Below are 144,179 nucleotides of genomic sequence, written 5' to 3'. Positions count from 1 at the left end.
TTTTAACGCCTTTGAATTTGATATATTAAGATCATGGTTCACCTAAACAAACAACTTTAGTTTAATATCATTGTGTGTGTGAGTCCTGAGATTGCTAGAAGTGCAGACTATACAGGTACAGGGAGCAATCTTGGGACCAGAAAAGTAAGTATTTGTAAAGTAATGCAGTGTAATTTCCCTGAACTTTTTCTAAATGTAGGAAATGTCATTTTAGGAGCTTCTTTGGTAATTGCTTTTCCCAGTAACAAGCAGAAAATGCAAGAGAGGGAAGAGTTACCACCCACTAAACTTTTGTTACTCAGTGTGATGTGTGAACTGGCAGCATTGGCATCACCTGAGAGCTTGTTAAAAATTCTGAACCTTGGGCTGCGCCTCAGACCTGTTGAATCAGAATCTGCATTTTAATGAGATCTCCAGGTTGTTCACGTGCACATTAAAGTCTAAGAGGCACATTAAAGTTTAAGAGGCCTGGACTAAACTTTCCAGAGGAATGTACCTCAGCCCTCCCCAGGCAACTCCATCCACTGGCCTCTATGTTGTAGGAATTACCGGCATTTTATTATTTTTGTTGTTGCTGTGATTCTATTTGTATTTATTTTCCCCCCAGATTTATTAAGGTATAATTGACATAACATTGTAAAGATGTATGACATAATGACTTGATATATGCATATAGTGTAAAATGATTACCACAATAAGGTTAGTTAACACATCCTTCACCTCACATACTTTGAATTTTTTGTGTGGTGACAACATTCAAAGCCTGCTCTCTTAGCAACTTTCAAATATACAATACAGTTTTGTTAACTATAGTCACCATGCTGTACATGACGTCCCTGAACGCATTAATCTAGAAGTCGGTACCCTTTGACCACCAGTGTGGGAAGCCGGCTGGGATCAGTCAGGGACACTGAGGTTGTAAGCTGGCAAGCTACAGGCCTCCATGTTAGGGTGAGCAGCTCGAGAGCAGCTTAAAAGTTACAGACCAGAGCTGCCGTAAGGGTTAAGCCCGACAGCTGGCAAGCCGACAGGATCTTAGGCCATGGGGAGCAGCGTGGGAAGGTCGCTGGATAGATCTCATCTCCGCTGTGCCCCTGAAGAAAGAACAGCCAATGTCACAGACAACCTTAAAAGTTACAGAGGGGAAGGCCATTCTGTTAACACTTTCTACTTGCTGTGTTTTGTCTCACTTTGGGGAGATTGCTCCCAAAACCCCCTACCTAAGGAAAGTTACTTTTGCTATAAAAGCTGTGTATAAACAATAAATGAGGTCACTCTCTGCCATCAGCACTGAGTGGACCTCCTGTCCCCAGCTTTCGTCTCTAGTCTCTTTCTTTTCTAGTTTCCCACCCAATCCTCTCAGGTACCCTTTTGGTAAGCTCTTGGCTGATGAGCCAGGGGCGTTCAGTTGAGCGAGCTGGTCTCGTTCAAGTGGCGCCCAACGTGGGGCCTGAGCACGGACTGAAGGTGATCATAGGTGAGGAGACCCCCTTCAGGAAGGCGTGCGCCGCTTCGGATAAGGTAGGGAAAAATGGGGTGCGGTATAGGGAGGAACAGAACTGATCATTCTGTTATTCCTATATCCAGTTTTCGGCAGGAGTAAAACTTGGGACAGTAAAACATTATAAATAGGATCAGCAGTCCACATTGTAAATAGGGTCAGCAGCCCACATTAGGTAAAAGCTTAAGGCTATGCATAATAATACACAGCAACTAGAGAAATTTCTTATATATGTAAAGGACACCTGCCCTTAGTTCTCTGAGGAAGGCACCCTTGACTCAGAGGTCTGGGAAAGGGTTGGAAGGCAGCTCAGAGAGATCAGGCGCTCAAAGAGATGTAGAAGCCTCTGAACAAAGTACTTTCACTTTGGGAACTGGTGCGCGACAGTCTCACCACCAGTTCAGAAGCTTCATGCCACCCGGGGAATATAAGAAGATGCTACTCCAGGGTGGCAGACAGGGGAATAATAGAGAACTTCAGAATGAACCCCTGCCACCAAAGTACTCTCAGGAGCTGGCGGAGGAGGAACAACGAAAAAATCCTGATGGCGGTTCTCCTGCAGATGCTGCGCCCGTTCTCGCCTCCGGGGCTAGTCGCCAGCCCAAACAGGAGCTCTCCGCCCCAGGGCAAGCGCTTCCTTCCAAGCCGCCGCAGCCACCACCGGCCCAGAGCGCCGGGGCCCCTTAAATAGCTCTTTGGCAGCAATGCTTCCTCCTCTGTATTCAACAACTTAACAAAAATAAGTCTTAAAAGATTTCTCTTTCAAGGTCTTACAGATAGCCTTAAATGTAAACAAAAGGCTACTACAGCCTCTGTTTAAGGCTGAGGTAACTAAAGAAAAATAGAAGGCACTTTTAAATCCAGGCGGCAGGCCCCCCCCACTCCTTATTACAGCCTCCTGAAGTTATAAGGACAACTATAAGATCTTAGGTCCTCTCTACAATTGTTAATAATTCTGTTTATATATATAGTCTCTGAGGTCTATACTTGTCTATGTTTTATATGTTTATAATATTTTTGCCTCCGAATGGTATTATCAGTTTATAATATATGATTAGCTAAAAATAAAAGATTAAATACTTTATTAAATAAGATAATAAAAATTAACTCAACTACTCAGGATCACATAATCTAAATAAATAAATATATATATTTAACTAAGGCTGACTTCTTAGCTTTACCAAGTTATATTAAATAATAAAAGTTATTAAGTAATCTCTTCTCCTACTTTGAAAATTGGGCTCCATTTACATCCCATCTGCACCAAGCACAGGCTCTTCACAAAGCTTCAGAGGACACTGTCAAGCTTACTAGAGATTTTGTGGAAAACAAAGAGATGGTTTATATTGTACCTTAAACTGCAAACAACTTAATAAAATTCCCCATTAGACCTTTCTGTTACTCACCAGCTCTGGGCTGCCCTACAGAGTCTCTCTAAACACATTTTCCTCTCATGCTCCTAACTTTTCCATCTCCTCAACCCTTAATATTCATCTTTTCCAATGAGAACAATGTGGCCCTGTCTCAAATCTTTCCATTTTGTATAACTGCACATTACTTAATACGCTCTCTAAGACGGGTGATTTCATTTTGCACTCAGGAAACAAATGACTCTCCAGTTGTGGGGCCCTATCCTCCTTCTGGGGCTGCTGGGGACTATGACTAGCAAATGGCCAGCATTATAGCCCAGTGATTCAGGGTTTAGTTGTCTGGAGTCAAGATTCTGCTTGTGTAAATTACTCATGTAGTTGCCCATGTCATTTACCTCATGCAAGTTACTCAACTCCTCTAAGCCTCACCTTCTCAATACGCAAAATGAAGTGTGGACCCTGAGCAATAAGGGCTGTATCTTGGATAATAAAAATAATGACAGCCTTACATGTTTGAGGAGGGTCATGTCAGATAGTATATGGAAAGGACTTCCCTGATTCCAGTGCCTAGCACAAAATAATAAATGGGTTATCATAATTATTATTACGTTACCCCCGATCTCAATCACTCCAAGTTGTGGGGGTCCAGAACAAGTCACCCCAAGATGTATCTCTGTGGTATGCAGGTTGTTTTGAGCTAAAGGCAACTTTAACGCAGGCCCTAGAGACTTCTGCTCCTGCCCCCACCCTTAACTACCCATGAGAGATTATCAGAGATAACTTCTTTTGATCTATTTATAGGGCAAGCCAACCTATTTACAAAGGATCTGCTCTTATTATCATTCTGCATGACCCGTTGAAGCCCCCAAAGTACATTACTCATTCCTAGCTCAGGATGTCTTATATACCCATGTTCCCTTTCTATCTCCTGCATGTGGGGGTCTCTGACTTTCTCATATATGTGGGGTTCCCATTCATACATATGTATGTATTAAATTTGGTTATTTTCTCTTGCTAATCTGTCTCATGTCTTTGATTATTAGACCAGCCAGACGAGCCTTGAAGGTAGAGGAATTTTGTTCCTCCCCCATAAATATATGAGGCTTTACAAAATTAAACCCTAAAACTCATTCAATAAGCACCAATTTACTGACTATTGCATGCATAGTACTATAAAAACAAAATAAGAATAAAAGAAGTAGGGAATAAATAAACATCTACTGAGAGCCATCTGTCAGGCACTTTACATGAGCATATATCATTTTATTTATTCCTCCAAATAATGTGTTGAGAGACCAGTGTCCCTACTTCTGTGGATGAGGAGATGGAGCTTTGCAAGGTTATATAACTTGTCCAAGAGGCACAGATCTGAATTTGCACCTAGTTTGTGTGGCTCTAGAGCCCTTTCTCGTCGGTAAATTGCAGTGCCTTAAAAGTAGAATATATGGCCAAATCTTCTAAAAGAAAACAGGAGAAGTGTTAGATGACTAAAAAAGGAGGAGAAAGAGAGAACAATAGGAAAAGGGAAGACAAGACAGAGAATCAGATGTTGAGGGAGGGATAAGAGAACAGGAGGAAGCTGGGAGGGTGGCTCTTCCAGTCCTATCTACAACAGCTAGAGGAGAGCCAGCACCCTGAGCTCACCCTCATCGCCTTAGGTGATATGTCAACTAGCACCAGTAGTAAATGCATCAGTTCTGAGGTTTACCAACAATTCCAGCTAACAACAAATTATCTCACCCTCTCCTTAGAGAGGCTCAGACAGAAGTACTTTAGCCTCCTATGTTTTCTTTTTTGTGTACTACCTAATAATTGTCTCATATGGGTTCATCTCATCCCCATAACCAGTCTATAAAACACTCAGTGCATGTACCTCAGTTTACTCTTTTGTAAGAAGGTAGTCACAAATGAAAACACACTACTAAATTTCATGAAATCTTTCTAAGAAGAAAGTGAAAAAACACTAGATAGAGCTTTGGGTAGAGAGAGTTATTTTAAGAGTAAATGAATAGAATAGAAAGCCTAGACATAAATCCACACATACATAGCCAACCAATTTTTGACAAGGGTGCCAAGAACATACAATGGAGAAAAGAAAGTCTCTTCAATAAATGGTGCTGGAATGCTGGATAGCCACATGCAAAAAAATGAAACCTGGACCCCTATCTTATACCACTCACAAAAACTAACTCAAAATGAATCAGAGTTAAAAGTAAGACCTGAAACCATAAAACTCCTAGAAGAAAACATGGGGAAAAGATCCCTGACATTGGTCTCAGCAATGATTTCTTGGATGAGATGCCAAAAGCACAGGGAACAAAAACTAAAATAAGTGGGACTACATTAAGCTTAAGAGCCTCTGTATAGCAAAGGAAACAATCAATCAATTAAAAAGGCAATGTACAGAATGGGAGAAAATATCCACAAACCATATATCTGATAAGGGATTAATATGCAAAATATATAAAGAATTTATACAACTCAATAGCAAAAAAGCAAATAATCCAATTCAAAAATGGGCAAAGGACATGAATAGACATTTTTTCAAAGAAGACATACAAATGGCCAATAGGTACATGAAAAGATATTCAACATCACTAATTATCAGAAAAATACAAATCAAAACCATAATGAGATATCACCTCAGAGCTTTTAGGATAGTTATCGCAGGCATGGAAAAAATTTCCCTTCTTCCCTTTTAGGTTCTTTGGATGGTCTAATAATTAAATTGACATAAGACAGATTAACAGGGAAAAAATTTAATTACATACATACAAAGACACAAGACTCAAGGGCAAGTTGGACATTTGAGGCTTATATGCCATCCTGAGCTAAGAAATGGTGTAGAGGCCTGAGGCTTCAAAGGGGAGAAGGAGGTAATTAACAGGATGATAAGAAGAGCAGGTATGTGGTGATTAGAAGCTAGCCCTGCCATGCAGATAGGTCTTTCAGAGAAAAAAACAAAAAAAAAAGTTATCTCTGACAATAGCTCTTTCTGGCACAGGCCTCTATCTAAATTTTTTTAGGTAGTTAAGGGATAGGTAAACGTTTTTTCTGAGTCTGGCAGGTCTTGATTGCCTTAAGCTCAAAATAATCCACATGCCAAAGTGGCATATTTTGGCGTGGCATATTATGCTCCCCTTCACTATTATCAAAAAGACAAGGGATAATAAATGCTGGCAAGGACATTGGAGGAAAGGGAACCCATATACATTGTTGGTGGGAATGTAAAATAGTACAGCACACTATGGAAAACAGTGTGGTGGTTCCTCAAAGTGTTAAAAATTGAACTGCCAGCTATCCAGCAATCCCACTTCTGGGTATATATCCCAAGGATTTGCAATCAGTATCTCAAAGAGATATCCGCATAACCATGTTCATCACAGCATTATTCACAATAGCCAAAACATGGAAACAACCTAAGTATATCTGTCAACAGATGAATGGACAGAAAGATGTGGTATATACAGATACAATGGAATATTATTCAGGCATGCGAAAGAAGGATATCCTGCCTTTTGCAAAATCATGGGTGGACCTCGAGGGTATCATACTAAGTGAGATAAGTCAGACAGAGAAAGACAAATACTGTATGATCTCACTTATATGTGGAATCTAAAAAAACCAAACTCAGAGAAAATAGAGAGTATAGAGTGGTGGTTACTAGGGGCCAGGGAGTGGGGGAATTGAGGAGTTTAATGGTACACACTTGTAACTGGTAGGTAAGTTCTGGAGATCTAATGCACAACATAGTGATTATAGTCAACAATACAGCATTAGAAATTTCAAAGTTGCTAAGAGACTAGATCTTAATTGTTCTCACCACAGAAAAGAAATAATAATTACATGATGTGCTATGTGAGTTAGTTAATGCTATGGTGGTAATCATATGACAATATATAAACGTATCAAACCAACACATTGTACACCTTAAACTTACACAATGTTATATGTCAGTTATGTCTCAATAAAAAATTGTTTTAAGAGTAAACAACATAGATTTTAGAAATATACTGATAATATGAACTTATCTTGTTTGTCCCATGGAGGTGAGGGTGTCCCCTGAAGGAAATGACACCTGCCAACCCTACCCTGTCAGCTGCCCTGGGAAGAGGTCAGTCTCAGAGTAAGGAACAGACTCTGGGAAGGAGTGTACATGGCAGGGGTAGAAGGGATCATTTCTTTGCTCTGTGCCTGGCTAACACTGGGCCCAGTCTCAGGTTATAGAATCACCAGGAGCTAAGAAATGGTGATTCTATTCTAGTCACCATTTTAAACATCCACCCCCTTCTATTGACAGGGGGTGGATGTTTCTTGTCACAGGGAGTGGCCTAGGATGAGTTAGGGAATATATGGAGGAAAGGGCCTCAAGTTAGGTCCTGACTTGCCCTATCTCTGAATCATTCTTGGTGCCACGTGTCCTTTTGTCATCCATACAGCCAGTCCTGCACTGAATCAGGGAGGAGTCCACACCCACGCCTGGGTCAGAGTGATACAGGGAAATGCCAGATCCTCTTGGTGGAAGTCAGAGGATGGTGCCAGCAGAGAACAACTGGGCTTAGCAAGCACAGAGGTACACCCTAGAGGTATTAACTTTAATGAAGCCTCTTAACCAAAGCACTGTCTCAATTCCCTATTTGTAATATGAAAAGAAACAATATTTATCTCTCAAGGTTGTTCTAAGGATTAGAGACAATATGTACAGAGTAACTGGAATTTGTATATGCATTCAATGTTTAATCATCTCACCCATGTAATTGTAATTACTACGTCAGGCAATGAGAATACCGCAACCAGCAAGACAATTCAAGTTCCTGCTCTCTTGACGTTACATTCCTGTGAGGAGGGGAGACCGACCATCAGCAGATCAATACACTGTCAGCCTGAGACTGAGATTTAGGGTCACATCAGGAAAAACCTATAAAGGGTGAGGGAGTCTAGGTGGGGAAGGAGAAGAAGCTGAGCAAGGGTGTGCTCAGGTATGTCTCACCTTGGCCTGATCACTGGGGGCTCTGGCATGCAGACTGCACCTGCAGAGTCATACCTTGAGGCAAGAGTAGGCAGCTTTTGTACCTCTGTCTCTGTCAGTCCTTGGCCACCCCAGGTGAAGTGGCTCCTTGGTCAAGTGTGCATCCGCAGAAGAGGTCACTAGTGTAAGTTGTCAGCTGCGGCTTTCCCAGGAGGAGGGTCATGGACCCACTAGTAAAGGGCTCTGGGCAGAGTACCAACATCATCTACATACACTCACAAGGGAAACAAGTCACATAGTGGTAAGTGGTAGGAGATAATGAACATTCAGTGACATGAAAGAGGCTATTAATTATTGTAGATTAGATGGCCATGAAACAGGGCTGGTAGACTCGCGGAGCCTGAAGCTTACAATTTCAGGGGCCCTTCTAAAGTAAAAGAATATAAAATCATAGATACAGCATTAGTACACACATGAAGATGTATTCAAAATGAGAAACCCCACAAATTATAAATAATAAAAACTAATAAATCCCTCAAACATCACAAAATCCAGAAAATATAACACATTTATATTAATGAACTCCCTGATGCACCTCTACAATACTTTTCGTACATAGTTGGCTTGTGTGTTTGTTTTGTTTTTTGTTTATTTTTGTTTTGCTTTGGGTTTTCTTTTTTTTTTTTTTTGGTTAGGGGTTTATATTTTTAAAGTACCTCCTTATGTGATAGTTTGTTTATAGGCTCTTTATTAAGTGTCTATTAATAAAGATTTATTTATTTTGATTTATTTTTATTTAAATTTATTTTGATCAAAAATGGTGGACCAAAAAAAATATATATATTTTTTTAAGATTTTTTTTTATTGGGGAATTGGGGGATGGGAGCAGACAAGTTGCTGTCGTTTTGTTCTTCAGTCTAGTTGTGGAGGACGCTGCTTCACTGGCCCAAGTTGGCACCATCATTGCGCTCTTCCCAGGCGAGGCACATCAGTTGCCAGCTTCTGGATGGCCACTCACGGTGGCTGCTGGCCGCTGACGCTACCGTGCTGGCTACACACCGTAGTCCATGGCAACCTACTGCAGCAGGGGCTGCAGCCTATGCTATCGCTGGTGACTCATGGCAGCCCAGCTCCAGGTTGAGCTGTTGTTCAGCATCTTAGCTGTAGAGGGCAGTGTCACTGGCCCTCATATGTGGGATCCGAACCGGGGCCCTCTGGCGTCCCAAACCAGCTCTTAACCATCGCGCCACTCAGTCGGCCCCCCCAAAAATATTCTTTTGTTATTGATATTTTTTCAAAGTTGTTTTCAGCTTCAGAACTTATTTGATAAAGTCAAGTGACGTTTTAGGATTATTGTCAAGTTTAGGGAAGTCTTTATTTTTAGCTTTGGAATGATGTACCACAGACCAGCGTCTGACTCCCACGTTTCATGCTCACCCCCCATTTTTTCCTAATCTTTTGGTTGCTGGGTGTCGTGTGACATGATCACAGTGAGAGCAAGTAATTGTCAGCGTGTGAGTGATAGGAGAATTCCAGGAAATCATTACTGTGCCAGAATATTCAACAATGCCATACCTATGCAAGGAAATGACTGCAAACTGCTTCACTATTTCCCCTAAACTCACCTAAAATGAATCCCTAGTCAACTTCCCCTTAGCCAGGTCCCAAAAATGCCCAGAGCCACTAGTGCCACCCGACAAAGGGGAAGCGTGAGAGAGGGATAATTGGAATAGAAAGAGAGAGTAGCCTTATGTTTTAACCAATTGTGCTTAAAATATTTTACTTTTGCAACATTTATAAAAACGCACACGCACGTGACTAGTTCGCTAGGATCCCTCCCAGGATTTAGAAAGGGCCCATGCAAGTGAGGGGCTCTGAAACGTCAGCTTGCTTAGCTTCGCCTTAAATCCACTTCTGTCAGTGAGGGACTGAGGAAGTGACATAAAAACCAAAAACACTTAGTCGACAATAAATTATTATTAATTAGAGACTCATGGTGACTGCACTGTGGTTTCTGAAGGCACCAAATGATGAAAAGACAGGAATGTTGCACTTCATCTGAAAAGCCTCTTTTAAAATAGAAGCTGCTCGCATCAGAGACCCTCCCCAAAGTACCCCATTTATGGACTTTGGCCACCCATGCATACAGGCAATGAACGAGTGGTACCTGTCCCCGTGTGTCTGTGCAGTGATGGTTGGAATCAGTAAAGATTTAAAGTCAGTGTGGTGTTTGGCTGTGGTTTGCATCTTCACTTCCTTTGCTGGTTCCCTGGGTGAGCAAGTCCCTTGTTCCTTCCGGGGGTTCTTGATTAGAGCAAGAGTCTCCCAGCCCTGGTAAGTATTTGTTTACCTGCCTGTCTTCCATACACAACTGAGCTGTACCGGGGCAGGACCCTGGCTCATTTATGTGCCCAGCACACAGAAAGCACTTGATCCATGTTAAAAGCGGAATACCTAGTTGCCCATCCAGGAATGTATGAAAGAAAGACAATTATTCCACCGGTTTCTTTATTTTATCTCAAATTCCCAAGGAGAGGTAAGTTAATATTTTGTTCAGTTTGGTCAGTAATGTAATGCTTGACCCTGAATGACTTAAGAATATTTCCGTTTTTCAGGTCATTTGCAGAAAGCATGGGCTAGTTTACATAAATAATTTTCACTGTTGGATAGAAAGCATTCACAAAATAAGGAAGAAATAGCACACATACAATATACGGTTTTCATTCTGGTTACTCTGCACCAAAATGTGGCACAGATTCTCTTTATTTTTGAGGACAAGAGAGCTGCTTGTCTAGAATCACTGATCCCTTTGTCAATAAATAAAAAGGTCCTTGTGTTTGCAAGGATTTCACATGACGTACTAAAAAAAAAAAATTTTTTTTTAAAAGCATGTAAAGTTTTCCATAGCAAGTGTGCTCACCAAATTTGCATGAACCACTTAATTACAGAGAATTCAGAGGAATAAACCACACTTGTGTGCAGTGCTAATAGAAAGGCTACAGGATGTCAGGGTGTTTTTTCCTCTGGGTTTCCTCTTTCCCCTCTAGCTTTCACAGATCCAAAAACAACAAAGGCAGCAACAACAATTATAACAAGAAAAACCTCACAAATTATTTTTTATTTAAAGTTGAAAATTTGAAGCTTATTTCCAAGGGATTAACAATATCTCACGTCAAGCTAAATTAATAACAGAGGAAAAAAAATGTTTTTCCTGTGTTTAAACTACCAAGAGCAACTTAAATCCTTCATAAACTTTCTAGGGTTCTCAAATAAACCCTGGCTTAAGATAAAAAGCATGTTTAACTCCAAAGATTCCAAAGGAGTTAAATTTTATACATATATTTATAAAAAATTAAAATCTAGATGAATCCTGAAACTAGTAAATACAGATTAACTCTGGATATTTGAAAAACATCTATATCTATCAAACACCTATGTTTGTAAGGCAAGAATAGCCTTGGTTTCATTAATGAAGGAATAATGGGCTGGTAAATGGAATTCTATTAAGTAAAAGTTAATCTATGTTAAAATAAATAATAATAATAATATGTTAAACCTTGGAGCTTCAGGTGATAGCCTACTAACCAACTGCCCTATTTCTAAGGGTAATTTTGAATGATGTTGAAAGTTTTTGCCTAACTCCAATCCAATATTTCTGTATACTGGTTTACAACGTATGTAAAATTTCAGCATCAGCCTCATTATTGGGCTCTGCTAAAATAAGTTAGCTTTTATCAATTATTGATACCGTAGTTTGCATTGGCATTTGAGCTAGCTAGGATATATGAAGGCAAGAACTCTGGGTAGATAAGTGGGCTGCAGGGGTCAGGAAAGATGAACACATAAAATAGTCAAAGCAACTGTCTCTGGGAGACAGATATCCTCTCCCTGGTCAGAAATCTGTAGTATAACATGAGATCATGCCCTGTACGGTGGTCAACTCACCCAAGTCATGCCATTTTCGAAGGCTTTTCAAGAGATGGCAGATAACCTACTCCAAGGCCCATGTTCTCTTCTCTCTCCATTTTGCAGAATGTAGTGGTCAAGCCCATGGACTCTGCAGCCAGACTCACATTTCCACTGTATGACCTTGGACAAGGCACATTTTTGTTTATGTGTGTCTGCCCCATTAAGATGTAACTTTCATGTGGCCGGCCGAGTGGCATGTTGGTTAAGAGTTGGCTTGGAAGTGCAAGCTCTGAGCAGCAGGGCCACTGGTTCAGTTCCCACATGGACCAGTGACAATGCGCCCTCTACAGCTAAGATGGTGAACAACAGCTCAACCTGGAGCTGGACTGCCATGAGTGGCCGACAACGGCATGGGCTTCAGTCCCTGCTGCAGTGAGCTGCCGTGAGCTGCCATGAGCTGCCGTGAGTGGCCGTCCAATGGCGGGCGAGCGACAGCCTCAGCCGGGAATAGTGCAATGATAATACCAACATGGGCCAGTGAAGCGACGTACTCCACAACTAGACTGAAGAACAAAAGGACAGCAACTTGTCTATTCCCCTTCCCCGATTTCCCAACACTGTTCCCCTCCCCCAATTCCCCAATTTAAAAAAAAAAAAAAGATGTAACTTTCATGCTGGTGAGAACTTTCTTTAGTTCCCAGTCATAGAAGGCCTAGTGCATAGTAGGTGCTCAGTGCTTACTAATTGAATGAGTGAATAAAATATTAACCTCTCTGGGCCTAGTTATCTCATTTGTAAAATGAGAATAATAATAGTGCTTAATATGACATGTACACAGGTAGCAGCCAGCATCACAATGCAGGGACAGGGTTTACCTACCTAAGGAGTCCTTTATGTCCTTCCTGTTCAGGGAGAACATGGTTTCAGGATGTGCAGCTGCTGACAAAAGAGGGAGAGGAACAGCTAGTGCAGGTGGGTCCTGTTACGTGTTGTTTAATTGTGTTTACTTGGAAATTCACTCTGCTCTTTCGAGAAGGAGATTTGATCATACCAACGTTCTTAAGCTCTTATTTTTGTTTTCACGGACCAGCCACTAATATTTAATGAAATGAAAGTGACACAAATAAAATATGATTGAGGAAGTAAGAGGGATAGGTGCAAAACTTTTCAGTTACATTTCACAGCTCTCATTCTCACTTGACTTACACAACTTGGGTGGGAAAATATTTTTAGAATTCAGTATGCTCAGTTACAAAATATGTGTATAAACATTGGTGTCTTTTCTACAGATGGCTGTGTTCAATTGGAAAAAAAATGAAAACGTCTTCGCAAAAACAAAACTAAATATTGAACACCAATGAATAAATGTTAACAAGAAATGTAAAGGTCTATATGAAGAACCCTGTAAAATATTATTTAGAGTCATAAAAGGAAATAATTAAATGAAGAGATGCACTGTACATTTGGAAAAAAAAACTTTTTCCAAATTTCTGATGATGCCCTTAGGATAGTTTCCTAGAGGTAGAATCAACTTAATAAGCATTTTTAAGGCTATATCACAAAACCATTTCCTATAAGCGTTGCAGCAATTTTCATTCCTACCACAATGTGTGAATGGCCACTTTCTTATAACCTTACTCATATTAGGCATCTCACTTAAAAAAAGAAAAGATATAAAATTTAAAATATATATTTACTATTTTGATAGGTTAAAACTTTTCACTGTTGTTTTAATCTGTAATTTCTTTTATTTCCAATGAGGTTAAACACTTTTCCATATGTTAGTCATTTGTATTTCCTCTCTTGTGTATTGTTGCGAACACTTTTTGCCTGGACCATTTCCTTTTGAGTAATAATGAACAGTAACACCGTGATGATTACTCTGACACTTTTTCCACTGCTAGAGAATATATTATTATATAATCTTTTATCAAAAAACAGGGTCTAAAATCTCCCATCTAAAGTCCTACCTCATCATAAAATGAATAAAGGTTTTAAGATATCTAACAAAGTATGCCTTTTATTTATTATAATCATTCATTGCCAGAGATATTTTTCATCTATCCTTCCTTCAAATATAATAACTCTTAAATTTCCTTTCCCCCCCCCCAAATGTAGCTCCCAAAGCAATTTTAACTAATATGTTGGGCCATTCCATTAACAAATTTATTTACATAGCATAAAATTCCCTTCTAAACAACATTGAATAAATAAAATTGCTTAGAAAAAACTAAGCTTACTGAGCTGGAACTAATTCTTGGTCTATTTTCAGCAATCAACAGAGCTATCATGGAACTTTCAGGACATATTCGTAGTATAGTGAAGGCAGTCATTATTTTATTTACATGAGGTATGCCTGTTGTCTCCATTAATATTAGCCCTTAATAACTTAAATTTGTTTTTAAAGAGGATTATTTATTTGCTGCTATCATATGCTAGGCATTGTTCTAGGCACTGACACAGTGGTAATAATCTGAGATCCCAAGTCTCATTGAGGTCCCTTAGAGGAGGAAGACAGGTGAGGTATGGCTCAGGTGGTTCTCCAAGCGCCATGGAAAAAAGGAGGTAAACAGCAGACCAGTGACTCAGGTGCAGTTCTAGACAGGATGGTCAGAGAAGACATCATGGAGGAGGCAGTATTTAAGCAGAGGTCAACGTTTGAGTTTTTAATCTAGCATTTTAAAATGTGATTTTAAATGTAAAGGGACATCTTAATAAATAATAGTGAACCATTGCTGAGATTAAAATATAGAAATTATTTTAATTCCTTATTATTATGTTTAACGTTTTGTTCATTTATATCTTTAGTCATTTGCTCAAAAAAAAAAAAAGTTTATTTTGTGCCTACCAAAGGCTGGCCACTGTATTGGGCCTTGGGGATTGAACTGAGAGAAAGATAAACTTAGTTCTTGCTGTCAGAAGTGTCCAGTCTCCTGGTATATTCCAAAAAAGGGACATAGACAAAGGCAGTCACAATGTGATAAGTAAGTAATGGGGCGTACAGGTTGCAAGTTCCCTCTTGGGGGATAAGGGAAAGCTTCCTGGGGGAAGGATGGCTAAACTGAGACAGAGAGGGTGAAATAAAATTATTGGAAGTTACAAACTTTTTTGCCTCACATTTGTTTAAAATCACAGTTGAGGCCATAGGCATTGCAGTGGTACTTAATGAGACACTTTGAGTTGTGACACAAGTACTTTTACTTCACATGGCACTGGGTTAGTCATTACCCTCTATTAAAAAAAAAATAGGAGGTTAGAGAATGTTTACATACCTGTTTCCAGTAAATTTAAGTCTATAATGATTTTTTTTATCTTGTAATCATAGTTAGGTTTCTGTTTACTAAAAAGGGCAAAGAGTGTTCCTGTGATATTCAGAGATATGTTTTTATAATTGGAGGGGCTGTTGACCCATAACCCGAGGCTATGAGTGTGTGTGCTGCAGAACTATCTGTGATGTGTCCGAACATTGTAGAGGATCATGTTTCTTCATCTGAGCTTATAAACTGTTTGTCACAGGAGTCAAACTAGCTCACCAGCCTTGTGATAATTAACTAGGAAGACCTCACTGATGCTGTTTGAATGAATTCAACCAGTATAAAAAAGGCTGTGGGTTTTCTTGGAGTAAGGATAATAGCTTTTTCCTCCTTGTGTAGATTATGCAAATAAAAATAAATAGGTGAGGCGAAACCAATTACAGTACTTTTGGGTGCAGCCCCAAATCTCATTCTTCCACAGAAGTTAGCGCGCAGGGTGGAGCGGAGTCTAGTCCAGGGTTCCAGATCATGGGAACTGAATATGGGGGAGGTCCCCCGGACTAGCACAGGCAAGGTCTTTTTCAGGAACTGAAGGTCGTTCAGATGCGATGCTTCTAAGTTAAACAGATGCGTGTGATTTCCTTCCCCATCCCGAATTTAATCTTCTATTACAGTACCCTCCCGGAGTGGCATTTCACAAACACAACCACCCATTTTTTATCCAAAGCATTTATTATTGCTCTCCAAATACTATATATTTTACCCTTTATTTTCTGCTTCTTCCCTCTATACCCCCCAATTAAAATGTAAGCTCCTAGAGAACAGGACTTTTGTCCGTTTTGCTTACTAACACCCCCAATTAAGAGTGAAGACTAAAAACTGATCAGAGGTTCGAGAATGAGGCTTATTAACTTTGATCTTCAACTCTAGACCCAGGGTGATATGAGTGGATTATTTGCTGACTCTCCTCTCTACCCTCTACCCCCATGTTGGTATTTTTAAGTATTTCTCTTTGGGCTGGTCAGAAATTTCTCTGAGAAGAGTCTTGTAATCTCCTACCTGGAGGGAGAGTCAAGTCTGGCAAACTGTCAGATTCTGGGAGCAGAGTTAGGAGAAGGTCTGGGAGTTTCTGCATTCAATGTATTTTTTATCAACTTTTCCACAATGGCTTGTAGACTCATGGGAGCAAATCCATGTCCAAGTTAGCTCAGCTCAAGAAATAGAAGCAAAAGGCTGATTATCCATCCTGTCTTTTCATTCTATGCTTCCAATTTCTGCCAGCTCCCTTCCACAGTCTCCCTTTGGTCCCATTCATCAGTGCAAACCTTATGATATATCTATTCACTTACCTGAAGTCTTTCACATGCTTCTTGTGCATCTGTGACCTGAGAAATCCCCTCTCATTCTTCCTTGTCCTTCTCCCCCCAACAAGCCACACCTTCTCTCCTTGTTTTGGACAGGACCCATCCTGTATACGCCAGGCCTTACTTATTTCCTTTACACAAAGCAAGCAGAGGCCTCACACAATGAAGCTGCATGTCCACCTGATCACAGAAGATGAGGTAGAGGAGAAGGGAAGCAAGGGGACTGACTAGAAGGCCCGGAGCTCCATAACACAGCATATTCAGGATGTTTATGGGAAGTTCATGGATTTCCTTAACTCCACCACATGTGTATAGAGGTTCCAGCTGAGTTTACATGAACTTGATGAACTCCATTTCTCCATGAAGTCATATTGGCAAGAAAAATGGTCTTCAGAATCAAGTCCTTCTTTGCGGAACCTTCCACTAATTCTTCCGTTTCAAGCTATCAAGTGCGAAGGAGCTGCAAAGACTAGTCAAGATCACTAGTTAGCCATAATTTACCCATGGGGACTCTGGAACTCACAGATTGATGATCATACCTTTCTCGAACAATAGCGTATCATTTACCTAATGATGGCTTTATTCGCTTTTTTTAACCAACCAGCCAAAACGCAAATTTGCTGTTGGTAATGATGGAGAAATTTTATGTGGTAAAATTCCTTTTGGAGGGAACATTACACTTGTTTCAAAGGCCTTATCTTGATAGGGCCTTTTGGGAGTATAAAACAAAAGACTAGCAACCCAAGTGTCCATGGGCAAATGAATTGATAAATAAAATGTAGTATGTACATAAGATAGAATATTATTTAGCCTGAAAAAGGGAGGGGATTCTGACACATACTATGACATGGATGAACCTTGAAGACATTATGCTAACTTAAATAAGCTAGACATAAAAGATAAATACTGTATGATTCCACTTGCCTGACAGGGCATAGTTAAAAGTCAGGATATGGGGGAGACTGGTTAGGCCAGTTGGTTGGGGCATGGTGCTGATAACACCAAGGTTGCTGGTTCAATCCCCGCGTGGGTCATTGTGAGCTGCACCCTCCCTAAAAGAGTCAACTATGTCATTGTAGCATGAAAGCAATGTGTAACCAAAGACAACGGCTGTCCCCCAATAAAAAAAATCAGGATAAGTAGGCCAAAAAGGATGTTTTATTCATTCATTCATTCATTCATTCATTCATTCTATATGCTTTCTCACTGGGAACATAGGTCCAGGAGATTCTGATTGCATAGGTCTACAGTGTGCCCAGGAATCTGTATTTTCTAGAAGGTCCACAAGTATTTACGATGATCAGTCATTCCTGGGAACCATCAGACTAGAAGGAAAACATTAAAATATTTGCATGGACTAGTAAATATTTGGAACTAATACTCTGAAGTGATTCTGAAGCTACTAAAAGAGTTCCAAGTTTAAAATAGAAGACCCTTGTCAGGAGAAACCCGTACACTAGAAATGTGTTTTCAAATTCTATTTTCTCTTACCTGAAGATCACAATTACACAAACACCTTGATTTCCTTTTTCAGTTGTTACAGATAATCAGCATGCTTAATTCTTCTTACCTATTCTGCAGATAGGGAAAGTTCAGTTAGCTCACCCAATAAGTCTTACTAAGAGGATCTAAAGTAAACATTTAGGCAGGGCCAGCTTCCTGGGCTCACAATCTGTGTAGTCACATAGGACCCAAACTTAGAAGAGCCCTGTGCTGGAATTAATGCTCTGCTGTTGCCATTTTGAAATTCTTAATTTCTTTTTAATGAGTGGCCCCACATTCTCGTTTTGCGCTGGGCCTGCAATTTATCTAGCTGGTCCAGGACTTCGGTCACTGATTCCAACATGTGATGCTCTAGGCTCAGCTGGAGGAAAGGTCATATGAGGAAAGAAGCAGCATTGTCCCTTTTACTCAAGATTCAACGTGCTATTGTATACATAATTTTCATACTGGTTTGGCCACGTAGCACTGCAATACTAATACTAGTATCCACCATTTAAAGAGAACCTAGAGCACATGTTAGTTACAACCAAGTTTCAGAGAGAAATCCTCACAAAGACAAATATAATTTTCTCATAAATATTTACAAGTTTCAAATTCTTGGACATTAGTCACTCCGTTTATCTTGGTGTTTCCTTGTGAATGAAGCCCATCCAGTGTCTACTTCTTATTGAGAAAAATCTGTGAAGCTAATGCCGAAAGAAGAATCAAGGATGCCAAAAATAAATGTTTCCATCTTGAGCCAAAGAATGAATCACTTGTGCATTCATATGTTATAGAAAATGTGATCCCTTTTTTCCAGTTTTATAAGGCCAACACCTATCAGAAACACTAATTCTTACGTTTACTGATTTAGGGTAGGCCTCAAAAGCCATAAAAAGGCCATTCATGGAAATGAACAAAGAATGTATTTGTATCTTTATCTGAGAATTCTTGCCAGAGTCCATTCCAAATTAACAGAGTAACATTTACTTTACATTTGTATGTTTTCACAAATTTTATAAACCCTGATGCTAACTGATTTTTGCTTGTAAAGTAGAGATATAAACTGATGTTGGGAGAGAAGACTGGTGATATGTCAGAACTGAAATGTTTGTGCCTTATTTATTAAACATGATCATCATTTCTCACCAGAAATCACCATAGAGTTGGCTTTCTCAGAAGGCACTGAGGTCCAAGTCTGGGTTTCATTTCTTCCTTATCCTTAAGCACCTAATACAATACTAGCACATGGAAAGTACTCAGCAAATCCTCTCTTCACACTTTCTCCAATTTGGGCCTCTCAGGGAACAACTTCCTTTCTCCTGCTAATTTTTCATCTATATCTGTCCTAATTGAGCTGTGCTCCCAGGTAGCCAACTTTTCATGTTCTCACTTTCACACTTCCTTTATAATTTATTTGTCCTTGGTCCCACTCCCTCTGATTCCCAAGATGGAAATAATCTGACTAATTCAGTCTCGCGTTTTGATGAATTAGTGTATTTACAAGGTAGCATGTGACTTCTATTCTCCTTTAGGTAATATTTTTTACAATAACAAGGAGATATCAAGACAGTGGCCAATGGAGGGACTCCAAAAGTTAACATTGATGGCTAAGGAATTGAGATTTTGAAACATCTCCGAGTCCCATAATCTAGATGGAAGCCTATGGGCAGGACTGGCTCTTTCAAAAAGGTATTTATTCATTTCTTTATTCAATCCTTAAACATATATTAAGGACTTAGCCTATCCCTGGGCATACAACATTGAACAGGATGACCAAGTCCTTTTTTCATGGAGCTTACATTCTAGGCATGTGGGGAGATGATCTACAAACAAATAATAGGAAAATATTTAGTAATAATAAGTGCTATGATGAAACTAAGACACGGTGGTGTGAAAAGAAGTGACTGTTAGAGTGTGGGCTGGAGGCAACAGCTTAATAGTCAAAGAAGGCTCCTCTGAGGAGATGACATTGAGGTTGAGACCTGAATGATGAGGAACTAGACATACAATGGTCTAGAAAAAGAACACGTCAGGCACATGGGAAGACCTAGTACAAAGGCCCTAAGATGAGAGGCAGCTCTATTTGTTCAAGGATAATGTGGCTAGAATGTAGGATGACCAAGGGAGATGAGGGGAGAAAGGTAGGCAGGGACCAGTTCATGGGGTATCTTAGAGACCAGGAATAGGCTTTCAGCTTGATTCTGAGTGTGGCTAGAAGCCACTGAAGTGTATTAAGCAGGTGAATGACATGTTCTGCTTGTGTTTTAAAACAACCCTCTGGCATTTGAGTTGTGACTGGACTATAGATGCCAGAGAGGAAGCAGGGAGGGCAATTAGGACAGAAATGATGGTGGCTTAGGCCAGAATGGCACCAGTGGTGATGTTGGCAGCAGACAAAATCAGGATATACCTTGGAGACAGAGTCAACAGAATTTACTGACATATCATATGTGGAGAGGAGGAAAGGAAAGAGAGGAGTCAAAGATGAGTCCTGGGTTTTTGGTTTGAGTAACAGAATATATGGTGGTGTCATTTCCTGAGATGAAAAAGCTGGGGTGAGGGGTCCGGGTTAGTGAAACAGGTTTTGAGGTAGAAATCAAGAATTACATGTTTTTAAATGTTGAGTTTAAGGTGTCTATCAGACATCCAAGTAGAATTGCCAAGTGAGTATTTAGATACGTAAGTCTGGAGCACAGAAGAGAGGTCAGGGATAAAAATTTAAACTTGGGAGCCATTGGCACATAGATGGAAGTTAAAGCATGGGGTGGGATGATATTATCTAAAGAGGAAGGGTAAATGGAGAAGATGAGAAGTTAAGAATGCCACCACTTAAAGGATAAGCCGAGAAGTCAGCAAAGGAGCCATAGAAAAAGATAAAAATCTGAACTGTGTCTCAGAAGCCAAAAGAAGGTAGTGTTTCAAGAAGAGAAAGTGCAAACTGTGCTGGATGCTGATGAGAGGTTGCATGAAATGCAGGCAGATACATGGCCATTGGAGGCCTTTGACAGCCATGACAGGGCAGTTTCATAGTGATGGGAACAGAGCGAGGGGATTGAGGAAATGCATGTCATACTCTTGCAGGTTGGGCAATATCCCCAAAGCTGTGCTGGCCTAGGAACACATGATGTTCTCAAAGTATTTATATATATATATATATTTATTTATTTATTTATTTTTCTAAACTGTGTGGCACACAGAAAATACACAATAACAAAAAATGCTGTGAAGTTTTCATTGCCACCTACATAGCTCATAAATCTTGAAATGCCATGAAAAAGCTCCTAAATAACCAGCATTAATAATTTTATGGGGTAGCTCTCCAAGACATCATGAAGAAATAACTAATAAAAGCGACTGTAAAAAGTCTAACAAAAATAGAAAACCTGACTGGGAATAACTCATGCCTGATGAATTTTTCTGTCGTAATACCAACAAAGCTACCGTAAACACATGGTTTTGACTTCTGTGGTTAAGGCATTCACATTATAACAAATCCCACAACTAACAAAGCTTTATCTACAATTGTGACAGGCTTTTATTTCACTTGCCACAAAGCACTACTTAACTTTTATCACATTCTATTTAATTCAACAAATATTTTTACTGAGCAGATAGTAAAGAAAGGGGTTGTGGTTGCTACTGAAGGGGACACACAGATGAGTCAAAGATGAGTCATACATCATAAAAACCCAACAAGAACTCTCTCTACCACCAGGCTGCCAGTGCAACAGGGGAAGGGACTGAGTCTATCTGGGTTATCACTGTAACCCAACGCCTAGACGTAGAAAGGAGACACTTGTCTTAGTCTGTTCGTTGTTGCTATAACAAAATATCATACACTAGGAGGCTTATAAACTCCAGAAATTTGTTTCTCACAGTTTCAGAGGCTGGGAAGTCCAGGATCATGGTGCCAGCAGATTTGGTGTTTGGTGAGGGTTTCCTGGTTCCTAGACAGCCATATTGCTGTGACCGCACATGAACAAGGAAGTTCTGTGCGGTTGCTTTTACAAGAGCACCAATACCATTCATGAGGGCTTCACCCTCATGACATAATCACCTCCCAAAGCCCCCCTCCCCTTCGTACCATCACTTTTGGCATTAGGCTTTCAACATATGAATTTGGGGAGAGACACAAACATTCAGACCAGAGCGGCACCCAAGTCAACATTTGTGAATGAATGAATTCAAAATAGAGGAAGATAAGTATATATTATTGAAAATAGTAGGTGTTCAATATTTATTAAACAAACATCTTAGGATACATTACAAAATAAGTAGGCAAAACATAAACAAAGAGTTATAGGACTACGATTATCAGAAAAGATACTTGAAAAGATTGTGTCTCCTGAAATAGGCCTTGAAGGCTAGATAGAATTCTAACAGAGTTAGAAGGAAAGATATTCTAGGTATGGAAATGAGAAAGAACTGACTATCTCTGTAAGATTTTTATCGCCAAAGGAGACCCTTTAAAGAGAAAAGAAAAAGTATATGCATGCTGAAGGAGGCTCTTCATTACCCAGTCATGTGAAATGCACGACTTTGAGTTCATTCATTATCTAATATTGAGCCAAATATTCTGTCAGGATGATGTGTGTCAATGCCCTGGGTTGGGTTCTACAGTGATAACTTGCAGAGAAAGTTGTTTTCTATAACTGGTACCTGCCTAACCAGCGTGACCTTGTCTTCTTGAGAAATAGTAGTTTTGGTTAGATCACCTATAAATTTTGGGTGAAGACAGTCAGCCATCTAACCTCAGCCAGGATCATGCAAATAGACCAGAATATAACATAGGTAGTAGAGCTTAAGGCTCATGTTCTTCTGACCCACCCATAAGCACAAAAGAAGTGTATACAGTTAGCCACAAATGGTTTTCCTCCCTTCTGCTTACTTTCATTGAAAACAGTTGGCATCAAAGACACCTGTAAGAGTAACTGGCAAGATGGAGAACCCCCGTGGAATCTCGCCCTGTCTGTTCTCTTCCCAACAATTTGGGAAAGGCAACGACTCTGGGAGGTGTGAAAGTATCATACATGGGGCACACTGGGGGCAAGTCTCTCTCTTCCCTCTCTTTAGCTGGTGCTCTGCCTCAGAAATATACCAGATTTGTGTTTGGAAGAGGGGAAAGAAGTAGAGCCAGCTTCATGGGAGTGGGGCCTGCAGTCACTCAGGACCCTTGGTTAAATGCCATAGTTTCACTGTGTTAATAATTTTTGAACATGGGACCACACATCTTCATTTTGGACTGGGCCCCACAAATTGTGTAGAAAGTCCTGGAGGTAAGAGCTGGCAAAAACTAGCCTTCAGGGAAAAGCAAGCTCAGGCCTGACTCTCGCCTGGGCCTTAAACTCGTGCTTCTTGACCAGTTTCTGGTAAAGTTTTTTGTCTCCCAAGTACTTCTAGTGTCAGAACAGAGGACTCACTAACCTGGATCTGAGGGAAGAGCAGGCAACAGCTCTCCTAAAGTGTGCCATTTCTTTGAAGGTGGATATTTCATCCTTAAAAAAAAAAAGTGATATTTGCATTCTGTTCTATAATATATTGGGTTGTCGGAAAAGTCATGATGCATGCTTGCAACAGGTGGCACTAGTTCATTTTTGGAAGTACTAGAGTCATTTGCATCTATGTTATTGCTATGTCATTTGACAGCTGACAGTTCTAGCTTCATTCTAAAAAAGAATTGAGCAATTTGGTTGCATTTTGGAGATTTTACAACAAGTTGAAGATGGAGGACCAAACTGTGCATTTTTGCCATATTCTACTGTTTTACTTCCACAAAGGGAAGAACGCACGTCAAATTTGTGAAAAGTTGCATAAAGTTTACGGTGACAATACTCTACAAGAACGTCAGTGCCAACAATGTTTCACGAAATTCCGTGCTGGTGATTTTGATCTCAATGAGGCTCTTTGGTCAGGGAGGCCCACCGAGGTTGATGACGACAAAATAAAGGCATTGATCGAGTCAAACCCATATTACACAACACGAGAGATTGCAGAAACATTGAACATCCATCATTCAAGCGTTCACGACCACCTGAAGAAGCTGGGATACATAAGCAAGCTTGATATTTGGGTTCCGCATGAATTCAAAGAAGTTCATTTGATGACGCATATAAACATCTGCAGTATGCTCATTAAACGTGAGGAAAACGATCCTGTTTTGAAGCGACTGATAACTGGTGATGAGAAGTGGATTGTTTAGAACAATGTGGTGCACAAATGGTCTTGGTCCCAATGTGATGATTCACCTCAAATGACATCGAAAGCAGACATTCATCAGAGGAAGGTTATGCTCTCAGTGTGGTGGGATTTTAAAGGTGTCATGTTTTTTGAGCTCCTACCAAAGAACCAAACAATCAATTCGAATGTGTACTGTCGGCAATTGGACAGTTTGAACAAATCCATCATCCAGAAACATCCAGAGCTTGTTAATTGTTAAGGAGTTGTATTCCATCACAACAACGCGAGACCACACACAAGTTTGATCACCCGTCAAAAATGATTGGAGCTTGGATGGGATGTTTTGCCACACCCACCATACTCACCTGACCTTGCACCGTCAGACTTCCATGTGTTTCACTCTCTTCAAAACTCCTTGCGTGGTATAACGTTCAATTCAGATGAGGCTGTAAATCAGCACCTTGTTCAGTTTTTCGCAAATAAAGACAGGTCCTTCTATGAACGAAGAATTATGAAGCTCACTGAAAGATGGCAAAAGGTTATTGAATAAAACAGGCAATATATCATTGATGGATCTTTGTTCTTTATATAAATAAATGAGCTTTGAAAAACATAGACAAAATACGTTATGACTTTTTCGACACCCCAATATCTGTTGGATACATTTAAAAAATGAGATCAGCTTCTCTCCCACTCCTAAAAGATATCTTTAAGTGAGGCTGACACTTCAAGAAGATACACCCTCTTTATCACTTGGATATGAAAGCCTTTTGCCCTCCAAAATAACCTCTCATCTGTAGCAATTTGGGGCACACAGGACCAGGAGAGGCCAGGCGAAAGTCCAACTCAGCAAACACCTACTCACAGGACTCCATCTTCTTTCTCCTCACATGGCCCCCGCATGGCTTTCACTGACACATTATGTAACTCCTTTTTTTTCTGCCCTTCTTCCCTTTCCTGTTCTTATAAAAAAAGTCACATTTGCTTGCTAGGACACAGACCTAAAATTGCTTTATATTTTCTTTCTCAATCTAGAGGGGCCCTCACAGCCAGGCTAGTTGGCTTCTGATTAGGCTTTCTGACTCCTGGAGGGGTGCTGCTTTCTTAGGCTCTATACCATTTTCTAGTCTCCATCCCTCTTCCTGGCTCTGGACACAAGGTTCGTTGGTGAGGGAACCTATCAGGGTCAGTATTCAGCATATACAATATGAACTCTAACAATGATGACCATCATCAGGCTCTTCCTTACCTCTCCAGTTTGGACATGCAATGCCCTCTTCTCAGAATGCTCAAGGATTCCTACCTGTCCTTAGGTTTCAGGGTACACGCCACTTCCTCTGGGAACCCTTCCTTGATACACCCCACCCCCACTCACCACCAAAACTAAGCTGATCCTCCCATCTTACTCTTTCCTGCCTTTATAGGAATACTTACCACAGTGTACTTACTAATGCTTGCTAACTTGCCTGTAACCCCCCTAAACCTAAAGCATGATCAGAACAGGGACTTGCTTGCCTTGTTCTTTTCTGGACTCCCTAAACCTGGCAGCCCAACACACACACACACACACACACACACACACACACACACACACACACACACAATTGTTGAATGCTGTTGAATAGTAGACACTGTTATGTGATTTTCACTTATTATTTCATCACAAGCCTAGAAGGAAAGGATTTGTATTCCCATTTAACAAATGGAGAAAGTAAGGCTCATACAGATTAAGTTGACCAAAGGTCACACAGTTGGAAGTGGTGCTATCAGATTATCAGACCTTAAAATCTCTATGTTTAATTCCCTAGGCCAGGCGGAGTTCAGTCAAAGAAGCAGAACTACTACTAGAAGTGATATAGAGTGAGGGATTTGTTTTAAGAAATCGGGCCTTTGGGCCAGAGGAGTGGCTCAGTTAGTTTAGAGCTTGCTCAAGAGTTTGAGTTCTGAGCAACAGCGGTTCGATGCCCGGCCCGAGCTGAGCTGCCACTGAGCTGCTGAGCTGCCACTGAGCTGCCAACAGGTGGCAGGATGGCTCAGCTAAAAAAAAAAAAAAAAGAATCGGGCGTTTAATGAGCAATTGTTGGAGCTTCTTAAATGGTCTATGGAAGGCTATTGCCTCTTCATCTGGTGCTGGGGCTTGCCTGGAGTCCACAAGGCAGGTAGTCGGGAAGGAAAGATGGACATGAAGTCAGAGGGAGCAAGGACAAACTGGAGCCGGCAGAGACGAGCTGGAGCAGGGACGAGCTGGAACCCTCGGGGATTAACGGGAACCTACAAGACTATCTATCTCCCTGCCTCCAAGCCTCCAACTTCTATGCGCAGATGGCTCCCAGGAGCAGTAGGCACCTTTGTGGGGAGTAAACACACACCTGGTCCAAGGGGCACAGAAACTGAAGGAGATTTGGTGAAAGCTGGAGGAGCTGTGAGCTCCAGGAGTGAGCAGATGAACAAGGCCACTCATACCCCCCCCACCCCCCCACCCCCGTCTTCCCCAGAAAATGATCATTTAAGATCATAAAACACATAGTTTCACACTTTCAATGAAAACTCCAGAAAATAAATGCTCAGTATTTATCTGATTCCTATATTCCAGGTATTATAGGCAGATAATAAAATCTGGGGTATTTGGGGGCACAGATCAGGGGACAGTTATAAAACTTCAGTTTCAATATTTCTGTTGATTCTCTAAAGGTGAAACTGAAATATCTCATCTGTAGTCTGAAGATCATTGCCAATAGTAACTAAATCAAGGCGTGGCTCAGCAAAAGCTCAGAGCCCTTAAAGGTTTGGGTCCTATTTGTTTATTTATTTGTTAGATTCTATTGAGGCCTTGAGAGTCGCTTTGGAATAGTGTGATATTGTGATTTATACTAAGAAATATCTAGTTGGTGTTCATCCCCATTTCTGGCACAGAGCTCCTAAAACCCTTGGAATTTCCTAAGTGATAAGAGCTGAAAGTTGTCTCTTGTTATGTTAATGAGGTGACTTTTGGAAAGCACCTAAGGTTGGGGGCAGGTTGGCATGGGAACCAACCAGGTGATTAGAGGTTGAGACATTCAGTCTCATCCCCACCCCCTTGGTCAGGGGAGGGGAGATGGGCTGGAGGTTAAAACCATCGTCCATGGCCAGTGAATTAATCAATCACGCCTATGGAAGGAAGCCTCTATAAACACCCAAAAGAGGGGTTTCTGAGGACTTTCAGGTTGGTGAACAGGCGTAGATTCAGTGAGAGAGTGGAGCACTCAGAGAGTACATGGAAGCTCCCTGCCCTTTCTTTCCCCATACCTTGCCCTGTGTCTCTCCTCTGTCTGGCTGTTCCCGAGTTAGATCTTTTTATAAGAAACTGGTAACCTAGCAAGTAAAATGTTTGTCTGAGTTCTGTGAGCTGCTCCAGCAAATTAATCAAACCCAAAGAGGGGGTCATGGGAACCTCTGATCTATAGGCGGGTGATAACTTATAGGACTGAGCCCTTAACCTGTGGAATCTGAAGCTACCTCCAGGGAGAGTGTCAGCATTGAGATGAATTGTAGGACACCCAGCTGGTATCCAGAGAATTCCTTGTTGGTGGTGGGGGAGCCCACCCCCACCCCCAATTAAAATTGGGTGTTCAGAACCTCTTGAGATGGGGAACAGCTGTTAGAGTTGTTTGGGGAGTGGGGACTCTGGAGATGGATAGAAAATAGGACAGTATTAATCTATAAAAAATGAAACTACTCATCTCAATATTGTTTCTAATGTGTGTGAAGAAATGTAATAAAAACTATATGAGAATGTAAAGTACAACACCTTTCTCTCTATCTGGGCCCTCCACTTCTCCATCCCTTGGGTTTCTGCTTAAACAGACACATCCTCAGGAAGCCTTCTCTGACTTCCACTCATGCCCTCTCCAACCCAGTTAGCACCCTCGGTCTATCTCAGAACGTCCTATAATTTCCTTTTAGTAGTACGTATCAAAATAGCAGTTGAGTACTTGTTTATCTCTGAGTCTTCCCCAATAGCACATGTTAAAGTGAAGGCAATGTTTCTAACTTTCCGCCGTGGTATTCACAGTGCTTAGCATATTATTAGATGTTTAATGATTATTGACAGAACAACTAAACAACTCAATCAGGAGAAGACAAGAGAATTTGTTTTGGGTGTTGTCTGAGTATATTTATAATTTCATTTTGTGGACATGATTTAGGCTGTTTTCAAAAAGATCATTGAAAAGAAAATAATTTGATGAACTTACAAGTATGAACTCCAGTAGTCCCCCCTTATCCATAGTTTTGTTTTCTACCATTTCAGTTGCCTGTGGTCAGCCATGGTCCAATAATATTATATGAAAAATTCCAGAAATAAACAATTCATACGCTTTAAATTGTGTGCCATTCTGAGTAGTGTGATGAAATCTCGCACTGTCCCTCTGGGTCCCACGCTGGACATGAACCATCCCTTCGTCCACCGTATCCATTAGTCATTTAGTAGCTGTCTCCGTTATCAAATGGATGGTTGCAGTGTCACAGTCCTTGTGTCCAACTAACCCTTATTTTCACTTAATAATGGCTCCAAAGCACAAGAGTAGTGATGCTGGCAATTCGGATATGCCAAAAAGGACGTGTTAAGTGCTTCCTTTAAGTGAAAGGGTGAAAGTTCTCAACTTAATAAGGAAAGAGAAAGAAAGCTCTCAACTCAATATGCAACCCTATAAGATCCCTACAACCATGAACCCCAAATCATTGATAATATGATTATCCCCATTTTACAGAAGTGAGACAAGGGAGTCTGCATTCCAACAAGCTCTCAGGTGATGTCAGTACTGTCTCTGGGCCACACTTTGAGTCTCGGTTCTATTAGTTCGGTGCAAAAGTAATCGCGGTTTTTGCATTGTTGAAATTTGCCTTTGATATTAGAATGCATTCTTAAATAAATGTGGTTATGTTATACATCATTTTAATGCACATTTATTGCTTTATGATTTTTTTTGCTAATGACGTATTACTTGCTGTTTATTTTATATGTATTTTAGACCATGGAAATGATTTTAGACAAAAAGCAAATTCAAGCCATTTTTTTATTCGAGTTCAAAATGAGTCATAAAGCAGCAAGACAACTCGCAACATCAACAGCGCATTTGGCTCAGGAACTGCTAACAAATGTACAGTGCAGTAGTGGTTCAAGAAGTTTTGCAAAGGAGACAAGAGCCTTGAAGATGAGGAGCATAGTGGCCAGCCATTGGAAGTTGACAATGACCAATAGAGAGCAATCATCGAAGCTGATCCTCTTACAACTACATGAGAAGTTGCCAAAGAATTCAATGTGGACCATTTTACGGTTGTTTGGCATTTGAAGCAAATTGGAAAGGTGAAAAAGCTCGATAAGTGGATGCCTCGTGAGCTGACCGCAAATAAAACAAATCACCGTTTTGAAGTGTCTTCTCTTATTCTACGCAACAACAAACCATTTCTCAATCGGATTGTGACATGTGACTAAAAGTGGATTTTATATGACAACTGGTGATAACCAGCTCAGTGGTTGGACCTAGAAGAAGCTCCAAAGCACTTCCCAAAGCCAAACTTGCACCAAAAAAAGGTCGTGATCACTGTTTTGTAGTCTGCTGTTGTTCTGATCCACTATAGTTTTCTGTATCCAGGAGAAAACCATTACATCTGACAAGTATGCTCAGCAAATTGATGAGATGCACCAAAAACTGCAATGCTTGCAGCTGGCATTGGTCAACAGAAAGGGCCCAATTCTTCTCCATGACCACGCTCGACCGCACGACGCACAACCAACGCTTCAAAAGTTTAACGAATTGGGCTATGAAGTTTTGCCTCAACTGCCGTATTCACCTGACCTCTTGCCAACCAACTACCACTTCTTCAAGCATCTTGACAACTTTTTGCAGGGAAAACACTTCCACAACCAGCAGGATGCAGAAAATGCTTTCCAAGAGTTCATTGAATCCCAAAGGATGGATTTTTATGCTACAGGAATAAACAAACTATTTTCTCATTAGCAAAAATGTGTTGATTGTAATGGTTCGTATTTTGATTAATAAAGTAGTGTTTGAGCCTAGTTATACTGATTTAAAAGTCAGTCTGGAACTGCAATTACTTTTGCACCAGCCTAATATACACTATCTTCAGCCCTCAATCCTCTGTATTCTGTACTTCCATTCTCTGATTGACTCTCTACTAAATTTGCTTCCTTTCCTACCTAGTGTGAATCCCAAGAGCAGTAATTTCAAACTTGCCCTTTTGTTTTTCTGCAACAACCCTGGCACTACCCATCCCAGTATTGATAAAGCCACCATTGCCTCTAGTCTCTAGCCACACAACCACTAAAGGAAATCATATCACTGCCACTGCTTCTATATCAAATGTATGATTTCTAAAGTCAGATCAACAATCCTTCACTTTGTTCCTAGTCAGTTTCCTTTCTCAGTCCTTATAGTAACTTTGCCTAAATTTAGCTAATCTCCTCAAACTCCATTCCCCCTCCTTTCAGAACTCAGTAAACAGCAGTGAAAGGAGAATTTCCTCAAGCCATCTAGTAGAAGTCACATTTGGCATAGTAACTGTTGCATGCCTTTTTAAAATTAATTAATATAAATATTTATTCATTCATACATATCATATGGTTAGTGCTATGGATCTTGGACTTCAGAACTGTGAGTAAAAAGTGTCTGTTGCTTAAGTTCCCAGTCTAGGGTGTTTTGTCATGGGACCCGAACTAAGATAGTTAGCTTCACAGGTAGATGTGTTTGTATAGAAGAATTAACTGAAAAATCAATTGGCTTTTTTCTATTATGCTAATTTAATTTTAATTGGTTTAGTTCCATTACAAAAATCTAAATGACAATTCAATTTAATTACAAATTCAGGAGATTTTTTTTTAAGATTTTATTGGGAAATTGGGGAAGGGGTACAGTGTTGGGGAATTGGGGAAGGGGAACAGCCAAGTTGTTGTTCTTCAATCTTAGTTGTGGAGGACGCAGCTAGCTCAGCTCCAAGCCCAGTTGCCATCCAGCCACCCGTGGGCAGCTTGTGGCCATTCAGCTCAAGGTGCCATGTTCAATCTTAGCTGCAGGTAGGCGTAGCCCACCATTCCATGCAGGATTCCAACCGGCAACCTTGTTGTTAGGAGCATGTGCTTTTACCAGCTGAGCCATCCTGCCACCTATTGGCAGCCCAGTGGCAGCTCAGCTCAGGCGTAGCTCACTGGCCCATGTGGGAATTGAACAGGCAACCCTGTTGCTCAGAGCTCATGCTCTTAACCAACTGAGCCACTCAGCCAGCTCCAGGAGATTCTTTATAAAAAGAGCAAATGATTTATATTAAGGAAAATTATATTCATTCATCTTAAAGTAATATTAAATGGATTATTTTTTAGTTGGAACATTTTATTTTATTCTTTATAAAAATATTTATATTTATAAAAATAAATATTTTTATTTATATATATTTTTTATTTTTCAATTACAGTTGATATTCAACATTATATTAGTTTCATGTACAGATAGTGGTTAGACATTATATAACTTATGAAGTGATCCCCCAATCAGTTTAGTGCCCTCCCAACACCATACATCATTATTACAATATTACTGACTATATTCCCTATGTTGTACTTTATATCCCCATGGATATTTTATAACTGCCTATTTGTATTTAATTCCTTCGCCTAATTCCTAATCCAGCCCCCCACGCCCCTCCCACCTGGCAACCATCAGTTCTCTGTATCTACAAGTTTGTTTCTGTTTTGTTGATTTGTTTTGTTTTTTAGATTCCACATGTAAGTGAAATCACATGGTATTTGTCTTTCTCTGCCTGACTTATTTCATTTAGCATAATGAAATAATGCAGCTTCATCCATGTTGTTGCCAATAATAATCTTTCATTCTTTCAAATGGAAGAGTAATATTACATTGTATATATGTAGACAACATCTTCTTTATCCAATCATCTGTCGATGGAATCTTAGGTTGCTTCCATATCCTGGCTGTTGTAAATAATGCTGCAATGAACATATGATGTTGCATACCTTTAAAAAAAAATTCACTCGAAAACCCAATAATGTCATATTAAGATTTTCCAATTCTTAGAAAATTCTGCTTGAAGATGTATTAAACTAGATTATTTCTTTAATAAACACTTTACAGAATGACCCAGATCATGTGATGCTCTTGTCTTAGCTCTTAAACCTCTAGGCTGCACTGCCTGGGACTCACAGGAGGCCTTAGGGTTCCTAAGAGCTCAGTTCTACCGTAGTATCTATCTGTAACAAAAAAGGGACAGGCAAACTCTTGAAGGCACATTGGATTCACTCAAGGCACTTTTTAAAAATATCTTTCCTGGGCCTCATTGAGAGAAATTCTGTGCAATTTGTCTGGGGTGGGGCCCTGGCATCATTATTTTTAATCTGTGGAAGAAGAATGTTGTTGCAAATCAGTGATTTCCAAACGAGTCCCTCATTACCCTAACAGGTAATATGTGATAGGTGTATTGATTCTCAGGTTCAAATGAAGTCCTTGTTCTCCCCAATGTAAACGCAGACTACCCCATCCTTCCAGAAACATTTTAGGAAGACAGAACGGAAATTGAGAGTATTGGTGGAGGGAGCACAGGATTTACAAACAGGGGCTCTGCTTTCTTCCATGTGATTTCCAGTTTTAAATTTAGCTCTGATTTAATCAAATCTCATTTATATAAAAACTCCTGACTACACACTTGGTTTTCCTGGACTACACACTTGATGGCATTTAAAACTTTTATACACATGCATTCTTTTTTTTCTTAAATCCCGCGCGATTGCAGAGGACAGCTGGGAGCCTGGGGTGGCTGCAAGCGCGGTCCCGGGGGACTCCGGCTGCAGAGACCCGTGAGAGCTGGTGTGGGACTCCGCGAGCCCCGAGTTCGCAGCGCACCCGGGGGCTCCAGGTGAGCCAGGTGCCCGTCCCGCCGCCCAGCACGGGACCCCTGCCGAACTTTTTTAACATCTCCAAACTTGCTGCAGCTGGGGACACACAAACGCCCGGGTGCCACTCATTGGAGCGCCCCGGACCCTACCAGAGGTTGGAGCCCTGGCCGAGGTGAGGACACACTTTCAACCTAGCTCAATGACTAAGAAGGCCGCCCACACGCACAGCCTGGCCTGTCGCTGGAACCCCGCACTGAGCGACAACCGGATCGCCCAGGTGCGAAAGAGGCAGAGGCCCCGGAGCGGCGCGTCCCGACCCCGCCTAGGAGGGACCTCGCGGTGCCTGAGTGGGCCGGCGAACGTCAGTCAGGCTATGGGGGCGGGGCCTCGGTGCTCCCGCCCCCTGGCCGGACTATAATCACTGGCCCGGCCCTGAGACTGCGGGTGGATGGAGGTGCGCGCCTGTGCAGGGGTGAGGGCGAGGGCGCGTGTGGCTGAGTGCAGCTGCTGCAGCTGCCGGGCGGCGGCGGGCAGTGGAGACGAGGGGAGGAGAGAGAGCGGCGGGTGGCGGGATGGAGGGCACCCGAGGTTGCCGATGTTCTGGCTGCGCTAACTCCCGAAGGTGTTGCTTCCAACTTTTACCTCTTTAGGAAGCAAGGATCGATAGTGTCAGGAGCTGGTAACGTCCACACCAGCCCTCCCCGCGGCCACCTTCCTTGTCTGTTCTCAGCTTTATTATCATTTTTATTCATCCCTAGAAAATGGACTTCGCCCGCCTCTGGCTAGGGCTGCTGCTGCCTTTGGTAGCTACGCTGGATTTCAGCTACCACCACCAGGAAGAGATGGAAGTGTTTTTGAAGAATGTTGCCCAAAACTACAGTTCTATCACTCACTTACACAGTATTGGGAAATCTGTGAAAGGTAGGGTCCGTCTCGTGCAGTTTTCCAAACCCCCCAGTCCTCGCTTTCATTCATTATATATGCCTTCGCTTCGTGTCCCCTCTGCGTGAAGCTGCTCAGAGAGGCTCCAAGCGGGCACTCCAGTACCTTGCTTGTTGGTTGTTTTTTGCTTTTGTGTGTTGTGTTGTTTTATTTTGTCAGGGGAGTAGTAGTAGGAAGACCTAAGTTTTACTAAATGTCTCCGCTGTCATTCAGTGTCATTGAGTCCTATGAGTTAATGGCGTTCTTTTGGGATCTTGCAGACATTGGTTGCCAGGGGGTGTGTATTTTAGTTCCTTTTCTAAATAAACTTCTGCCAAGGAAGTCCGTTTATCCTTCTCAGGTTTCCCTTTTTGTTGACTTCTTTAAATATGATTCGAACTGTTAATATCATTTCTTCAAGTCTCTTTTAAACTAAAATAGTGCAGCTCTGTTGGTGAGATTTCTATGTCATGTATAATTAGCCCTATGGCTTAAAGTTACCTAAAACCATCATTTTTCAAGTTTCTTTTCAATAGTACAGTTCTGTTGGTAAGATTTGAGTCATGTATAATTAGCCCAAATGCTTAACGTTATTCAAAAAAATGGCTTTGATACTGTTAAAGGTTTTTTTTTAATTACCCATTTGAATAAGACAAATATAAATATACATTAACAGTGATTGGCACTGCTTCTAGCATTTTCACATTTATTGTTTAATTGCTTTATTGTTTTAATTTAGAAACTATATATTAGGCATAAACATAGCTATATATTTATTGCCTTAAGTAGTTCTCACTTTTATAGATGGGGAACTTGAATCATAGAGAAATTAAGTATTTTGCCCATCATCGCCCAGGTGATGAGTTTTATCATCAGGATTGGTATTCCCATCACTACTTCAAGGCTTAGATATTTGGGGACAAGGGAAATAATTTTATCAGATGCTATTTTGTAATCTTTTATTATATTGCTACCCCCAAAGAGATTACCAGAAAATTTAATGCTTAAAAGTTTTGTCAAGCTTATGCAATTTTGATCTCAGCACTTTACAATTATGTTCGAACCCTACCTGGATTTTAGCTCTGAGCTTTTCAGCCAATTGGGAGTCTCTTAATTACCATACCCTTATTCTTTCCCCCCAAAATTAAGGTTAGGGTTTTTAAAGAAGTATTACATAAGTTTACTTATATGCAATGCAAAATGGAAATCCTGGGCTTATATGCATAATGGTACCTTTGTCTTTAAACAACATTGCCAAAGAGTTGTGCCAGAATTATTCTGTGTTGCTCTATAATCCAAAATTATAGAGGTTTGATATATGAGAAATCATACCTTGAATCAGCATATGTATTCAACCTTTTCAAATCATTTCCCCCTGAGGCTAGAGAAGAGAAATTTTAAAAGATCCAAGAATACTAATTACATTAATAAAGGAAATATTGAATTCAGCTAGCTTGAGTTATTGTTCAGTCATCATTTAAACCACAAGATGATGAGGATGTTGTTAATTTTAAATACTAAATGATTTGGAAAGCTTTTATTTGTTTCGAGCACAAAGTGCTTGGCTTGTGAAAAAAAGCTGGGGACTTTCTTAATGTGAACCAGCTATTTTGATCTATCCTGCATGATATCAGACCACAGAATAGTGAAATCCAGCAGGCTTAATTTTATTTTACTTATTTTTTTTTTACCTTATATGCACTCCTGTGGTTAGTTAAAGGACTGAGGAGTTACCATGTAAAAATAAAACCTGACAGTAGTGGTCAAATGTTTGCATTGAGTATGTTCTGAATAATTACTCAGATTAAGAAAAATACCAAATCTGCTATTAGGTTCCAAGTGATAGGTTAAACTGCATGTTAGCATGAGCACAGAAAGAGTGCTTCTTTGTTGGCACTCTTTTCACTAGATACGTAGGCAATTTTCCCTGGCTGAACTGCCCTCTGGTGTGAGATAAGTTTGCTTAGCAAACAGGGTTTATCTTAAGTGCTACTTTCTTTTCTTTCTTTTTTCTTTTTTTGTTATGAATGTAGGCAGCCTATCCAGAAGGAAAGAAAGTAATATTCCTACCTCATCAAATGCATTTTTAATTTTTGTCAGTGTATATCACATTTATTTCCATTGTAATCATGGAATCTATTTTTCCCCATTCACATTATTTCATTACATATTTCCATGAATTGGCAAAGTCTACAGATGTGAATTGGTTGCCATATAGTGTTTTTTTCCTCTTGATTATCTGAGTTTTCTTAGTCATTCACCTCTTTGGGGTGAATCTGTATAGTTTCTGATGATCTTTATTATAAACAGTGATGCTATAAAACCATTGCTACATGTCATAATCACCTTCTATTGGGTTGTCGGAAAAGTTATGACACATTTTTGCAATGAAAAACATAAAAAAAATATGTCATGACTTTTCTGACAATGCAATATTATAGTTCGTGACTTTTTATTCAGTTTTGTTATTTTGAAGTGTTTGAAACCAACACAAAAGTTGAGCATATGTATACCCTTCACCTAGATTCAGTCATAGCAGACACCATATTTTAGTTGAGTCTTTTGGAGGGAACCCCACTACCTAATAACATAGTAAAGAAAATCTACGTGAAATAGATAAGCAACTCAAAAAAAAAGAACTGACAAACGAGTTGAAAAAAATCAGTAAAAGTACAATGTTCACTGGTTCATTAGTTCACTCCTCTATTTAGTTAGTTCATTCGTCTATTCAGTTAAGGACGCACATCCTTTTTTTACATTTCCCACTTCTAACCCGCTTTGTGTAGCAAGATGCCTGGCACATATTCAGTCATCTATATCTGTTTAATGGATTGAATTGAATATGTGCCTAATGAAAGCTGTGTGAAGCAAAGATGTTCCTTGCCATCAGGTAGCCCCCCTTTAAAATACAAACATATTTATTGTGCAGTTCCCCAGCTTGGCTCAACATACCCCAAAAAATTAGTCCTACGACCATTTTAAATGGGATTTCCTACCACCTCTGTTTTAAGAATCTTGTCTTGCCTTCTCCTAAGTCTAATCTTTATCGGCATATGGAAGGTTACAAAGGGCAAGAGTTAGATAATAAAAATCTCTGTTATCCAGTGTTGTCCAGTTATTAGGTGTTTTAACACATTATTTCAAACTCAACTCAAAATAGGCATCACCCTCATTTATAGAACAGGTCAAATGAGGCACAGAGAAGTTAATTAACTTGCTGAAGATCACACAGCTGATAGGGTTCGAGGGAGGATTCAAACTGAGATCCACCTATTTCCCAAGCACATCTCTTTTTTTCTATAAAGAAGCATCTTGACACAGATGTAGATGGTTATAGGATGACTAAGGTTGTTGGAGGGTTTCAGAGTCATGGTTTGGGCACATTTGATCTGAAAGTATAGCATCTGTCAAGGATCTACAGCTGTGTTGTCCATGACAGTCAGTTGAAATGTGACTAGACCAAACTGAGATTTCCTAAAGTGACTGAAGACTTAATACAAAAAAGTAAAATATTCCATTAATGATATTTTTATACTGATTACTTGTTGAAAGGATAATATTTTAGATATACAGGTTAAATAAGAAATACTTAAAAATTAATTTTACTTTTGTTAGTGTGAGTATGGTTACTAGAACACTTTAAAGCACACATATGATGCATTGTATTTTGAGGGCTGTGCTAATCTGTTATTAGTAATTTTTTTCTGAGTACAAAAGGAATTTAAGTTCATTTAGAAAATTTGGAAGATCCAGCAAAGCACCAAGAAAATTAAAGTCTCACCATCCAAAGGAAACATTTAACGGACTAGAATCGCTATGTGCACTGTTTTGTACCTTTTCCCTCCTCCCACTGAGGCAAATAATCTTGTTTGTCAATGCAAACAAGTTAGTTCTAAAACTTGATTTTTGATGCCTGCTTTATGTCCTATCAATGGATGTACTATTGTGTATTTAACTCACACCTCACTGATGGACATTCAGTTTGCTTCTAAACTTTTCCTGCTATAAACAATGCCATAGTGAACATCTTCATAACTATGACAGCTAAAGTTGTCAGAACAGAGGCTTTGGAACCACACAGCCCAAGTTCAAATTCTAGATTCTCTACTTTGTCACAGGTGTGACCCTGAGTTGTTGAATAATTCCTGGCACATAGTAAGTGCTACATAAGAGCTGCTGTTAGGGATACATTTCCAAAAAGGAAATTACTGGGTCATAAGCATTTATATATTTGATACATATAACCAAATTGCCACCCAAAAAGATTGTATTGATTTATAATCTTACGAGAAATGTATGCTAAGAAGAATACAACTCTTCTAAATCTTATACTAGCCATAAATCAGTGCTGGCATTAGTGGTTTGAAAGATTCCCATAGTATTTGTCAAATTGTACAATACAAAGTTTCAGTTATACAAGATGAATATGTCCTAGAGAGCCACTGAACAGCATAGTACCCATAGATAATAATACTGTATTATATGCTTAGAAATTTGGTAAGAGAATAGATCTTATGTTGAGATGAGGACGACAATGATGAAAAATTACTGTAGTATCAATTTTTCATTGTTGTGTTTAAAGTATAAGGGAGAATTTATTTCTCAGGCTTTTCCCCAAGAACTCCACCTTCATATATTCATTCAACAGATAATTTATTTAATTCCTCTGCCAGGAGTCTTTATACAATTTCAGATGATCAAAAATCTCCCTAGAATTGGCTTAGATTCCTGACCCAAAGATGCATGTACTGTGTTCACATACACAGATCTCTCATTGTCTACTGCCCTTGACTTGGGTAGATTTTGGCTGGTGATTTGCCCTCAGAGAAAAACATTGTGTGTTAAATTTTGCCACAACATTTAGTTTTCTATTCAACTCTGATCATTTCTCAAATGTGGTCTTAAAGCCAGTTTGCTTGAGATCCTGTATAGAATGCTCTTTGTAATGTAAAAGAAGGGGACATATTGAGGATTAAATATCAAGAAAACCACTAAAATCTACGAGTTTTAGCTGTAATACACGTTTTTAATTTAAAGTTACATTGGTTTAACAAGTCTTTCCCCTACTTTAACTTGAAATGCAAAGTTTTCTTCTAAAACATCTTGTGGATATCAGCCTTGTTTTATAACTATTCGGGTTTTTTTTTAAGGCACTGCCTTTTTTTTCTTCTTATAAGGAAATGATTTAGATGCCCCCACGTCTGTAGAATATTTTAAGAGAAAATTGAGACCTAGAATATCTTAAAAGTAGCACAGAGTTTTACTGTGCTTCTTATATCTAGTAACCATTTCATTCCAAATCTCAAATATATCTAAAGAGAAATACTCTAGGGGCAAGTAGCATTTGAAACTTGAGAAAAGTAATGATAGCCAACGTCAAGTGAATTTTACTATTTGCCTGGCACTTGACATATATGTTTCACTTAATCATCCTAACAGTGGTATGAAATACCTTTATTACCCCCCTATTTACATGTGAAGAATTGAGATTAAATGAATTGTCCATAGTTTATAAATGACAGAGAGGTGGTTGGAACCGAAAGTCTGTCTAGTGCCAAATAATGAATAAATCTTAAATCGCTTTGCTAGAGATTTGGAGAGAAAAGTTTGTCCAGGTACCTTTTTCTCTGTTCTTGCCTCTAACCCCTGTGATTCTGAAAAAGTTGACAAGTATCCTCTATCATCCAAGGAAGGGCCTAGATTAATTTTTTTTTTAATGTACTGAGTGATCTGTGGAATTGCTTGATCCTTTTTTGGTATTCACAGTTCCATCCAAAGCAGTTTGAGTTTCATTTTTTGGTGTAGACTTAAATTTTTTTTTTCTATATGCCAAAACTCTTTGATTATGAAACAAAAGAAGGCTGAGATTTTGGTTTGCTCACTTATAGGATGCCACAGTGGTTCTCATTAAGAGAAGTAGCGCCCCCTAGAGGGAATTTTGGAAATTGAGGGAGGTGTAGGCCATAACAGAAATCTTTGGGGTGGGGGTGAGGGGCCCTCCTGATGCATTCTCCTGATCTCAATGCACAGAATAGTGAAAAATTGTCCGCCACATTTTCTAGTGCCCTACATAATAAGTTAAAGACCGGCTTAAAATTATCTGAGCCTAAAACCAAACAGTTTTTTTGTACAAACACAAACTACTTTTCCCCACAATTTTAATATATACTGAACTTTCCAGGAATGTAACTGGAGGTAAATTGAGGACATTTTTTATTTTATTTTTCTCTGAATGTGACTGAGAGATATTTCACATTCGTATAATCCTGACACCAGTGACCCACCACACAGTTGAATTACTCTCAACTACTGCCTTCTGTATCCACCGTTTCTGCATTCAAGCAACCACAGATCAAAAATATTTGGAATAGTTACATTGTTGCTGACGTGTACTATGTAGTTAGGCCCAGTATGGTTGCATTTGCATTGAACATGTGCAGACTTTTTTTTCTTGTCATTATTCCCTAGACAATATAGTATAATAACTACTTACATAGCATTTGTATTGTATTAAGTTTATACTCGTAAGTAATCTAGAGATGATTTAAAGTGTTCAGGAGGATGTGTGTAGGTTATATGCAAATACTGCGCCATTTTATATAAGGAACTTGAGCATTGGCAGATTTTGGTATCCACGGGGGTCCTGGAACCAATCACCTGCAGATATAGAGGGACAGCTATATAAATGTAAGCATCTGACTTTTTCATTACGTCTGCTAGTGAATCGTGCCCAAGTTTTTACATATTGATACCATATTTTAAGTTGCTTTCCTTTTATTTCTCCTCTATCTACAGTTTGAACATTGAGCTGGTTTTTTTGAAATTATGTATATAAATATGTTGTATTTGCCAGGAATTTAATGGCAGGAAAGGAGGAGCTGCAAAATATTGGAAATAAAAGAAGAGTCATAGACTGATAGGGTTAGGAACCGTTGGTCTAAAATCACAGACATAGAGAGCTGATACTGACCCACTTCAAATTTATGTAGCAGCGTCCCAAAGGTGTTTGGTTTCTGTTCCTAATCAGTGAACATGTATGTGTATCTGGAGGTAACACTGCTGACAGCAGTATCTAGAGTTGAGAGATAATTGCCATTAGCTCTGTTTTCTTCCTTCAGTTTGTATATTTAGAATGTACCTCTTTCACTCAGAGTACGAAGTATTAAAATTCTTAATATTATTTCAAATACCCACATGCATTTGGGTTAGCGTAAGGAGATTAAATCAAATCTTCCTATGTAGTGATTTAAAACAACTGGTATCCTTTCTGACTCCCTAGCTATTCAATGTAATATAGTGATTTGCTGAGAGGTTCAAGTCCTAATTTGAGTTTGTGTTAAAACAGACATGAGTTGCACATTAAAAATGTTTCTCATCTCTGAATGTCACATGTTTAAATTCAAGTACAAATTTTCTGGCCTCTGACCTTTCACATACATAACTTGGTCAAGCTCAACTGGGGGGCTTAGTTTTTACTGCCTCAGCAAAAGTGCCGCCAACTTCAAACAAGTTGCCTTCAAACTGGCTCCACAGACTTATCATGAATTTACTCAGAGCTGAAGATAATGTGGGGCATAAAGGGATTAACAGTAGTGCTTACATATTTGGAGGGCTTACCCTATCACAGAGTTCAGTAGAAGAAACCGGCTAAGTAAGTCTTCTAGTTGCTTAAAGAGCTTTCAATTAGTTGCTTTCCCAGCTTTTTTATTTTTCTGATAGGAAGCTCTCTGAACAAACTAGAATCGCACTTACGGAGCGCAACTGAAGTCACGTGAACTGACAGGTACCCAAATGCATACCTAAGACACCTTCCTGACAAAGCGCACAGGTATATTACAAATACAACAGGTGACATTTAGCACAACGTCACATTTTTAGAGCAGTTATGGACGGTACAGACCATTTGATCATTTATTTAGTTAATTGAGGCTTATGTTCAAAACGGTACTTCCTCTGGGAAGCCTTTTTCTAGTTCCCTGGGCAGAATTGGAATCTCCTTGTGCTTCTCTTCCTGAGCATCTTCCAGGGGCTCTAGATATGTTGCACCCAGAGAGCGTGGACCAGACTTTGTCCATCTTTGTATCCTAGGCCCAAATATGTGCTTATTCTATGTGACAGGCACTCCAAGGGTCAAAGCTGAAGAGTTTTTCCATGCATAGTAAACAAAACACAAATGCAAATATACTGTTATACAGTATAGTGTATCATATATAGTGTGTTATTATGTTGTATAAATATAGGATGTCTATTTTTATATATACTTTTATATAGTTACCTATGCTATATGTCACTTTATGTTACATAACTTTATATAGTTACACATACTGTATGTAGTAAGTACTTCAGTCTCTCAAGAAAATGAAATTATTTTTTTGCAGTGTGACCTTTTTATGCTAAAACGATTTTATGGAAAGTAATATAAGTTGGAGAGGTAGAATTGGAGGACCTCCTTATCCCACAGCTCCAGATAAGTCACTGGAGTGTAGGAACAGGGCCGGAAAGCCAGTGTCTTTCAGGAAGTCCAGGGCATAATGGGATTATTTACTGACAAGCCCCAAGTGGTTCTGTTCCCCCCTCCCCCCACCACAACGCTAACCAGACATGTATTAAGAGAAGAGAGGGTAAATATAGAATATACACCCACACCTCCATTAAGAAGAGTGTAAGTAAATATCCCTGGTTTTATTTGAACAGCACAAGAATAATTCAAGTATCTATTTAGAGAATGTAAAAAGCAACAGAAACAGATCATATAATGAAGCTTTCCCCCCCAAAAAAAGAAGTTAAGCACAGATTTGAAACTCCCCAATGTTCAGTGTGTTTCTCCCTTCCCCCTTCCCTGCCTCCCATACGCAGGAATGTTGTACAGATTTAAGATGAAGGCATTTGACATGTTGAGTTATCCTTGCTGTGAGTGACTGACTCAGAAAGGCACAGGTTGGGAAGTGCACAGATAGACTGTTGAAGGCATCTTAACTTTAATTTTTAGTTCCTATTAAATACTCATTCACTTGCCCATTGTTGGTAATTCATTTGAGCCCAACCATTACAATTATTTTCATCTGATTCACTCTTGTGAAAGGGTACACACCTGGGGACATGTGGGGAACACAGATCATTTTGAGGTGGTAATTCCACAGTTTTTTTCATTTTTAATTAGAAAGATTATTTACACCTTAATAATAATACCAGGTGCACATGGAGTTAAATTTCAGATAAAGGTTGCTCAGTTGGGTAACATGTTTTATTTTTGTTTTTCTATTACTGTTAGGGACTCAGGTGAATAATCTTACTGTACTAGAAATAACCTAGAAGTAAGCCTAGCTGGTTTATCATTTCTTACTGGTTAAGTGTCTTCCTATTGATGAAGGAACAAAGGTAAATTGGGAAATACCATATTCTGGCCTTTTAGAGTTTTAAGAACATGGACTTCTTAAGGTACCTACAAAGTGTGTGTTCAGATTATACAGCATACACTGGTTCAGAGTGTAGAAGCCAGTGAGAGTGCAAAGGGAGGGAGGTGGAAAGGGTTCTGCTGTGTTCTAAGGACAGAAACGAGACCAGTGGAGCTCCAGCACAGTGAGCCGGGGAGCATGGCACTGGATGAAGTTGGAGAGGTGTGCAGGGACAGTTCACAGAGTGCCTGATAAGCCAGTTCAAACATGGAGACTTTGAATCCTGTTCCGAGAATAGAATTGAAGGGTTTTCAGCAGAATGATGTGGATTTGAAAAAAGATAACTTTGGCTGCTGAATAGAGAGTTACTTGGAAAGGGGCAAGTATAGAAACAGGGAGAATAATTTAATTATAATAATCCAGGCAAATGTTGATGATGGTGATTTGAATTAGAAATGGAGAGAAGTGGAGGGATTAGAGATTTGTTTTGGAAATAAAACCAACAATACTTGCTAATGGATTGTAAGAAGGGTAGGCAGAGATCATGAAAAAATTAAAAATCCAGGAAGACCTTTTAGGTTTCATGCTTGGGCAACTGAGTGTGGGAGGTATTATTTACTAAAATGAGAAAAACAAGAAGAGGACAAGTTTGGGGTGAAATCAAGAGCTTTGATAATAAACCATATATTTTATAAGCTTGAAGTCCTTAGTAGATATCCAGTGGGGATGTCCTGTAGACAGTTGGGTATGTATGTGGAGTTTGAGGGAGAGATTTGGCTGTAGAAATAAACTTGAGAGTCATCAACATATAGATGGTATCGAAACCCATGGAACTAATAAAATAACAAGAGAGTGGAAATAAAAGAAGGCCAGATTAAAGTTGGAGGACAATATACCATTTAGAATCCAATAGAGATAGAAACCAACAAAAGAGACAAGATGAAAATCAGCTCTTCAAGAAGGAGGCTGTTTTGGGGCCCCATGACCACCCACTAGCGAATTGCTGGAAGGACTCATGACTCAATATAAAGTCATACAGCTAAGCATTATTAAGCAAAGGATACAGTGCAGGAACAGCAAGATAATGATATATATATATATATATATATATATATATATAGATAGATAGATAGATAGATAGATAGACCTATCTATCTATCTATCTATCTATCTATCTATCTAGATGCATAGATGCATCAGCACTGGCTTTCTTGTTCTCCCTTAGTGAGGACCCCACAGATGCGTGTTCCTCTCAAGCTGTGAACTGTACCGCCACCCAGGGAAGCTCACTCACGTCTTGGCAGCCCAGAGTTCCTCAAGGGAGCTGGTACCATAGCTGTGCAACCAGCCCGGGCGTAGACCCGCCCTGGGGACCAGGTGCACATCATGAATCTTCATGTTTACTTTAAACAGTGCTTTTGGCTTGGTACATCCTGACCCACTGACTTGAGGGTACAAAATAACATCATTAATTAGTGAACATTTCAGGAGTTTCCTGCTCAGTTTGGTTAAGGGCCATTACTGTGACTGCACGTGTTCCCAGAGATAAGAAGTGAGTAGAACAGACAGGCCATGTTAACTCTTTCCTCACTGAGGTCATGGTTAACCATGTTGAATGTGCTGTAAGTGAAAACTGAGAGCCATAAAGTTGAGTGCAATGTCTCAAAGGATAGTTAGTTAAATCCCCTTTTTGTCTAGACAGATTCATTCAATTTATTCAGTAAACATTTACTGAATGTCTAATATAGTTTGTGGCATGTGCTGGCATAGGAATATAGAGGTAAAAGACACGGTTCCTGCCCTGATGGAGTTGACAATCTGAGGGGTGGGCTGGAAGGAAGAGGCATCCAGTAAATACAGATGTGATTAGTCCTGTGGAAGGGAGTACATGGCTGGGGGATTCACCTGGCTGGAGGGGGACTTATTGTGGCTGAGACCTAAGGGATAAATAGAAGTCAACCAGGTGAGAGGGCAAACGCAGGGCAATACATAGCATGTTCAAAGGCCTGGTGGCAAAGGAGCATATTGACCTTGAGGAACAAAAGAGATTCAGTCTGGCTGGAGAGAAGACTGTGAAGGAGAGAGAGGAGGCAAGGTGAGCAGATCATGGAAGACCTTGGACCATCGTTAAAGACTTTTTGCTTCGTCCACCGGGAGTTGTACTCACCCTAGGATTCATGCCTCATTGGAAAATGACAGATTTGTTTTCTTGATGGGAAATTTTTGGATAATTTTATAATTCATCTTGCATTACAATAAAGATTCCCTTTAAGAAATAAGGCAGATACACCTGAAACTAACAATAGAAAAAATAAATTTAAAAAAAAAAAGAAAGAAGGTGGAATAGCTATATATGGAATTAAAAAAAAAAGTGAGAAAATACAAACCAGCATGAGTAAACCAGAGCACCAACAAAATGTAACATTAAATCTGTAAAACTAAGAACTATGAGGGTGAGGAGTTTTGATTTAAATATGATAATTGGATCAAATTGTTCACTTAAATCTTAAAGATAATTTATTTTTTCCAACAAAGCTTATTAGACATATTTCAATAGTGGATTACACAGTGTCTTTTCGTTTTGTCGTCAGAGCACAAAACACACAAAAAGAAATATTTTAATCAGCAATTTTGGAGATAAATTCTGTGTATGCCAAATGTACAGACTAATAAATATTAATTACAACTAGAATTCAAAGAGAAATGCCAGAGTATCTAAGAAAAGATGCTTTAATTTTTTCCAATTGTATTGAGATATAATTGGCACATAACACTGTAAGCTTAAAGTATATGATGTGATGATTTGATACACATGTATATTGTAAAATGATCATAATAAGGTTAATTAACACATCCTTCACCTCACATAATTACTATTTTGTTGTGGTGATGGTGAGAACATTCAAGATCTACTCTTTCAACAACTTTAAAGCATATAATACAGTATTGTTAACTATAATCACCATAATGTACATTAGATCCTCAGAACTTATTCATCTTATAACTGGAAGTTTATACCCTTTGACTAACATCTTCCCATTTCTCCCAGCTCCTGGCAACCACCATTCTACTCTCTGTTTCTATGAGTTCAGCTTTTTTTTTTTTTAAGATTTTATTGGGGAATTGGGGAGGGGAACAGCATTGGGGAATCGGGGAATGGGAACAGACAAGTTGCTGTCTTTTTGTTCTTCAGTCTAGTTGTGGAGGACATGGCTTCACTGGCCCATGTTGGTATGATCATTGCGCTCTTCCCGGGTGAGGCAGTCGCTCACCGGCCATTGGAGAGCCCCTCAAGGCAGCTCACGAAAGCGCACGCCAGCTGCCGGCCAGCACCACTGCAGCCTACGCCATTGCCGACGGCTCACAGCAGCCCAGCTCCAGGTTGAGCTGTTGTTCACTATCTTAGCTGTAGAGGACGCAGCACCACTGGCCCTCATATGGGATCCGAACCGGGGCCCTGCTGCTCAGAGCTGGCATCACAAGCCAACTCCTAACCAACATGCCACTTGGCTGGCCCGAGTTCAGCTTTTTTAGATTCCACATATAAATGAGATCTTACAGTATTTACCTTTATCGGACTTATTTCACTTAGCATAATGCCCTCAGGGTCCATCCATGTTGCAAATGGAAGGATTTCTTTATTTTTTATGGCTGAATTATATATCTATATTATCTATATCTATCTATCTACACACACACACACACACACACACATATATATATATATATATATATATATATATATATATATACACACACATACATATATGGGGGAGAGAGAGGAGAAATATATATATAAAATGGGGTGCCAAAAAAATGTATACTCATGACTTGTATTCATCTTTTGTTATCAGTATATATTGAGTATTACAAGTTTTATTTTTTTTTAAGCTGAGCCATCCTGCCACCTGTTGGCAGCTCAGTGGCTGCTCAGCTCGGGCTGGGAATCGAACCGCTGTTGCTCAGAGCTCAAACTCTTGAGCAAGCTCTTAACCAACTGAGCCACTCAGCTGGCCCAGTATTACAATTTTTAAAAAAGATTTTATTGGGGAATTGGGGAAGGGTGACATTGTGTTTTTCCAGGACCCATCAGCTCCAGGTCAAGTTGTTGTCCTTCAACCTTAGTTGTGGAGGGCGCAACCTCAGCTCCAAGTCCAGTTGCCACTTTTAATCTAGCTGTAGGGGGTGCAGCCCACCATCATGCAGGAGTCGAACCAGCAACCTTGTTAAGAGCACACACTCTAACCAACTGAGCCATCCAGGCGCCCATTGGCAGCTCGAAGCTGCTCAGCTCAAGGTGCCGTGTTCAATCTTAGTTGTGGGGGGGCCGCAGCCCACCATTCCATGTGGGAGTCGAACCGGCAACTTTGTTAAGAGCATGTGCTCTCACCAGGTGAGCCATCTGGCCACCCATTGGCAGCTCAGCAGCAGCTCAGCGGTAGCTCAGCTCGGGCACAGCTCACTGGTCCATGTGGGAATCAAACTGTCAACCCTGTTGCTCAGAGCTCACACTCTAACCAACTGAGCTACCTGTCCGGCCCGAGTATTATAATTTTAATCGTTTTTTTTTTTCTTCTTAAAATGTGTATATATTTTTTTGGTACCATCTGAGATATATATATATATATATATATATATATATATATATATATATCTTTATCCATTCATCCATCGATGGACACTTAGATTGTTTCCATGTCTTGGACATTGTGAATAATGCTGCAGCGAACATGAGGGTGGAGATAGTAATTTCATTTCCTTTGGATATATACCCAGAAGTGGGATTCCTGGATCATATAGTAGTTCTACTTTTAATTTTTTTGAGAAACCTCCATACTATTTTCCATAGTGGCTGCGCTAATTTACATTCCCATCAACAGTGCACAAGCTGAGAAAACATCCTTTCTATTTAAAACTAATTTTGGAATATTGCTATTATGAAATGTAACCATTTGTATTTTCAGGTGGTTTGTAGAGCTCTGAGAGGGAACTTAATCTTGGTCTCATGTTCTAGGTAAGCTATTCAATAGGAGCAGCGAGGATGGGAAAACCAAAGAAATGCAACTGCTGTTTATTGAGTACCTGTTATGTGCCAAGCACTGTGCTAGGTCCTTGACAGATTTTCCTCGTTTAAGCTATGTAAAAAACTCTGCAATGTTATGTACATTCCTATTTTAGAGCTGAGAGCAAATAGATTTTATAGATGAAGAAATGAAGGATCCAAAAGTATATCTTGGTAACTGATAGGTTTTGGGCCATTTACCCAAACTCATCTTTTAAAATTCATTTGCTCAACAAATGTTTGTTGAGCTTCTGTGTTCTCCCGGAACCTGTGTGGGAGGATGCGAAGAACACGAACTGGACCTTTCTCTTTGGGAGCCAGTGCCAGGGCCTTACCGTGACAGCGGCCTGGCCTCCGAGGTGCTTGGTAAAGTTGAGAAAGGCTTATCAGGGAAGCTGATACTTGAACAAAACTTTGAACGTTACCAGGCAGACAGGTGAGAGTAGGAATTCCAGGTAAAATGAATGGGAAAGAGACTTGGAGCCAAAGGGGTAACGTGGGATGGTGCTGCAGGAAGAAGCTGGAGCCCCATATGCTGAGGAGATGGGACCCCCCCACACCTTGTACATACAGATAACGATAAAGATCAGACAGCAATTTCTAATGTATCTTAGCATCAAGGGTATCTTAGTTTGTGCTCACTGGAAAATACAAAGTTTTAGAAGGATTTTGTCATTATGGTTGTGTGTGTGTGTGTGTGTGTGTGTGTGTGTGTGTGTGTGTGTAACAGATTATTCAAAGAACAGTGATAAATAGGGAAAATATCTTGACTCATGTAATACTTCACTAAAATTGCAATATTTGTAGCCCCAAGGGAACTGTGTTTCCATAGGACATTCTGTTCTCTGTCCTTGGGAAAATATGTTTAAAAAGTAATAAAAGGGGATATTTGAGGATTAGTAATAAAGATGGACTCTTTATTGAATGCTTACTATGTACTAGCTATTCTGCCTGTTATTTTAAATCCTGACATCAGGGAATAGGTAGTGTTACCCCTGTTTTACAGATGGGAAACTAAGGCTTGGGGAAAAGGTGACTTGCCCAAGACAACTTAGCTAGAAAGTGGCAGAGCTGGGAACTCAAACCCAGTTCTGTCAGGAATCAAGACCCCAGTTCTTTCGGTTTTCCAATGGTCTGTAGAGCGTACAAGTTCCTGTTGAGGTGACTTAAGTTACTTCAGTGGGTGAGGAGACAGAAGACAGCGTGGGGTCCTCTTCCTTAAACCAGAACAGCTTAGCTTTAACTTTTTACATTGGATTTTCACATAAGACTTGACTGTAGAAAGGTTCCAGGACCAGGGTTGGGGCAGCATGAAAACCACTTTATTGACCATGGTACCTTTGCAAGAATAGACTGAGGCTATGCCATAAGCAAGGCAGTATGCCAGACTGTGTGGCTTGTGCCAAGGTGTATCAGTTCCTGCCCTTTGGAACATAGTATTCTAGTGGGACATGTATAGGTGATGTTTTACAAAGGTTCAGAGCCCTCGGAAACTTATCAAAGCAAGATTGTATCTGTTAGAAAATGGTGACTATATTCTATATATAAGCCACATGCTAGGAGCTTGTGTGGATAACAGGGTATCTTGGCTGCGATTGGGTTAGGCAAAAGATCTCACTTGTAACCCTCCCCACACCCACATCCTTGCTATACTCTGGGCAGATACCGTCTCTCTAAATATCTCAAAATGCTTGGAAACACTTACCCACCTCTACTGATTTACCTGGGCTCAGGAGCCCTCTCCCCACAACCAAGATTCAGACTCATACAGACTCTGTTGATGGACAAGGTGGATCTAGAGAGTAGGGGGCGGAATCTAGCCATCAGGAACTTGGGTGTCCCAATGAGCACAGACTAAGATGCCTTAGATGATAAGGCTGCAGGACCCCTGAGGGGAGACTATGCATAAGACATCAAGCATCCCAGTAGGTAGGACAGTCCACTCAGCATCCTTAATGTCTGGGAGAAGATGGCGGTGCAGTATAGGGGCGCTTCAGCTTTGCTGACCAGCCTCAACTCCTATGAATGAGATGGTCCACCCAGTCAAATGCATGTGTCATTCCTCACCACTGGGGTCCTACTTTCTAGGGGTGGGGGTAAGGTTTTTTACCTGTGTGCTAGAGATGGACATAGAAGTAAATTTTTAAAAAGGAAAACAAAATAACCTTTTACATTGGGGAAATTAACAGAATCCCAAGCTGCCAAACACTAAGGTGTGTTCCATCAGCAGTCCAAACTGTATTTCCTCTATGGGATCTATTATGAGCTGGTATAATGGTACATGTGGTCTAGTGAGAAACCATTCAATTTTGAGGTGGAAACGCTAGGGAAATAATGTAGGCTAAAGGACTAGAGTGCTGCCCATTATGAGATAGTAACTCTCCAAGCAATTGCATTCCAACACACCTTAGGCTCATAGGAATCACAGTGTGATCTTAGAGGTCATAAGTGACCAATGACAATTGTAATAATGCCTTTTCTTATATTTGTTCTTTTTACATAGCTGCCTTTAAAACAAGTTATCATCTGGCAGTAATTTCAAACATAGGTTAATTGACTGTTTAGCAAAGTAATCTTAATTTTTAAAATCTTGATAAGAAAGAGACCTTGGTATCAGGCATTGAAAGCGGGGAGCTATCAGAGTAGGGAAAAACACCATATTTATACCCATACCCATAAATACACAGATATTTGTGAAACAATCATATGACAGTTGAATGTTTAAGAACACAGACTCTGAAGAGTACAGATTGTCTAGGTTCAAATCCTGGCTCTGCCATTTAGTAACTGTGATCCTCAACAAAATTGCTTACACTCTGTGTACCTATTTCATCTTTTGTAAGATGAAAATAATAGTATTTACTTTATAGGTTGTTGAGAAGGTTAAATAAGTGAATAGATGTCAAGTGTTCAGAATGTTATTGGCACATAATGAATGCTATAGAATACAATGCTACTATTATTGCTGTTATATTGGGTTGTCAGAAAAGTCATGACACATTTTTGCAACAAAACACAGAAAAAAATACGTCATGACTTTTCCGACAACCCAATAGAAATTAGGATGTTTGGTAACTTGGAAGTGTGGCACTGACACATGCTCTGGTGTTTAAAATACTTGAAGCTGCTGTTTATGGAGGGCATCTTAAATGTCAGGCACAAGAGAGGCAGAATTTGTGTTTATCTCATTGAATCTTCACAACATCCTATAAGATAAATACAAATTGACAACTTGAGAGACTGACTTGCCAGTGATTAAGTAACTTGCCCAGGGCCACAAATCAAGTAGCTGGCAAATTCAGACCCCCACCTCCCCATCTGCAGAGCATGGCTCCCACCACACCTGCAGGTTTAGGCTGACTGGCGTTCCTGCCAGCACACCTTGTGACCTGGGCCATATAGGTTATAGCATCCAGGCTAGACACTCCATTTTTCAGAAGAGGACATGAAGCCACTGGGGACTGTGAAGTCCACATTAGAAAACCAGATCTGATATTAAGGCTGTCTCTCTCTCTGTAGGATCCAATTGCTTGTGGTACGTTTGGCAAAAAAGACTCAGGATAAGCTGTTAGATACAAGATAATTGATTCCATTGGGGTTCAGTATATGCATGCTCAGATACTGGGTGACAAATCATCCTTTGCTTTTATTGGCTTTTATTTATATACTTGACAATGTGAATGAACATAGAAAAATAAGGGCTTTTTTTGTTTTTCTAGTTTTGCATTTGCTTTGGAAAATCCCCTACCTTTTTAAGAGGTTTGAAAGTATGTTTAATAATAATGTAGTAATCTTAGAAAAAGATGAGTCCATATTTCTTTTTATCACTCTTTATCACTAGCCCTCAGCAGAGGAAAGCTTTCTGTCTTCTAAAGAAACACATTTGCACAAGGTATGTATGAGGATGTAGATTTACAGCATTATTTATGATAGTAAAAACATAAAAATGATAGTCATCTAATTAATGCCCCTGAGTTGCATACTTAAAATGGTTAAAATGGCAAAATTTATGTTACATATGTTTTACACAATTTTTAAAGATTAATGTAATATACCCACACCATTGAATTGTACACTTTAAATGGGTGAATTGTATAGCATGTGAATTATATCTTCATAAAGCTGTTAAAAAAAAACATACACTCACCTATAGGGAATCAATTTGATTATTCTATACCCAGCCAATGGTATATTATACCTTTCTAAAACAATGAGGTAGATTTTTATGGTTTGACGTGGGAAGATATCCAGGATATATTGTGAAGGAAAAAAAGTTCATAGCCGCTCTTTTGTCTGTGAATTTAAATATGTGCACATGTCTACAGTTTTGTTTGGTAGGTGTCACTTCATACGCATTTTTATGCGACTTGCCTTTTCCTCTGTGTGTGTTGGGGGTTGGTACAGGTAGACATCCCTCACTGTTTTTAACTGCTTCAGACTATTCCTGGTTTGATTTTATCATCGTTTATTTAATCATTTCCATATTGATGAGAGTTTAGGGCATGTACAACTTTCAGATATTTCCAACCAGCCTGTGATTGATGCCCTCGATCAAGCCCATGAGCTCAGTCATTTCCCAAGGTAGGCATTGCTAAGTCAAAAGGTCCATGCATTTTTGTACTTGGTCGATACCGACAAATTACTCTTCAATAAGTGGTATTGTTTATGCTCCCAACACCGCACGAGTATGTACATTTCCCCACATCCTAAACCAACACTTTCAATTTGTTCCAATCCAATAGATGAAAAGAAATCTCCATTTTAAATTGCACTTTCATGATTGAAAATCAGAATGAGTATGTTTTTATGTTTATTTAACGTTAACATAAACACTGAAGTTCTGCTGTAGATGCTGGAGGCAGCAGTGAACAAACACAGATCCCTGCCCCGGGGCACTTCCATTCAAAGTTTATTGGCCGTTTATATTTCCTTATGCCCTTTGCCTGTTTTTCTACTTATTTGTAGGCCTTTTTAGATATTCTGGATATCCTTTATTATATATGTGGCAAATATTTTTACCCACTCTGTGGCTTTCCTTTTAAACTTTGCTTTAAATATCTTTTGCCTTACAGAAGTTTTTAATTTTTATGAGGTCATATCCATCAATCTTTTTCTTTAGGCTTTTATGTTTTATGTCTCATTTTAAAAGGCCTTCTTTACCCCTAAGGTCATAAATATAGTCTATACTTTTTTCAATATTTTTATAGTTTTAGTTTTTATATTTAGCACCTGAATCCATCTGGAATCTATTTTTGTGAGTGGAGTGGTGTGTGGATAGATTTCACATTCACGTTGACTGTACCAATTTTTTAAAAGCATGTATGATTTCTGTAAGCAGAAAGAGCAATAAAGATTTTGAGAAGACACTTAGGGAGTGAATGTCCAGGGGAGAAAAGGTAAAGTGATGTGGAATGAGGACTCTGAGCCTGTGGAATAGATTTGGGCCACAAAGGCTCTAGATAGAGACAGAGGCAGAAGGATAAGCCCCTGGCTGACCTTGTGTCCTGGTTGCTACAGCAGCTCAGGAAATACATGAAGCATCTCAAATATAACAAAATGTCACAGCTTCAGGAAACAAGTGAAGATGAATCAGAGATTGGAGTCTGTGGTATTTCTAGTTGTAAGAGAATTGTTAATCCATCATCTGGGACAACATTGAGTTTGGGCTAACAGCCTATTTAAAAATAATCCAACCTTGGATTAATGATTGACTCGATTCCCATTAATTCTGGTGACCAGAGGTTAATAAAAGTGGGTTACCGAAGTGTGTAAGCATTTTTAGATTGAAGAAAGAGAATGTTGTGCTGCCGAAATCTGGGTAATGAATGAACAAACCTGCAGGAGATAGAATTTTTTAAAGTGGAGGTGGAGTGGGAAGTAGCCTGGACTAATCCATTCGAAATCACCTTGGTGCCTTTCTTCCTTTGGCATGAGACCCACACGACCCTTTACTGTCTGTGTTACACCAGTGAGTTTAGAAATACCAGTTCATCTATCAGACACGTCTTGTTTGCTGTGTGCCAGACCCTTTTCTAAGTGCTTTTCAAATGTTAGCTCATTTACTCCCTCTAACAACTCCATGTGGTACAGTGATAAGGCTTATTTTACACATAAAGGAACTGAGGCTCCAAAGACTTCAATAGGATAGCTAAGGCCACACAAGAAGCCGCAGAATTACAATTCAGACCCAGGTAGTCTGGCTCCAGGTAAGCAGAACCACTGTTTCCAAATTGGCTACTTCAGCAAATGCAGTGGGCAGGAAAGGATTCTACTGTGATGATACCCCAGCAGGCAGAGCTGAAAATCCAGTGTCAGGAAAAGAGATTTGTCATGCCTCTACGACTATCAGACCACCCTGGAAGGAGCCTCTGTAAACTTGAAAAGCAGCTGCTGCTCTGGCCCGTGGGTACTCCAGACCAGCCCTCTGATTTGAGTGACAGTGTGAGTTCGGTAGTTCCTGGCAAAGTTTGGCCTTGTGGTACAAATGGAGATGAGTGCCTTCCTATATAAACTGCGGCATATCCATGCAGGAATAGCTCTGGTAATGCATTATTGTGGAAGGCAATGGTTCTCAGTTTGGTTTGCATCACCCGATGGAATACTATAGAGCCCTGAGAAGGAACTATTTCCATTTACACAACAGCATGTGGGGACACACAGTAGGGGACTAGTGCCTGGAAGTAGGCACAAAGGTGCTTCCAGGGTGCTGGCTGCCCACTGGTGCATTTAGTTTATCAAATCCACAGTGAGTTGTATACTGTACAGTTTTCTATATGTATATTGCATCTCACTAAAGAGGCTTTTTTAAATGGTATGTATTATAGTCAGCTGAGGTATTGTGAAGAGTGCATACTCCTGAGCTCACATCTAGAGATTCCCATTCTGGGTGGGGCCCAAGAGTTTGCAGTGGTTCCAAATACCCCTGATAAATCTGCTGCAGACAATCCCGAGGTATGCTTATAAGGAACTCAGTGATGCTACCAACCTCGTCTGCTGTTTGTATGCTTAACTCCTGCCAGCCACAGGACTATCTAAGGTGAGCAAAAGAATTTTTGAGAGTGACTGAACTCACATCATAGGCTATATCTTACATGATAAAAAAAAAATCCCCCCAAATGCAGAAACACTATATAAAATGCCTATAACAAGACTGAATCCCTCTCATGCCTATATGAGGGGTGTTTAAAAATCTCCCTGAATTTTAATGGAAAGAGGATAGATTCCAGGTGTGGCTCTAGTCTACCAAAGTTTACCTCCATGTGGTAGAAGTCATCCACACATAACTGTATCACCATCCACTTCCTCCACTGCCTTTCTTCCCCTTCCAGCCAAACGCAAAGCCATGGTTGACACTGCTGCCCCCCAGCTTTTCCACCGGGCCATTGCCATACCATTTCATGCCCACTTACGTATGTGTTAAATGGAGCAGTGCATTATCACTGGTCTTTAAGAGTGATGGTTGGACAAGTCTCAAGGTATTGCCCTATTAGTGATTCTTTGGCTGAGTATTGCTGGCTTGTTGAGCAATGAGAAAACCCTGGCAAATCTTGTTGCCCATCTTCTCTTAAGAACCTGCCTCATCCTACTGACTCTGGGTGGTGAACACACAATGAGACATCTAGATGGTGTATTATACAATTGTACCCCTGAAATCTATGTAACTTTACTAATCACTGTCACCCCAATACACTTAAAAAAAAAACCAAAAAAAACCTGCCTCATCCTTTCAGCCCAACCATTTGATTGAGTGTAGTGAAGTGAAATACATGACAGCTTCTGTCTACAAATGTCTTAAACTCAATTGAGGTAAATAGAGGCACGCTGTCAGAAAGCTAGCCACCATGTCCTTTGCAGAGCTGTAATTGTAAAATGAACCTTGGTTGCTGCCTTGACCCTTCATGAGAAAGGGTCTAATATTGTCAAAAAGTGTCTCTGGAAAGGCTCCTTATGTTTATTTGGATTTTTCACTAAGGTTCTTGTGTCATAGCCCATGGAAAAGTAGGTGCCTCTGAAGAGGCCTGATTTGCATCATACACTTGTGTGTATGAAATCAATTGTAGGCATCTGGCCCATGTTTTCTTGAGAATAGTTTGCCAGTGAGCAATGTGCTATGTGACCAAGCTGTCTCATATCCTTTGTGAAATTGGCAGGGCATAAATCGTTAATTAAATATATACAAACTAACAAAGATCAAGATAAAGATGTGCTTTAATGGGTGAGTAAACTCAGGTGGCTTATTAACAGCTGCATTTCCTCATGCGCCTTCAGAAATGGGCATTTCTCAACCCACGTTTTCAAGTAGGAGCTGATCTCAGATGCAAGCTAATTATGTTGTTTGATGAAGCTGAAGAGTTGGGCCTGGGAGATTTTTCTGACCTTAAAATGTTCAGTGGCGGTGGCCCATGTAATCTTGGGTCTGCTCCAGCAGACAGTTCAGAGCTTGAATGTTCAGTGTTGCTCCTTCAGACAGATTGAGCAAAAGCTGCAATTATCGGTATAAGATGGCATCGAGAAAGCTATGGTCTTCAGCTTAGGAAAAAGATCTATGATCAGTCAGTTGTAAATACACAACCAGAGAAACAGTTGGGAAACTTAGCAACTTCCAAAATCAATGCTGGTTTCTTTATGTGTGTACAGGCCTATGTTGCAGATAACAGTGGCTTTGAAGGGTAAGCAGTTAGTGTCTCAGAGCTCTTATAGACACATAAAAAAATAAACACATGACATTCCAGAAAGCATCTTCTCATGGATGAGTCTAATGCTACTATCGGAGAAGTGATTTATTAGTAGTTGTTTTTGTGGGATGGTCATAGGGACATGGGAGATGAAGCTCTTGCTTTGTTTTGGGAGTTAGCTGCCTCATGCATTTAGGAGTTAGATGTGTCAAGTTCTTTGTTCTCAGAAAGGTAAACATCTGTTGCAACCAAGGTGGTTACAGAGGAAGTTCTGCTTTACATTGGAGGAGCAATGTGGAACAAACATTAATCTTCAAGTAAAACAAACAAAAAACCAGTTCAAAGCCCAGGCTGACTGAGCCTATCTCCTCATCTGTAAAGTGAGGATAGTAACACCTGCCTTACCTATCTCATGGGGTTTCTGTTGAAGACTAAATGATAAAATGAAGTGCATGAGACTACTTTGGAAATTATGTAAAATATCAGTACTTTAAGCAGATATGATTTCCTGAAATCTTTGAGCTCTTCCTCAGATTCCATGATTATGACATCATTTCATATGCTACCCCCTCTGTAATCCTAATCATCAAATTCTCAGTGAAACACTGGAAAAGTCCCAAATCAATAGAAATGCCTATGAAAGCAGCTCACCCTATAATGCTCCTCAATGAGTGATCATTTTAATGGGTCTGCTAACAGCATCATTGCTGATTGCTCTGTAAGCTTGAGAAATCTGTTAATTTCTGAAGGTAGGGCTTTGCAATGACATGAATGCATAGGCACTGGTTCGTTTTTGTTTTTAATACACATTTATATTTGTATTGACTTAGCAACAGTAGGTACAGCAAATTTAACATACTACTCTAACATACAATTTGTTAGCACCAGGACATGATTTAAATGATCTAGAACTATGGTGTTAAAGTATGTTCATATTTTTGGCTATATTAAAAAATGAACACGGGGTGACCAGTTAGCTCAGTTGGTTAGAGCATGGTGCTGATAACACCAAGGTTGCTGGTTCGATCCTCACATGGGCCACTGTGGGCTGTGCCCTCCCTAAAATGAGTCAACTATGCCATTGTAGCATGAAAGCAGTGTGTAACCAATGACCAATGGCTGTTCCCCAATAAAAATTTTTTTTTAATTATTAAAAAAAATGAACACAAACAGATATGAAGTAAATCTCATTTTTACCATTCCTTGGAAAGAGGTCGAGTAATTATCATATGGCTTCTTAAGTTTGCTGACAACAGGTATATGCTACGATTTTGTTAAGGGATACATTGAAAGGATCCTTGAAAGCCACAAACATATGTGGTTTCGTTGATGTCCACTGACTAAAGCAGGGCTTCTCTGGAGTCTGTGTTCATGGGCTGGATGACATTCAGGGCCTTCCTGCTTAGATTTTCCTTCTCAGTTGCCGCTGCTCCTGCCTCACTTTCGCTTCCTCTCCTGTAATAGTCTTGCTGCTCTGTTCTAACCAAAGGCCAAAGGGGGAGTGGTGATCAGATTGAGGCAGAGAGAACGATTCCAACCAAATACGTTTCTCTTTCCCTGACCCAAAGTTCAATCTTTAGGAAGACATAGAAGTCATGATTAAATTGCCCGACACCCAAGCATTACTGATTCCTTATTCTTATCCTATTTTAATTTCTTTGCCTCTGCTAGATGAATGACTCAGTGATCAGAAGGCACAGCGATCACATGCATTATATAATTATACAATATTTTTGTAGTTTTTTTCTGGTTGTATAAAAATAAAATATGTCTGCCCTTTGCTTAATATTCACATTTGCACTGAGATGATTTTTCCTTCTCAATATATGGAGATTTAATCAGCTAATGTGCCTTGGCTTTGGATAGCTTACGTAGTGATTTCTTCATTCCTTTTGTAGTGTAATTCTGTGTTTTCAAAAGGAAGAGGTAGCCTGTGAAGTTCTCACTTTAAGGACTCCATTCTCTCCTCATGGCTTCACCTTTTAGGTGATCAACTCTGACCTCTCTTGAGCCTGCATTTCAACTTTACAAGCTACAGAAGCCAGAAGCCAGTAGATCAGGCCATGATTTTTTACCGTTTTTTAACCTTTTCCACCCCCCAGCCCTCCACCAGCTTTTAATTTTGAAATTTTTTAAACCTATAGAAAAATTACAAAAATTATAGTAAAATAAATACAGTCTTTATGTAGATCCACCATTTGTTACTATTTTGCCACATTTGCTTTCTCTCAAGAGCTCTATCTATAGATTTCGCTGAACTATTAGAAATGGTAAATAGCATGCTTACTTACTAAATACTTCTTCATGCACCATTTAAAAATGACTTCTTCCTTCCTAAACACAACACACTATTATTAAACTAAGAAAATTAATCATCAATAAACAATATGCTCCATTTTTAAAGTTCTCCAGCAGTTCCAAGGATGCCTTTTATAACTTTTTTTTTCTCTCTCTTAGAGTGCAATCAAGGATTGGAAACACATTGTATATACTGTTATATCTCTTTAGTCTCGTAATTTGGGACAGTTCCTCCTGCCTTTTGTTGACACTGACTGACTCATTTGGAACCAGTTTTATGTCACTGACTGATTTTTAATGAACCAATTTCTCATCAACAAGCTCCTGCGTTGCCCTCTTACAGTGATGAGTTGGAGTCTCTCCGTGGCAAGGCCAGACTGGAAACCTGGCCCGGAGATAGTTACAATCTGTGTGATGGCTTCAGTCACTTTGGCAACAGACCATGTGGGAAAATGTTGTGAAAAACGTGTTTGTGGTGACTGTTTCAGCACAGTTAGCCAAGGTGACCAGCTTCCTGCCCTGTCCCTGTGGAACTGGCGTGTGGTGCTTCCAGGCTCAGCACCATCCTCAGGCATTTTGTTCTGGGAATTCTGAATGTGATGCAGTCCTTGGACTTAAACAGTAAAGTCACCTGATGTCTGGTGGTATGAATGTTTGTGATAGTTTTCATGCTAATTGACTTTGAAGGACATGTTCTCTCAAGGATAGCCCCTTCTGCTTTCTGAAACCACACTTCAATTTTTATAAAATCTTCATTGGTTGTGGTCTATCTGAATGGATCTGCAAATCCTCTGGGACAGACATGGCCCCTGACCGTTGGCATAAGGTCTCTATCCACATGTTATGGACACTGATTATATTGGAAATTTTTCTTTAATGGCCCTGATGCTGTGTCCTCTGCTAGGGCCTCTAGTTTGTCATCAGCCAATTATGTGCAATAAGGCCCTCAAACAAACGTGCTCAACCGTGTTTCTGCCACTGTTTGTAAAGGGTGTTAGGATCAAGTGAGATAGCAAGCTTATAATGTATAGGTACCATTAATCCCATAACAATGAGGAGAAAACCGATTCACTCAGAGAGATTAAGCAATTTGCCCAATGCCATGTGGCTAGTAAGTGGCAGAGCTGGGATTGAAACCCTGGCAATTGGATTCTAGAACCTGCACACTTCATCACTTTATAAGGAGCCACTAAACAGATACTGCATGTCTTTTAAGAAATCCTAGATGCTATTTTGAGGCAGATGGTGTGCTGTTGAAATATTCATTTTGATGTCCTTACTAAAGTATTGGTCCGGTGTGAGATTTAAACCTCAGAACAGTGATACTAGTGAGAAGTTCACCCTTTGTTAATCTCACATATCCATCCACTATCCTAGTTTTAGGTCAAGTTTAGTTCTTAAAGGAGCCTCATTTTGACAACTTCAGGGCTTCTCCTGTTATCAGGAGCTCAGCAGCCTTCTGTCTGGACTCTGGTTTGCTTCATTTTCAAATGAAAACCTTTTAGAGCACAAACTCAGGGAGTAGGAAAGAAAACATTTTAGCCTCCAAAGCAGCTTATGAGAAACTAGTAAATTAATTGTCATTATTTCTTGCCACTAAAAGATGAGTTCTTAATTAGGCAATAAGGATAAGCAGGCCTCCAACAAACTCTCTTTTTGGGGGTTAAATAGATCTGAATTGACCTTGTCATAAATTATAGCTGTGTGACACCTACAGGAACTCATAAGAAACAAAAACACCAACTGAGGAGAAAGAACCAAAACATCAACACTGAACCAGCATGCCCCTGACCAACCATAAAAGAGAACCATTAAATGGACAATAAATATATAGTGCTAGTTGTAATTATTGTATCTTTTAAGATAACATTTTTAAAAAAATCTCTTTAAATACTCTTTGTACTTTAAGATAATACTCAGCTTGGCTATTATGATTGCTGAACTCCCCTTCGAAAAGATGAGCTGATTATGTTTGATTTCTCTCCCAAGGGACCAAAAAGGGAAGTTCTCAGCTTTTTATAGTATGAGGCCTCTAGAGGTTTTTACTTTGGGGATTTAAAAACAAGTTTCCTGTCACTACATGAAAAAAAGACTAGAAGGGAACAAAGGGAAATTATGATGGTTGGGACATAAGAATTATAGTTGGTCTTTAAAACTCAATTTTTAAAAAACTTATTATAATGGTATCATTTATAGCTTAAAAATGAAAAGTGTATGGGCCAGCTGAGTGGCACGTTGGTTAAGAGTTGGCTTGGGATGCCAGCTCTAAGCAGCAGGGCCCCGGTTCGGATCCCACATGAGGGCCAGTGACGATGCGCCCTCTACAGCTAAGATGGTGAACAACAGCTTGACCTGGAGCTGGGCTGCCTTGAGTCACCAGCGATGGCATAGGCTGCAGTGAACCTGCAGTGGGGTACCATAAGCTAACGTGAGTGGTCGGCAGCTGGCGTGAGTGGCTGGCAGCCAGTGTGAGCTGCCAAGAGCTGCTGTGAGTGGCCGTCCAGTGGCCAGTGACCGATCTGCTTCACCCGGGAAGAGCGCAATGATAATACCAACATGGGCCAGTGAAGCAATGTCCTCCACAACTAGACTGAAGAACAAAAGGACAGCAACTTGTCTGTTCCCCTTCTTGGATTCCCGAATGCTGATTCCCCAATAAAATCTTAAAAAAAAAAAAAAAGAAAAAGAAAAATGTTAGAAGCAAGGGCACAGAGTCAGCAGCCTCTGGTAGAGTGGGAGGAGTGGTGAAGATACAGCTACCAGAGGAAGAAGGCAGAGGAATTTCCTAGACTCTTGTTTTGGTTGGTGGTTGGTGATTGAGACAAGCTGCTCTGCTTCTCTGTCTTGAAATCAAAAAAGAAAGGAAACTGTATTCCAACTCACCACATCTTCAGATTTTTTCTTTCCTTTTTTTCAATTGAAAAAGGAAATGTTCCTGAGCAATCAGAAGAATCCTGATTTAGAAATTGAGCTCCTCAAACCTCCCCGCTCACCTATTCAGGAAGAAATAAAATGGAGCCTAACATCAATATTTCTCATGTATCATTTCAAAACATTTAACGCCATGGGGGCAAATGTATAAGCCAATAAAATCCTATCTCTCCATGAGGTCGGAAGAGTCAAACTCAGAGCCAGGCATTTGGTTTGGATTTCAGCACTTCGTTGCACGGAAATTCTCCAATAAGGTCCATCTACTCTGGAATTGATCTAGAAAATTGAGTCCTTTTCAGAGCTCATCCCAGATGGCACTTGGTAAACCAGCTGCCCACTTTTCAATCAATATTGGAAAACAACTCCATTTAACCTCTGGACCAGGGGTGACCCCAGCTCCAACTGGACTTCCTTGGTGGTTCATTTATGCCATCATTTGTTCATTTAGCAGTATTTATCAGTCACTCGGTATGTGCCAGGCACTACACTAGGTGCTGCATACACAACCCCTTGCCAGTAGGAAAGCCTGTGGTTTCAGTAAATGTTAGGGGAGGGGTTGCAGAAATGCTATGGAAGTTCAAAAGGGAGAGTAACTCAGGCTGGTAAGGGGAGGGATAGGACAGAGGGAAGAGAAATGTAAGAAAGGTGTTGCATGGAGGGGTCTTTTGGTTGAGTCTTGAATAGGCAAGTGGAAGTTGCCCTTTTGATTGGGTGGACTAAGGACTATCCGTGCACAAGAAAGAGCATGCATTAAAGATGTCAAAGCAGGGCTAGCCGAGTGGCTCATTGGTTAAGAGTTGGCTTGGGAGCACGAGCTCTGAGCAGCAAGGCTGCCGGTTCACATCCCACATGGGCCAGTGACACTGTGCCCTCTACAGCTAAGATGGTGAACAACAGCTCAACCTGGAGCTGGGCTGCCATGAGTTGCCAGCGATGGTGTAGGCTGCAGTGGGGCTGCTGTGAGCTACCGTGAGCTACCGTGAGTGACCAGCAGCCAGTGTGAACAGTCAGCAGCTGGCGTGAGCTGCCGTGAGTGGCCATCCAATGGCCGGCAACCGATCTGCCTCAGCTGGGAAGAGGGAAATGATCACAATATCAACATGGGACATCAACATGTCCCAGCAAAGGGACATCCTCCACAACTAGACTGAAGAACAAAAGGACAGCAACTTGTCTGTGCCCCTTCCCCGATTCTCCAGTGCTGTTCCCCTCCCCCAATTCCCCAATAAAGTCTTAAAAAAAAAAAGATGTCAAGGCAGATGATTGGCTCCTTTGGGAACTATGCATAATTAAGAATGGCTAGAGCCTGGTGTATGGAATTGTGGGAGGCTCAAGGCAGGAAGGAGACCATCCATGAGAGGTCTAGCGTACTGTGCTGAGGGGCTTAGGTTCTATCTTGAGGCCATGAAGGGAAGCCATTGCAGGATAAGCAATGGACCCATGTGACCCAATTCACATCTGATTCACCCCCAAATAATGGAAAGTTTACCAAACATTGTGCTTCATTTGGACTTCATTTTTTTCCAAATGATGAAAGTGGTGTCAGAAATAGAAAATTAGTGTTTTCCTTGGTAATATGATCAGTTAGGGATTTACATTTGTTTCAGCTGACTAAACGCCAGGCTTAGGATAGGCATTCAGTGTCTATTTGTTGAATGAATAAGTGAGAAAATGAAGAGTTAGGCCTTTGTGTAAGATGGCCGCTTATACAACGGAGATGTATCTCATTTTTTTTAGATTTCATACCCAGATTTACAAAGGAGTCTGATCACCTTGGGAAGCTTGCAGTTGTAGGTGGCAGTGCTGGCTGCCGCTCTCAGCTTGGTCCGATATCTGTGGTGTAGCCAATCTTTTCCGTCCAGTTCCTGGTTCCTGATATTAGGCAGTCCTGTGTTCCAGCACGTTACTGGACTACCATTTTGTCTACCTCCATGTTTCAGTCCATCCTTAAAGGGCCTCTCCTGCTTACCTTGCTTGAGATCGCCCCACTTTACTTAACCACATGGCGAGTATTCAGGTGGTTTTGTTGTCCTTTTTTTTTTTTCTATTCATGTCTAGGTTTGCACTACTAGAATTCAAAGCATTAGTTCAGCTCTGGAATCCTGTCTGTCTACATACAAATACTATTTAATGGTACATGAAGCTATAGTGAGATTACCCAGGGAAAAAGTTCCAAAAGACACAGGCTTTGCCAATGATGTCTTGCTATGGTATTCCTTTTTAATATAGTGTTTTCAGTGCATTTTAATAGTGATTTATTGCCTGTCCACGATCCATCAATAAGACATGTGAATGTGCATGACACCTTCCAGTGCTATAGAAACAAAACTGTACAACATGTTTAGCAATTGATAATTTGGAATTTAGAATTGCCCCAGGCAAAAGAAACAGCCCAGCCCCATGTCTTTCCAGGCAGAGCAGAGCACTTGCGCTTACTCATATCACAGTAGCAGTAGGACTCCTGGGACCCCCAATTCCTTTCTGAGTCCCTTCTTGACAAGTTCCTCTGTTCATGAACAAGGTCAGGAATTCCTGGCCCACTGCACAGGAAATGGCAGTTAAGCTTCCATGGGATTACATGGCTGACTTGGGGCTGGGGGGGCCGGGGGGGCACTGCATCTGTCCAAGTGTGGGTTCTCGGCTTTGCAAGTACAGACACAGACAGACTGGCTGTTCACACTGGCTGGCCAGAACCCCTCAATTCAATAGAGAAGCCACAGTGAACACTGGGCAGTGTGCCACGAAGGGAAGACATTTGCATGGATTTTATGTCGCAGAGACAGGATATGTATAGAGCAGATGGGTTTTGTCTGTGTCTCTCCTTTGGTTGCTACTCTACCCACCCTACTTTTTTAGCCTCCTCTTTGTTGACTAGTAGCCAACTGTATTGCAGGGAAAATGCCTAGCAGCCAGATCCCCTGAAGTACGGCCACCCCAGATGCCACGACTTTGGGGCTTGCTTGTGTCCTTCAGTAGAGAGCAATTTGGGGAAGAACTGGTATACCAGTTTACAATCCACTTTTGGGTTTGCACATGAAAGGGAGAAAACACTAACTTTAACTTCTCAGAGGATCCTCATAGTGTCTTCTCAACCTCTTCCTTCCATGTCCAATTCTCTAATGGGGAAAAAGAACAATATCTCAGCACCAGAGACAGTACATCACAAGCATGGGTCATGTTTCTTTGATTTTGTCTTCGATATTTTCTGTCTCTCAGGTGACTACAGCAGTGCAGCAGAGTGGTGAAGAACAGAGTAGGTTCTGTGGATAGACTCCCCAGCTCCACTCCTGGTTACAGTGGTTCTTAAACTTTAGTGTGAATGAGAATTTCCTGGTCCTCACCCCAGTTTCTGATGCAGTGCATAAGGGGTGGAGCCTGAGAATATGCATTTCTAACTAGTTGCCAGGTGTCGCTGATGCTGCTGGTCCTGGGACCACACTTTGAGAACCACTGCCTCACAAGGTTATTTAAGATTGCGTCTACCTATATGAAAGGATAATACTAGTACCTACTGCTTATAGTTGTTGGGGTTAAGTGAATACGTGTAAAATGCTTTGAGCTGTGACTACTACTGTGCAAGCATAGCTAATCTGGAAACTTCTGCCCTTGCTTTTTGTCCTTGTTTGTGTGCCTGTGTTTGTTTTGTTTTTGTAATGAGCTGCCTAGCAGGTGTGAACTTTGGAGGCCGAGCATATAACCTCACTTAAGTAATGCACTATTTTCAACCCTTCTAGGGACTCACCTGTCATTTAATGTAGGGTTTTGTGTGCAATGTGATAAACTCTTTATGTGTGTGGTAAGTGAAAATGAAGGTTGCTATCAGACCTTTAGCTCATTCTTGGAAGGAAGTCACCAGCCTTACAAATAAACAGCCTTGCTAACAGGGCTGTTATTCACATGTATGTATGAGGACACTGAAACTCAGTGCATTGGGCAAGATCTCTGAAGCTTTGACTTAGGTCAAAGGGTATTGGTGAGGACACACAGAGATACGTGCAAGTTTGGGAAACCAGCCTCTGACCCATCACTCTGGATACCAGAGCATTGTAAATCAGACTACATACACAGCAAGCTTCATGAAAAAGTGGAATGTGCTTCATCATCACTGTAGCTCTGCTTTAGTGACTGGGCCACCAAGCAGGGTCTCTGCTTCTCCCTGAATGTTCCACTGAAACTCTCATCAGATGGGAGATAGTCTGATAGGGTTGTTGCATCGATACCCAGTACGGAAGAACCCTGTAGGGTAGCCGTTCAGATGTCATACCCTGGCTCAGTAGCCAGGTAACAGCCTGGATCTTGTTCTAGGTGCAACCTGTAGCAACATGAGGCAGAAACAACTGCTGGGGAATATTTCTCCCAGAGTGAGGTTGGCTCTGGCCTATCTATCGGGTTGTCGGAAAAGTCATGATGTATTTTGTCTATGTTTTTCAAAGGTCATTTATTTATATAAGAACAAAGATCAATCAATGATATACTGACTGTTTTGTTCGATAACCTTTTGCCATCTTTCAGTAAGCTTCATAATTCCTTGTTCATAGAAGGACCTATCTTTGCGAAAAACTCAACAAGGTGCTGATTTACAGCCTCATCTAAATTGAACGTTATACCATGCAAGTTTTGAAGAGAGAGAAACAAGTGGAAGTCTGACGGTGCAAGGTCAGGCGAATATGGTGGGTATGGCAACACATCCCATCCAAGCTCCAATCTTTTTTTTTTTTAAAGATTTTTATTGGGGGATGGGATGGGAACAGCACTGGGGAATTGGGGGAAGGGGAACAGACAAGTTGCTGTCGTTTTGTTCTTCAGTCTAGTTGTGGAGGACGTTGCTTCACTGGCCCAAGTTGGCACCATCATTGCTCTTCCCGGGCGAGGCAGATCAGTCGCCGCCTTCTGGACGGCCGCTCACTGTGGCTGCTGGCCGCTCACGCTGGCTGCTGGCTACATACGGTAGCCCATGGCAACCCACTGCCACAGGGGCTGCAGCCTACGCCGTCTCCGGCAACTCACGGCAGCCCAGCTCCAGGTTGAGCTGTTGTTCAGCATCTTAGCTGTGGAGGACAGTGTCGCTGGCCCTCATATGTGGGATCTGAACCGGGGCCCTCTGGCGTCCCAAGCCAGTTCTTAACCATCGCGCCCCTCAGCTGGCCCAGCTCCAATCATTTTTGACAGGTGATCAAGCTTGTGTGTGGTCTCACGTTGTCACGATGGAACACAACTCCTTAACAATTAACAAGCTCTGGACATTTCTGGATGATGGATTTGTTCAAACTGTCCAACTACCGACAGTACACATTTGAATTGATTGTTTGGTTCTATGGTAGAAGCTCAAAAAACACGACACCTGTAAATCCCACCACACTGAGAGCATAAGCTTCCTCTGATGAATGTCTGCTTTCGATGTCATTTGAGGCAAATCATCACGTCGGGACCAAGACCGTTTGTGCACCACATTATTGTAAACAATCCACTTCTCATCCCCAGTTATCAGTCGCTTCAGAAAAGAATCGTTTTCCTCACATTTAATGAGTGTATCGCAGATGTTTATACGCGCCATCAAATGAACTTCTTTGAGTTCATGCGGAACCCAAATATCAAACTTGCTTACGTATCCCAGCTTCTTCAGGTGGTGGTGAATGCTTGAATGATGGATGTTCAATGTTTCTGCAGTCTCTCGTGTCGTGTAACGTGGGTTTGACTCAATCAATGCCTTTATTTTGTCATCATCGACCTCGGTGGGCCTCCCTGACCAAGGAGCGTCGTTGAGATCAAAATCACCAGCACAAAATTTCATGAACCATCGTTGGCACTGACGTTCTTGTAGAGCATTGTCACTGTAAACTTTATGCAACTTTTCACAAGCTTGACGCGCGTTCTTCCCTTTATGGAAGTAAAACAGTAAAATATGGCAAAAATGCACAGTTTGGTCTTTTATATTCAACTTATTGTAAAATCTCCAAAACTCAACCAAATTGCTCAATTTTTTTTTTCAGAATGAAGCTAGAACTGTCACCTGTCAAATGACATAGCAATAACATGGATGTGAATGACTCTAGTACTTCCAAAAATGAACTAGTGCCATCTGTTGCAAACATGCGTCATGACTTTTCCAACAACCCAATAGTATTTCAGGGAGACTGAGGCAGCCTAGAGTCACCAGACAAGCACAGATTTTGGAATCAGATAGACCTGGGGTTGAACCCTGTTTGTGCCACTTAAACCAGTCTCCTCAACAATAAATTGTGGATATCGTCCACCACAAAGAGATGTTGTGAAGATCAAGTAACATTGCATCGTGCTTAGCACATAGTATCTGGAGTTAATGTATGGTAGGATTTGATATTTTATTTTTAAAAAAAGATGGAAAAGTGAAAAAAACTTGGTTTTATCACCCTATCGTTTAGTCCCTTATCGCTGACAGTGTAACGTTTTCAGTTCTTTTTGGTTTTTTTAGCATAGTTTATCTGGTTCATTTAAAAGCATGTGTTGGTTGTGGGGTTTTGTTTTGTTTTTTTTATTTTCAATTCTTATAGGGGCTCATCCATAATTTAATTTAAAGGTTTATATGTGGTAGAGCTATTTCCTTCCATGGTGTCTTTTTTAATGAATGGTCTGTTTTTACATGGTTGTAGTTCTATAATTTTGCATTCTGATTTCTTTCACGCTATAAAATATCCTCATTATATTTTCATGTACGTAATTTTACTGGATGTGCTGACATTTACATAAAATACTTATTGTTGGAAACCTAACAATAGAGCACTGCTGGAATAAATGGTAATGCATTCATGCATTAAATATTAAGCAGTCATTTAAAAGATATAGAAGTACCTATATTTGTCAACATAGAAACGTGTTCATGATTATATGAAAAATGAGATGATTTTACTTAAAGATTGACTGCCTCCCAAATCTATCTGGATGTTCACTGCCTCAGTCACAGTAGCTTTCAAACTTTAATGGGCCTCAGAGTCACCAAGGGAGCCTGATAAATGCAGACTTTAGGCTTTACCCCTGGAGTTTGATTTAGGAGACTGAGCAAAGTGATTGACAGTTTTATAAGGATCCAGGTGACTCTGATGTGGGACTGACACTACTCCCATTTCCACGTGTTGAAGCTGTACTTAATTTTCTGAGCTTTTCCTGCTTTCTCTGAACTCCTATAGTACTTTGTGGCACTTATTGTATGCTTTCTTTTCTTGTGGATCTTTGTGAATCCTTCTGAATTGTAAGACTTTTCTTGATCCTCCAAGCAAACCCAGTTGGGAACCCATCACACATCACTGGGGTTTGTGTGAAGCCCCGAGTAAGTTCCTGAATACAGATACTGAAATGTTTGGAATCCAAGTTTTGTTTACTTTCTAGTGAGGAGAAAGAGGCCAAGCATTTCAGAACTCTTTAGCACACCTGGTATTAGCAAGAACTTTGGGGAATAAAGGTAACCTTTCCAACCTTGATAGAAAAAAAAAATATCTTGTTTGAATTACCCTTACCTTGGCAATCAGGCTGTGAAAAGTAAATAGTTTGTCCTTTGTGCATTAGCTCTGGTGTAAGCCAGAGACAGCCAATGTTCATTGGAGAGGGTGGTTAAAACCCTTCAAGAGGTTTGTCTTTCCCAAAGCATTGCATGAATATCTTCCAGATTTATTGGTTGATTTCATTCTCAGCCTTTGTGCCAGTGAGGTTATTCAAGTTGAGTTTCTCATCTTGCAGTTCACCTAGGGGCCATCTGTGCTAAAATTGAGATTGAGTTACCCACCAAAGTACTTCTTCACTTAGGTTTTATTGGTTTGGTTTCCCTCCTTAAACCGAATCATATTGACTATCCACTTTGTCAGCTTGTTTGTTGTATTACACTCTCCTTTATGTAACAGGCCAGTTGGCAGATGCAGAGTAGGTAAATATTATGTTAAGATGATATTGAAGTTTTTGCCTTGCCTGTGAACGGATTAGATTCTGTATAAATGTGATCATTCGAGCTTTAAACGTATTAATAGCTACCTAAAAGAATTCCCCAGAAGGAAACGTAAAGAGCCAGGTTGAATAGCTTGCTCCTCAAAAAAACCTCTCATTTGCTTCACATGAAAATGTTCACTGTGTAGAATTGACTCCAAATGACCTGAGAATTGGTATTATTGGAGAACGGAAGATTCTGGTTCATGAAATGGTTCAGGCAGGAGATCACCGTGTGACTGGGCTTGTCCACATGGCAAACTCAGAATCATTCTTCAGAATCATATTCAGAAGTCAGTCCTAAAATTCTCCTCCATCTGTAAAGTTTTGAAAGTTAACCATTTCTTATTTTATTCCACATCCACAACAACTTATACACAGTTCTATGATCACAAATGTCACAGTCTGTGTCATTGTATGTTTGCATTTGCTCTTCTCCACTAGCTCAGAGACTCACTGGGTGTGGAGAGTGTGACTTATCTGTACAGTACAGTCACCTGGGTAAACACCTGGATAAAGTATTAATAGTACTTAATAAGTGTGTGAATGAATGAATGGGACTCTGCGCTGAACATATGGCATCAATCAGAGAAACTGCATTTTGGGGGTGTTTTCTGAGAATCCCTACAGTTACTAAATTTAATGCATCACCCTGTCATGACAAAATTCCCTAAAATAGTGTTATAATAAGAATAAATGGTGAAAAAGACAAGTCCATTATCTACTTCTCCCTGGGTTCCTCATGGCGCTGAGTCTTCCCAGCCTGTGGGACCCCCATTTTAAGGAACTAGATCTGAAATTCTGCAGAAACCTGCTCTATATTAGCCCATTAGCTGCTGTTAAATGCCTTTCCTGGGCTCATGATGTCCACAGAAGGCTTAAATAGTGCAGGTTATTTGACCTTTGTACGTATGTGATAGATATCAAACATATAACCCCCAACCTCTGATTTTAAAATGTTTATATTGAAAGAGCCAGGCGATTTTAGAATTGAAAGGGACCTCTTCCATTTTACTGGTTAGGAAACCAAGCCTCTTGAGAACTGGCCATTTTCATTAGTGAAAACAGCACTAGAATTGAAATCAAACAGGCCTTGGCTCTGAGGCTCAAATCACAGCCTCTTACCAGCTCTGTGATCACAAGCAGTTTACTTAGTATTTTTTGAGGGTCCATCTCAGTGAGTCAGGATGAGGGGTTACTTGAGATAATGTGAACCAGAGCACCAACTGTAAGGTCTACAAAGAACAAACCCTCAACGACCTTTCATCTCTGCCTTTCCTTGCCCAAATCACACCATCTGTGGCAGGATTAGGACTGAGAAGTTTTCCTTGAGGTGTTGTTAAGATGGACTGTGGTTCCTAGTTCACCTGACAGGACTCACACACATCAAGGACCCTCACCCCAAAGGAGCTGTGTGTTCCATCAGCATTTGAATACAAGATTCCTTACTTTAAAAACAATCTCCCTTCTGAGGTATTCATACATGTTTTATTGCTGTAGCTTTCCATCCCCACTCCCCCCACACACTTTCCTTATGCTGAGAGTTACAGCACCCTCTCAGTCAACCATCAACTATAGTTTAAGTTTATATAATTGTGTGAATTAGAAAGATCATTTCTACAAAGCACAAGGAACTCAGAGCAACGTATATAAACATTTTGGAAACATACGACCTGCATAGCCTAATAAGTCCCCAATTTTTAAAAATCGCCTTCTGAAATAGTAAGTTCAATATTTGTGCTTAAATTGGAAGGGTTTTGGCTGGTAGTAAACTAGGAGCATTTTAAGCGCGGAGGTGTTAGTCACGTGAACTTTAGTCATCCTGAAACATTAATCAGGTAGGACAAGCAGCATCTTTTGTTTCCTTTAGTCATTCTCCCAGGGTTCATTTGTCATTTTAAAAGACAATTTATTTTTCTATTTTTCTTCCCTGTAAAGGCAGAAACCTGTGGGTTCTTGTTGTGGGGCGCTCACCAAAGGAACACAGAATTGGGATTCCCGAGTTCAAGTACGTGGCAAACATGCATGGAGATGAGGTATGTATGTGGCTTAAATATCTGAAATGTCACCAGAGAAACTTCCCTTCAGGTCTCCTGTGCCCTGTGTAAATGCCAAGAAGGCAGCATAAATTGTAGCAAAGAATCTGGAACCGTCTTCCTGTTAGGCCTTCTGAGAGAATGTCAGGAACCAGGGCCCAATAACCATTGCGGCCATGTGGTTGTTTACCCAGCGCCCTGTGAGGGTAACCTGAGCTCTTTTTGTGTTGGGGCTCAAACCACAGTGCCCAAGCTTCGCACTGCCAGCCAAGTCCCTGAACTGCTTCCTGAGCTGACTTTTTTCACCTCCTGGTCAGCACTGAGGTGACCCAGCGAAGAAGCTATATTCTGTTTGAACCCAGAACTGTCAGAAGATCCCAAATAGCAATCCAAACTCCTAGTACCTGGCTTTCCCCTCCCCCCTCTCCCCACTCCCACCCCCCACCTCCAAGTCAAGCAGTTGTTCTCAGTCTAGTTGTGGAGGACGCAGCTCACTGGCCCATGTTGGTTTTATGATCATTGTGCTCTACCCAGCTGAGGCAGTGGGTCTCCGGCCATAGGCCAGCCGCTCACGGCGGCTCATGGCAGCTCTCGCCAGCTGCCAGCCACTCACACTTGATACTGGCTGCTCACGCAGCCCAGCTCCAGGATGAGCCGGTGTTCACAATCTTAGCTGTACAGGGCACAGCTTACTGGCCCATGTGGGAATCGAACTGGCAGCCTCGTTGTTCAGAGCTTGCACTCTCACCAACTGAGCTATCCGGCTGCCCTAGTATCTGGCTTTTTGAACGCTTTTGTCACTTTCTCTTAACCTAATACTCCATGTTTTCAATGCTCAAATTTAGACAATCAAACTTAGGGCTGTCTCATACCCATCATTCGACAAACACTCTTAAATTCCATAATGTCTTGCATTTTTTTCCAGCTTAGCAGGATAAATTCTACTTTTGTTTCATTTTATGGATGTTATATATTTTATATTTTGCAAAATACCCTTTTACCACTCCTACCCACCCAGCCATTCTTTCTGGGTATTTGAAAATGCCCATCTATTTCTCCCCTTACTTCCTCTGAGTATTTTAAGACAACGACAACTGCACTGTTTTCTGTTCACCAGGACGCTACACAGCTAGGCAATCAAATAGAAGGGAAAGATAGTTCCTAGTCATCACAATACAGGAAATGTATGTAGAAATAATGTAAACCCCTATAAAGCACACTTCACTTTAAAGGAATGTCAAAGTAAATGTATGTTCCAGTAAGTACAGACGGCTGGCTTGTTAAAACACTTCTGAATTGGCGAAAGTGTGGGTGGCATGCTCTAATCAAATGCTGAGTTTCCTGTCCTGCCTTAACCCTCCCCAAACCTGGGTTCTACAGGAATAGGACCCACCCCTCATGACACACAGCCTGCCCTCTCCAGGCATGCTGCCCAACCTGTCCTGCCAAGTGAGGGGACTGCAGCTGGAGCTAAGATGCAAACGCTCGCCTCTAAGAAAGGGGTTGGTCTCTGAACCTGATTTGTGAATGGGGGTTCAACCCCCATGTGACTTTTTCTGAGCATAATGGGGCTGCGCTTTAAAAGACTTAATATTGTGGGGAGTTGGACCAAAGTTGTTTTTAATAAAACAACCGCTCATTACAGACAGCTGCCCAGACTTCCTTTCGCTTTTGCTATCTCGCCTATTGATCAAGGTCCCGTAAAAAGCATTTTTAATAAGAGACATATGGCACTCATTGACTTCAGTAGTTTATTTATTGAATTCCTGGCATTTCCGAGGTTGCAGCCTGCTGCTCAAAAATTAATCCTCAGAACCGAAACGTCCAAAGATAAGCAAGAGTCCTTTCCCTCACTCACCTCTGAATTTGCTTATTCCTTTAGTGCAGGCTCCCAGATTTCTGACACCTTGCTGTCTGAACCCAGAGCCTGAGCACTGAACTCTGCCTCCAAATTACTTTGGCTTGGATGGATAGTTGTTCCAGTGCCATTTGGTGAGAAGATTTGGGCTCATTCATCATCTAAAAGAGTAGCAGGCTTTTAGAGTAACAGTGGAATGAGTATCTGTCTCCAAGTCACCTATCTCTGTCCTTCTCTTTTCCCTACTCCCTGCCTCCCCCTCCTTGACTGCTGTGGAATCACACCGGGTAGCTTTTCGATAAGGCTTTGTCACCTGTTTTCAGAACAACATGTGAGGAAGGTTTCTGAGTTTCTACCTCTCTCATTTTAATAAGACAAGCAGATGTTTTTCTAGACCATCCAGTCCCTCCTTTGCACACACTGGTGTGTTGCATTATAGAAGCCCAATTCTAGGTTTAATTTATGCAAGCTCCTAAGTGGCAGTGCTGTCATGCCTGAAGTCTAATCATTTTTAATTGGAAGGGGTGATACCAGCGCAGACTGAGCGGGGTTCTGCCCTTCGGTCACCCTACAAATATTCACATTATTTGGGAGTGGGTCTTTGCCCCCTCACCCACCACCTCCACCTCATTCTGCTACTGGTGGCTTTGGAGTAAACTATAACCCAATATCTACAATCAGAGCTTTACTGAAAACTGGGACCATGCCCCGAACCTGGGGACATCTAATACCATCAGCCTAAACGTGGGTGCAGGAGAGAAGCCTGGGAAAACCACTCCTTGTTCCTTACTCGAGCCCTCCTCTCTGTTTGTGCCTATCTCCTATCCTATTTTTTTAAAACTTTGTAGAAAAAAACTTCTCATCCTTGGGTGATCTCTAGATTGTTAAGACATGTCTCATTCCTATCTAATGGAAATATTGAAGTGAGGCCTGACTATGTGCTTAAAAAGTTGGGTGCCAATAGTTTTAAACTACTCCAGTAATGGGCAAATTACAGGTCAGAGGCTGGGCTCACAAGGTTCCCTTGATCTTGGCCCATGGCCATGTATAGTATGGAGGTAAGTATTCAATATGTGTTTGTTAAACTTAACTGAATTGCCATTCTGATTTAATTCTGGAGACTTTTTTTTCATGTTTTTTGTTTTGTTTTTAATTACAGCTGACATTTGGAGATATATATATTTTTAAAGCTTCTGTTTCTTAACCATCAGAGAATTATTTTTACTCTGATGATTTATTCAGATATAGACTTTTGAAATATCCACATCACACTTAGAATTTCACATTTGGTGGCATTAATTTATAGTTTATTGTATTCCATACATACAGGTTGAAGGGAAAAGCATTCTGTGGATAATAGTGACCATATTTTTCAACTTTGAAATACAAGAGAAATGATTTTCACACACTTTCTAGATCTAGGAGACAGGTTATGAGATATATTTTGTATGTCTAAATGTTTGTATTTAGAGGGCATTTTAATGTTTGCATGAACAACAGGATATAATATCTGAAACTGTGCCTGTCCTAGAAAATCTGGGATGTATAGTCAACATGCGGTAGAGGTTCCAAACTTTCTAAAACAAAACAGAAAATTAAAGATTGTCTTTCCAAATGCCACTTCCCAAGTTCTTTTTCCACCACTATCCCAGATGATAGCACACACACACACACACACACACAAAAATGTCCTCAGTTATACAGTGTGGCTTTGGGTAATTAATTATTTCTTTTTGGATCTAGACAGAATCCTTATTCCAGCTGAAGTGTCTAATTCCTTTTAAGCATGTATTAAATTCCTCCTATAACCATCCCTTTTCTCTTCATTTCCCTTTTCATGAGTCTGAAACGGGGTGACCAGAAATCCCGAGTCCTTGGCCTGACCAGAATTATTAGCCTCACCCCTGTAAAATTCATTCAATATTGAAAATCCTTCAAATGAAATAACTTGATCATTTGTACATCCCCCCCTCACTAAGCACCTTAAGTCCTCATGTTTGCAGAAAGTTCCTCCTTAGAATAGTCTTGACCTTGTCATGGTTTTGTCAACAGTAACAACAGTCGTTTTTGAGGGCATGATATACTAGGAAGTGGGCAAGATACCAGGGCTACAGAGAAAGCCGGTTAGGATCCCTGCCCTCAAGGCTTAGGTGGTGGAGTGGGAAGAGGGTGGTCAGTCAAGGTCAGTCAGGCCATTGTAATGTGTGTGACCAGTATTAAGATAGCACAAATGTGAAGAGTTATGGGACCATACAGGCAGGTCATGGAACTCAGACTTTGGGAGGGCAGGCAAAAAGTGTGCTGGATAATATATTTAGGCTGATACTTGAAGGATTTAGCTAGTCAATCAGGCTAATGAATTAAATCTATAAACACACCATTGTGGAGCCCCAAAGCTGACAGCCTTATTTTTTCCCCAGAAGCTGCATTACAGTGTAACATTTCAAAAACAGATTCCATCATTAGGATAGCTGAAGTTTTATGCTACCTCGCACTCTCTCTCACACAACACACTACCTAGGTTGTGGATTGTTTCTTCAAAAAAGGCTTCACATTGTTTATAAACATTCTTTGAAGAGTTCAAACAGCCACTTTTATCTGTCTAGCAAATTCCAACTTGACTGAATTGAACTAAAACTGATAGAGAATTATTTTCTATTTTCTGGGTTATTGCCATTTTATCTACAGGATGGATTATGAATGAACGGTTCAAAAAGCTGGTGTGTTCATCCAGACTTTCAGTTTCTTAATGAGGGATTCTTTCATTAAGTCTACACTCGCACAAAGAGGAAGTGAGTGTGCTAAGTGCAAGACTTGTTAAGCTACTAGAGACTGTTTTGATCACATTCTTTCTTAAAATTTGGACTCTTCTAAGGTTTCATATTCAACGATTTAATTTTAAATGAAGGGAGTTTTATACATAAAACATGAATGAGTGTTTGAGACATTTATATTGAGGTTGGGAAGAATTAATTTGAATACTATTTGGCATAAATCTGCAGTAACAGAGACAGCAAAATATGACCCAACACAAAAAGAGGACTTTGTTTAACTGAAATTTCATCTGTTTACTTCAGCATTTTTTAAATGATCTGACTCTTAGTTGGTTCTTTATTGTATTTCCAAGATTCTTACTTATCCTCTGCAGTTAAGAACTTGTGATTTGTTTTGGCACATGGAGACAAACAGAAAATACCTTGGTTACACATTTGTTTCCTTGAAAAAAAAATCATGAATTTATTGTTTTTGTAAAACATAGGTTTTCTTTAATTTAAAAAGTGACAGTAGAAAAATTAAAGGAAATAAAAATCATTCAGAATACCATCACTAAAAAAATAGCCAGCAATACTATTTGCCAGATGTCATTCTAGACATCTATGCATTTCTGTAGTAAGAGAATCAAAGGGATTAAAAGGATATAAAATTAAATGTGTGTCGTATCATATTATATGTTATCTTTAAATAAGTATGAGATTTAATTTTACTTGGATTTAACAGGCTAAAACTGAAGTGAAACTAAAATGGTGAACTTGACAAATATTTTCTCCAAATAAGAAATTAATGATCAGAAGATTCTTCTAAAGTCAAGGAAAAACTTTGAAACTGTAATCATAAAAAATATATTTTTTAAAACTTTTGATAGTGTCTTACGAGCCATTGCTATGAAAAATGAAGACATTCTCACTTTGAAAAGTCCCCTCTCCTCTCCCCTAGCTCCTATCCTCTCTGTTAATTATAAACCTTAACTTTTACATTCTATTCCCTACCCATATTACCACAGCTGTTTAATCCAGTTTTATAGCTTAATCATAGCTTCTTTACTCTGTTTCCATTTGCTTTTTAAAAATCATTTTTTAATTTAATTTTATTTCTTATTGGGGAACAGCCATGGTCATTGGTTATACATTGCTTTCATGCTCCAATGGCATAGTTGACTCTTTTAGGGAGGGCGAAGCTCACATTGGCCCATGCGGGGATCGAACCGGCAACCTTGGTGTTATGAGCGCGATGTTCTAACCAAGTGAGCTGACCGGTCACCCCTCCGTTTGCTTTTTTTTTTTTTTTTTAAAGATTTTTATTAGGGAGGGGAACAGTGTTGGAGAATTGGGAAGGGGAACATTGTGGTTTTTCAGGACCCATCAGCTACAAGTTGTTGTCCTTCAATCTTAGTTGTGGAGCTCAGCTCCAAGTCCAGTCGCCACATTCAATCTTAGTTGCGGGTGGGCGTAGTCCACCATCCCATGTGGAAGTGGAACTGGCAATCTTGCTGCTGAGAGCACATGCTCTCACCATCTCAGCGGCAGCCCAACTCTGGCACAGGTCACTGGCCCATGTGGGAATCAAACCGGCGATCCTGTTGCTCAGAGCTCACACTCTTAATCAAGTCACTTGGCCAGCCCTCCATTTGCTTTTGATTGAATGAATTTCATTGCCAACATGTCTTGAGTTCTGCCATGCTTGAGGATGTATGGCTCAGATAGTTAAGAGGGAAATTCACATTGAGAATCACATGAGGATTCAGATATGGCTCCTGCCTGTACTGGACTCAGACGAGCCTCAGGCTTTTCCTGATTTGTCCCTCTAATTGAACCAACCTACAGTCTCCAACAAGCATTTAGAAATTTCGGGAGCTGCAAGTGATACCTGGTCACTTCCTCCTTTTTTTCCTTTACCTTTTTTTCTTCCACTGCCAGAAAAGCTCCTTAAATCAACCACATTTTCTACATTTGAAGTCACCTTTCAAAAATTAAAGTCACCAGCCCCTTCTCTGCTGGTTTTAGGGTAGCCAGTAAATGGCTCATGGAAGTTGCTTCCAAAAGTGTTTGAGCTTCCAAAACATAGAGTTGGAAACCCAGTGTATGGCTTTTTTGGTTATTAATTCATAAGGACTTTTTTCAAGTGACCATTTTGATTGTAAAAATGAAAATCACAGTAGGGAAAATAATTGAAACGAGTAGGAAAATATTGAAGTCAGAATTGAATATATTTCCACTCTAGATTTTGTGGCTACCTATGAACATATAATTCATATAATCCAAATTTTCTTAGTCCTAATTTCAATTATTTTGTGTTCATTAGGATAACAAATTCAGAAAATGTGGTCTCTGCTTGCTTGCCAGTGAGGGGCCTATAAGATGAAATTGCTCATCCTTTGTCACAACGATGAATTCCTACAGTGGAGTTGTAGTTGAAGATTATTTTCCTGCCCACTGCGAACATTAATGCCTCTGAGCATTGTCCTTATTTAATCACCTGCTGCCCCAATTTCCCATTTACCAACCCCTCAATAGCATCTGATCTTATGTAAGAGACAAACATTCCTTACTCAGAAAAATTCCTTGAACCCAGGATTACAGGGAGAAATTGATACTGCCTAATCAAATCTTCCTATAAGACTGAAATGTGAATTACTTTTAAAAAAAAAGAATAAGAAAAATAGTAAATCTCCCCCTTGGGAATTATAAAGCAAGGTTTCTCACAGGTCTTCAGTTTCCTAACCATTGGTACATAAGATACTTTTAGGTGGATGCGACCATTTTATTTTCATAGTCATGTTTTTATGTTAATGTACATTAAAAGCATATCTAGCAAAATGGTAATGACACAAAGTTTATCATTTTTAATGTAAGTAAAAAAGTGAGCCAATTTAGAGAAAATACAAATAATAGTATAGATAACATGCAGATATGGCAAAAAAAATTGTGAGGATGATATGCAAATGGCTAAAGTTAATGAGAATGTGGAAATCAGAAATACAGTAATATGGAAAAATTGCACAAATGTGCAATAGGAGAATTTAGAAATAAGAGGACTTGGAAATAGAGGAATATGGAAATCAGAAACCTATTTAAATTATGCTTATTACAAACCTGGATTTTTCTCCATTAAAAATCTACATGTCCCATGCAGTAGTTCTCCACCTGCCATCCACTGAGACATCCCTGATGGCTTTCACTTGCACCGTGCATTTTCATGGAGACACACAACTCCCATGCCAACCCCACCTTTTTCTCTACTACTCCAGAAAGTATTTCAGAAGGGAAGCAAATTGGAAATATCATAATAAGAATAAACTTTACTCTAATTCATTTTTAAAAAGTAAATTATTTACAAATGGGTATTTTGTTTTAAAAGATTTTATTGGGCAATTGGGGGAGGAAAACAGTGTTGGGGAATTTGGGGAAGGGAACCAGCCAAGTTGTTCTTCAATCTTCATTGTGGAGGGCGCCAGTTGCCATTTGGCTTCCCGTCAGCAGCTCGTGGCCTCTACGCTCAAGGTGCTGTGTTCAATCTTAGTTGCGGGTAGGTGCAGCCACCATTCCATGCAGGAGTCGAACCAGCTGCCTTGTTGTTAAGAGCGCATGCTCTATCCACTGAACCACCTGGGCAGCAGCTCAGCTCAAGGTGCTGAGTTCAGTCTTAGTTGCGGGTGGGCATAGTCCACTATCAAACAGACAATCTTGTTGTTACACCAGCTGAGCCATCCTGCCACCTGTTGGCAGCTCAGTGACAGCTCAGCTCAGGCGCAGTGTCACTGGCCCATGTGGGAATCAATCTGGCGGCCCTGTTGCTCAGAGCTCACGCTCTCAACTCTTAACAAACTGAGCCACTCGGCCGGCCTGGGTATTTTTTAATTAATGTTAAAAAAAAACTTTTATTAACAAATAAGTTTTCAGGGCCGGCCGAGTGGCACGTTGGTTAAGAGCTGGCTTGGGACGCCAGTTCTGAGCAGCAGGGCCCCGGTTCGGACCCCACATGAGGGCCAGTGACACTGCCCTCTACAGCTAAGATGGTGAACAACAGCTCGACCTGAAGCTGGGCTTCCATGAGTCGCCTGCGACGGTGTAGGCTGCACCCCTGCTGCAGTGGGCTGCCATAAGCTATTGTGTGTGGCCCGGCAGCCGGTGTGAGCTGCCAAGAGCCTCCACAAGCGGCCGTCCAGAGGCCGGCAACCGATCTGCCTCACCCGGGAAGAGCGCAATGATAATATCAACATGGGCCAGTGAAGCGACGTCCTCCACAACTAGACTGAAGAACAAAAGGACAGCAACTTGTCTGTTCCTCTTCCCCGATTCCCCAGTGCTGTTCCCCTCCCCCAATTCCCCAATTAAAAGAAAAATCTTTAAAAAAAAAAAAGCTTTCAGCACACCCGTGATTGATTGGCACTTGGCAGAGTATCAATATGCTTGAGAAACAGTGGTCTGTCTCGCAACTGGTTTTGATCTCAGAGACCATGTGTAGAGTCCCTTGTTGGAGAATTTGTGTTTTGGGGGCTGTTTTCCTTGTTTTCCTCTGACCTAATAATATCCCCTTTTCTCATATATAGACTGTAGGGCGGGAACTGCTGCTCCATTTAATTGAGTATCTCGTAACCCATGATGGAAAAGACCTTGAAGTCACCAATTTAATCAACAATACCCGGATACACATCATGCCTTCAATGAACCCAGATGGATTTGAAGCTGTCAGAAAGCCTGACTGTTTTTACAGTAACGGGAGGTAATGACAGGCTAGTCGATCTTTATTAGAAACAAAACAAAAGGCCCCCATCAGAAGGTACCCCTTGGCCCTGCGAGAGGAGTTCGTGAACCATCTCATAGCCGGTGTCATGGCATCGCTGTGCTGCAGACTCCTCAGGGCTGCCTGCCCATTGCTTTTAGGATGAAAAGGAAAATCTGGAATGAGGCTGCTTTCCTCCAGTGCCCACCTTACTGCTTCCTTTGCCATGCCCCCTCCCCCCTCCCCCTGCTTGGGCCACTCTGACCTTCCTTCATCTCCTGGAATTACCAGGTTCTTCCTCACCTCAGGCATTCTTCACAGCCCATCTCCCACCCCTCACCCCTCTCGATGCTTAAACAGCACTTCCTCAAAGACTCTTTCCTTAGTCTACGTTAGGTCCCCAGTTATACTCTTATCACCCTAGCACTTTACCCTCAAAGTACAATTTTTAATGTCTAATGTCTTGTTAAACATCTAAACTATAAGCGACCCAAGGGCAGGCGTCCTGCCGATTGTGTGCATCACTGTTAATCCCCAGGGCCTTGCACAGTCCCTAGGCCCCCAATAATGACCACTTGCTTTATTACCCAGTACAAGAACTAATCCAAAAAAACAATGAGGCTTGTAGTATTTCTGATGTAAACAGTTTATTTTGTTTCAAGCTACCTCAGGAAGTTTATCATTTCCCAAATGTCTAGGATGTGAGGGCGATCTGGCTGTGACATCTGTCACCTCATTGATCGCCAGGGTTGATTCAGCTGATCTGGCTGGTTAGGCGGGTGTCCTCTTCCTCCCTTACCGCTCCATGTGCGTCTCTGCAGAAGCTGCGTGCTTGGTCGAAGAAGACGCCCTTCCCCGATAGAGGAGAGGACCGTTCTTCGGTCAAGGGTATACAAGTAGCTGCACTCCCCTACTATAACCTCCAAGCAAGCTCTCAAATGTCTAATATGCATTTATATTTGTGCAATGAAAAATTTGTTTGCTTTTACCAAAAATAAATAAAATCTCACCACTTGATTCCCTTCAACTTTTAAGTTTTTCTAGCATATTTACACATGACCAGTTCGCTTTTCAGAAATACATTTGTATAAAGTAGCACGTTCCTGTTGTTTCTGTTATCAAATGCTATGTAACAAACCACCCCAAAATGTAGAATCTTAAAACAACCCTTTTTATTTACTCTCAATTCTGTAAGTTAGGGATTTGGGCCAGGCAGAGTAGGGAGGGCTAATCTCTGTGCCGTGATGTCTGGGGCCTCAGCTGGAGTTTGACAGCCCTCCCAGGACCATATGTCTGGGGTCTCAGGTCCGGCTGTTACTGGGTACTTCATTTCCCCATGTGGACTCTCCATTAGGATCTGAGGATTCCAAAAAGGGGGGTCCAAGAGCAAACACCCTGAAATGCAAAACACTTATCAAACCTCTGCTTCCATCACAACAGCTACTGTCCCATTGGTGAGAGCAAGTCACATGGGAGGGGGACTGCATACTGTGTGAATGCCAGGTGTGAGTCACTGGAAGCTGCTAAGGCAAACTTCCACCACCCCTGGATTCATATTTGGAAAAACACCCAGAGCCCAAACCAAAGGTTTACACAACGCACGAATCCACTCTCTCACATACCGCCAAGTAAACCCTGAAAAATTCTTTCTTTTAAAGGGAAAATGGTAACTTCTATGACTTGAATAGAAACTTCCCTGATGCTTTTGAATTTAATAACGTATCAAGGCAGCCTGAAACTATGGCAGTCATGGAGTGGCTGAAAACAGAGACGTTCGTCCTCTCTGCAAACCTGCACGGTGGTGCCCTGGTGGCCAGTTACCCATTTGATAATGGCGTTCCAGGTAAGCAAACACAGGCCCCGCTCTGGCCTTCCAAGCCCAGAGTGAAACTACAAATTCTCTGCCTCTGAGTGGGGATAAACTCTTCTCTCCATTCAACTTATCTGGCAGGAGTAGAAAGAGCCTCATTTTCTCAACCCCAAGCTATCCTTCCTTACGATTTCTAAACAGTAGATGGGCAACATGGCTGAACTGACAAGCAACAACAGGATTCATTGACATTCATCAGTGAAATAGTAAAACTGGGATTTAGGTGATCTCACAAGCGGCAACATGGCTAAAAGAAAATTAAACTAGAACAACTTACCTTTCTTTGCTAATTATATGAGTAATAATTGCTAACTCCTCTTAAAACTCAGCAGGATGAGCTATGTACCAAGGACTTAAACTATTACAGCGGCTTCCTTTAATCCCTACAGTATCGAAGGAAAGTTTACTGGCCTCCAGAAATTAGCAAGAGTGACTAAGGATATTTAACTGTTACTGATTTAGGAGTTTGGATATGTATGTGGCTTATTTTGTGTGATGTCACCTTGTGTATGTTCATTAAAAATAGCAAGAAGAGTAGAGGGAGCGTTCATGGAAGTGGGGAGAGGATTTCTCTCCAGGAAATGAGAGCCTTTGTGTGTGATACCATGATGTATTTGCTAGTGTGGTACTGCGGTGCTTCCTCTGACTCTAACATCAACTGAAAGGCCTTGGTTTCTCTTCCACACACAGGAACTGGAACATTACACTCCCGGAGCTTAACCCCTGATGACGATGTTTTTCAATATCTTGCAAATACCTATGCTTCAAGAAATCCCAACATGAAAGGAGATCAGTGTAAAAATAAAATGAACTTTCCTGATGGAATTACAAATGGATACTCTTGGTATCCACTCAAAGGTGAGTTTCTCCTTGTTTCTACCATTTTTCTTACTGCCTGCACCCAGAGATGCCAGCTGGTTTTTGTTGACCTCCGACAGCTGTCAAAAGTGTATCAGTCCCAGTGCAGTCCCTTCCGTCATGTCTCTGTCAGCTAATATCCCAAGAGCAGTGGGGGTGACTGATCGTTGGAGAAAAGCTCAGACATGTTCCTCAGTGCCAAGGCCACCTTCATTTATTCAGATGCTTGTTCAGCATTTTCCTACTATGAGTCAGGAACGGTGCCAAGAAAGATGAACAGGACACAGGTCATAACCCCAAGTTTAATAAGGAAGAGCAACATGCAAATAAGTCGCTGTAATGGCAGTATAATTAGAATAGAGATTTAGAAAAGGTACAGTGTACCACCTGTGTAAATAGGGAGTGGTGGAGACCTTGGAGAAATGTAATGCTTACGTCTCATCTAATGGGGACAGCTGCTCCTTAGATCCAGTGAATTATTGCAGGCAGCAGGGAGTGGGTCCCAATATTGCCAGATCTCCCAGTTTGTAAAACAAGCTGGATTTGTACAATGAAGTCTCATGATTTTAAATTTTGCCACACTGCAGGCTAAAAGAGCTCTGCAGGCTGGATACAGTGGGGGGGGGGCACCAGTTTTCCACCCTTGGAACAGGATGGCCAGGTGAGGAAGGGGGAGGTGAGGAGACTGCCAGGTAGGGAACATGGATGGGGGGACGTTCCTATCAGAAGGAATAATGGAAGCAGAAGCCCAGGGGTGTCAAAGAACTCGTCCTAGTCTGGGAACTAAGAGAAAACAGGAGGTGCCTAGGATGGAAGGGTGAGAGGGAAGACAGTGGACAGTGGGCTGGAACCGGGTTCCCATGGCCTCAGTGGAAAGTGCCTCCTTTGAGACTCTTCAGCCTGATCCTACCAACAGCAAGCTGCAGGCCACTTCCCCCGTTGTCCCTCTGGATGCCCAGGCTATAAGGAGTCTTGCACAAGCTGGTACGTTTGTGTCTGGGCAGCTTTCTACCAGCTTTCCAGGTAACACAAATAAGCTAGACCACAATTGGTAGGCAGCAGGACCACAACAGCCCAAACTTCCCTCCGGTAGGGTACAGCCTCCCTACCTCCATCCCCCTCAGGGCTCCAGCTTAGTCTGCCCATCACTCTTCACAGGGACGAAAGAGCCCTCTCCTGCCGAATGCGGAGCTGTCCTTCATGTGCACTAACTTTCAAGACAGACCCAGGTGTGTGGGAAATTAGCTAGGAACCCACCTTGCTGCCAGGAATTGTTCTCAAGTGTGCCTGTGTGTGAGCTGTGTCTCCTTCTGAGAAAAACAGCAGACAGCCAGCTTCTCCGAGGAGCTTAAAGCATTCTGGCTCAGCGTGGAGGTCTTGTCAGCCGGGCCTGACTGACCTCATCCAGAGCTACACACTCGCCATGCTTGGCAGTCTCAATCCTGCATGCTTTGCACACCTGTTTTACCATTTAAATTCTTTCTACCTGAGACATGGTCATCACAGCAAGGGCTTTTGTTTTGTGTCTCTCACCGTTTCTCCCTCTTCTATTTCATGGTGAAAATGGGGTCAGAGAGAAATACAAAACTCTTCAAAATAGAAAGGACAGAGAAATTCTTCCTGGCTGGAATCTGGACCTACATCGATCCTACTTAACATTTAAATAATATTTTGACATAATATTTTGACCACTTTTTTTAGCATAAAACTTTTTCGACTTTACTACTTCCCAAATACCCTGATGGAGTTGAAAATACATATTGTACTGGGCCGATATCAAGCCTAACAAATTAAAATTGGGCAGAAACTACTTCCTTCGAAGTTACTATGTTTCATCAAATCCAAGGTGGCACTGATTGTAAAGTACAGTGTACTACCGAGAAAGAAAAAAAGACGTTTCCAGCCGAACTCATGACACAATGATGTTTTTCAGCTATCACATTCAAGACACATCCCAATTCAGAGATTTGAAAATATGAAAAGCTTTGCATTTTAGAAAATATGAGTATAACCCTTTGAAAGTAGGGTCTCTAGAGTTAAGAGCTGGACAGTAAGCACGGGCAGCGGCAACCCCAGAAACAGGAGGGGCCCGGGCCTGTCCCTCCCCAAGAGTCAGCACTGCGCCCTTTCTTTCCTTCACAGCAGCAGTTTGGCATCGTGGCTGAAAGTACGGGGACTCCGGCAGGAGTCTGTGCCCCAGTCTGTCATCCCCTGGCTAGAGCCCCTGGGCATGTTACTTACCATTTGTGATTAAGTTTCCTCATCTGTAAAATATGGGTAATAACTGCTGTGAGGCTTAAATGAGTTGATACACAGCTCTTAACTCAGGACCTAGCAATAGTGAACGCTTCGTAAACGTTGGCTGTTATTATTCCTTCAAAGTAGCGTACTTAGCTTTACATAATAAAAATAAGTGATTTGTAGGAATATTTTTAAAGAAATCTCACTGTAGTTTACATCTGTTTAAATGTAATTTAGGAAAGAAATATAATTTGAAGAATCCTTTTTGTAATGTATGATTACAAAATAGGACCCTTCTGCTACCCCTCACTTAATTCTAATGCACAGTTGAACGTCAATCAGCTGTGATCCGGTTACCCATATGGGAATGTTTAGGACTGCCTGGTCATGCCTGGGTAATTAAATGTCAAACCCTAATTTTATATGCTAATACGTCCTTTCCTGTTTACGTGTATTTTCTTTCACTTGTCCTCAACGTACATGACACTTTGCTCCACTCCAATTTTAGACCTTAAAAAATATTAAATATGCTTGTGTTTAGGTGGAATGCAAGATTACAACTATATCTGGGCCCAGTGTTTTGAAATCACGTTGGAACTGTCATGCTGTAAATATCCTCGTGAGGAGAAGCTTTCAACCTTCTGGAATCTTAACAAAGCTTCATTGATTGAATATATAAAACAGGTGCACCTAGGTTTGTAAGATTTTCTTATTAATTTCTGTTAACACAAAATATAGCATCTGGCAGAAGCTTTGGGTTGAGAAAATGCAAGCCCCTATTTGCTTCTTCTCGGTCCTGCCTCATTTTCAGTAAGAGCACTAATGGTTAAGCATTATCTCTGCATGAATTATCTGCAGTGTGGAAGAAATGTAGTGACTATCCGTTCACATAAAGGAAAGAATAATGGATATTGCTTTACTATAGGGGTGTAAAATCCAGAGTATTTATAATTTTATGTGTTGAATGACCTGGGAATCTGGCAAAAGATCAGGAAAACAGGCTGTTTCTCTGTTACATCATTACCCAGTAAAAAATAAAAAGCCAGGTTTGCTTGTCACTTGCCACACGGTTTCACAGACTCAGAACATTGGACATGCCATTTTTGTTTTTTTTCTAGAATTGACTGAGGTCCTTCTAGCACCATTAGCTTTAACTCTGCCAAATGACCTGGGAATCTTCCCAGCCCGCTTTCTTGATGGCTGTCTGGCCTTTATCACACATGGACAGACTAAATGTGGCAAGACTGGTCTTTCTCAAACCTGCAGCAGGCTCACAGGAGGGCTTGTTAAAAGACCGATTGCCAGGTCCCAGCCCCAGAGTTGGACTTCGTGGGTCTTGAATGGTTAACATCTTCCCAGGTGATGCTGCTGCTGTTCCAGGGACCAGGCTCTGAAAACCACTGCACTCGAGAAACACCCTACTGGGGATGATGATGGAATCACACACAGTTCAGGTTTATTTCACCAGCCTGTCTCTGGGCAGGGCGTGGATGGCTTTTCTGCATTGCCAGAGTTCCTTTTCTCCACTCAGATGGCTTGGGGGAAGAAACACGTCAGGAACTGGCATGATGGTTACGCTACCACATCAAGCCACAGTGGAGGGTGTGTGTTTGGGCTGAACAGGTTTGCATCACATGCCTGCTGCATAATTGCCTAATTCCTGTAATTTTCTGCATGCTTCACATCAAAGCTTTCCACCTGCTAAGAGATGGAGACGGTTGAAGGAGGGAAAAGTCAAAAGCACGGGGGTACCAGGCTGAGTACAAGGGCAATTAAGTGCTTCCCTTGGCCACATGTCCCCAAAATGGATGCCCAACCCCTTTCAAACCTGTATCCCCAACCCCGTGCCCCTCACCCCAACATAAGTATGCATAGGTGGCTGGTGAACTCACAGGGCTGTGCCTAACTGGCTGAGGCATAGATGGGGTAGGTTGAGTCCCTGTGATGGGGGGTGTTTCAAAATGTCATATTTTTCACCAGCATCTTAATAATATATATTCAGCTTATTATCGGGTTTTTCTCCTCCCTAATTATGTCATCAAACTTTGCTTTGGGTCCTCTTTTGCTTAGTATTCTGGTATTTCTCCACTAGATTTTCCTCATGAGGCACATAATAATTTAGCCTTTCTACCTACATTGATACTTCAGTAATGTGTTACTCCACCTATTCTTTTCTAAAATTCCTCCTCCATCAGCATGAACATGAGAGGGCAACTGAATGTGAAATATGCCCCCGGTAACTGCAATATTCTATTTTCTGGATTTCAGTAAAGGTTTTTTTGCGAAGCACTGAATTAAGGCAGGCTCTGAAGTAACGTGCTGACATATTGCCAGTGAAGGAGTTTATAAACTGTTAAATGACATACAAATTACAGTATAGCTCTTGTGATTATTAATTTGGAAGGCTTACAAGTCCATTTACACTAGGTTTTATAAAGAATATCTATCTGCCTGTTTCTATAATCAGATGTGCACGATTCACTTAAAACCACATACATTAACACATCAACCCTGCCCCCTTGTGGCTTAACACAGGCATTTTTTAATTTTTTTTTCCTAGTTTAATCATGAAACCCTGTTTCAAAATACTGACACCATGTGGTTATTGTTACTTGATAGAAAGCTTCTCTTCATATTGGTGCCCAGTAGGTGGGTGGTGGAAGCAAACACCACCTTACTGGTATTGTTCTGGTTTAAGGAAAATATTGGTACTTGTCAAGCTGCGTCATGTTCACCACTTGCTAAGATGCCTCTGAGATTTTCACCCATCTGGAAGTCTCTGGCCTGTCTTGTCTGGGAAGGAAAGGCCTCCTGTTCTGATGGAAGGACCTGGGCAAAAGGACAGGAGCCTGGGTAGGACCCCAGCTGTTTCGTCATCTGCCCCTGTGTGTAATCTTGAGTGAGCCCTTTGTCTAAAGTTTTAGTCACCTGAAAAGGGAAGAATAGCCTCTCCTTTGCCTCACTCAGCTTGTTGTCAGGCTCCAGCGGGGTTATTCTTTCCATTAAATTCAATGCCAACGTCAATCTAAACTGAGGCCCCTTGGTGCTGTGTAATCATGCTTAATGGTCTAATTTTTTTTTTGCATGTATCTGTCCAGTTTTCCCAGTACCACTTGTTGAAAAGACTGTCTTTACCCCATTGTATATCCTTGCCCACTTCATTGTCGATTAATTAACCATATAAGCGAGGATTTATTTCTGGGCTGTCTGTTCTACTGCATTGATCTTATGTATGTTTTTATGCGAGTACCATGCTGTTTTGATTACTGTACCTTCGTAGTCTAGTTTGAAATGAGGAAGTGTGCTACTTTCCACTAGGTTCTTGCTCAAGGTTTCTTTGGCTCTTTGGGGTCTTGTGTGGCTCCATATACATTTTAGGATTAGCTGTTCTGAGTAGAATGCCTTCGGTATTTTAATAGGGGTTGAAGACATTAAGGCCAAGATAGCAGAGCAGGGCAAGTCTGAGTTCTAGGAGCCTGGGATGCTTGTCCCCCTCTCCGGGGAGAAGCAAAGATGAGCAAGCCGTGATGTTACCTGTTGCTGTCCTCTCCCCTCAAAGCAGATCTGAACCCCAAGGTTTGGGGGATGGCCCACAGCACCAAGAAACCTAAGCAAACTGGCCTAAGAGAATCTGGTAGGTGCCGAGTTCCAGAAGCCCAGGACACAGATATGCATCTGTCATCAGATCCAGCATAGGTGGCAACTGTGATTATTCGGTGGAGCCCTGGAAGTGAACGAACAGTCTGCCACTCAGCTCGGACTCTGCCCTGTAGCCCACTGTTCTTGCCCGGCACACATTTCTCATCCCTGAAGCTTGGGAAGGAGAGCTTTACGTTTCTCCCCCTCATTTCCAGATATGGCCACAAAATCTAAGTCTTAGATTTTATTCTCCTTTGTTTATTATCTGAGCTATTTTTTCCAATGTTTACTTTTTGTTCCCCTGATATATTAATAATAGTGCTGGCTCTTTCTGCATCTCTTCGGATCTACTGATCTTTTCTCAATGTGTTGATTTGAGCATAATAGAGATAAATCCTATCTTCTGGTAAGACAATTACTTCCCTCTACGTGGAAGGTTTGGTGGTGTCTGGATAGAATATTGTAAAGACATGTAAGATCTGAAGACAGCTTTCATTTGGCTGGCGGTATGGGGGTTTTCCCTTAATAGAAACTCCATATTTTGGCATGGTCTGTGTTTGTTCAACAACAGTGATATTCAAATAGCCCAGCCCTCCATCGCTTGAAGAACTGTCTCTAGGTTTGGGTAAGGGTCATATCGAAATGAATCTTTTGGATTTTCAGAGGATAGTTAATGACAGTCAAACTAAAATATGAAGACTTTTAGTGATGCCCTAAATCCAAATATTCCTTTGCCTGTAGTAGGCAGACCACAGGACACTTGAAATCTTTGTTCACTTGTGACACATACTGACATATGACTGTTGTATATAGGTACCTACGTCCATCCAAAAACACTGTTCATGCAAAAATTCAAGTCTGTTCTATTAAAGTATAACCATTTCTAGCCAAGAAGGAATTTACTACTCTTTTTTAAGGTACTATTTTTTTTTTTGGTGCCTTCTGCCAACTACTCATTATTAGTATCCTGAATCCTATTTCAGCATTATCTTAGATGTTAAAAGATGGTGTAAAGTCAGATTCAAAGATAGTTTTTAGTTTTTGAGTTTGGGTTTTGCTTGATTTGGTTAGTTCTGTAGAAATCAATGAAAAATACAAAGGAAGCTAACAGACACTACCACAAGCTATCTTACTCAAATGCACACATTTTCTAAGTGGCAGGAAGATGATAAGCTAGTTCAGAGACCTGAAGAAGGAAAAAATATACATAGTTTCTTCCTTCACATATTCCTGCCCTAGTGGAACAAATTTGAATCGAGATTCCAGAAACTTACCCAGTATTTCTGTTTCAATTCCAAAATTACACAGCTATAGTCTTTCTATTCCTTTGTATAGTTTTTCTTATCCATATAAGAAAAGGATTAATATTTGTTAAGCCCCCTGTTCTGTGTTACTTGCATTTAATCTTCATGACCATCCTGGAAGGTGCTATATATTATCCCCATTTTATAGGTGATGAAATTCAGGCTTGGGAATGTTTAGTGACAGGGAGCTAGGATTGAAATTGAGACCTGACTGGTCTTTTTGTCACACTAAGCTATGCTGTATTTATCTAATGTATCAAAGGACCTCCTAAGAAGGGCACAATGGAAACATCTCTTCAAAGAATAATGCCACTGAAATCTAATGAATAAATGCATAATCAGATTACTCAATTATGACTGATATTTATGGTTTAGTGCTCCTAAAGATCAAAAGATCAAAAATATATTTATTCCTACTACATACCAAGTAGTAGGAATAGATGTAAATGGAACATTTTATTAAGAGGCAAAAGAGGGACAAATTACATGAAAATAGAGGTTTACATAGTTGACCTATTTGGAAAAGTGAGAAGAAAATATGGGTTTTAATAATTCTTTCTCTGGAGGAAAAAAATGAAGAGTCAAGAATTAGGAAAGAAATTAAAGACAACTTGGGCCAGATAGAAGTTTGCTTAATGTTCAAGATAAAGATTTTATTTCTAAATGTCAAAACTTTTTACACTTCATGTTAACCTTTTCTGAAGGAAACTACTTAATGTGTGCCTCATATTTTTCTGTCCTCGTAAATAATTACTAAGTATAACTGGGGATAGTTCAGGGTAATTTTTTCATTGTGGCCTCATCTTTCTCCTTCATTTCATTAAGGTAACATGATTTGTGTCGGAGTGAACAAAACAAAATGTGAAACATAGAATTTAAAATGAGAAGAGTTTTAAAATATGTCTTTTTACAAACTTTACTCCTGAAATTTTGAGGTGAGGGGTATGGTGTCAGGTACCATGGATTTGGGACTACCATGGATTTATAGCTGGGCTCTATCACTTAGTTGGTTAGGTGAGCTTAAGAAGGTTTATTTAATATCCAAAGCCTTAGTTTCCTCATCTTTAAAATTGTGATAATAACATTGCCTACCTCATAAAGCTGATGTGAGGAATCAGTGAGAAAATGCACATTAAGCACTTACCAGGGCTGGCCAAGTGGCTCAGTTGGTTAAGAACTCGCTCAAGAGTGCAAGCTCTGAGCAACAGGGTTGCTGGTTCAATTCCCGGCCTGAGCTGAGCTGCCGCTGAGCTGCCAACAGGTGGCAGGATGGCTCAGCTAAAAAAAAAAAAAAAAGCACTTAGCATAGAGCCTGAAGTATACTAACTACTCAGTAAATGTTTGCTATTTCATTAGTAATAAGACCTCATCAATCAATTCCATGCTTCATAGCAACCCCGTGATTATAATTTTGTTTCCCATGTATTATAGTTTACCTGATCACGAGACAAAACTACTGAGTCCCTAGATAAGTATCTTATTGTAAATTAATACATTGGTATTTTTGAGTTTTGTTTAGGATTTTGTGGAATCCACCTATGGTAATGTTGTAGTACAGTTTGGTGACTGAGTAAACACCTTGAATATGACAGGAATGGATTTAGACTATCATGTATGTTCTTTTATTTTGATATAACAACATATTTAACTTATAAATCAAGTTGGAGTTTGACTGTATTTTAAGATACATCAGAAATAAGTTTACCAAGTTCTGGTTCAAGATGGCAATGTAGGAGGCCCCTGAACCCACTTCTTTCCAGACACACCAAATCTACAGCTACATGTGGAACAGATTCCTCTGAAAGAAACCCAAAAACTACCTAACAGATTCCTACACATCAGGTGAATGAGGAAAAAAAAAACCCACATCGAAATGGGAGGAGAGGCTGAGACAATGTCACCATAACCCTTATTCCCGGTACAGTGACCCAGAATCAGGAAGGAACTCAAAACTCTGAGCTTTTCCCCAAGATGTGAAGGCTTTGAACTCCATACCTGGCACCCCAACTTTTAAGACCTGTACCCGAGAGATGAGCCTCTAAAACATCTTGCTTTGAAAGCCTTGGGGCTTACATCTATGAGAAACCACAAGGCTAACAGAAACAGTTTTGGAAGGCTCACACAGACTCACCTGGCTACCCCCCCCCCCCCCCCCCCCCCCCCCCGGGCACAACGAATGCAGAGGCAGTCAACTGAAAAAAGTGCCCAGTCTTTCTGTGAAAGAGGCCTATTTGCTTGTCTTATAGCTTCAGCCTGAGGGGCAGGCATCTAATTTAATCCACATCTAGGGGCCTACTAAATTACTCTCCAAAGACGGACCCTGGCAGGTACAGTGTGCTCATCTTCCACCTCCCTCCAGGTCGCCAGTATCTTTCAGAAAGGAGCTTGTGCACTCACCTGGTGTCCCAGTTTCTGTGGCTGCCACCCATGAGATAACCCTTGATTGCCTGGGTCTGGTGGCCAGCAGGGCTTGTGTTCACCAGTTCAGTAGGACATTAGCAAACAAAGCAATGGTTCTTAACTGGCTATCACCCCAGGCTCAGTGCAGTGGGAGCAAACAGAAATGTCCACCTCCAAGTCTTCCCCTGAAAAAGGTATATTTGCATACTTTAAAAGCTGCTTTCCTGAGGGTCTGGCTTCCAATTAGCCTGAACCTAAGTGCTGACTGAAGATCCTCCCATTTGGGACACGGAAAGGTCTTGGCACATGCTTAAGTACTGGGGCCACTGAGAATAAAGTAGGCTGCTTAGACAATTACAAAGATTTGAGAGGCAACAAAGAGCTAGGATAGGGTTCAAGGATAAGATTCATCTCCTACATGAGGCCACTCCTTCAAAACTGGGAAAGGCGGCTGTTTTATCTAATGTGTAGAAACCAACAGAGAGTAAAATAAAATAAATAAACAAAGGACTATGTTCCAAACAAAGGAACAAGATAAAACCTCAGAAAAAGAACTCAGTGAAATCCAGATAAGTGATTTACATAGTAGAGTTCAAAAAATGACCATAAAGATGCTCACCGACCACCAACAGCAGGAGAATAATGCATGAACAAAATGAGAATTTCAACAAAGAGATAGAAAATATAAGACAGCACCAACTAGAAGTCACACAGTTGAAGACCCGTAAGATTATCCGTAGATTTTTCAACAGAAACTTTTCCAGCCAGAAGGGAGTTGCGTGACATATTCAAAGTGCTAAAAGGAAAAATAAAATGCCAACCAATAGTACTCTACCTAGCAAAGTTGTCCTTCAGAATTGAAGGAAAGACAAAGTTTTCCAGACAAGCGAAAGCTAAAGGAGTTCATCACCACTAGATCAGCTTTACAAGAAATGTTAAAGGAACTTCTTTAAGCTGAAACCAAAGGACACTAATTAGTAACAGGAAAACATATGAAAGTATAAATCTAACTGGTAAAGATAAATATTTAGTAAAATTCAGAATAACCTAATGTTGTAAAAGGTAGCAAGTTAATCACTTATAAGGCTAGTATGAAGGTTAAAAGACAAAAGTAGTAAAACTAACTAAGCACAATAATTTCTTAATGGATAGTAAAAAAGAAGAAAAGGAAGCAGAAAAAGAACAAACTAAGCCCAAAGTTAGTAGAAGGAAGAAGATAACAAAGATCAGAGCAGAAATAAATAAAATCGAGATATAAAGACAATAGAAAAGATCAATAGAACTAAGAGCTGGTTGTTTGAAAAAATAAACAAAATTGACAAACCTTTAGCTAGACTCATCAAGAAAGAGAGAGAGGACTCAAATGAAATCTAAAATATAAGAGGAGACTTACAACTGATATCAAAGAAACACAAAGGATTGTAGGAGACTACTATGAACAATTATACACCAAAAAAATTGACAACCTAGAAGAAATGGTTAAATTCCTAGAAACATACACTACCAAGACTGAATCATGAAGAAATAGAACTCTGAACAGATCTTTTACTGGTAAGGAGATTGAATCAGTAATCAAAACCTCCCAACAAACAAAAGCCTGAGACCATATAACTCTTCCAAAAAATAAAGAGGGAACATTTTTTTCTTAAATAATTGCAAGAATTTTTTTCATATGCCATAAAACATGGTATTAATATTTAATTCTCTTTTTGTCTTGCAGGTGTAAAGGGTCAAGTTTTTGATCAGAGTGGAAATCCATTACCCAATGTAATTGTAGAAGTCCAAGACAGAAAACATATCTGCCCCTATAAAACTAACAAATTTGGAGAATATTATCTCCTGCTTTTGCCTGGGTCCTACACATTAAATGTAAGTATACAGTTCTACTTATTGTTATTAAAATATTATAAAACTCATAATACTTCCTCACCCAGCAGGAATCTAAAATAAGTCTGGAAAGTCCAAAAGTAGTACATCAGGACAGGAGGAAATGACAATATCAGACTTGTGTTTGGCAGGAAGTGAGAGAGGTGAGCATAAGAACCAACCAAAAAAATCACGTTTTTATCCCCAGCTGGCAATTTTTTAAATAGAAGCCAAATCCTATATCTTGTGATACCTTTTATGATAAAAATGGAACAAACCTTATTAATACTAATAACTAAACAATGTAGCCAAAGTACTTTCAAACTTCATGGAATATCATTTTAATGCCCATTCCATGAAACATAATTTCTGCTATTAAAAAAGATTGGGATACAAGTTCTTTAGAATTCTATTTTAAGTAAAGTTTGATCCACAAATGTTACCACTATATTAAGAAAGTGATAGACATTTTGCAGCACTTTCCTAAACAAATGATGGTGAGTTTTCCAATCGATGCCAGTAAAATTCCAGGTTTTAATTCTAATTTAAGATGACATGTTTCTGAGTCATTTCTTCCTCGTTGGAAGCATGGCCTAGTTTGAGCCTGAGTAGGTATATGTAAATGAACTAAATGAGTAAGTACCTGATTTAGTTGATCAGATTGTGCCCCTTTCTCTCTGATACGACTTTTCTCTAAGAAACTCCAGATTCTTCTCCTTTGCATAGTGGATCTGACCCCAGTCATAGCAGTTACTCCTAGGAGAAGGTAGTCATCTATTCTGTAGTAAAAACTAGCTTTGTATTTCATTATTTCATCTTTAGGACATAATAAAGGCATGGTTTTCAGTTTATAAAACTCTAGAAGTCAGAGCCTCCCTGCTCCATTGGTTACCCCCACAGTGCCCAGCAGTGGGGCTCCTCAACTGCTAATTCTCTTCTTGAGAATCTCTCCTCCTGAGAAGATTGCTAGAGCTGGAAAACCAACTCACTGTGTATCTTCCCCTAAAAAAGTCCCTTTATTTCCCTGTTATTAACTGTGTCATTTCCAGTCTAGGAAAAAAAGGGTTTTCCTTGTAGTGAATCTAAATTATTTCTCTGTAATCTCATAAATAAGGCACACCTTTATAGTATAGTTATGAATTGTTCATTTCCAGTTAGTTAGACTAACGCAGTACATGTTGGCTTTAACTACTGGTTCTAGGACAAGATTGGAAGGCAAGACTTTGGGAGCTGAAATGAATGGCTAAACTACATACCAATGAATGGTTATGTAAATGTTATCCCCGCATCCTTTTCTCTTTACCATATAGGATAAAAGCATTTCTCAGTAGACATGGTCTTCAATTAGTTTAGCATTTGGCCTGCTTTTTCCTGATCATTTCTAGCTGAAGATTCAGACTCATATGAATAAAACCAGGTAACAATCAAAGCGTTTTAAGGAAGCAATAAACTTGTACCCTTAGATCAGGTGCAAGGAAAATGGAATAAATTGAATAAAGAATTCTACTTATAAATGATCTTGATACCCAATCAGGATAGGAAGTACAGGCTTGGGACAAAGCGAAACAGTCCACTTTACCTTTGCGCTCCATGACAGCCATGGGGCAGAAACAGCCTACTGCTTCCTTCCCCTGACTTACATCTTTATTGCACTTTGTAATTCTTGAAAAACAGCATTGACAACTACGGTTCATATCAACAGACATTGGATAGCTCTTTCAGCGAGCAGGGCTGAAGCAGTTACTAGCCTGGGAGGCCTGGCAGGTTGTTACATGTGTTTCATAAAGAGTGCATTCTAGGGGTGGATTTCAGTGTTTTCCGTGTTGGCACCATGACAACATCTGAAATCACTCAGATAATTGTTTCTTGTTTCTTCTCAGGTTACAGTCCCTGGACACCATCCACACCTCACAAAGGTGATTATTCCACAAAAATCCCAGGACTTCAGTGCTCTTAAAAAGGATATTTTATTTCCATTCAGAGGGCAATTGGATCCTGTCCCAGTATCAAATCTTGCATGTCCTAGGATTCCTCTATACAGTAATTTGCCAAGCCACTCAGCTGCAACAAAGCCTAGTCTGTTCCTATTTTTAGTGACTCTTTTTCACATATTGTTCAAATAAAGCAAAATGTGAAACTCCACCCCCATCACCACCTGGAATCAGGGATTACTCATGCCAGGTTACTGCAAATCTAACTCCCTCTGTGGGACAACTGGATAAACGCCACACTGGTGCTTCCCTAAGAAGATAAACAGTTGTCTCGAAATCCAGCAGCAAGCAATGTGTGGTGATAACCGAAGGAAATGATTTCGTTGATGAATGGAAGACACCTACCTATCAAGTACTACCCACTTACACTTAATTTTAAAGTAGTCTTAGGAATTCGTAAGAAGTTAAACTTGAGAAGCAATAAAGAAGTTCCTACAAGAAAAAAAAGGAGCTATTTTTGTACCAGATAAATATAAGCAATGAAGATGGGCATTTATTGATCACCTATTATATACAAGACCTTGCTATGAGTACTATATGTGAAGACATAGTGCCATATATAATTAGTTCTCAGAGCAGGGAAAATTGACGACAGGACTGGGAATATTTAGTTTTGTCAATGTTATAAGGAAATTTGAGAGAAAATAGGCAACCACGTCTCAGTGGCCCAAGCAACTATGGGCCTAATGTAACAAGTTGGTGTGTACAGTCCCAAAACAGGTGAATTAAGTAAGTGTCCCTGCCTTTCTGTACCCAGATGCCAGGCCTCTGTTACGCTGGTAACCCCCAAATGTATAATTCTAGCATCTTGCCTGAGCTTCAGACTTACGTCCAACTACTTACTGGACATACCCACCTGGGTGTGACTCACAGGTACCACAAACTCGTGTCGTAAATTGGACATGCTTTACTCTCTAGAGCTGCTCTTCTTCCTATAGTCTCTCAGTTACTGGTACCCCCAAACTATACACCTGGGAGTCATCCTTGATACTTTCTCCCCTCCTTCATCCATATATTCAGTCAGTCCCTAACGACTTGTGTTAATTACAAATGTTGACTGATTCTACCCTCTCTCCTTGCCTACTAACACGGCCAAGTTTCAGCCATTGTAGCTCACCTGCACCACTGCAACAGCCTTACTGGCCTCCTGCTCCCAGCCTTCTCCTCTTCACATCCATCCTCCACACAAGCACTGGGGAGAGAGGTGTGTTTAAAACAAAAATCAACAACTGCTTGTAGTTCCTACACATAGAACGTCCTGTTTGTGTCCCCCGTGTCTGGAATGTCATTCTGACCCACTACGTTTTCTTTCCACCTCCTTTAAAACTCAGTTGAGGTATCAACTGCTCCAGGAAGCCTTTGGTGACCATCACCCCATTTCTTTCCATTTCACCCACCCCAATCATTCTGGGGGTCCTTCCTCCTTGCTCCCCAAATTAAACAGGTTGCCTCTATTATTGGATTTAGAACACTGTGTTATGATCTTCTATTTCCATATGTGATTTTTCTCTAGTAGAGTGTGAGCTCTTTGAGACCAAGGGCTATTTAATTTGTTTGCAAGTTTGTTTTTATACCCTGAGGGCCTAGAACATATTAGGAACTGAATGAATGAATGAACAAAGGGTTCCAGCAATCTGCTACTCCCAATCTCTCCCAGAAACTGTATAGGGCTTTGAGTCATTTTATGAAACTAGGACCTATGCTTTGACAATTTCCAGCTCAGCAGTTATAACAGTGTTTTCATATATGTATTAAGAAATAAATTCAAATATGGTGCTTTTATTAGACTTTGCATTTATCCTAAGGTTCATAGTAAAGGTATTATGTTACTTGTTAATAACACTACAGTTACGTTTTATCAGAAAACAAACTTTTTACCATTAGTACTCAAATATAAAGCAATTGTTCTCCACTTTAATGAGTCAGCCTAACTTAGAACAGTATCTGTAAGATTACGGGGGAGGAAAGTACAAGCAGATATCTAAATGCTGTGTATTGCTCATAGAAAATGAGTTTCCTTGGCTCTTAAATTGAAATTTCTGTAGGATCTGGAAATGAAGCTGTGCTGAGCTTGGTAAATGCTTGAGAACTACAAAGGAATGAGAGATACATGGGCACTTAGGAGTTATTCCTGTGTCAAGCTGATTATACATGCATAAAAATCATACATGTTTAATATAAACAGAAGTTGCAGTCCTCTTTTAATCACTTTTAAATTGGGCAATAACCTAAATATCTTGATCATTTTTATTTAAATAAGCCTTTATTATATACTCGAAAGTATATATTACTATAACCTTGCAGAAAATGATCTGGGTATATTACATATAAAAGTATATAAAATTTGGCTTGATTTACCATCAAGCCCCAAACAATTTTCCAATGCAGCATTCTGAATTCTAACTTTTCCTTTTCTAAGACAGCAATTTTTGAAGGGACATGACCAATTGGTTCATGAGCCTTAATGTAAATTTCCTAAGGGAATGTTTTCAAAATTAGGAATTTTATCAGAATCAAACTTAAAATCATTTAGAGACAATTTTTTTGGGGGGGAGATTATTACAATAATCTCCAAACCAAATCTAAACCAAACCTGAATTCAATTCAGAGCAGGTTTGGGCTGCTTATTCTGCAGCAAGAGCTCTGTGCTCAAAAGTAGTTTGCAGCAAGGGGTATACTCATACCACAGCGTCCCAACTACCCCCTCCACCAATCAAGAGGAGAAACCACCATGGAATTCTGGCTACAATCAGACCAGATCCCCACATCTCCCTACGTTAACACCTTTCCTACTGTTCCCCACCCTCATGTGCTTCTCAGGTTCTATATAACTCCTTTAATAGAGAAACCAACATGGTAAAGGTTGTCACATTAGAAGATAACACACGGGGGCCGGCCGAGTGGCGCGATGGTTAAGAACTGGCTTGGGACGCCAGAGGGCCCCGGTTCGGATCCCACATATGAGGGCCAGTGATACTGCCCTCTACAGCTAAGATGCTGAACAACAGCTCAACCTGGAGCTGGGCTGCCCTGAGTCGCCGGCGGCGGTGTAGGCTGCAGCCCCTATGGCAGTGGGTTGCCATGGGCTACCGTGTGTGGCCAGCAGCCAGCGTGAGCGGCCAGCAGCCGCAGTGAGTGGCCGTCCAGAAACCAGCGACTGATCTGCCTCGCCTGGGAAGAGCGCCATGGTGGTGCCAGCTTGGGCTAGTGGGGCGGCATCCTCCACAGCTAGACTGAGGAACAAAAGAGACAGCAGCTTGTCTGTTCCCCTTCCCCCAATTCCCCAGCACTGTTTTCAGTCCCCCAACTCCCCAATTAAAAAAAAAAAGAAGATAACACATGGGAGTAAAATGATATTAATTAAAAGGCAGGAGCCCTGGGTTCAAACTCACCCCATTCAATTTCCTTACCTGTAAAATGAAGGCCTCTGCTTGACTCTCAATTCTGTGACTGTCAGAAGCAGTGGTTAAGTCACATTTTGGTGCCATTGTTTGTACTTGCCCAGGTAGAGGAAGGATAATTAACCCTAAGGTGGTAAATATTTTGAAGGCAGTATAACTTATTAAAAACCAAATTTCTGACTCAGATGCAAACAGAATTGGTCTGAAAACTGAAACATTGGTTAGGTAGAATGATCATTTAATAATATTTAGGGAAACTTTCATGACGTAACAACTTTTTCTGACATACCTACTCAAGTTATGATGTTAACATGAATGAATCTAAATGGTGGGGAGTATTTTAGAGAAATGTTAAGTCCCTGCAGATGAGTTTCAGTGTTGATTTTGGTACTTAATTTATCACATTCAGACTAGAGCTGTTGGATATATCAGGAATGTTTAAAAAAAAGGGCGGGGGGGGGGTGGCTGGCCAAGTGACTCAGTTGGTTAAGAACGCAAGCTCTGAGCAACAGCGTCACCAGTTTGATTCCCACATGGGCCAGTGAGCTGTCGCTGAGCTGCCAACAAGTGACAGGATGGCTCAGCTGGTGAGAGCACATGCTCTTAACAACAAGGTTGCAGGTTCGACTCCCACATGGGATGGTGGGTTGCAACCCCTCGCAACTAGATTGAAAGCGGTGACTGGACTTGGAGCTGAGCTAGCTGCGCCCTCCACAACTAAGATTGAAGGACAACAACTTGGCTGTTCCAATTCCCCAACACTGTTCCCCTTCCCCAATAAAATCTTAAAAAAAAAAAAAAGCTTCTACTCAACATTTCTGAGTCTTAAGAAATCAACATTTTGTTCCAAATTTGCATTTGTTCTACCTTTAGAAAGTAACAATATCCAACACTTGATTGGAAGTATCTTTTCCTAGGAAATACAGAAAAATGAGCATAGCATATTGTCTCATTGCAACAGGATTAAGATGCTTACTGAGAAGTCTGATTCTTATTGCATGTGGTGAAAATACAGTTGATGTCTATTTTATGACAAATCCCTTATGTTTTCCTCATGACTTTAGCGGGGAAAAGAAAAGAAAATGGTTAAAGAGCAAAAAAAAGGAACACCTAAAACAGAAGTTTCGAGAAAGTCTAACTTTGCTGTAGACTTTATATCACTAATAAGCAGATATTATCCTGTATTGCTTACAAACTGTTTTATCATACTTTAGCATATGAACTACTCCACAGCCATTTATAGATGTTTCACAGATGATTTTATAAGTTTTCTCACTTTCCAATTAAGAATTTAAAATGCACAAATTGTCTGCGACTGTAAAGTTTTATTGGGTATTGGCCATGACTACCTCTGAACACAGTAAATCTAGAATGTTTATTCTTAATAAATTAATATTCATGTAAATAACGAATGCTGTCTCTTTCCATTACATTACCTTGAAAACAAATACTTACACAAGTGTAACGAAGTCCCATATTAGAGTGAACTGATTATCACCAAATAAAGCGGGAAAGACCAAATGACATTTTATGAGGCGGTAATATTGCAATATATCTTCAAAGATCAGAGAGTCCTTCCAGAACAGTTTATATGTGATATTACCCATTCTAAAGTTATATTCCAAATTAATTTGTACCATGGGGCAGAAGATGAAGTGCATGCATTCTGGTAAAATAAAGTAATAAAATAAAATACCTTTGGAAAATTCACAGTGCACGTGAATGTAGTAAAGGGTCTAAGAAATCACACAAGAAATCGTCCAAACATACTTGGCCCTGGAGCCATTTTCTTAAATAATTTAGCCTAGTACCATCGCTTTGAACTCACCTTCCTAGATTTCCAAACACATTTTGGGAAATGATGATATAGGGAAAAGACTTTTGTCCTAAATAAATTGCTAAATAAGTGTCCCAAATAATAAAATGCTTTTGAAATAGCATACTTATAAACAAAGAATTTGCCTCCTGTAGGAATTGGAAAACTAACAGCCCTAATGCTTCATCGATATAACCCCTGATATCGAATTTCTAGTCATAGCACAAAGAAGTTGGGCTTAAGTCTATGTCTGCCTTTTGTAACATGCTGAAAAGATAATTTTAAATGAGAAAAGGCTGAGTAGGAAACAGCTAATTTATAGACACCGATTTCTAAAAAATGATAAATATCTTAATTTAGAAAATAAATTGGGAAGTTTTTCTATTTTCAAAAGAGAATTCACTACATAGGAACCCCTTTGCAGAAATTTCCTTCAATATTTAAATTTGCAGTTTCTTAAAGCATCCGTTACTCCCCACCAACCCCCCAAAAAAGCAAGGTACAATTTTTAAATCAACTAAATTTTAAAATATTAGATATTCTAGGGAAAGTAAAAGAAAACAAAATATAAACAAGTGATTAGTCCATTTTAAAATTTTCTATCACTAGTTCTACAATGAAAAGCAACTTATTTAAAGATTGGAGCCTCAAATTTTAGAAGCACCAGTTTACACAATTGCTACATCTTCTTACATATTCACTAACGGTTTCCAGAGTTTATACTGAAAATACAGTTGATTAACTTAGATCAAATACATTTTTTCTGATTGATCAAAGATATCTGTACTTCAACATTAAAGCATAGTGTTTTTATGCATAGTATTTATCTCATGACGCTCTGAAGAGTAAATAGAGAATGATTTCAGGACCAAAATGTGAAGCTTGTGTTTTATTTCACTGAGAATAGAACTCTCATCATTACTTTGCTCTCTAACCCAGCAATCTCTTCTGGGAGTATTCTGTCCATATTGTTAGGGGTCTATCATCAGTGGATGCCTTCAGAGAACCCAATGTGGCACTTCCACCTTGTGGCTAAAAAAGTGCTTAACTAAAAAGATCTGGTCTTCACATGCCTCTTATAAAAAACAAAATAGGATAGAGGTCCGAGATGGCGGATTAGGTAAATGCTATGCCTATTACATCCCAGGACCACACCAAAATTACAAATAAATTATAGATCAACCTCAAAAAGCATCTGAAGACTAGCTGAACAGAACCCCTATAACTAAGGATATAAAGAAGAGGCCAAATCAAGACTGGTAAGAGGTGGGGAGATGCAAAGCAGGCTGACCCCAAACCCACAGATAGTGGTTGAACACCGGAAGGGAAACCTTGGTGGCAGAGGTCCCCCCTGAAGAGGGAGGGTTCCCAGCCCCATGCTGGGCTCCCCAAACCAAGGTTCCTGTGTCAGGAAGAGGAGTTCCCACAGCATCTGGCAGTGAAACTCAGCAAGGACTCAGCCCTTCCCAGTGGGGCAGAGGGCGGCTAGGAACCCAGATGCCCTGTTTGTAGAGCCTGCACACGGACTCATTTGCTCATGGGCACTCGTACCTGGTCTCTGGTGGAGGGGCAGCAGCTCAGGAGGCCCAGGGATAGACGTGCAGGGCAGAACTGAGTTGTGTGGCTTCAGGGCAGAAACTGGAGGAACAGGAGCCCTTGTTGTCCCTGTGTGGAGTCTGACATACCTGTGGCCTACAGGAGGGAACCATATTTTCAGTGTTAAGTCTACCCCCATAGGGCCAAGTCTGGGACTGCACTGGTCTGGTGAAATCCACATGTGTGCACCACCTTGGTGACACCCTTGGACCCACCCCTCGCAGAGATGGTGCTACATTGCCTGGGACACTCTTGACTGCTGGGCTGCTGGCTCCACCCCACAGGCTGCTGAAGCCTTTTTGCAGTAAGCACCTGGCCGGTGACAGCCTGGGAAACATTTCCTAGTGAGTGGTAACCCAAGACCTGCGCCAGAGTGTCTTTTGGGCAGTTCTCAAGAACCTGTGGGCCTGAGACAGGTGTGGCTGGCCATGGTGTTCTCAGGGAGTTTTTGCGGGGTGGTGGTGGGCCCAGCACTGGTGCAGGAGCTGTGGCTGCACTGACTTTGTAGAAAACACCAACTACACCCCTTAGCTCCCTGAAACCCCACCCCGCCCACCTAGAGCTGCACTGCCAAGGGCACTCTGGGCGCCTAGTGGCCAGCCCTGCCCTACAAGCCACAGAGCCTTTTACAGCAGAGGGCCCATGATGGCCAGGGGAGATTTTGGTGGACAGTGACCCAAAACCTGCACCACAGCCACTCTTGGGCAGCTCTTGGGAATTTGCGAGCCTAAAGCAAGTGGTGGCTGGCTGTGGCATTCTAAGAGTGCTGTGAGAAGTGGTCACAGGCTGGGCACTGGCATAAGAACTGAATCTGCATAAACTTTGTAAAAACCACCAGCCAAGTTTCATGACTCCCTGGGACTACAGTACCCCACCCAGCTAGGGCTGCATCACCTAAGGCACGCTCAACACCAGGTCAACCAGTGCAGCCTATACACCTAAGGAGGATTTCAATAGCTGGGCCTTATGAGCAGCTGGTGATGGCAATATGCATGGGAGGCTCCGGTCCTTTTGCTAAACAGCCTCAGGCCCAATACTGGTGGCAGCCAGCCTTGGTTCACAGGAAGGCCACCCCCACATCCTACAGGTCCAGCACAGGCAGCAGCCAACCACATATAGCTTTGTGGCTCTTACCAGGTAGCTGAGGGCAGGTCACAGGCAAGGCTGAAATTGGCCTGCATGGTAGCCCCTCCTAAGAGACACCAGAAACAACACACCCAGAGGCTGGCTTCAGATCACAACAGAGCACTACCTGGTTAGCCCCACAAGGGGCACATCCAAAGGGTGGTCTCAACAGGCACAAGAGCCCATGGGGGTGAATCCCCCTCTGAGGGATCAGCACCCACACATCAGATCATACACTGTGGGCGTAGCCAATCCTCACAGTCAGTCAGCCTAGAAGTCAATCCCACCCACTGATATGTCAAAAGCAATCAAGGCTCAACTACAACAGGAGAATACACCCAACATACTCAAAAGACACCCCTGGAACACACGCACAGATCAGGGAGACTGTGCCATTGGACCACACAAGACACCTACTACATAAGGCCACCCAGCAAAGACTGAGAGACATAAGAGATCTACCTAATACATAGAAGCAAACACAGAGCAGCAGCCAGAATGAGGAAACAAAGAAACATGTCCCAAATAAAAGAACAGGAGAAACCTCCAGAAATAGAACTAAATGAAGTGGAGGAATCCAACCTACCAGAGACGGTTTAAAACACTGATTATATGAATACTTAAGGAACTTAGTGAGAATTTCAACAAAGAGATAGCAAGCATAAAGAAGGGCATAGAAACCATAAAAAATAACCAGTCAGAAATGAAGAATACACTAGATGGAATCAACAGCAGATTAGATGGAGGATCGAATCAGTGGTGTAGAAGACAAGACAGCAGAAAACACCCAATCGGAACAACAAAAAGAAAAAAGAATAAGAAACAATGAAGATAGTTTAAGAGGCCTGTGGGACCACATCAAGCATAACAACATTCACATCATACGAGTACCAGAGGGAGAAGAGACGGTAAGGGATCAAGAACCTATTTGAAGAAATAATGACTGAAAACTTCCCTAACCTGGTGAAGGAAACAAACATACAAGCCCAGGAAACACAGAGAGTTCCAAATAACATGAACCCTAACAGGCCCACACCAAGACACATCATAATTAAAATGGCAAAGCTTAAAGACAAAGAGAGAATCTTAAAAGCAGCAAGAGAAAGACAACTAGTTACTTACAAGGGAGCTCCCATAAGATCAATGAATTTTTCCAATAGAAACTTTGCAGGCCAGGAAGAAGTGGCAGGAAATATTCAGAGTGATGAAAAACAAGGGCCTACAACCAAGATTACTCTACCCATCAAGGCTATTACTTAAAATTAAAGAAGAGATAAAAGGACTTCCCAGACAAGAAAAAGCTAAAGGAATTCATTACCACCAAGCCAGTATTATAAGAAATGTTAAAAGGACTTCTTTAAGCAGAAGAAAGGAGAAAATGAACAAACAAAGATCAGAAAATATGAATAATAAAATGGCAATAAACATGTACCTATCAACAATCACTTTAAATGTAAATGGATTAAATGTTTCAATCAAAAGACATAGGATAGCTGAGTGGATAAGATAACAAGATCCATGCATATGCTCTCCACAAGAGACCCACCTCAGATTGAAAGACACATACGGTCTGAAAGTAAAGGGATGGAAAAAAATATTTCATGCAAATAGAAACAAGAAAAAATCTTGAATAGCAATACTTATATTGGACAAAATGGGCTTTAAAATGAAAATTATAAGACATTATAAAGAAGGACAGCACATAATAATAAAGGGATCAATCCAACAAGAGGGCATCACCCTAGTAAACATTTATGCACCTAACATAGGAGAACCTAAATATATAAAGCAAATATTGACCTTCATAAAGGCAGAGACCAACAATAACACATCATAGTAGGGAATTTTAACATCCCACTGACACCAATAAATAGATCTTCCAAACAGAAACAGCCACCTTAAATGACACACTAGACCAGATAGATTTAATTGATATTTTCAGAACATTTCACCCCAAAGCAGCAGAATATACATTCTTTGCAAGTGAACATTTTCCAAGATAGACCACATGTTAGGCCACAAAACAAGTCTCAATAAATTTAGGAAGATTAAAGTCATACTGAACATCTCTCTGATCACAGTGGTATGAAACTAGAAATCAATTATAAGAAAAAAACTGAAACACACAAACACATGGAGACTAAATAACATGCTACCCAAATAATGAATGAGTCAACAATGAGATCAAGGAAGAAGTCAAAAGATACCTCAGGACTAATGAAAATAGAAACACAATGACCCAAAATCTATGGGACACAGTGAAAGCAGTCCTAAGAGGGAAATTCAGAGCAATGCAGGTCTACCTAAAGAAATATTTAAAAATCTCAAATCAACAGTCTATATTTACACCTAAAGGAACTGAAAAAAGAACAAAAAACAAAGCCCAAAGTGAGAATAAGGAAGGAAATAATAAAAATCAGAATAGAAATAAACAAAATAGAGACTAAAAAAATAAATGAAAGACTGAGAGAGGTATCAGGGTTTGCCCTAAGCCACAGAACCAGGATATAGGTGAGCTGGGCTGAGACCCATGCCTTGGGTTGGATTGGTAGGGTAAAAAGCACTGGAATTGGATCTCAGCCTATCCCAGCCACTTACTAGCTCGGTTCCTTACGTTACCTCTTTGTATCTTCTTTTACTGTGAAATGCACCACAGGTACAGAAACATACATAAAACATATATGTACTGTTCAATAAATAATAAAATGAACACCCATGTTTAAAAAAATACAAAAGATCAATGAAACCAAGAGCTGGTTTTTACACACACAAAAAAAAAACCCCCACAAAATTGACAAACCTTCAACCAGACTCCCCAAGAAAAAAAGATAAAGGACCCAAATAAAATCAGAAATGAAAGAGGGGCAGTGACAAACAACACCACTGAAATACAAAAAGTTTTAAGAAAATACTATGAGCAGTTATACACCAGCAAATTGGACAATCTGGAATAAATGAATCAATTCCTAGAAGCATACAATCTTCCAAAGCTGAATCAAAAAGAAACAGAAAATCTGAACTACCAATGAAATAGAATCAGTAATCAATAAGCTCCCAAAAAACAAAAGTCCTGGACCAGACAGCTTCACAGGTGAATTTTACCAAACATTCAAAAAAAAAATTCTTTCCTATTCTCCTCAAACTATTCCAAAAAAATCCAAGAGGAGGGAAGGCTCCAAGCTCATTTTACGAGACCACCATTACCCTGATTCCAACAACTTTACAACAAAAGAAAACTATAGACTGATATCCCTAATGAACATAGATATAAAAATCCTTAACAAAATATTGGCAAACCGAATTCAGCAATACATTTAAAAGACCATACACCACGATCAAGTGGGATTCACTGTTGGTATGCAAGGTTAGTTCAATATCCACAAATCAATTAATGTGATACACCACATTAACAAAATGAAAAATAAAAAGCATATGGTCATGATGCAGAAAAAGCGTCTGACAAAATCCAGCACCCATTTATGATAAAAACTCTCAGCAGTGGGACTAGAGGGAACATAACATAATAAAGGTCGTATGACAAACCCACAGCTAATATCATACTCAATGGGGAAAAGCTAAAAGCATCCCCTTTAAGATCAGCAACATGACAAGGATGGCCATTTTCACCACTTTTATTCAACATAGTACTGGAAGTTTTTGCCACAGCAGTCAGACAGGAGAAAGAAACAAAAGGCATCTAAATGGGAAAGAAAGAAGTAAAATTGTCATTATTCGCAGATGACATGATATTGCATATAGAGAATGCCAAAGATTCCACCAAAAAACTACTAGAACTGATAAACGAATTTAGTAAAGTAGCAGGGTACAAAATTAATATTCAGAAATTGGGTCAGAAGGGTAGTAGATTAGGGAAGGGGGGGATATCACTTTGTGATGGGTGCAAATGTCTATTACAGCTGAAACCAATAAAAAAAGATAGCATTCAATTACATTTCTATACACCAATAACAAACTATCAGAAAGAGAAATTAAGACATCAGTTTACAATTGCATCAAAAAAAAATACTTAGTAATAAATTTAACCAAGGAAGTGAAAGACCTGTTCTCAGAAAGCTATATGACATTGAAGGGAGAAATTAAAGAAGGTACAAATAAATGGAAACCTATACCAGACTCATGAAAAGAATATAGTTAAAATGTCCATAATACCCAAAGTAATATATAGATTCAATGCAATCCCTATCAAAATACCAATGGCGTTCTCAAAGAACTAGAACAAATAATTCTAAAATTTATATAGAACCATAATAGACCCCAAATAGCCATGGCAATCCTGAGAAATAAGAACAAAGCTGGCGGTATCATGCTACCTGATATCAAATTATACTATAAGGCCATAGCAATCAAAACAGCATCATATTGGCATAAAAACAGACACACATCAATGGAACAGAATAGAGAGCCCAGAAATCAATCTATGCCTATATGGTCATTTAATCTAGGACAAAGGAAGCAACAATTTACTTTGGGGTAAAGACAGTCCAATAAATGGTGCTGGGAAAACTGGACAGATACATGCAAAAAAAATGAAACAACCACCTTCTTATGCCACATACAAGAATAAACTCAAAATGAATTCAAGACTTAAATGTAAGACCGAAACTCCTAGAAGAAAATATAGGAAGTAAACTCTCAGACATTTCCCTTAGTAATATTTTCACTAATACATCTCCTCAGGCAAGGGAAACAGAAAAAAAACAAAAAAACAAATGGGACTATATCAAACCAAAAAGTTTTTGCACAGCAAAGGAAACCATCAACAAAACAAAAAGACATCCTACTAAATGGGAGAAAATATTTGCCAATGGTACATCTGATAAAAGGTTAATACCCAAAATTTATTTAAAAAAACAAACAAATTCATACAACAGCAATAAAACAAACAATCCAATTTAAAAATGGGCAGAGGACATAGACATTTCTTCAAAGAGGACATACAGATAGCCAATAGACATATGAAAACACGTTAAACATCACTAATCAGAGAAATGCAAGTTAAAACCACAATGAGATACCACCTCACTCCTGTCAGAATGGTTATCATCAATAAATCAGCAAACAAGTGATGGCGAGAATGTAGAGAAAAGGGAACCCTTGTGCACTAGTGGTTGCAAATTGTTGCAGCCACTGTGAAACAGTACAGAGGTTCCTCAAAAAATCAAAAATAGAACTACCTTATGAACCAGCAATTCCACTCCTGGGTATTTATCCAAAGAAATCCAAAACACTTAATTTGAAAAAACATATGCACCCCTATGTTTACTGCAGCGCTATTCACAATAGCCAAGATGTGGAAATAACCAACATGCCCAACAATAGACAATTGGATAAAGAAATTGTGGTACATTTATACAGTGGAATATTACTCTGCCATAAAAAATGAAATCTTACCATTTGCAACAACATGGATGGACCTAGAGAATATTATGCTAAGTGAAAGTAGTCAGACTGAGAAAGACAAATACCATATGATCTCACTCATATGTGAATCTAAAGAACAGAACAAGCAAACAAAACAGAAAGACTTATAGATACAGAGAACAAACTGATGGTTGCCAGATGGGAGGGAGGTAGAGAATGGGTGAGAAAGGTGAAGGGGTAAGGAAGTACAACTTGGTAGTCACAAAATAGTCATGGGGACGTCAAATACAGTATGGGGAATACAGTCAATAATGTAAAGACTATGTAAGATGTCAGATAGGTACTGGACTTGAGATTACTTCATAGATTATATAAATGCCTAACCACTGCGCTGTATACCTGAAACTAATATAATATTGAATGTCAACTATAACTATATATGTGCATATATGTGTGTGTGTGTGTGTGTGTGTGTGTGTGTGTATGCACATATAGTCATGGTGTAAAGTACAGCATAGGAAATAGTGATATTGTAATAGCTATGTACAGTGTCAGACGGATAGTAGACTTGATGGGGTTATCATTGGGAGGGTTGTAAATTTCTAATCATTTTGTATATCTGAAATAAAAAAATTTAAATATTCTTATAAAAGGTGTATTTCTTAATACAGAGGGTTGTTGTTTTTTAAAAAAGCTTTCCCAAATGTTACAACTCAGACACCATATCAACTTTCAAAGGTAAGTGTTTCCTTATTTTCAGGATGTTTTTTTAAACTGCCTTTTTTCCTCTGGTAAATTAGGGGAAACTGCATGGCTGCTTTCCTTGCCCATCAATATCCTTTACTAAATGTCTACTGTGCACACGATGCACTAAATTAGGCACCTGAGGGAAGGTGACAGGAGAGGATGTTACAATCCTCTGCTGTGGAGAGTGCAAGAGTAACATGTCAGTGAATATAAAGGGTGAAAAGTACCTCAGAGTTGAGCTTTTTTCGGCCGCTGTGAAGCTGAAGAGGCCGACCGAAGACATCAGATCTTATCGTACTCCCAGCCCTTCGACCCTCCCCCCGAAGGTTCTCAATTAAAATGGTTTGATCCCTCCCCCCCCCCCAAAAAAAAGAGAAGTACCTCAGAGTTGAGACAAAATAGGAAAAATGATAGGGTTAATTCAAGGTTACCTCAGCTGGGTTTTGGAGGTGTTATAGTCAAGAGTGGATGCAAGAATATTATTAAACAACTGCCACTTATTAGAAGTCCTTACTACTTGCCAGACCCCATTCTAGGCTCCATACATTTCTTTGTCTCTAATTCTAAGGGCACTAAGCCAGTACCAAATCTGCTACTTGAATTTAGCCCCTAACACTCCACAAGATGAAAATAAAGTCATGGGAAAATCAGGAGGTAGTGAACTTTATTGCACTAAAAAGGATGAGAGAACAGTGAAAAGAAAGCACCTACTTTTATAGAGCTCTAAAAGCCTAAAATGATCAGGCAGAACATTTCAGATAATGCCCAACAAGCAATAAAATTAAGTGTTTTTTTCCAAAATTTACATCAGGTGACATAGAATACCTATAAATTGGGCCGTCCAAGTGGCGCGTTGGTTAGGAAGTTGGCTTGGGAGCACCAGCTCTGAGCAGCAGGACCCCGGTTCGGATCCCACATGGGGGCCAGTGACGCTGCACTCAACAGCTAAGATGGTGAACAACAGCTCGACCTGAAGCTGGACTGCCAAGAGTCGCCAGTGATGGTGACGGTGTAGGCAGCAGAGGGGCTGGCCAGCAGCGGGCGTGAGCTTTCGTGAGCCACCGTCCAATGGCCGGAGAGCGACTGCCTTAACCGGGAAGAGCACAATGATAATACCAACATAGGCCAGTGAAGCAGTGTCCTCCAGAACTAGACTGAAGAACAAAAGGACAGCAACTTGTCTGTTCCCCTTCCCTGATTTCCCAACACTGTTCCTCTCCAATTCCCCAATAAAAATCTTAAAAAAAAAAATATATATATATATATGTAAATTATAAATGACCCAAAAATGGGGGAAACCAAAGGCAGTGAAGTAAATTTAGGCAGATGTCACTGTGTTCTTGGAGAAAGGCCTAATATGGAGTGTGGCCTGGGAATGCATGAATCAAAAACAAACACAAGTAAGTACTCTAATTTAGCTGAAAAGTAAGTGAAATATTACCTAACATGACAGTGATGGAAAAAACAGAAAAACAATCTACTGTGGTTCTCTTATCCAAAACAATACTATTCTACCAATATTTTTATCTATCATTCCAAAAATATTACCTGTTAATTACTGAATATGTGGGAAGTCTCCAATCTGCTGTCACTTCACACTGCTCATCCTGTTTTCTGTTGGTTTTTATTAGATCCCGTTAACAGTCCATTTTACAATTTGTTAACATATTCAACACTTCTGAGCACCTTCTAAAGTACTGGTGCTTTTAGGTAGTTCTCTTTTTAGAGCCTCATTTGTAAATGTCAAAAATTCCCTATCATATATAATTGAAAGCTGGCTTTATAATAGATAATATGGCCACAAACTTCTAAACAATTGGTATTTTAAACTGAAGAAATACTTTTTTTGTAAATACTAAATTAAAACCCGATTCAGAATCCAAACAACCAGAAAGTGCAACAAACTTTTCACAATACACTGTATAACTTGCAGTTGCTGTCTACAGGTCTACACTCACCAGTTATCTTTAGAACCCTTATTAAAAATAAAAATCTAAACTAAAAGATGCCAACAGCTAACCCTGGTCTGGCTTTGGGGCCCACAGGCTCCTGCTTTAAAGGCAGCTTCAAGACTCAAGTCTCAATGCTTTGATTCATTCAATAAATTCTTATTGAGTACACATGTACGTGTATCACAATCAAGAAGAGGTTCTTGGCTTTATGGAATTTAGTTTCATAGATAACGCATAGAAATTACAAGCAATTACAATAGCGCTCTTCATGCTGACAAGTGGCAGGATGGCTAGCCCTAACTCCCTTCCCTGCCCCAGCAACATCCCTTCCAGACCAGTTAGTTCACTATATCACTTGAGAAACCATTTAAGCCAGCCTGCCATGTGGTAACATAAGTGAACAAGATAGGGAGAAAAAGCATTTCGTGGCCCTACTAAATTGTAACATCATTCTCTCAAGTTGGCTTTACTTAATACCTTGGAAGCTCTCAAACTGCATCAAGTTGCCCACTGATATGTGTACTTCCAAAGTGAGCAGTCACGGCCATTCCAAAAACAGAAGCATGTTCAGGTTTGTATTATGCCTTTGATTACCCAAATAAGGTGATATTCAAATATAATTTTTATTTTAACAACTCATTATGGGAAAATTTATAAGATCCAATAATCACATTCTTGAAACAATGCTTAATCATTTAATAATCATTTATTCACACATCAATAAATTTATGTATACTAACCCAAAAATTTACAATTAATTATGTATATTAAATGATGCACATGTGAATGTTTTCTAAATAGCATAATTACTGCATATCCTAAATGTTCATAATCTCATTTTTACTAATAATTCTGCTCTGAAAGGATCAATTCTACTTCTATACTTGAAGTATTATAAATCCCAAATTAATAAAGCTTTACTGTATTTGAAGACCACTCTTTGGATAAGGTACTGATTGCTTCAGCCATTTTTTCCTACTTACATGTATATGTGTAAGACATATATGTGTGTGTAAGTTTTGTTTTTATGTACCATTAGTAACGGGCACACAAACTTGCTGTGCAGTATGATATTTTCGAATTCTATGTTCTGACCCTATCATTCTTAAAGAAAAGTGATCTGTTATTTCCAGACAATATAGCGAAGTTGTGACATTTCTAACTATTTTAAAAACAAACAGTCCTTCTGTTTATTAAATTTCTCAATTAGTCTTTGTGATTTCACTGGCTTCTAATACTTGCCTTAAGCAAAGATCTGAAACCTAAGTAACTATCAGAAACCATGTGACCTAGCTCAGGAAGGCACTTGAAAGTGTCTTACAATTTTTCAACTTAACAGATTGCACTGCATCCTGAAATTAGGTGTGGAAAAGGGCCTGATATATAGGTTAGATGCCTAGGACAATTCCATATTGTACTAGGTAGCCTTTAAAAAGTTTTGTCTTGTGGGTAAATGATGGCGATTCTCAAAGACCTCTCAAATGAACATCATTACCACCTATTCTTTACTATACCAAAGAAGCTGGAGAATAACAATTTTGCTTACCCAACAATTTCTTTTACGTCTGGCAAGAGTATTTTAAGACGCTATGTGATGAAAGGTTTAAGAGCACCTAAAATTTAAATATTAAATGTTTCACAAACTTTTTCTCCTTATATGAAAGGTACCAAATAAGTTACATTTAAATACTCCACGGATAGTACTTTTTTAAAAAAGACTGGATACTTCTCATGTAAGTGGAATTTAAAATATGAGTGGCAGGGGTAAAGGATGAGCTATATATTCAATCCAAAATACATTAAAACCTAAATATAAAATATAAATGGAAGTGAAATTCTCATTAAAGAAAATAAATATTAACTATTCCCTCTTACAAAGTAGGAAATATTACACTAGAGAAAACAAATCAACATGTAGTAACGCAATTAGGCTTTGGCTCTAACCGGTGTAAAAAAATAAAATTTCATGTCTAAATTTTCAGAGTTACACAGTTAGAAATATATAATCCTACTTTTATAGACTAGGAGAAATAAGTTAGCACTATCATTTGAATTGGCTGTCTACATACTGGGCAGGGCTTGTTCCTTTTCTTTAGCTTCTTTGCACATGTAAAGCATGCCATAAGATGTCCTGTTTTGCCATGGACAATGCAGCCATTTTTAGGTCGACCTTGGCAAATCACACAAGGTTCAGTGGCATTAAGAGGAAAACTAGATTCCACAGTTTCTTCTTTGTCTTGTGTTTCTTCCCTCTCAAACTCTTTGACATCTTCTTGGCTGCTATAAATGATGCTACTAGAAGTTGATGGCTGAGAGTAGTCCTCACTTTCTTGGGATTGGGAGGCTTGTGTGATCTTTTCATCATTTTCCTCAACACATGATTCTTGGGAATCATTCACTGTATTTTTTTTACAATCAGGGACATCAAAGCCTTCTTCTACTTGTGTTGAGTTTTCTAGTTCGGTTTTCTCAGGCATTTTCCCTTTGTCTTTCCCTTTGTCTTCAGGAAGCCAATTCTCACGAAGGGCCCAACATCTGTTGCAATGTGGTGGAAGGGGAGGGTTCATTTCACTGCATGAAGTGCACTTCCAATAGTCCTTCAATGAAATAAGACAGAGTTAGTCTCTGCAACCCTTTAATAACTAGTCATTCAACACCAGCAACTTTAATGTCTAAGGTAAAATGTATCACACAGCTCAATTTTCAGCATTTAACAGTCTTTCCTCAAGTATGAGATTGTTAGGTATTTCTTTTTTTTAGCTAAACTCTGAAGAATACTAAAACAAACAAATGTATTCACTATGAGCTTAACTATGCACCTGTAAAGTTATCTGTTCGAGGACACAGATACAGTTTGTTCATTTAGTTGAAGCAAGTGCTATGGGATTGATCTACTCTGTAATGAGACCTGTACCCACTCCACTTGCTTAAAGGCTCAACCTTGGATACTGTGCCTAGAGTCCACCCAATCAATCTAGACGAAACTACTTCTCAATCTGCCATTGACTCTCTCACAAGCGCTCTATAATCAAGGCTCAGCTGAGTGTACCTTTTTTTTTTTTAAGATTTTTTTTGGGAATTGGGGGAGGGGAACAGTATTGGGAAATTGGGGAAGGGGAAAAGTCAAGCTGTTGTCCTTTAATTTTAGTTGTGGAGGCGCAGCTAGCTCAGCTCCAAGTCCAATCACCATCCGGGCGCCCGTCAGCAGCTCACGGCTGCTCAGCTCAAGGTGCTGTGTTCAATCTTAGTTGCGAGTGGGCATAGCCCACCATCTCATGCGAAAATCAAACCGGCAACCTTGTTGTTAGGAGCACGTGCTCTCACTAGCTGAGCCATCCTGCCATTTGTTGGCAGCTCAGCTCGGGGGCAGCTCACTGGCCCATGTGTGAATCGAACCGGCGACTCTGTTGCTCAGAGCTCACGCTCTTAACCAACTGAGCAACTGGGCCAGCCCTCAGCTGAGTATTCTTTAACTTCACCCACAAAGGCAATGCTAAAACATTCTTCTCAACAATCACTGCCAGCTAAAATCTGTCATCCTTGTCACTAGCCAAAATATGTATGCCTTTCTTGTCTAGCCTTTCTGTGTTAATCTCTGTAACTGCTCATTGCTTTTTCCTTATCCCAACTTATTTCCCAAATCTTTTCACCATGCAATTTGGATAACAAACTCCCTTCACATCCCCAGCCTCTTTAGTAAACATATCCTTATCTCCCTGCCGTAACTGAAGCATGGTTCTTGCCTGAGGACACTGTACATGTAAAACTTGCCATAAGAGGTTCTTCCTGTCTTGCCATGAATCATGTAACCATCTTTAAACTGCCTGACCAATGACACAAGATATGAGCAAGAAGGATGGAGACTGTTCGTTCTCCCACAATGGTTCTTTCAAGTTGTCAAAGAGGTTTCTTCTAACTAATAAAACCAAAGACCTCCAAAGACAAAGGTCTTACAATATAGGGGGAAGAGGAGGTGCTTCAGAGTCCAAAATTTGCAAGACCTATATCTGAAACATTTCACTCAGCTGGACATCAAATGTGTCAACTAGTTACTTGAATTATTTTCTAATATAGCAAAAAAATTTTTGAAAAATTTCACAATTTCACCTTTTTGGCATTTGGATAATTAATAATTGTTTTCAACTCGGTAAAAGAAAATTAGATTTCCTATTTAATATAATGAAAGGCAATATTAAGACAAAAATTAAAGCAATAATATTCAGTTTTGAAAAAACTTTCAATACCTCAGGAACCCAGTGAAGTATGAAATGTGGTTTTTGTTTTTTGGTATTGGAATAGGGTGTTGGTTTTAGTTTTTTTTTCAATTTTTCAATTGCAGCTGACATTATTTTATATTAGTAGTATGAAATGTTTAAGTCCTGATTTCTTTAATGCCAAATCCTATCACATTCTAATACAAATCAATATGACAACTTTTATATTCAACAAGACTGGCAAAATGTTGGTAACTATTAGAGCTTGGTGATAAGTACACTGGAGATACATTATATTATTCTGTATGCTATACACATTTGAAATTTTCCATAATAAAGTTCTTTTAAAAGTTCAAATTCCAGCACAAAAAAACTAAAATGTAGCAACAGATCCCAACACAACAAATAAAAGAACGAAAATGCTTTAAATCATTAACATTTTAAAGATTTTAACTTTATAAAAATTACCTCCTGTCAGGAAGTAGCCTAGACATATTTTCCTAATCTTGACTTCGATGTTATTTTTTGATTCCTTAATAAAGCAGATGTATACTTACAGCTAAGGAAATTTCAGGATCATCTTCAAATGAATCTGTATCACTCTCCCCAGCCTGATACACAGTAACTTGATACACCTAATAAAATAAATCCATTATCATCAATTTGTCACCTTTTTTCTTCAACCAGAAAGGTTTCTTAGTGGTAAGTCCTAAACAAATAGCATATACTAACTACTATATATGAGAAATTGAGACAAAGGTCAAATGGAATGAGTGTAAAGGGGAAAAAATGAAGATCAGTGAAATCCTCACCCACTATGGTAAAAAGTCAACAGATAGATATATTTAATATATAAATATTAAAAGAAAACTAAATTAGGGCCAGCGAAGTGGCTCACTTGGTTAAGAACACGAGCTCTGAACAACAGGGTCACCGGCTGGATTCCCACATGGGCCAGTGATGCTGCGCCTGAGCTGAGCTGCCGCTGAGCTGCCAACAGGTGGCAGGATGGCTCAGCTGGTGAGAGCACCTGCTCCTAACAATGTTGGTTCAACTCCAGCACGGGATGGGGGCGCTGCATCTCCACCCCTCCACTACCAACCCCAACTAAGATTGAACACGGCACTGGACTTGGAGCTGAGCTTGCTGCACCCTCCACAACTAAGATCGAAGGACAACAACTTGGCCGTTCCCCTTCCCCAATTCCCCAATAAAATCTTAAAAAAAAAAGAGAGAACTAAATTAAATATTTTTTTAAACGAACAGACTATTATAAGAATGCTCATTAAGGCCTACTTGCTTCTCGGCATTATATTTACAAAAATATAAATCAGACTACAAGGAACTACAAAGCCTCAAGTCCACAAAACAATATTCTAATATGAATGTTTCAGGTGAAATCTGAACACATTATTTCAATCTGATCAGTTAATATGGAAAATGTTAAAAGAAAAACTTGAGAATATAATTAGAGAATAAAACTACCTCATCATCTTCATCTGAGAGTTCTTGTCCTTCTTCACTAAGGTTATAATCTTCTGAATTGAAAGATTCAACTTCAAATTCTACACTGAATCGATCTGAAACTGAATCCTGATCCAACCAATCACCTGATTGTTCACTTACACCAGCATCAAGGTCCTAAAATCAGAAAGAAAAAAAAATTTTGACAATGTACATCATTTGTTGGCTTCTGTTAACGAACAGCTTCCTAACTCATCTCTGTGTCCCTAACTTCTCCTCAGATTATCCTGCACACTGACACTAGATTAAGATTCTGGGTCATTACTGCATTAGTATTATTTTCCCTGTTCAAAACCCATTACATTAAGGAAAAAGGCCTAATCCCCCTTCTCATTCAAGGTACATACAGTATGGCTATATTAACACTTTCAGCTAATCTCCAACTACACATTCTCCTCCCCCATAAATATGAAATATTAGCCAGATCTAGACTGTTTGCTAAACCAAACTTGGCACATCAACTTCCACACTCCCTCTCTAACTGGAATAACTCGACAGTTTTTAAGTCCTGCTCATCCTTTTCTGCCAAAGCTTCTGTCAATACCATAAAAGAGCTCTCTGAACCTTTTATTATCTTTATTACTAATGATATTTATTATATACTTCCACACATAAATTATGCAAAATGTAATTTTGCACACATTTCTTATGAGTTATATACACGTTAAGGATTAAGACCATGTCTTAATCATCTTTATATCTTTAGTAGATATAGATAGGTAGAATATAAATAGATAGGTAGATATTAATAAATAGGTAGAATGCTAGTAGCTATAACAATAATTATGAGATTTATATTTTATAATGAATTTGGAGAATAATGTCTTTGGAAGAGCTTTCAGACTTTTTTTTTTTTTAATTTTAAAAATTCCGTATCTGCTCATGTGATTCTTCATTTTAGGTCTCTAATTAATGGTATAATTACCTAGTAAGACCTTCAGTCCCACAATATTTGTTGTCAGTAGCTAAGGGTAGGGAAATACACAAAGCAGAAGGCTAGAACTAGAAAAAATACATAAGTCTAGGAGTCAGAATACATACATTTTTATTCTAGATTTGCCACTAAGTAGCTATTTAACTCTGGCCATATTTAACCTGTAAAGGCCACAGCTACTTCATCTATGAAAGAAGTTTGAATTAAATGATCTCTAATATATTTCCATCATTTATAAAAACATAAACAAGGTATATTATAACCACTGAAGTCAAAATACTGTTTCTTCACAGTGATGTTAAGCAAGTAGCAGTAAAGCAACATTCATCAAGTTGCAGTTCTGATTCCTAATAGGGGCTCTATTAACAATCAGATTAAAATCACAAGTCAAGCTAAACTACAATAACATCTTTAATAAAGTAACCTAACAAACTGGATACTTCAATTAACTAGTCTTTAGTGCACTATGTTTAGAATAATAGGGGGAAACACAAGAAAAATTAAGTTTCAGAAAGCATCCTCTATGGCAGGGGTCAGCAACTGTGGCCCACCACCCATCTATTTTTATAAATTACACAGCAGTGACAATTTGTTTCTCTGTCGTCTATGGCTGCTTTTGCCTTACAGCAACAGAGCTGAGTAGCTGCAGTAGACCATATGGCCTGCAAAGCCCAAAACGGTTACTATCCCACCCTTTACAGAACGTTTGCCCATCCCAGTGCTAGGGTACTATGAAGAAAGGAATATTAAGTTATTTTTAAAAGTTCTGGCTAATGTTCAAAAAAGAATGATCCAGAAACTTTCAAATACTGTATATGTAAAAAAGCATCAGACATGCCTGATCTGGAAAGTTCTTAAATTTTGAATTTAGAAATCCCTGGTTTTGTCTTAATTCCAATTGTGATAGTTATTAGTTACGGGATCTTAACAAGCTATTTAAAATCCTCAAGTCTTAGTTTTCCCATCTATAAATAGGGTTTGAGGCTACCGAGATGACAACTGCCTGGTATAGAGTCTAGAATATGGCCTTAGTTTCCCAATTTATTAAACCCAAAAGAAAGAAAAGATGGGAGGCAACTACACTTTCCTTTAACTCTCTCTAACTGGTAAATGACAACACCAAATGATGACTATAAAACTGTTATGTGAAGTAAGCTAAATTGAAAAAAGAAAAAAAAAATTGGCCCTACCAAAAGCTTTCCCAACTAGGGACTTAGCCTGAAAAACAAAAGATTTTTAATAGAGAGAAATTTTTGGAGAGTATAAGATAGGAATAACCAAAAAAAAAAGGGCATGGGGGAATACCGTCTACACTGCTTTGGTAACAAGGCAGTGTCCCAGGTGGAAAGCAAGAACAAGGGCTGAAACAATTTCAACAAAGACTAAGTTTAATGGGGCATTGTAAGAAATATAATAATGCAAACATGAAGTTCGTGTACATGTCAAGATTTCTTATTATTGGACTCAATATTCAGATCACACATATTTGCTTTCACGAATCTGTATTTTTTTCATAGCATTTATTAAATGTTTTAATTATCTGTTTAATTGCTGATGAGCTACATACTCATGAGGACAGAGACCATATCTACCTTGAGTACCACTGTATCTCCAACGCCAAATGGAACCTGGCATAGAAAAGACACTGAAATACCGATCTACTGAATAGAGAATCTACTGAATAAAGAACTTGCTCTCCAGTGCCACCTAGTGGCTCACACAAGTAACAGCTCTATTAAATACCAACTTTAAAGGGGAGCATCAGTATCCATAAAATCACTGCTTTGGAAGAGAAAAACCTAAAGATAATACAAGTAACAAGAATACATACAAAATAAGAATAAGGTTACTATCACAACTGGTTCAGTCCCTTACATCTATAAAATGATCACTCATATCCAAAATAATGACCATGAGGCATGGCCGTTATCACAAATAAATATTCCAATTTTAATAACATTTAAAGACAAATGTTAGTAACAAAAAAAAAATTCCATTTGTCAAACATTCTTGTTAGCAAAAACTTCTTTACAAAACCTCTTTCCGTGACATTTCAGTGAATTTATTCCTGGCTAATACTTTGGAATTTAAAAGTACTGGTAATCTGTCATCCATATATTATAGAAATATACCCACATTTCACAGCTTGGTAAATAGCCCTTTTCTAATGTCTAGACTACATATTGCAAATGTGAAGCTCAGACTATGCCAACTTACTTGCTGACAGCTGTGGTAAAAAATTACATCTTTATTCTAAATATTCAACACATATTTGCCTTAGAATCCTAAGACATCTAACTAAATCAAATTTTCATTTTTGTTCCCGTATTTTTTTTTTTTAAACTTCTAAATTCTCAGACTATCCTATACTCCAGTTTCTTTGAATTTACTATTGGTGCAGTGACCTACAAAGGTTCTCCAATATGTAGGGTGACATTAATAACTATTAATATTGGTACTAATTTTAACAAAACAAACCCAGTGCAACTCCACTACCTTCTACCCTTCTCCCCAAACCTGAGGTTGGGGTAGGGTAGATCTGTATAGGCTTATTGTAAAGAATCATTTACCACTATATATAGCAGCAATGTCATATCATACATATGCTTTCTACCTGAATGCTTATTAGAACTGCCAGAATTAAGGCTTTAAAAATAAGAAAGTCTTATTTTATTTAAAACAAGAAGATTACCGGATTTGATGGAGTCCCTGTTGATTCACTGCTACTGCTTCTTTCACAACGTATCTCCCTTATTACACACACAGCAACACTTTCATCAAAGGAAAAGGAAATACTATCAGATCTGTGACGCTTTCTTTGTCGTTCACCAGGTAATTCATCTGAATTTTCTTCTGGATATGTAAGGAAAAACAAGTTAATAAAATTTCTATAATTGCTATATTGTGATTTATTTAGAATTGAGCTATTTGAGTACCTACTTGTAGTTAAATTTAGTTCCAACAAAATTAAACTGAGAAAAACAGTGCTGTTTCAAAAGTCAACACTCTTTCATTGGATCTATCCAACAGAGTTATAGCAGAACACAATATTTTTAAAAGATTTTTAAGCTTGTTTTAGAACTTTTATCTCCATTAAGTCACAATTAATCTAATCCATCGACAGCTTGCATTAACCAAACAATCTAGGATATTTCCATCAAAATCAAACTTTAAGATATAAAAGTTTTTTCCTGAAAAGAACCAAATATGTTTAATATGCTTAGAAGGCATATTTGGAATTCATTTTGGCATAAGTTACAAATATAACTTGATTCCCACCCCCAAAAAACAAACCATTTGCTCCAGTCCCGTGTATTTAGTAAGACATCTTGTGCCCTTACTGCCCTCTGTCCTCATGTACAAGATTCTAATCTGAGTTTATCTATTCTATTTCTCTGATCTTCTTTCACCTGAATCATACAGTTTTAGCTATGATAACTACTGATCAGGCAATAGCCACCTCCTCCTCCATTATCTTTCCTCTGCAAAAATGCTCTCAGCTATTTTATCTTGTCTTCATTTCTAAGATGCTATTTACTTTGTTTTTAAACTTATTATTGGTATGTTTTATCACTTATTAGAAGCAATAATTAAATATTTTAACTGTTATGGTGAGTAAAATAGAGTTTTATCCTTGCCCTCTATTATCGTGACTAGAGAGCTGACTGACTATAACATCCAGGGGCACAGTAAACTGTGCCTGTTGTAGTCAACCAGAAAAATATTACCAAGAAAGCAATTTTTAAACCAAATAGATCACAAAAATGAGAATGAAATGCAGAAATTCAATCATCTAAACCAACAAAGCACAACAACTTCTTAAGCTTAAACGACTTTCATTAGAGAATGAACACTAAAAAGGTGTTCTAAAAATAACAATTAAATATTCATATATACCTACCTGTCTCAGTAATTGTTCTCCTTCTAGATGAGGTAGACGGTCTAGAAACCAAATGTGAAGATGAAGGTTTCTCTTCCTGTAGCTCTTGCACAGGGTCCTAAGCATTCAAGAGAAAAAAAGACCCACCAACTTAACTTGTAACACCAGAAAGCTAAAAATTGTTTTAAATAACCTTTCAAATTTTCAAGAAACATCATATTAGAATGAGTTAATTTCAAGATTACCTTTTGATCACTCCCACCTTCAAGGTCATACCTGCTTTCACTCACAGATGTGCCTGAATCTGATGGTTCTGATAGAAAACAAAAACAAAAAATTCATAAACTAGGAAAGAAATGGCTACTCAATAGGTATCAGTTCAGGACAAACTCCTTACACAATTTAACTTTTCAATAAATATGTGTCTGCCAGGTGCCATCCTCATGCTAGATTCTGCAGATGTAAGTAATTCAATTTTAATACAGAAGATACATAAGAAAAATTATAAAGTGTAATAAATACAATAAAAGAAGTATAAATCAGTGGTGAAGCATAGCAATGATTATTTGGTAGGGACAGAGCTGAGGAACAAGAAATCAGGAAAGGCTTCATAGATGTAGAAGTAGGGCTAGGAAAAATCATTCCAGACTGAGGGAACACCGTACTAAAGAAAACATCCAGAATTGAACTACCACTGCTTGGTGCAGGGAACTACAGGTAGTATACGACTGCCAGAATGTAAGCAGGATCATAAATGATCCTGCATGTCTTACTAAACAGCACAAGGATGTCCACAAGCAGCACTCATGTTGTCAATCCTGCATCACTGCACTCTTCCCAGCTGATACTTCAGAATCTTCCCTAAGGCACTGCTGAAGCCACTCCCCATAAAAGATTTAATCCAAGAGATAAAACTGACTTGCTAGTTAGTGCACAGCAAGTTATTTTATCCAGAGAGCAATAAGAAATCCCTCCCTAAACGGTCATTTTCAGCACAGGAGTGACAAGTCACTGTGGCAAAATAGAAGGAAAAGAGAAGAGGCAAGAAAACCAGTATTAGGGGCCGGCTGAGTGGCTCAGCTGATTAAGAGTGTGAGCTTTGAGCAACAGGGTCGCAGGTTCGATTCCCACATAGGCATTGAGTTGCATCTGAGCTGAGCTGCCGCTGAGCTGGTGAGAGCACGTGCTCTTAGCAGCAAGGCTGCCGGTTCAACTCCCGCATGGGATCGTGGGCTGTGCCCCTCCACAACTAAGACTGAACATGGCACCTTGAGCTGAGCAGCCGCAAGCTGCCGAAGGGGGCGGCCGGATGGCTCAGTGTGCAACAAGGTTGCCAGTTCGACTCCAGCATGGAATGGTAGACTAAGCCCCCCTGCAACTAGATTGAAAGCGGTGACTGGACTTGGAGATGAGCTGCACCCTCCACAGCTAAGAATGAAGGACAACAACTTGACTCGGAGCTAATGGGTCCTGGAAAAACACACTGTTCCCCTCCCCAATTCCCCAAAAAAATCTTAATTAAAAAAAAAAAAAGAAAGAAAACAAACCAGTATTAGACAGTAACTGCAATAATACAAATGAAAAAGTATTAAAGCCTAAGTTAAGGCATGGAAAAAAAAGATCAATTCCAGAGAAAATTGGTCTACAAGGCAAGGAAGAAAGGAGTCAAGGATTCCAACATTCTACCTTGGGTAGATAAATAGATGGTACCATTCACCAAGACAGAAACTGTAAAGACGAACACATTTGGATGGAAAGATAATGAACTCAAGAAGATGAAACTCATTCAGGTAGGTGAGTTTAGTTAGTAGTTGGATATGTAGACCTGGAGCTCCAAAGTCAGTTTCAGGTATGGGATATATATAATTACCAAAGATCATAATTAAAAGCCCTTTACTGTTCCCAAGAAGACATTTTCATCTTAATAGTAAAGTCAGGCCTCAGCATTAACATTTTGAAATTATATGCACATATATTATCATAATAGTTTATTTCTTCTTTATATTATGGGCAAGGTATATGCTGATTTTAAGTTGTACATATAAATAGGTTATATTTTGTTTTGGTATAATAGATATAATAGACAGATGTAATAAAAGCACTAGGTGTGACAAGGTTTCGAATATTGATATGAGTTCTGAAGTTTATGCTATTAAACTGAAACCTGAAACAAACTCAGAATGGAAATAACATAAGTAATCTTCAAGTTACCATCTCATAAATAAAATTTTCCTAATAATCTATCAAGGTTTATTTAAATAAATGAATGAATGAATACATAAGGGATAATACTTCAGAAAACTGAAAATACTAGTTATTTTATTTGTCTTCATTTGATTTCATAAAGAGCTTTGTAAAACAATAAAATGTCAAGTCACCAGACTAATAATGACTTCTAGGATAAGAATATGATGCCCTTTTCTGGGCCTTAAATCCTAACTTTGGAATAATAAGTATTCAATTCAACACATTTACTAAACACCACATTAATAAAACACTGTACTGTGTGATGCAGAATGCAAACTTGAATAAATAGTAAAGAGAAATATAAACAAGTGTAACAAAGCAATATAACAATAAAATCTAAATATAGAATAGTGGGAGCACAATGGGATGGTGAGTTCATTCTGGGAAATAAACTTCTGAGAACAGTTCTCGTCTTTTGAGAATGGGCTTTAAGAAATCTGTTGGGGGCCGGCCGAGTGGCTCCGTTGGTTAAGAGCTCGCTCAAGAGTGCAAGCTCTGAGCAACAGGGTCACCAGCTAGATTCCCGGCCCCGAGCTGAGCAGCTGCTGAGCTGCCAACAGGTGTCAGGACAGCTCAGCTAAAAAAGAAAGAAAGCAATCTGTGGGAAGTTGGAGCCAGCTCCTCGTGGCACCTGAAAGCAGACTGCACCTCTCTTCCCAGCTCCGTGTATTTATAGCCTGAAAATGGCCATGACGGGAGTATTCATAGCGTGGATATCAGCAACCACTACAAATCAGGGTTTTCCCCCTGGAGAGTGGGTTGTTAAACCAGCATACAACTACATATGTGTATCTTGCGGGACTAAGAACCCAGTGCTTTGAGATGATCAAAGGGATACGTGACCCCAAAATTAAGCAGTTTAGAACAAGTCTAAAGGTAGAAAAGTAACATGCCACTTACCTAAACAAACTGGTAAAGCTTTGTCTATTATAAAAATCAAACAAACAAAAAAATGCCCATACTTTCAAATGGTCCTACCTAGGTATATATATTTCTTCCCAAAGCCTTTCAATACGTTTCAAAGTTTGGTCACATCTGTACCAATAGGAGCTTCTGAAATGATCTACCTTTCAAAATAGATTTTAACTTTAATATCCCCCCTTAAACTGATGTAATAGGATATTTAACCTTATATATCATTAATCTGCATTAGAACCTTCGTATTATATTTAGTTCATACATATTTCTTCCTGCTAAATTTATCATATCTTTTATAATTAAACATATAATTAAAGCACCTTTTAAAAAGAATCACAATTTTAAAATGACTGTACATATACAAAATGTCTTTGAAGAATTTTTATGGCACATGTTTATGGTATTCAAAATTAACTTACCCTGCTGATTGACTATTACTAAGTTCCTGTAGATCATTGTATATATTTTCCTTGTAGGGAGAAAAAAATAAGAAATGTACATTTTAAAATAAAAATGTATTAAACTGGATTTAATCAAACTTTTAAATGCACTATTAGTATGAACTACTACACACAAACCAAATTTTAAGTCACTGCATTCAAATTATATATCATGCTTCTAGGCCCTAAAAAGTGCCATATTTAAATGCACAATACATACAGTTACTTTTAATAATCACTAAGGTCTCTCTAGCTGAAAGATTTCACATCTCCATTTCCTGAAATGTGCCGTGTTTTATCAAAGGACCCCAGAGAACAGGTGTGAACGAACGCAGGGGCAGGTTAATATATGCACTTATTTCCAAACAGAAATTTTCTAGCTCTGTGCTTAGAAGTAGACTACCTAAAGTAGTGTTTTATAGAAAACCCACAATATATGGAACTTGATTATAATTTTGACTTTCATCAACCTTGGGCCTATTATCTAATGGATTTTCTTTCTTAATCTTAAAGTTTATTAAAGATAATACAGTCTTCATTCATTTCATAAATACATAGTGAGAACCTACTACATACCAATTACTATTCATATTCTTTTTCCAGTCAGTAATTTCTCCAGTGTCTAACCTCTCAACATTAGAGTTCAAGTCAAAGCTAATTTTAATATTATGCTTTCAATATCAGAAACTGTATCTCCAAACATTATTGAAGATTCAATATTCAAATGGTACAAAATCAGCAATATAGGTGTTTCTTAAACTTATAGAATTAAAGCTTACATCCCAAGGTCAAGGATAAAATGATAAATATTAAACAGAAGTGGTTTTGTCAATAGAAAGATGCTTATATAATGTTAAATTAAGAAGGACCAAATTAAATATATTCACAACTGGGTTAAAACATGCATCTGCGCATAATATAAAACTGACGGGTAAAAATACCTTTCAATGACAAACTAGAGTCATTTTTTTCCTATTCTTCTTAGTTTTGTTTTTTCTTAATGTTCAATAATAAATTTATATTATGCTTATAATAATGAAGTTGTTTTAAAGTTATAAATATCCCATTTAATTACCATCTTTTTAGCTGTATTATTGAGCATTAAATACCAGTAGAATCTAGTTAATTGTTTCATGTGAAAAGTATTCATCCCATTTATTAAGATACAGATGCTAAGGCTCCATACAAACTGTGCTAAACCAAACGAGACACAGTATTCTAAATGTTAAGGTAAGAATGACTGAAAACACAGTCTTCAGTTCCCAGTAGACTAATTCTAGAAATGTTACCTGGGTTAAATCAACTGATTAAGTACCATAATGGTATACGACAAAGAAAATGATTTCCAAAGTAAACTAAAGCTCAAATTTAAGCCTTTATCACAGGGTAGAATAAAGATTTTTGGAAGTGACTACAGTGATATTTTTTTAATATGTAGTAACTACAGCTAATATTTGAATATCTTTCTATGTGCCAAACACCATGCCTTTTACACAATGTCTTTTCATAACCTCTACATAAGGTATTTATATTATCCTTACTTTACAAACAAGGGAAACTAAGGTTTAGAGAGGGTTAAGTAAACTTACCTAGTCACACAGCTAGTAAATGACTGAGCTGGGTCCAAAACCCAGGTTTTAAGATTCCAGAACTCGGGTTCTCAAACAATATGCTATATATATATATTGCTAAGAAATTAAATTTCAGCATCTATTATATATGTTGTAACAACTTTTCTCTTACAAAAGGGAGTGAGGGTGGAGGTGAGCTGAAATGTTTACCCAGCTGGCTTTTTACAATGAACTAAACTGAAGAATTTACCTGTGTTCTTTTACAGAGAAGCTTGGCACTCCAAACAAATCCCCTAGAAGATCATTTGAACAATACACAATATGCTGTTGCTTTTCATCATATAATCGTTTATTCATAATATACTGGCCAAGATAAAATATAACCTGAAACAGAAACATGATTTCTGAGCATTAACGAACATTAAATGTTAGTTTCAAATACATTCAATAATATCTCATTTATCTGAAAAGGCTTAAACAACAAGCAACCATTCACAACCATCTAGAATAACAACCCTTCTGTACTATTAAAAAAAAAGCTGCTTTTAAATCTTTTCCTTTTAATTTGATGAAAGCAGACACTGCTTTTCTGATTAAAATAAACCTTAAAAAAAATTTTTTTCCCAGACCTTAACTCTGCCCAGATATCTAGGTACTAACATATTAGGAAGAAGGGAAAGGTAGCAAAATGCAAAACCACTGATAGCAATAAAAACTTGCAGTATCTAAAACATCAAATAAAATATAGCAGAGACCTAGATTCATTTAATAAATAGTCCCAAACACCATACACACATGTCAATAGCCTCTGTAGTCATCACAGATGAGGAAGAGACAGGAAAATAATTACTTCTGCAGTTTGGGAGAATTCAGTGAATGAAATAAGTCCTAAAGATATCAATATAATCTATGCAATAATCAAAATAATGACCCTGAATCATGCATACACAGATAAATTATATTCTGCATACTCCATTAAGCAGGCAATACATTTTAAGACATTCAATACAAGCCTACAAGCCTATTAACCACCACCTAAATGCGTATGGCGTTCTACAGTTTACAATTTACTTTTACAAGTATTGTCTTATTCTTCTGATTTTTCATAGAACTGTTATCACTGTTTTAGAAATAAGAAAATTGACCCAGTTTTCTGACTCCTGGTCCAATGTACTTTCTACTACCTTTCTACTAGCTTTCATTACTGTCCCATTTGCCCCAGAACAAAGACCTTACAACTGTAAACTGCCAGACAATATATACAGTACTGTTATATGGTTTTGCATAAGCATTCTAAGTCTTTATGATGGCCTTGATCAATTTTCTTATTTTTAACTACCACTAAATCCCTTCTTTATTTAATTGATTATTGATTATTTAATGGTAGTAAGGTTAAACCCAAGGTAACACCCCTAAAAACATCATTTACTTTGACACTTCCTGCAAGCGCTGTCTATACTTATCTGGCTAAGTAGGCTTCAGACTTAAATACTTCCTACGTGACTATGGACTGCCGAGATGGTTGACAGTGGGAAAGGAGGAAGAAAACCTAGACTCCTACCAAACAACCCATAAGGAAGTTTTATAAAAGTGTGGCTGAAAAAACGGTCTGAAATCTCTTCTTACCCCGCTATCCTGATGTAGGTAAGGTACTTTTATTAGTGTTTTAAGCAATCTGAGCCCTATAAACTAACTGGGAGAGATGGGGAAGAGGCACATTTCATTTACATAGAAATTTTGCCTAAGATGACCCAATCCCTCACTGAAAATCATGCTTCTGTGCACAAATTTTAAGCTAGAGAACACTGAAATGTATCCACTAAATAGAACATGTCATGAATCAGCTCACCTCTACCCCAGAAACAGTAATGTACTCATATATCTCTAGTGTAGAAGTTCTTAACCTGGGATCCATGGATTCCCAAGAAGTCCTTGGATAGAATTCAGGGGGTCCATTAATTTAGAAGAAAACCAAAGTTTTGCCACCTCAAAACTTCCTTTTGGGATATTGATTTTAAGTTGATTATTAAGAAGTATGACTCAGGGCCGGCCGAGTGGCGCGATGGTTAAGAACTGGCTTGGGACGCCAGAGGGCCCCGGTTCGGATCCCACATATGAGGGCCAGTGACACTGCCCTCCACAGCTAAGATGCTGAACAACAGCTCAACCTGGAGCTGGGCTGCCGTAAGTTGCCGGCAATGGCGTAGGCTGCAGCCCCTGTGGCAGTGGGTTGCCATGGGCTACCGTGTGTAGCCAGCAGCCAGCGTGAGCGGCCAGCAGCTGCAATGAGTGGCCGTCCAGAAGCCGGCGACTGATCTGCCTCGCCCGGGAAGAGCACAATGATGGTGCCAACTTGGGCCAGTGAAGCAACGTCCTCCACAACTAGACTGAAGAACAAAACGACAGCAACTTGTCTGTTCCCATCCCCCCAATTCCCCAGCATTGTTCCCATCCCCCCAATTCACCAATAAAAATCTTTAAAAAAAAAAAAGAAGAAAGACTCAGAAAGAATCTTTGACACACACCCCGGTTCCTGCCTAAGAAACTCAGAGGGAAAAACCTGCATCCCGAAGGGAATCTTAGCATAATCACCTCAGCATTAGACAGGAAGACTCCAAATGGGAGCCTGTTGACTAGATTCCCCTGTGCACTGTTTCTGGGTTGCCTAGCAAAACTTTACTTGCCATGTTATGTTCTACTGTCCTCAACTATCTGTCAACTGCCTACTTCCTCTGAAATCTCAGACCCCTACCCCTTCTTTGTCCAAAGTGACATATACACCCAATTTTTCTTCACTGTCTTTGGAAGTGTCATGCTTATGTGAACTACCAGTTTTAGTTTTTAGCACATAAAAACTAAAAATTTGATTTTCTCCTGCTTATCTGCTGTCTGTTAATTTGATTATTAGCCTAACTAGAAGAACTTAGAAGTTGAGAGAAAAAGTATTACTTTTTTTAGTCCCCACAATTTGGATCAAAAAGAAATCCTTATTTTCACCAATTTTTAACTGAAATTTAGCTTTTCTTTCAATTACTAATATAGGCAACAAACCTATACTAAACAAAGTATTAGCAATGCCTGTGATTTTTGCCACCAATAAAAATCACAAGTGTTTTTATCATACTATGCTTGATATAAACATTTCAAAATATCAATTATACTCCTCACTGCTTCAAAACTATGTTTATTAGATCCATTTCAAAAATCTATAAACTTGTTTACTACTTTGATAACTGTATTTTAATATAATGTTTCCTTTCCATGTATTCTATTTCGTACATTTAAAAACATGATTCTGAGAAGGAATTAGCAGTCTGACAAGACTACCATTCTGCCTAGTGGGTTGACCTACAGAGCTTCCCTTTGTCTCAGTTCCTGAGAAATGAAATTCAAGTGTAATTAGAATTTTCAGCTTCAAATTATAGTCTAAAGGGCCGACAATACTTGTTTCTTACTGAAAATCCCCCTACATGGCCTATTTCTCCCCATGGATATATAAATTAGTAAGACATTAGTTATCATGCTAACTCTTAGTTCAGCTTACCTCTTTCATAGTATACGTGTCTTTTTGTGCACCAACAGATTTTAACAACTTCAAAAGCAATGCATTTGGTCTAACCTATAGGGAACAAAGAGTTGCTATTACACTTCCAAAATTATTACAGAACTCTAAGCCCCACAGCAAACACACACATAAACAATTTCAGTAAAGGTAGCAGACACTGCATTTAACAATCTCACAAAATTAGACGTCAAAAAGTTGAGTCATGGGCCGGCCGAGTGGCACGTTGGTTAAGAGCTGGCTTGGGACGCCAGCTCTGAGCAGCAGGGCTCCAGTTCGGATCCCACATGGGGGCCAGTGACACTGCCCTCTACAGCCAAGATGGTGAACAACAGTTCCACCTGGAGCTGGGCTACCAAGAGTCGCCAGCAACGGCATAGGCTGCAGCCCCTGCTGCAGTGGGCTGCCATAAGCTACCATGTGTGGCTGGCAGCCAGCGTGAGCGGCTGGCAGCCGGTATGAGCTGCCAAGAGCCGCCGTGAGCAGCCATCCAGAGGCCGGCTGCCTCACCTGGGAAGAGCGCAATGATCACAATACCAACATGGGCCAGTGAAGCAACGTCCTCCACACTAAAGAACAAAAGGACTGCAACTTGTCTGTTCCCCGATTCCCCAACGCTGTTCCCTTCCCCAATTCCCCAATAATATCTTAATAAAAAAAACAAAAACAAAAAGTTGAGTCATAATGTTTTCACTAAATGTAAGACTACATAAACTGAATACCACAGACTGCCTAGGGAATTTGGGAAAAAATTCTGGGACTTAATTATGCAAATAGCCACAGACTCCTCAAGTATCATCAACTGCCATTATGTTTAAAACAGTACCCATGCCAACGCAGCGAAAATTATTCTTTTTCTTCCAGCTATTTGTCATCTGCTTACTACCTTACAAACACAACAATAAATGGAATACTCCATTGAGCTTACTATAAACTAAATTACAAAATCCAAGAAAAAAGAATAAATCTTTAGTGTGGGGCCTTTTACCAATCTCTTCCTTCTACAGAATAGGTTCCTAAAAATGTAGAATTTAAATAACTAACCCAAGCTGACAAAGAGATCTGAGACTGCAGCTCATGTCCCTCAACTATAAGCCGCCATTTTCTTCCTATTATATCACACTGCGTTAGTCTCCATTTCAATTACCTACTCGACAAACATTTATTGAGCTTCTACCATGCACCAGACAGTGCTAGGTATTGTGCGCGCGCACACACACACAAAAGACAAAACATATGATCTGTATTCGCGACAGCCAACTAGACCAAAGATTCATTTTTTCTGTAAAAAGCCAGACAGTAAATATTTTAAGCTTTGCCTGCCAGATGGTACGACTCAGAAGCATAGATTATATGTAAACCAATGAGTGTGACTGCATTTCAATAAAGCTTTATTTATAAAAATAGGCAGGCAGCCAAATTTAGCCCACAGGCTGTAGTTTGCTTGACCCTGATCTGGAGGCTCTGCAAGTGGTATTTAAAAAATACTACTGGCAAGTGGGCAGGGATATAATATGCTTATGCTTTCTCTCTATCTGCTGCTGTATCAAAATCTTCAAAACTCAAGTATCTTTACAGCTTGCCACTTCCACACAGACTGGTACCTCTGCGCCTTTCTTTAATGTACTCCTGTCCTTTGTCTAACTTTGAAATCTGACAACATCCCAGTTTGGGATTTCAATCTCAAAACTAGATTTAAGAAAACTGCCTCCTTCCAGCTAATAAATAGAATATTATTTAATAACTAGAAAACTTAAAATACACAATAAATGTCCTATTGAATCATTTATTGTTCTGATCACACATTTTTTGTGCTTACATGTGCTTTACTTCCAGAATAAAGAATGAACTCTCTCAGAAAATAAAATATTATTTTTTTCTCCTAAAATTTTATATATGCTATATTCCTAAACAACTCAAAGTAAAAATCTGCAATGAAAGCCATCATTTTTTATTAAGACATGCATTAATAAGAAAACTACTACAAAAGATACCATTCTTAATCTTATATTTAATAACAAAAAAATAAATTCCAGATAAAGATCTCCATGTAAAAATAAAAAACTAGAAGAAAATACAGAAATTTATTTGCATAATCTTGGGATGGGAGTTCATCCAAAGCATGATATGAAATTCAAAAGCCAATAAAAGTCAACAAATTTGACTTCATAATTCTCAACTGGAAAAAGACAACATAAAGTTAAAGGCAACATTTGTAAATAAGTTAGATATACTCGAAAAACAGAGTACTACAAATTATTAAGAAAAATACAAAAAACCTAAAGGGAAATTAGTTAAGACCAGGCAAATTCCAGAAGAAACAAATGATTTAACTATTGACAAGATGCCAACCTCAACAGAGATCAGGGAAATACAAATTTAAATGATACCTTTTACCAAAAAACATGGCAAAATAATAATAAAGATTGATAATATTCAGTGTTGACAGAGGTGAAAATTGTTAAAATCTTTTGGTAAGTTAGCAAATTATCAGTAGCAATCAAATATGTGTATAATTTAGGGCCCATGAGTTCTCCTTCTATAAAACTCTTCCCTACAGAAATAGTCACATATAACACTTTTGTTTTAATACATGTACAAAGCATTACTATTTGTTATGCTCAAAAACTAAAGGTAATTAAAGCTATTAGTAAAGGCATAAATTTTCTAAACCGTATACTGTTATGAAATACTATGAAGCCATTAAGAAGAATTCTGTAAATTTTATTTACTGACATGGATGCTATCTGTAGAACCTCTAGTTTAATCTTGTTTTAGAAGAATAGGAAGGTAACAGATTAAAATTCACATGTGCATGTATATGTGGGTAGGTACATAAAAGATGCAAGACATGGTCAAAAAAGATTTGAATTTTCAGTTTTCACTTTCTACATTTCTGTAATGCCTAAAGTCTTTACAGCAAGTACAAATTACTTTTGTGACATTTAGAAACCGTTTAAAAAGTTAAATACTAACAAGTCAGAACAGAAAAAAAAAATCTGTTACATAATAAACTTTAGCATCCATGCTTAAGAGTGTAATGCAATTCATTTTTAAATCTAGTGGTAAAGAGCTAAGAAAATAAATACTGATTCTTACAGTTAACTTTTACTTCACATAGTTATGCCTGAGTGGCAGAATTTAAGCTATATACATACAATTTCAAAGTGCCATGCTATAATTGGAGGGTCTACAGAATTTAGTTGATCACCTCATGAAGTAAATTATTTTTAAAAGCTAGACGAGACAAAAATACCAACCAGGGTCTCTTGTTCCGAAGCTGGAATCTGTGAGGTGCTTGCAGCATCATCAGGAGACAAAGACATGTTGGTATTGCACATTTGCCTAAAGTAGGGGGGGAAAAAAAAACACGATAAAAACTTAAAACAATGAAACATCTGTGAAAAAGACATCATATAGAAAGGAAATAAATACCTTTAAAGAATGCCTTTATTAGCAAGTGGGTCCTTACCGCACTACAGAATGAGTGCTGTTCGCCTGTAACCAGAGTGAATACAGCTGGGAAAAGGCATGGTTTAAATAGCCCCAGCTGGAGACAAGTCAGGGCTTAGCTCCCTTTTCTGTAGACTCGGAACGTGTCCGAACTTGACCAGCCCAAGAGGAAAAGCTGAGTCAACCTGCCCACAGAACCAGCCCCATCTCGCCCAGTCTCGGCACCCAGTTCAGACTGGCTACAGAGCAGGCACCTGTCATTATTCCAACCCCCACGTGGGAGGCGGCCCGGGGCTCCGCAGCGCCCCCTGCCCACATGACCTTTACCTAGAGATGCAGCGTCCCCTGCCCACATGACCCTTACCCAGAGATGCGGGCCCGAAACTCCGCCCTCCTCCCGGGCGGCTACAAGCTCGCCTCTTTCCAACAAAACCAGAAGAAACCCAGGTGCTCTGCACCCCCCATCACAAAATGCACAAAGGCTGCGTGTCGAGAAGAGGCTAGAAACGACAGCAAGCGAGGAGACCTGAGTCGCAGATCAAACCCTGAGCTGCCCACGCGCTTCCCGGCCCGACCTGCTCCTCGCCAAGCAGGGTTTCCCGGGCCAGAAGTGGGTTGGGGGTCCCCCAGCTCTCCAGTTCCTTTCACGGGCGCGAGTGAGCCCTATACCCTGGGCCTGGGCAACTATTCCACTCGCGGGGCCCAGGCCAATGGGGCGCTCGAACTTACTAGGTCCGCAGAAGGAGGTTCCTGGCGGCGGAAGCGGCAGGACCTCGGTCAGAGGGCTTAGGGCTACCCATCAGGCAGCCCTAGGTCCATTTCCCTATACATGCAGGCCCCCACATGCCCCAACAGGAGCAGAGCGGGCCGAGCGACAGCCAACTCGCGACCCCTACAGCCCGAGGGGAGCGCGCCGGAAGCCACGATCCATCCGGGCTTCTGCGCGCGCACACAATCGCGCGCGCGCGCGCCCAGGACCCGCCGCCTCCGCCAACTGGGGCAGCGGTTTGGGCCCGGCCGCCTCTGCAAAGAGGGCGGGATGGGAGCTCGGCGCGTGCGGCCCCCTGCGGCCTCGGCAGGTGGGAGGGTGGAGGGGGGCTTGGCGTGTGCGAACGGCCCGGGCGGCCGCGGCCGGGGATGCTGCCGCTTTGTTTGGCGGGACTCTTAGAACTTCTTTGTCCGTTGTGCCATTTTTTTTTGTATTTCTTGAGTTTACACTTTCCTACCGCGGTGGAAACCGCGGACAAGTGCGTATCTAAGTGCTGCTACCAAAAAAAGAAACCAAAATTAACAGCTGTGCGATATATTAAGCCCATACTGCCAGCAGCTGGAGTTGTGTACAAATGAGTTATTTCAAGACGGGTTTTTTGTGTTTTTTTAAGTATGATTAAAAATAGCACAATATAGGCTTGTACACGGAAGCATACAAATGTTCTAGCTGGAGAAATAGATTGGCGGGGTATAGAACAGCGGTTACTTTTCCCTTTATGCTTTAGAATGTTTATCTTTGTTTATATAATATATGCATTCATTCCCATTAAAAATATGTATGTATTAGGCACTCAATACCGAAAGACTCACGTACCTGCCCCTTTTTGGCCCATGGACGTGGCAATCTTAAAAATGAACAAGAACATAAAAATTGAGCAAAAACGTAAGAATTGAGTTGGCGTTACCCAGAAAGCACCGTCATTGGCAAAAAAACAGCCTCTTTGGCCAGGAAGGCATTTAATTAGTTTCCTGTGAGCAAGGACCTTTTTATAAAGTTACCAGTATATACTACCCTTCTCTAATGCCCTAGACTACTAGAAAGGAATATTCCCTAAACATAGTGCTCATTCAATTGATTTAATTAACATTGTTCCGGGATTCGGTTTGGCTTAAAAATAAAACTATAACAAAATAAATGAATAAACAAAACAAACTCTCAGATACACAGAACAAATTGGTGGTAGCCAGATGGGAGGGGAGCTTGGGGGTCTGGATGAAAAAGGCAAGGGAATTAAGAAATACAAATTGGCAGTTATAAAAATACAGGGATGTAAAAAGTACAGCATAGGGAATATAGTCAATAATATTGTAAAAACCTTGTATGGTGCCAAATGGGCACTAGACTTATCTGGCAGATCACTTCATAAGTTATATAAATGTCTAACCACTATGTTGTAAACCTGAAACTAATATTGTATGTCAACTAACTGAAAAATGTTTTAAGTTATTTAAAAATTTTATTTAAAAAAAACGCATCTTTATCATAACATATAATGAAGTTTCTGGTTGTGAAAGTGTGTGCTTGACACAGGATAAAAGAAATTCGTAAGAGATGAAGAAAAAATAAGCATAAAAATGTAAATTATACAAATTGGCATTTGTTAATTCCAAGTAAAGGAACAGGTTGTTCTGCAAGAGTTCAAAGCCAGGATTGCTCAGTGAATACTCACGCAATTCACAAAGGCTTCAGAGAGGATCAGACGTATTTTATGCCTTGAAGGATGGTAAGACTTAAAACGGAAGAGAATATTCCAGGTACAAGAAAAACATTATAAAATAATTGCAGGGCGGCCAGATGGCTCAGTTGGTTAGAGTGCATGCTCTTAGTAACAAGGTTGCCGGTTTGACTCCCGCATGGGTTAGTGAGCAGCACCCACACACACACACACACACACACAACTAGATTGAAAACAGCTGACTGGACTTGGAGCTGAGCTGTGCCCTCCACAACTAAGACTGAAGGACAACAATTTGACTTGGAGCTGATGGGTCCTGGAAAAACAATGTTCCCTTCCCCAATTCCCCAATAAAATATTAGGGGGGGGGGAATCCAGAAGGAAAAATGTGAAAAGCTGTTGAGAAATAAATCAGTTTGACTTACATAAAAGACAAGAAGAATAGTTTTAAGAACTTGGTGGCTCCTTAAAATTTGAAGCAAGGGAATTGGGACTTTGGACAGGGTGGGCAGTAGACAGATTAGGAGGATGTAAACAGGTGAATTGCTTCAAACTATGTTTTTAACAGGACCACCATGAGCAGATTCAAGCTCTGAACAGTCGGGCTAGGCCCTTCTGGACCAACTTTCCCCCCTTCTCTTTAGCCCAGTGTTTTGAAAAATTCTGTTGACAGAATTAGTAGAGCAGAAACAAAGGACACAACTGATGGGATTAGTCCTTTTCTAATGGAACCAGAAAAGGAGGGAAGGCATGAAGGAAGAAGTGATAGTTAGTGTTGGGGAGAGAGATGGGTGAGGCAAGATTCTATCTTTCAAGAAATTGGTATTGGGCCAGCCGAGTGCCTCAGTTGGTTAAGAGTTGGCTTAAGAGCATGAGCTCTGAGCAACAGGGCCGCCAGTTTGATTCCCACATGGGCCAGTGATGCTGCGCCTGTGGTGAGCTGTTGCTGAACTGCCAACAGGTGGCAGGGTGGCTCAGCTGGTGTAGCAACAAGATTGCCTGTTCGATGGTGAGCTATGCCCACCTGCAACTAAGATTGAACACAGCACCTTGAGCTTAGAGGCCACAAGCTGCCAATAGGCAGCCAGATGATGACTGGCGCCCTCCACAACGAAGACTGAAGAACAACAACTTGGCTGGTTCCCTTCCCCAATTCGCTAACACTGTTCCTCTCCCCTGTCGGGGTCCTGCCTCGGCGTTCCGGAGAACAGTATCTGAAGTGGGGGGCGAGGTTTAAGGAAACAAAGAGACAAAGAAACAAAGAGGGTCCAGGAGGACTGGAAGCATTCTTAGCAACCAGCCTCGAGTTTATTTTCCTTCATCATTATATATATCCAGGGTACGTGCAAAACAGAAGGGACAAATATGCATTACCTCATTCAAAAGTACATCATTATCTATCTACTAGAAACTTCAAGGTCAGGGGGACCTTAGGGAGTCAGTTTCCCAGCACACTTTCCCTAAACCCAGATAGCCCTCTATCTTATTGTGTCTTCCAAGGAACTGGCCATTCTCACCACATACCTCAAGGTTAAGTAAGCACCCTCCAGGTGCAGAAAGGAGCAAAACAAGAAGCAAAACAAGTTATGCTTCAGCTAAGCCAGCCTGCATGGCTCCCAACACTCCCCCAATTCCCCAATAAAATCTTTAAAAAGAAAAAGAAATTGGTACTGACAAGGAGAAAATTCTGAGATGTCCTAAATTAAATTACAGTAGTCCAGAGAGTGGAAGGAAAACAAAAAAGGGGTTAATCAGTGAACAACTGCAGGACAATACCAACAAAAGACTGTTCACACTCCTTAGTGTATGTTGGAATTATTAATTTCCAGATGGCTATTTCTGAGATTATCTAAAAAGAGAGAATAGCCAGGCACCATAGAACCCCAGGAGGCTCCGCTTCTTGTTTACATGTGTTTTACAGAGTCTGCTGTACCTATCCCAGAACTAACACTGCTTCACGTTCCCCCATGTGCTTTGTTTATAGCTAATATAAATTCTTTCAGTAGGGTTTATATGTTTCTCCCCACCAACGTGATGTGTAAAAATGCTTGCAAAACTCCGGGATGACAGACATATTATCTTTTCTTTCTTTTTTTTTGTTGTTATATTTTTATTGGGTAATTGGGGGAAGGGGAACAGACAAGTTGCTGTCCTTTTGTTCTTCAGTCTAGTTGTGGAGGACGTTGCTTCACTGGCTCAAGTTGGCACCATCATTGCGCTCTTCCCAGGCGAGGCAGATCGCTGGCTTCTGGACGGCCGCTCACGGCAGCTGCTGGCTGCTCACGCTGGCTGCTGGCTACACACGCTGGCTGCTGGCTACACACGGTAGCCCATGGCAACCCACTGTGCAGCCGGGGCTGCAGCCTACGCTTTTGCCAGCGACTCACTGCAGCACAGCTCCAGGTTGAGCTGTTGTTCAGCATCTTAGCTGTAGAGGGCAGTGTCACTGGCCCTCATATGTGGGATCCGAAATGGGGCCCTCTGGCGTCCCAGGCCAGCTCTTAACCAATGCGCCACTAGGCTGGCCCGACATATTGTCTTTTCTACCTAACCATGTGGCTGGTGATTTACACTCCATGCCCAAAGACCAGTCTTCCTTTTTTTTGCTAGCAATGGTCTAATAAACCCTTTCTTTTAAAAATACTTTAAGGCGTGAAAGCTAAAAAAAAATCTTTAACAGTATTGAAAATTTACCGTGTGTATCCTAGGCCCTAAGAGGTGAACAAGACAATCATACTTTCTGCTGTCTTAAAACTTAGCAAGATGACTGAATTTGCACCCACAGAGAATGACGATACTGCTGACAAAAAGTCTGGAGGACATGAAAAGTTGGGTGGTGGTTGAGTTTTGGATGATGCACCACAGAAGGGAGAGTTCAGTGCTAGAAAATGTGGTGCTGAAGGTCAGGCTGGACGGAGCTTTTGAGATGATGATTTGCTCAACACTTAAGAACTGATGGTGAGTTCCTTAAAGGTGAGAAGAGACTGGACTGGGAATAAGGCTGCAGGGTTAGAAACAGTAACAGAGGAATGACCAGAAGGCCAACCAACACAGGGCCATCTAATGGTGTCTCAAAACCCAGAGGAGTCAAGTAATGATACTGAATATTGCTGGAAGAAAAAGAACAGAAAATACACTGGATCTGCTCACTCTAAAAACAGTTCTTGTTTGTGACTTTAAGAAAAAGGTGCAGATGAACTGTTGTTTCCTCGCATTCCACAGCTATCCCATGTCACTCTGCCCTTGTTGTTATACTCAAGGCTTTTCTAAGGCAAACTTCTGCTTAATTTTTAGCAGTATTGTTCTTGACACCCTCCTTTGTTTCAAGAGGTGGACATATCTTGAGCATCTTTATATTCTTTGAGACCTACAAGCAAATACATCCACAACAGAATTTTATCCTGGTCCAAGGGCTATGTTATAGTTATTGATTACTAACAACTAATGTTTAAAGAATGGTAAAATAATAATAATAATAAAGATTTATCTCAGAAACAGTGTTTAGAATGTTTAGAATGTTGAAAGTTTCACAATATTTATGAGACTGTCTGAAATGATAGAAGTAGTTCAAATTCCAAACATCTGAATATGAATAGTGTTATTTAAAAGGCAAAATCCCAGCAAATGGTGAATATAAACACAGGCTTTTTGTTTCTATTTTAAGAATCAATTAACTTTTTGTTTATTTTAACAAGTTTAAAATATGCAGAAGCATTCATAGAACAATTCATACTCAATGTAACCACTGCCTGGAATTCTGCTTCAGATAATTTAAAAAATGGAACATTTTTTTAAAAGTTGATAAATAAGACATACAGATGGCCAACAAATACATTAAAAGATGCTCAACATTTCTAATCATCAGGGAAATGCAAATTAAAACCACAATGGTGTATCACCTGACACCTGTTAGAATGGCTATTATCAAAAAGACAAAAAATAACTTGTTGACTAGGAGGTGGAGAAAACGGAACCTTTGTGCACTGCTGGTGGGAATGTAAATTGGTGCAGCCACTATAGAAAACAGTATGGAGGTTCCTCAAAAAATTAAAAATAGAACTACTATAATCCACAAATCTATTTCATTTCTGGCTATTTATCTGAAGAAAACAAAAACTCTAACTCAAATAGATATGTGCAACTCCATGTTAAGTGCAGCATTATTTACAATAGCCAAGATATGGAAACAACCTAAGTGTCCATCAATGGATGAATGGTAAAGAAAATGTGGTATATACAATGGAATAAAGCCTTGTCATTTGCAACATGGATGGATATTGAGGGCACTATGCTAAGTGAAATAAGTCAGACAGAAAAAGACAAATACTGTATGATCTTACAAACAACAACAAAACCAAGCTCCTAGGTACAGAGAATCAACTGGTGATAGCCAGAGAGGTGGGGGGTGGGGATGGCTGGGGAAAATGGGTGAAGGGAGTCAAAACGTACAAACTTCCAGTTATAAAATAAATAAGTCATGAGGTTGTAATACACAGCAACTATAGTTAATAATACTGTATTGCATAATTGAAATTTGCTCTTAATCAGAAAAGTTCTCATTACAAGAAAAGAAATTCTGTAATTCCGTATGGTGACAAATGTTAACTAGGCTTATTGTCGTGATCATTTTGCAATATTTACAAATATTGAATCTTTATATTGTATGCCTGAAATTTATATAATGTACATTAATTACACCTCAAAAAAATTGAAATTCCCCTGTTCTCGTTTTTAATCTCATTCTTCTCCCTCTCTTGAGGCAACCATAATTATCAATTTGATGTGTATCCAATGAGTCCATGTTTTTGTACATTGGCTATAAATTTATGAATCCATAAACAGTAAGTACAGTAAGCCACATATACACAAGAGGAATTGCTAGGCCATAGGGTATTATTAAGCTTTATAGTCAGTTTCAATATCTAACAGGGGAAAGTCTCCTTACTTTTTTAGGTATTGTTTTAGCTCTTCTTGGATGTCACTTTTAGAATCAGTTTCTCTAATACATAAAAAAGAATCCTATTGCAATTTTGATTCAAATTACATTGGATTAATAGATTAATTTAACATCTTTTCTGGATTCTTCCCAAACAAGAACATGACATATTGCTCCATTTTTTTTCAGTTCTCCCTTTACATCCTTTAATATGTTATCATTTTCACCTTGCATCTTTGGCTAGTTTTTTTATGAGGTAATTTATAATTTTTATTGTTGTAAATTATATCTTTTTTCTATTTTATTTC

At 39.8% G+C, this 144,179-nt stretch overlaps 2 protein-coding genes and 1 pseudogene across 4 annotated transcripts; 1 reads left to right on the top strand and 2 right to left on the bottom strand.

The window, feature by feature from the left end:
• Window positions 1-33,358: 33,358 nt before the first annotated feature.
• On the top strand, window positions 33,359-99,508 carry CPM (carboxypeptidase M). 2 transcript variants are annotated; one of them, XM_019640506.1, is made up of 9 exons: window positions 33,359-33,385; window positions 33,690-33,852; window positions 72,102-72,199; window positions 81,385-81,557; window positions 83,216-83,400; window positions 84,118-84,285; window positions 87,068-87,220; window positions 95,590-95,738; window positions 97,616-99,508. In XM_019640506.1, exons 1-9 carry the CDS (start codon window positions 33,380-33,382, stop codon window positions 97,856-97,858), a joined length of 1,338 nt encoding a protein of 445 aa, XP_019496051.1. In that variant the 5' UTR covers window positions 33,359-33,379; the 3' UTR covers window positions 97,859-99,508. The 2 variants fall into 2 exon arrangements, with proteins under 2 accessions (XP_019496051.1, XP_019496050.1); XM_019640505.1 differs by having other exon boundaries at window positions 33,377-33,403.
• A 14,844-nt stretch (window positions 99,509-114,352) lies between these two features.
• MDM2 (MDM2 proto-oncogene) lies at window positions 114,353-137,453 on the bottom strand. 2 transcript variants are annotated; one of them, XM_019640562.1, is made up of 11 exons: window positions 137,218-137,453; window positions 136,296-136,380; window positions 133,018-133,092; window positions 129,724-129,857; window positions 127,882-127,931; window positions 124,543-124,610; window positions 124,319-124,415; window positions 123,110-123,270; window positions 119,445-119,600; window positions 118,517-118,594; window positions 114,353-116,342 (listed from the first exon to the last, which is right to left on the bottom strand). In XM_019640562.1, exons 2-11 carry the CDS (start codon window positions 136,374-136,376, stop codon window positions 115,767-115,769), a joined length of 1,476 nt encoding a protein of 491 aa, XP_019496107.1. In that variant the 5' UTR covers window positions 136,377-136,380; window positions 137,218-137,453; the 3' UTR covers window positions 114,353-115,766. The 2 variants fall into 2 exon arrangements, with proteins under 2 accessions (XP_019496107.1, XP_019496108.1); XM_019640563.1 differs by lacking the exon at window positions 137,218-137,453 and adding an exon at window positions 136,471-136,703.
• LOC109381666 (eukaryotic translation initiation factor 3 subunit M-like) overlaps window positions 137,381-144,179 on the bottom strand; it is a 19,373-nt pseudogene continuing 12,574 nt past the window's right edge.

The sequence above is a fragment of the Hipposideros armiger genome, unplaced genomic scaffold, assembly GCF_001890085.2.
Source record: "Hipposideros armiger isolate ML-2016 unplaced genomic scaffold, ASM189008v1 scaffold_51, whole genome shotgun sequence".
Classification (NCBI taxonomy): domain Eukaryota; kingdom Metazoa; phylum Chordata; class Mammalia; order Chiroptera; family Hipposideridae; genus Hipposideros; species Hipposideros armiger.
This window is presented reverse-complemented; position numbering and strand designations above follow the sequence as displayed.

Excerpts from the sequence above, each read along its gene's own strand:
- CPM (XM_019640505.1), top strand. The coding sequence starts at position 33,380 with ATGGAGGTGCGCGCCTGTGCAGGG. Across the intron at positions 72,200-81,384 it reads CAAACATGCATGGAGATGAG|ACTGTAGGGCGGGAACTGCT; the intron begins GTATGTATGTGG and ends TCTCATATATAG. Across the intron at positions 87,221-95,589 it reads TATAAAACAGGTGCACCTAG|GTGTAAAGGGTCAAGTTTTT; the intron begins GTTTGTAAGATT and ends TTTGTCTTGCAG.
- MDM2 (XM_019640562.1), bottom strand. The coding sequence starts at position 136,376 with ATGTGCAATACCAACATGTCTTTGTCTCCTGATGATGCTGCAAGCACC. Across the intron at positions 124,611-127,881 it reads AGTAATAGTCAATCAGCAGG|AACCATCAGATTCAGGCACA; the intron begins GTAAGTTAATTT and ends GTTTTCTATCAG. Across the intron at positions 116,343-118,516 it reads ATCCTGAAATTTCCTTAGCT|GACTATTGGAAGTGCACTTC; the intron begins GTAAGTATACAT and ends ATTTCATTGAAG.